Source organism: Amblyomma mixtum, chromosome 4 (assembly GCF_055824585.1).
Source record: "Amblyomma mixtum isolate Tamu chromosome 4, ASM5582458v1, whole genome shotgun sequence".
In the NCBI taxonomy this organism is placed as follows: Eukaryota; Metazoa; Arthropoda; class Arachnida; order Ixodida; family Ixodidae; genus Amblyomma; species Amblyomma mixtum.
Genome location: NC_143015.1, coordinates 90,871,279 through 91,014,088, shown reverse-complemented (window position 1 = coordinate 91,014,088; position 142,810 = coordinate 90,871,279). Strand labels below are relative to the sequence as shown.

General features: G+C 47.7%; 5 protein-coding genes and 1 non-coding gene across 35 annotated transcripts in view; 4 read left to right on the top strand and 2 right to left on the bottom strand.

Annotated features, from left to right (window-relative positions):
* The window catches only part of Mhc (myosin heavy chain), a 43,690-nt gene extending 35,066 nt beyond the window's left edge, over nucleotides 1-8,624 (top strand). For 21 of the 30 annotated variants that reach the window (XM_089587058.1, XM_089587077.1, XM_089587069.1 and 18 more), the window contains exons 23-32: nucleotides 1,582-1,638; nucleotides 2,270-2,523; nucleotides 3,653-3,731; nucleotides 4,588-4,833; nucleotides 5,086-5,282; nucleotides 5,594-5,777; nucleotides 5,869-6,186; nucleotides 6,519-7,061; nucleotides 7,436-7,780; nucleotides 8,230-8,624. In XM_089587058.1, coding sequence (XP_089443184.1) covers nucleotides 1,582-1,638; nucleotides 2,270-2,523; nucleotides 3,653-3,731; nucleotides 4,588-4,833; nucleotides 5,086-5,282; nucleotides 5,594-5,777; nucleotides 5,869-6,186; nucleotides 6,519-7,061; nucleotides 7,436-7,780; nucleotides 8,230-8,508 — 2,502 coding nt within the window. In that variant the 3' untranslated portion in view covers nucleotides 8,509-8,624. Of the gene's footprint in view, nucleotides 1-1,581; nucleotides 1,639-2,269; nucleotides 2,524-3,362; nucleotides 3,442-3,652; nucleotides 3,732-4,587; nucleotides 4,834-5,085; nucleotides 5,283-5,593; nucleotides 5,778-5,868; nucleotides 6,187-6,518; nucleotides 7,062-7,435; nucleotides 7,781-8,229 lie in introns of all 30 variants that reach the window. The other 9 variants (XM_089587083.1, XM_089587082.1, XM_089587079.1 and 6 more) reach the window with 1 other exon arrangement.
* Nucleotides 8,625-13,028: 4,404 nt separating this feature from the next.
* On the top strand, nucleotides 13,029-31,701 carry LOC149347409 (uncharacterized). The gene is made up of 5 exons (XM_089585570.1): nucleotides 13,029-13,399; nucleotides 17,696-17,874; nucleotides 25,457-25,596; nucleotides 28,063-28,223; nucleotides 31,538-31,701. Exons 1-5 carry the CDS (start codon nucleotides 13,324-13,326, stop codon nucleotides 31,675-31,677), a joined length of 696 nt encoding a protein of 231 aa, XP_089441696.1. The 5' UTR covers nucleotides 13,029-13,323; the 3' UTR covers nucleotides 31,678-31,701.
* TRNAK-CUU (transfer RNA lysine (anticodon CUU)) lies at nucleotides 24,637-24,709 on the bottom strand. Its single transcript has one exon. It is a non-coding gene; the product is annotated as a tRNA-Lys (tRNA).
* Nucleotides 31,702-36,111: 4,410 nt separating the features above from the next.
* LOC149347408 (4-vinylphenol methyltransferase 2-like) lies at nucleotides 36,112-39,825 on the top strand. The gene is made up of 3 exons (XM_089585569.1): nucleotides 36,112-36,708; nucleotides 38,691-38,856; nucleotides 39,656-39,825. The coding sequence occupies exons 1-3, from the start codon at nucleotides 36,154-36,156 to the stop codon at nucleotides 39,814-39,816; spliced, it is 882 nt and encodes a 293-aa protein (XP_089441695.1). The 5' UTR covers nucleotides 36,112-36,153; the 3' UTR covers nucleotides 39,817-39,825.
* A 3,703-nt stretch (nucleotides 39,826-43,528) lies between these two features.
* On the top strand, nucleotides 43,529-49,968 carry LOC149347407 (uncharacterized). The gene is made up of 3 exons (XM_089585568.1): nucleotides 43,529-43,768; nucleotides 45,108-45,341; nucleotides 49,726-49,968. The coding sequence occupies exons 1-3, from the start codon at nucleotides 43,532-43,534 to the stop codon at nucleotides 49,732-49,734; spliced, it is 480 nt and encodes a 159-aa protein (XP_089441694.1). The 5' UTR covers nucleotides 43,529-43,531; the 3' UTR covers nucleotides 49,735-49,968.
* Nucleotides 49,969-67,125: 17,157 nt separating this feature from the next.
* LOC149347406 (17-beta-hydroxysteroid dehydrogenase type 6-like) lies at nucleotides 67,126-109,452 on the bottom strand. Its single transcript, XM_089587056.1, has 5 exons — nucleotides 108,995-109,452; nucleotides 79,885-80,118; nucleotides 78,537-78,794; nucleotides 72,110-72,242; nucleotides 67,126-68,851 (listed from the first exon to the last, which is right to left on the bottom strand). Exons 1-5 carry the CDS (start codon nucleotides 109,206-109,208, stop codon nucleotides 68,494-68,496), a joined length of 1,197 nt encoding a protein of 398 aa, XP_089443182.1. The 5' UTR covers nucleotides 109,209-109,452; the 3' UTR covers nucleotides 67,126-68,493.
* Nucleotides 109,453-142,810: the final 33,358 nt, after the last annotated feature.

Genomic DNA, 142,810 nt, shown 5'->3' with positions numbered 1-142,810 from the left:
AGAGACAATGGCATGCCGTTTGCGTTTCCAGCTGTCCGCAGAAATTTGAGCGCGCTCAAGCATACAAATTTAGTGCGGCTCGAAGGCACTTCTGCTTGGTCCAAGAAATAGGTACAAAACTAATGGCGTGAAGTCTTTCCAGATACCTTATTGATACAAGCGTGCTTCTCCGCTTGACACAGTGGAAGAAAAGTGCGGCCAATGAAGTGTGACAAATAATGGCAGCGAGACACCCAAGAATGTGGGGTATGCGTCCCAAAATATCGGCTGAAAGGAGAGAAATGGGAGTTTCCAGCTGGGGAAAGCTAAGAAAGTAGCTGATTAGCGGGTCTAAAGAAAGCCCTCTTACCTGGTCCCTCACGTAAAAAACGAGACAGCGTGCCGTCGCTGACGCCTTACAGGCTCAGAGTCGTCCTTGAGCCCTTCTTGCGACGCCCGCCTGGCCATTCGGAAGCCAAACCCGGTGCGCTTTCACCACGTGACCGTAGGCCGTTGCACCGAGAGGGTCTCTCACCAGGTGAAAAGCGGGCGGGGAAGTGTGACGAGCCGCAGACCTGAAGTGCCAGAAAGAACGAAAAAAAAGGCGTCAGGGAGGGGCGAAAAAGTCGCCAAAAGGCGTTCGCCCTCCTCGCCGCGGCTGCCGGTGAGTCAGGAGGGAGCGTCAGCGCCGGCGAGCTCGCACATATTTCTGGCCATAGGTATTTTTGGTGAGCGAACGGGCCGGGGCGAGAGCGTGGCAGCTCGGGTTTCCCGAAGCCAGGGAGGCTCCCCCCTTTTAACGCGTCGCCGGGAGGCCCGAACCGTCAGTACCGACCCGAGCGAACCGCGGTGCTCCTCGCTCCCTCTTCGACGACGACATGGACAGCTCCTCCCCGCTCGAAGCAGCGCACGCCGTCGCCAACGGCCTCGTCAACGGCGTGGCCAACGGTGATGCCGGCCTGGTCAGCAGCCGCAGCGCCGTTCCCCCTGCGGCCAGGAAGCCCAAGGGTGTGGTCACCGCCGGCGATGCGCTGCTAGGGGACTCCTTCTACCCGCTCCAGAAGGGCCCCTACATCTCGCCCAACTACCGACTCAGCGCCGAGAGCAAGCGACTCGTCCGACAGGCCCAGGAGCCTATTCTCGCCTCCAGCCCGGCTACCGTTCACCTCATCTATGAAGTAGGCCTCGCTCTTCCAGACGCTAGTGCCGCTGCTACCTGTGTGCCCGTGCTCGTGGGGTGTCGTCGCTTCGCTAACCACTCTTGGATTACAGGGCTTGAGCCGAGGCCACGCGGATGCCCACTTTCCGGTGCGCCCGGCTAGCCCGACGTCCTGTGCTTGCCGTGCAAGCGTGTCGTCTTCGTCGGCTGTGCCTAGAGCATGCTTCAGCGGGGCCCTTCTGGCTCCGCTGTGCTTGTTCCTTCGGGGGAACACGTGCGGTGTGCTTCTTTGCTACCGGCTCTAACGGGGCGGTGTAGCCGAGTGCGGGGACGCCGCCGTCCCCCTGGGCAAGGAATACGCAAGTGTGTGGTTGCTTCTGCGAGGACCCGCTTTTTCTTTTTCTGCGCCTCTGTGTCACACACGATGTGGCCTTCTGTTCTAGGCCCGCATCGAGGAGCTCGAAGAGGAGCTGGAAGCTGAACGCCAGGCTCGTGCCAAGGTAAGCGCATTCGTCACATCAGTTTTTCTTTTTCTTTCGCTTGTTGAGGCGGGGACTCGTGGTCGGCTTGGTTAGGCTATCGGGAGGGGTTAGGGCCGTCTTGCAGCAGAAAGCTTACAGAGGCACGATTTCTTCAGTGCCATATCCCTTTCTCTACTTCTAGATATTCATACTCTCATTGTTAGCGAAGCATGAAGACGAACGCTTGCTAGGTGGAGGTTTACAGAAAGGTCATTAGTTTCAGTGGCAGAAGGCTGGGAAGACCATGCAGCGATAGGAGGCAAGCAGGTTGCCAATACATCTATCCTAGTCCCAGATATTTTGTTCACCATTTTGGAACCAGTCGGCCCTTGACCAAGTATGCAGGATTGGCTCTGCTATTACTGCTCGCAGGCCTTGAATTCAAACGCAAAACAACCTGAAGGCAGTCAGGCTGAGTCAGCTGTGTCAGACCGTGTTGAATTAGCCGTCCGTGAATGATCTCTTGGCAGTGGCGTCTAGTGGGGCTTTCAGCTTAATCTGCGGACATTCCGGAACTAGAATTTGCTTCGGGATACAGGTCTGCAGTTAGACGAAAACGAGCGCAGAGCTTCACCGTACTTAACCACCGTTCGGGATCTCTTCGCCACAGGCGGAGAAGCAGCGCGCCGACCTCGCTCGTGAGATCGAAGAGCTGAGCGAGCGGCTCGAGGAGTCGGGCGGAGCCACGTCGGCCCAGGTGGAGTTGAACAAGCGTCGCGAAGCCGAGCTCGCCAAGCTGAGGCGCGACCTCGAAGAGTCTAACCTTCAACATGAGCAGGCCATGTCCAACCTGCGCAAGAAGCACAACGACTCGGTCGCCGAGCTCTCCGAGCAGATCGACCAGCTCAACAAGCACAAGGCCAAGTGAGCAGCGTCCCCGCTCATTTCGTTGTCGTTTCGAGGCTGCCGAGGATGGTGCTCGCGGGATCTCCCGCGTTCGGCTGTAGTGAGGCTCCCTTAATAACGGCGTATTGATTATCTGCAGAGCTTAAAAGGACACGCCAACATCTATCAAAACACCGCTTACGCCTGACTAGAGTATATGTGGCTTAAGGACCGTATTTTCCTTCAGAAGTGGCTCAAATGAAATTGGGCTTCAGTTTACTCTCAAAGTACAAACTAGAGAATACGTAGTATGAGGACGCTTGTGAAAAAAGCGAAGGCTAGCCCACGATGCTCGGTGCATCCTTTTCCTAATGTCCCTTCCGAAATCTGTGCAGATACGTTATCCTTAGGAAATGGACTGTTGATCAATAGGGGAAACGAAAATTTATGTCCTGGGAACGGAACGTGCTTTCAAATCCAGTGCTGGCATCACTGGTTTCTAGTTTTTTTGTTTGTTTTTTTCACGCAGCGCTCTGCGGACATTTCACTTGCATTGCGTTTTCATCATTTTGACTTTTTATACTCTGACAACGAATTCCGAGTGCCTACTTTTTTTTTACTTTTGACTGCACTACCTTGGGCATTCTTTGCAGCGCCAAAGCTACCACTCTGAAACTGTTTACGCTGTGGTTTCGTTTTGGTCGCACTTATTTTAATGCAGCGCTTTTTCTTCTTTCCTTTTTTGTTGACCAATGCGCTTTGGAGTTGCAAACTGTCTGTGACTTTTTGGTGACGGACGATGATTTCTTCGAGCAGTGTTTTTCTCTGGCTCACTGAGGCCGGGAAGCAGGTCTTCTAACGTACGTTTGGCCCGACAGGGTGGAGAAGGAAAAGGCACAGATGAAAAGCGAACTGGACGACTTGCGTGCCAATATTGACCACCTTAACCGCGATAAGGTAAAGCACCCCCCCCGTCGTTAGCCTTGTTAGTTCCTTCCCACAACCGCGATGGCCTGCACCAAGCCCAGCCCGCAATCTCCAGACCCGCATCAGAATGAGAAACGCACCATCCCGCAGTTCCGTAGGTCTCCCAGATGTTTGAGCCTGGATTTGAGCCCCGGTTTCTCTCCCACCTCTCCCTTTCCCACTTCCCCGACCGTGTGCTTAGAGTTGAGAAGGAGCGTGCCACCCTGGCTGCCGAAGTGTCCGACCTCCAATCCCTCCTGGACCACAGCAACAAGTCACAGGTAGCCCTTCCCTTTGAGACGGCGCACACGTTCCTCTCCGTGCCCACACAACTTTGTTGCCTACGTGCTGCCATAACCCAAAAGTCCTCCTCGCTTCCCATGGAAAAGCGGCTCTGGCCATAAGTTGTAGCTCATGGCAGTAGCCTACAGCAATCTCTAGAACTCTGACATCTCCGTTCTTGTTAGAGGATGGCTTAAGTCCTTTGAACTACAGCCGTGGCAGAGTTGTGTGCGGACGGAATTCGGGAGCTGCAGCCTTGCATCGTGTAGAAAACGCGTTCTCTAAGCCTATCCCTGTTTTGCTTCCTTGTAACCATGATGCATGACTTCCCTTCACGAAACTGAAGCCCAGTGATTTCCTGCCCAACCTTTCTTTTTTCTTGATGTTTTGCACTTTTATATTGTACTTGACATTTTATGGCGCTAATACTTTCACTTGCTTTAAGTCTTACCTACCATCGTACCAGCTGAATTAGCGTCAACGAACCTTTCGGTTAACCCACACTCACACATTACTCGAACGCTTTTCACCTCTTCGCCGCACCACAATATTATTTCTTACTGCTCAAAAGAAGGTTAACCTACACTCACGCACTCATTCAAGCACTATATTTTCACTAATGACAATATTCCATTTGAACGCGTCGCACCTAGCGAGTAGTACGCTTGATGTGAAACGCTGCCACTAAACACTTCAATGTCTTACTTTTGACACGTATTAAGCAAGACATGGTATGTGCACACGTTCACACTCGCTAACCGTTGGTAACGCATTCTAAATCATCCGTGGTGACTATACAGCATCTGACTGGCGCTCTTTGCTTCCCTTCCCACCTCGACAATAAAAAAAATCAAGGCTAACGCTGAGAAGCAGGTGAAGCAACTGGAGGTGCAGCTCGCGGACGCCCAGTTCAAGCTGGACGAGACCAACCGCACGCTGAACGACCTGGATGGCTCCAAGAAGAAGATGGGCGTCGAGAACAGCGAGCTCCAGCGGCAGCTTGAGGAGGCCGAATCTCAAGTGGCGCAGCTCAACAAGATCAAGGCATCGCTGGCCACGCAGCTTGAGGAAGCCAAGCGGCAGGCCGACGAGGAGGCTCGGGTGAGTACCCAGAACATTCTTGCCTATGACAACGGGGTATACCAAGGGCGCCGGCTGCATTCGGAAGCATTGCAGCCACTTGGGATACCCCGACGTCTAAGCCTTGAACATTGCTTATGATTAAAAGTCACCACATGGGATTACCATGACCAGTAAAAGGATTTCCCCCAATGAAGCACCCTACGGTAATTTAGTCTAAGGCAACAGCTGGTGCGTGCAAAACGCTCATACGCTCTGGTGCAACTATTGCAGGAGCGCGCTGCCATCCTTGGCAAGTACCGCAACCTGGAGCACGACCTGGACAACCTGCGCGAGAGCGTCGAAGAGGAACAGGAAGCCAAGGCTGACTTCCAGCGCCAGCTCAGCAAGGCCAACGCCGAGGCTCAGCTCTGGCGCTCCAAGTACGAGAGCGAGGGTCTGGCGCGCCTGGAGGAACTCGAGGAGGCCAAGTGAGTGTGGTCTTACATTCTTCTTTGTTAAAATTAATTTAGAGCCTAATTAGTCAATAGCGTAGCACTAATTTAGAAGGCGCACAAACTTTATTGCATGCATTCCTTTAAAAATATTTTCATTTGTTGCACACCTCAGATGAGTACCATGTACATGGGCTCTGTGAACGCTTCCCGCTTTCTATCTGCAAATGGTCCGTCTCGGATGCTCCCTAGTAATACACTGTGTCTTTTGTATGCAAAGCACACCGGCTCCTAATCAAGAGTTGCACGCAAACTAATGCTGGTGATTTCGTTGGTCTGACCTACAGGCGCAAGCTGCATGGCAAGCTCCAGGAGGCTGAGGAGGCCATGGAGCAGCTCAACGCCAAGTGCAGCGGCCTCGAGAAGACCAAGGCGCACCTGCAGGGAGAGCTGGAGGACATGTCCATCGAAGTGGACAAGGCCAACGCTCTCGCCTCCTCTCTCGAGAAGCGCCAGAAGTCATTCGACAAGGTACGCACCTCTTGCAAACCGCTCCCTACTGCTCGGAGGCCGTTGGTCAAGGTAGAGTTCCTTCCCTCACAGACCCATTACTTCTTTGCAGGTCATCGCCGAATGGAAGGCCAAGGTTGACGACCTCGCTGCCGAGCTCGACGCGTCGCAGAAGGAATGCCGCAACTACTCCACCGAGGTGTTCAAGCTGCGCGCCGCGTACGAAGAGAGCCAGGAGCACTACGAGGCCGTCAAGCGCGAGAACAAGAACCTCCAGGACGAGATCAAGGACCTGATGGACCAGCTTGGCGAGGGTGGCCGAAGCGTGCACGAGCTCGAGAAGTCTCGCAAGAGGCTCGAGATGGAGAAGGAGGAACTGCAGGCTGCGCTCGAAGAGGCCGAGGCTGCGCTTGAGCAGGAGGAGAACAAGGTACGCCTGGGGGACCTCATCTACTTTTGTCCGCCCTACTAGACTTCGTCGATGCTCTCACATCTACACTGCGTTTGCAGGGCTACATTGCTAGAAGACCAACTTAGCTGGTATCAAAGTGTAAACAGTTCTGCTCTTTATTTCGTTCACATGATACTGTACTACAGAGAGAGAAATACAAGCTCGCTTTACAGCGGCAACTGACGAACGTCACAGAGAAGGAAGAGAATCTTCCAGCCATTGCAGATTGTTCGGCTAAAACCTTCGCTGTCCTTCCATGTTGCTGTTATATCTGCACGAGACAGTGACCGACCGGCTCTCTTGTTTCGCAGGTGCTGCGTGCCCAGCTCGAGCTGTCGCAGGTGCGGCAGGAGATCGACCGGCGCATCCAGGAGAAGGAGGAAGAATTCGAGAACACTCGCAAGAACCACCAGCGGGCTCTGGACTCCATGCAGGCCAGTCTCGAGGCCGAGGCTAAGGGCAAGGCCGAGGCGCTGAGGCTCAAGAAGAAGCTGGAGAGCGACATCAACGAGCTCGAGATTGCCCTCGACCACGCCAACAAGGCCAATGCCGAGGCCCAGAAGAACCTCAAGAAGTACCAGCAGAACGTCAAGGACCTGCAGACCGCCCTCGAGGAAGAACAGCGTGCCCGCGACGAAGCCCGCGAGCAGTACGCGTCGGCTGAGCGCCGTTGCAACGCTCTTCACGGCGAGCTGGAGGAGAGCCGCCAGCTGCTGGAACAGTCTGACCGCGCCCGTCGCGCCGGCGAAGCCGAGCTCAGCGAGATGCACGAGACAGTCAACGAGCTGTCCGCTCAGACCGCCTCTCTGTCTGTGGCCAAGAGGAAGCTCGAGGGAGAAATGCAGGCTCTCCAGGTATTCAGATTTCCATATTTCAAGCTTAACGCATGTAGATGGACGTGTAGTTAAATTACCTACTTCAAAAATTTGTTCATTTCAGAGCTATGTTAGAGGAAATTGAGAAGACAAAAATCAGATTTCGAGTGATGTAGATGGACGTGTAGTTACATTATCTGTCTCAAAGTTTGTTCATTTCAGCGCTATGTTACTGGACATGGAGAAGACAAAAAACAGATATCGAGTGATGAGGCGTAGGCGATTTTGTTTCCACCGTCTTTAAGAGCAGGAAGTCTACACTCTAGTTGCCTATTTCTACATTTCATTTCACCCGTCAAGAGTCGTTCCTTGAAGACGTTGGCGTGACTCATCACCGCGCTTTTGCCCCACAGGCTGACCTGGACGAGGTGCTCAACGAGGCCAAGCAGTCCGAGGAGAAGGCCAAGAAGGCGATGGTGGACGCTGCCCGGCTGGCCGACGAGCTGCGCGCCGAGCAGGACCACGCCCTGCAGCAGGAGAAGCTGCGCAAGGCTCTCGAGCAGCAGATGAAGGAGCTCCAGGTGCGCCTGGACGAAGCCGAGGCCGCGGCTCTCAAGGGCGGCAAGAAGATCATCCAGAAGCTGGAACAGAAGGTGCGCGAGCTCGAGAACGAGCTCGAGAACGAGCAGCGCCGACACGGAGACGCCGCCAAGAACTTCCGCAAGAGCGAGCGCCGCATCAAGGAGCTCCAGTTCCAGGTACGTCCCTCTTTACGCTATATGTCCTTTAAGTTTCATTTGGAGGGCCGTAGATAACTGTGGTTGACAGTAGTTCCATCTTGAATGCACATCTCCTCACCTTCCCGGCGCAATACGTTTACGAGGATTACGCTGATACTACGAATGTTTTTCGCAGGTAAACGTAAGAACAACCATTTTCGCAAAGAATGGCATGAACAGTTTCCATTTTAATACACTCATACCTAGCATACATTAGAGGAAATTATTGGGAGGAATTAGCTAACGTTGATGACAACTACTACCATAAACCAGATGTACGACAACCAAGAAGGCAGAAGTCATGTGTTCAGGTTTCAGTGAAAACAGGTAGCGGATTCAGCCGGCGACACTGTTGAGGATTATCCTTGATAAGCATGGTGGAATGCGAACTGCCTGTCTGAGCGTTTTTCCCTTCTCCCGTGGTGCAGGCCGAAGAGGACCGCAAGAACCACGAGCGCATGCAAGACCTGGTGGACAAGCTCCAGCAGAAGATCAAGACGTACAAGCGCCAGATCGAGGAGGCCGAGGAGATCGCGGCTCTCAACCTGGCCAAGTTCCGCAAGGTGCAGCAGGAGCTGGAGGACGCCGAGGAGCGCGCCGACATGGCCGAGAACACGCTCGCCAAGCTGCGCGCCAAGAACCGCAGCTCCGCGTCCGCTGGCCGCGCCATGTCTCCCGGACTGGCCGCCGCGCCCCTCCGGACCTAAGCCTACCACCGCCTCCTCTACTTGTCTTTCTTCTGACCCCCTGCCAATACCACTATTGCTACGGCTGCTCACGGGCAGCCAGCAAACGACGGAACAATAAACGACACTTTCCAAGATGTGCTTTGCCCCGTGTACTCACTGCTGTCGGCTGAGCGAACTGTTCGCCGACGCAAGCATTTACCCGGCTGCTTACAACAACGTGGCCGAATGAGGGCGAGGCGCGGCTCTTATTGAACGAGTTGGTCTGGAGGCAGCATGGACAAGGGTCCTGAGCTCACTAATGAGCGGGGTTTTCTAAAAGTGGTGTTCAGTGAGCGAGTTGGTCTGGAAGAAGCACGGGAAAGGATCCTGAGCTCACATTTCCAATACGTTCTGCAATTCCACGAGGAGATAAGTGAGCAAGGGCTTCCGGAAGCTGAGTTCACAGCTAGCCCACCCCATATCTTGCGACGATACGTGACTGATAGGAGGTTGGAGAGTGTAGGTGCGAAGTGAGATGAGGACACATTGATAGCCCAGCAGCAAGGCTGTTACGTAACTAGCGCTGTGGACAGATCGCGGCTACTCCTATTGGCCAGGCAATATGCAGCACGTGAACCTGAACCTTCGCAGTTGCTTCGTTATTGCGCCTTACTGTGGCTATCAGTTCTTTTTCTCTACGCAGTACAGGGCTAGGGACTGGTTCCCATTTGTTCTTTATTGTTTTTCCAACAGCACTATGCGGCCTTTACGGACTTGATTACGTACAGGATCATAACATCGGACAACTCCCAACCTGTGCTCTTTTTCGTGTCCTCCTTCCTTCACGCTAAATTCATCTGTTGATGACGCCGCCACGTCATGGCTGGAATAACAGCGCCGTCAATTCACTGTTAGTCGTTACACCAGGCCACCTGTTCTATTTCCTTCTAAAATTATATGGGTAGACAATAAAATTCTCGTCCACTCTAGAAGAAGGCAACCTGGCTACTGATACTCCAAAGTTTATTGTTGAATCCACTTTCAGCTAGTTTCCGTTCAGTACGGTGATAAAAAGGGTTTGTTTAGGAAAATTCCACACTTCGCGCGCTCGTGACGAACGAAAGAGAAGTCGTCCCTAAACGTGGCTTGTCTTCTCTCAATGTACGCCATGCTAAGCCACACCGTCTGCAAACCCGTAGTTCGCATCAGCGTCCGAAACTCCCTAAATCTATGAGTGTGTAGCTGCGAGCAGCCATTTTCACACTTCTCACTTGATCCAAGCACAGGAATGAAACAAACTTCCGTGCCTTTTTCCCGCCCGCCTTTCTGCTCACTGACTTCTGCAACGAGTGCTCCTGCCATGTCTCGGTTAATTTTCCCCAGTCTTCTCAGCGCTAGAGTCGTCCCTGCCTTGTGTCGGCGCAACGAAACGATCAGCTGGCGCTAATACGACAAGCCAGTAACACCCGCTCCTCTTAATATTGCGCAAAGTTGATTTCAAGCTTAGATTGTATCAGATTGTATCAGTAGATCAGATTGTAAATAGACATTGCAACGTTCACATCTCTGATATAATTACATTTTCTTCCGGATATGCCACTAGGCAGAGGCATCAACCAACTATGATACCATTCCGTGTAAGAAATAATTGTTTTAAATATTATTTTTTTCCCGGGACTGTAACTGACTGGAATAACTTAAGTAATACTGCAGTAACTCAACCCTCCCTTTGCCGCCGCGGTGGCTCAGTGTTTATGGTGCTCCTCCGTTGCAAGAGGCCAGGTTTGCCGACAGGAATTTGCCAATGAGTGAAATTGGGTGCAGTATGCAGCCAATGGTAAGGTCCGGTTTCCTGCTGTTGACAAAGCGCTGCGATGCATCTCACCATTGGGTGCATACTGCATCCAATTTCAGCCAATGTCAATCACCCAATGGCTGGGTCGCTTGCCACATACGCTTGAAAGCCGCGGGTATATCTGAGTGATCACTGACAGTGTACCAAAATGACGCGCAATGCACAGACCAAAATAGACAGCTTATACAGTACGGTCTCTGTTGCACTTACTTGTTGCTGCAGGTTAAGGGTTTCTTATAGCTCTTTATTGGCAACATGGGGAGTCTGCACTGATAATTAAAAGAATGACTTTCGGAGAAAATCATGGAAGCGTAGATGGCAATTTATGTTTCGGTGGTATTATCACACGGTCGTGACAAGCACGGCCGATATCTGGAATAACAGAAGAGCAGGATGGCATGGCACTCAACCGAACTCTTTTTCTGGGGTGAACGTGCGCTCACAGAGAATAGCATAACAGGACAGTGCTTATAGCACCAAGTGAGTTTGGCGGTAGCAGAAGACTGGAATGTCGGTGAAACGATCCCAGAATGGAATCTGGGATCTGTTTCGGGTGGCAAATATAGTGGTAAAGCTCCGTGACACCACTGACACATAGCATGAAAAAAAAAACAGCAATTACAGAGTTTCACGGCAATATTTTCTTTTTATCAGTTATAATGCCGGAAGCATTAATCACGGCAGAGTCGAATGCTTCATCTGCTCATGAATGTTGACGAGCATACCCAGCAATTCGGGACAAAATAATTTTTCAACGGGAAACGGTTTACGAACGCAGTTTTTTTTCATGTAGTGTAAGATTTCATTATAATAATGAAAATATTCGCCGATCTCCCCTCAGCAGGCTTGTATTTATTCGCTGTTAGCTTTTTACTATCGTTAAAAACGTTCCATAATGTTTTTCAAAGGCAGACTTAAGTACCCGATGCGAGCAATGGAAAATTTTTAAAAGGAAGATTTTGCCACGTATGCGGCGAATGGACCACCACCTTGAATATTCCCGCGAAAGAACTTCACAATATTTAAGATTTAAAATTTACGTCCAAGAATGCTGGACTTGAAAGTGTGAAACCTTCCTTCCGCCATTGTTTTTGCTTATTAGAGACTTTAAAATATGGCGACCCTAATGATTAAGGGCACAGGGGAATACCGGCTGGCAGTGTGCAGGCGCAGAACAAGAACGCCCCTCCCTCCGGTTATTATCCTGAGCCTGCGCACTGACTGACAGGGTCCCCTATAATAAAAGTTATTTGCAAACGCCCTTAGGGCCACCGTATTACGGACAGAAGTTTGGTTTATACAAAAGGTTTTACATGAAGACACGTTCAGTGATGCGTAGAGATAACAGTTGGACAATAAAAGTAGCTCCCTCTGAATTTTAAGCAGAAAATGAAATAAGTCAAAGTTTGTGATGGTTGCATTCGAAGCAGGAAGGGTGTTAGTCTCGTCAGGTACATGAAATAAAAAAAATTAAACACGAGTCTGCGTTGTATTAAGGCAACGCAACTTTTTATGAGTCGTCACATCAAGACGAAACGCAAGCAGATGCCTAAACGAACTCACTACTGACTGTGGGATGATAGGAGATTTTTTTCAAAGAAGAGAAACCTGGAAATTTTCCTGCGCGTGCTTAGTCTTTAGATATAGCATAAAACGGGGGCTTAAGAATTTTCATCCAGTAGAATTCATTCAACTAGAGCGATTATTATGTAAACACCGTCCACGTTGAGCGTATTATAACCACTGTACAACAAACGTAAGTTTCAGATTTTTTTTTTTTTTTAACGAGGACATGTAGGCCTTTTCGACACCGTTTTCTGGCGCACGCGATTAACGCTCATCCAGAACGGAGTGGCAGACGAGAGCAGCTGGCATAGAGTAATATAGAAGTAAAGAGCGGACACTCCCGTAGGCCCCAGCGGCCGACATTTGTGCACAGCGCACCTAGCGGACCCGGGGAAACGCACTGGCCTCAGAGATGATAGGCACCAACAGGATTCTTGGAGGCTCAACTTTCATTGCGTCTTGTGCGTTCTCCACTCTCGCGGAGGAGGCGGTGTCACATTGCCCAGCTGAGCAGCCGGCCACCAGCGTGACGATTACGGAGCACGCAACGATTATCCAGGTTTCGACGCGCAACGCTCGTCAAAAGCGTTTGGCTTTGATCGCTTGCCTGGACGCCGCGGCGAACACGTCCCCCACAAGCCGCAAAGGCGTTATGCCACGCATCGCGTGCGCTTGGCAAGCGGCAGTGAACCTACTACGTGCATTCTGTCAGGGTTACAATGAGCGCATCAGTCACTCCGCAGAAGGAAGCCAAGACATGCCAAGACCATACTCTTTTTCTTTTTTTTTATTTGCGCGTTCAGTGCCATCTGGCGGAAACGGGGAAGCGCCGAACTCGGCCGCGAAAGGGCCCGAGTGTCCGCTCTTTACTTTTATGTTACTCTATGCAGCTGGCTCGTGGCCAAACAAAGCGCCGGGCGGCCACCGGCCTTGTGGCACGCAAGCCAGCAACGCTGCTGTTGTGGCGGCACGCTAAATTTGCTTCAGCGGATTGTGGCAGCCACGCAACACCTTTCGCAAGTCGCGAGTGCGCCACAGTGTTGTCACGGAAACAAAAAGTAGAAAGCAACGGCTTAGCTCACGCGTCGAGCAGTTTGTACTATCTCTTCAGCTCGAAAGGGGGCTGTAATGTCGCGAAACCTTTCGGGCAGTATAGATACCACTGAAGTGTGGATGAGGCGGACTCACGGGAGACGAGAGGCGTGTTTCTTCTTTTTTCCCCCAGGGACTCGTGCGAGGAGAAGTTCGAAGCCGAGCAGACGTGTTCAACGGCATGATAAGACACCACCACGGCCACTATCTATACCAAGTGTTTATCGGCGTGTAAATATGAGCTGCAGTTCGTGGCAGCCGACGTGATTGTGCGCCGAGAAGAATTGAAGCAGGCTTTGTGCCCGTGACGTGCGCAGTTCAAGAAAAGGAGTGGGTAGCAGATGTGCAGATTCTCTTTTAGGACGATGACGGCAGTGAATAGTTTCCAGCTGCTATCGCTTCTCCTGTGTTGGTCAGGTAAACATCATGATAAAATCTTTTTCGGACTCGCATTTTATCAGCTTTAGCGAAAAGACTTTAGGTGGTACTGCGGCAATGCGCTTCACATCTCCTTGTAAATGCTTTCCTTAAAGGGCCACATGAGGATAGACTGATGTTGCCTGTGTCAGTAGCCTAACGACAGTGACCACGGTCACAGAAAACAGGCATTTATCAGCTAAAAACAACACAAGAACCGAAATATAGGTGCCGCTGTATTTGCGCCGATACCAGAAGCTCAGTTTCACAGCCATTTCCTTAAAAACGGTGCCAACTAATCCTTCTCAGTGTGGGCGTCACAACTTTGGTTGAAACAGTGTTGAAGCTTTTTATTTAGATATTCTCAGCCATGGAAGTTTTGTTGTTGTTGTTGTTATCGGACAAGAGTTAATATAGCCAGAAAGAACCAGAGAGTCAAGTTTTAATAGGAACAATAATTGAATTGAGTCGGCCTTGGTGTGTGTTTAACATGAAGCCCATGAGACAAAGCTGCGGCTTCTTTGCGTGGCTATGCATATTATGCATCCCCTCAAACTCACACTGCTCTACATCGCTGTAGAAAAGCTTATTACATTGCCCTTTTGTTTAATATTCTGATTCTGTTTTCTTACTTATCAACGCGAAAAGCAGGGACAACGGCCATAGACTTAACACAACAAAGTCGTTGTTTCGCTTTGTCTATGCTGATACCGCTTTGGGCAGCACGTGTGCTGCTGTAAGAGATCCCTATAGTCGGCTATAATCGGAATCAAGTCAACAAAAAAGCGGCTTATCCTCGTCAAAGGAACCCCTTCCAGCCAATGACGTCGGCCGATTCTGATGACCATACAAGTATGACAATGCAGGGAGCGGCTGACAATCCAGAGAGGGGACTATCCCCGACCATTGATGGAAGGGACTACCACCTTTCATCTGCCACTCCCTGAATTGTCACTCTAGCAGGTTCATTAAAATCGGCCGACGCCACTGGCTGGAAGAAGCTAAGAAGAAATCCCCTTTTTTCCTTGACTTATATACGACTACAGCACCCAAAAGTAGCGGAATCCACGAGCTTCTTGTGTAAATTCCTGTATATGTTGAGCAATCCGTGTATCAGTTTTGAAGTGCTGTCCATCATGCGCGCAGAATATACCACGTTGCGCTGCTGCGGGTAGCGTTGATAAGCTCGGAGAACACGTGTTTACTACGCCCCTGAGGCCCTTTTCTGGTATCGTCACAGCAGAGCGGTTTGCCGCCAAGCCTCGTTTTCAAGCAGATTTTTCGAACAAGAACAGATGCACAATTAGGGACCCGCTGCCTAGACAAGCGTCGAAATCAGTTTTAATAATGATGATGGTGGTGGTGGTGATGATGATAAAACTTAATTTCAGTAACTATCAATTATCGTCAGATCTTGGAGTGTAGGTGACACAATATCGTTCGTACTTTGCAGCATCCTATCTTAAAAGGCAAGCGTATCACGGGACAACAGAAAGTTAGGTGGGTGGATGAGATTAGCAAGTTTACGGGGACACAGTACCCGCAACTGGCGAAGGATAGGGTTAATTTCAGAGACATGGGAGAGGCTTTTTCCCAGCAGGGGCTGATGATGATGATGATGATTTTAAAGGGCAATGAGCACAGCTGCAACCAGGTATCGTGCTCAGTAAAATTGAATTATATGGCTCTTCGTGCACCCTAAGCAGAAAGGTGTAAAAAGGATCTAAGCAGTTACCTAGAGCACTACCTTTTATAAAAGGGAGTGCGCTTAAAGGACACTTCCTCCGTTTTTTTCCTCGCCGCGGTGGCTCAGTGGTTACGGCACTCGGCTGCTGACCCGAAAGACTCGGGTTCGATCCCGGCCGCGGCGGCCGAATTTCGATGAAGGCGGAATTCTACAGGCCCGTGTGCTGTGCGCTGTCAGTGCACGTTAAAGAACCCCAGGTGGTCGAAATTTCCGGAGCCCTTCACTACGGCGTCCCTCATAGCCTGAGTCGCTTTGGGACGTTAAACCCCATAAACCAAACCATACTTACTCCGTTTTTACATCCATTCAGGCGTATTCGTGTTTCGACAGCAGCTGTGCAGAAGTTTGTCCGGAAGCAAAAGACACATTTGTGGCCGAGAATATTGGATTTAAAAATCTTTTCTTCAGTGAATTGAAACCCGTGGCGTCTCTACCGAAAAAGACAAGTTGCATCCGTTTTGAAGTAAATGGCGACGAAGCTTAACCTCGGGGCTCCCAACGAAAAACAGGCGTCGACGTACGGATTATACTTGCGTTAGCGGCAGGGTATAGCGACGCTAGTGTTTCGTTCTTTCATAACATGAAACCTTTATACGGCTTACTGGCAACAAAACCCGGTCTCAGCGTTGACCAGCAGAGCAGTGCTTCCAAAAAAATCTCAGATGACGTCACCGTGGTACCTAAGAAGAATAACATTTCTTCCGAAGGTTCAGGGAACTGAACCTAGAAATTTTGAATTACGAGGCGAGCGCACGACTCATAGGTTACAAAACAGCGTTGCTTCTTGGCGAATAACGCTGAAGCTGGTACATGCGCTCCCTTACAACTGTATACTTACTGTATAAAATAACAAAAATAAAATAACAACTGCATAAAATAACAAAAAAGATAGATAAATAAATTGTTTCGTTTATCGGAATTTAACGTCCCAAAGCAACTGAGGCTATGAGGGACGCCGTAGTGAAGGGCTCCGGAAATTTCGACCACCAGGGGTTCTTTAACGTGCACTGACATCGCACAGTACACGGGCCTCTAGAATTTCGCCTCTATCGAAATTCAGCCGCCGCGGCCGGGATCGAACCCGCGTCTTCCGGGCCAGCAGCCGAGCGCCGTAACCACTGAGCCACCGCGGCGGGTAGATAAATAAATAATAAAAATGAAAAGGGAATACAAAAAAAAAATTGCATTCAAAGCACGTAAGTATAGTCTTAGGTGTCCTCCGTAATTTTTATCTTCTGTAGCTTATAGCAGCTCCCCTTTTTGGTCACAGTCCTACGTTTTTGGTTACAACGCGGTACCCTAACTACACAGGCTAACCTTCTTTTTTGTTTTGAGTGGGCCTTTATATAACTTCTTATAAAAACGGTCATCATGGTATTAGTCAAAATGAAATGATCAGAAAATATCCATGTTCCAAAATGAGTAGTGATATTTCCGCACAGGAGCCGTTGGTTTCTAACAGGCATACCATGATGGCTGCAAATATGTTCAGCAAGTATGCGAAAGGTGCCTGCATGGGAGCCGAGACTTCTTTGTTGATACCAGATCTAGAACTGCCGCTCTGTGGGAGTTAGAAGATGTGGTCACCACCTATGGGCAGCAATTAAAAAATGTCGCCGTTCGTCGTCATTTACCTCACGAAAAATTTTTGCAAACCCTGTTGTATTTCATTTACCTGTGAGATTATTGTATCTATGAATTCTTGAATACGTTTCACTCATTTTGCTGCCCCGTACGGTTATCAACCACATCCAAGTTAATAACCTTTATAGAAAGTTTTAGTGCGAAAGCACTTCTAGCCCCATTTGCCGGGTTTCAGTGGCGTGTGTCTCTGTGTGCGTGAAGCCTCTGAGTAATAAGTGCAACTGGCTCCCGGGTCTGTGGACACCTCAATCACGCTTTAAGGTACGCGGCACTGGCGTCCACCTGCAAAAAAAGACGTGCTTTCGCAGAAGATTTCGTGCTTAGCAACGCTAATCCGCAAGCCATTTTTATTGCGAAAGCAATACTACTTGCACTTTCAGGCCTTTGCCGTGCCGCGGCAGTGACCACCATTGATCTTCATTTGACCTTGATTGCATTAGATTGGATTAGATTGGGTTAGATTAGATTGGATTGGATTGGATTGGAATGCACTGGATTGGATTGGATTAGATTAGATTAGATTGGATTAGTTTGGATTAGATTGGATTGGATTGTATTCGATTGGATTGGATTCGATTCGATTTTATAACCGATGCGTCACGACAAGTCTAGCCACAAGCACCACCACCAGCTGCACTACCAGCTGAACCATGGCGTAGGTACGGATATTGTTTTCGCAATTACCGGGCTTAACCAAGCTAATCTGCCAGCCATTTTTTTACTTCCCACAGGTGTAGCCGCAGTCAGTTTGCTTTACCACCCAGTTAAGCCCGAACAGACCGCGCGACTTCAATGCATGAACTCTACGCGGAGTTCCCCAGCTAATATGATTTAAGATCTATGCATAGGTGTGAGACCGACGCTCTCGCTATGGAGAAAGTGTATTAACTGAGTTCCTAACACAGCTGCGGCTCCTGCACTCAGTACGGACGACTCCGTGCGACGCACCAATCTGTACTTCGACGAACTCCTGGCCGTTGCACTGAAGAAGGAGGCGGTGAGCCTGGACACCCGGCCGCTGCCACCCTTCGCGTTCGCCTTCGGCCGACAGCAGCGCCACGCGGCGAACTTCACGCGCATCAAGGTGCCTCACTCGTACCTTCTCATGCTTTTCTCTACATGATGCCTCCGCGTTTGGGGTACCAACAACCATTGGGAAACGTCATTTTGTCTGGTATGGCCCCGTTTCGATGGAAGTGAAACGCAAAAGGCGCCCGTGTGCTGTGCGCTATCAGTGCGCGTTAAATATTCCCAGGTGGTCGGAATTATTCCGGAAACCTCTAGTACTGCACCACTTTCTTTCTTTCCTTCTTCCTTCCTTTCTTCCTTTCTTTCTTTCTTTCTATCTTCCTTTCCTTCTTTCATTCTTCCTTTCCTTCTTTCTTTCTTCTTCTCTTTCTTTCTTCCTTCTTTCTTTTCTTTCTTGTTTCACTCCCTCGTTTATCCCTTCTCTTAAGGCGTGGTTTGGTATCCACCGAGATATGTGAGGCAGATACTGCGCCATTTCCATTCCTCAAAAACCCCAATTTTCAATTTTTCATGAAGCTGGTAAATCTCTGCATGACTAAGACTTGTATGCCTGGCAGAAATAAAACCTTGAGCTCTCGTCACACTAAACGATGCAGCTGAACCTTGAAGGTAAATATGGTGTTTTTGTTGTTGCTGAGACCAAGAGAAGGATGAAAAGGAAAGTGCACGGGCCTGTAGACTGGCTCGAGTCGAGTTACCACCGCTGCCACGTGCAGATACAGGAGAGTTAAAATATGAAAGGAAAGAGTGAAAGAAGAGACGCGTGTCGCAACAACCGCGTACGCCGAATCGAAGACGCTGGCTGAAACAACAGATACCTCAAGATCTCCCCTCTGCTGTTGTTGTTGTTGTTGTGACTGAGAGAAGGATGAAAAGGAAATTGCACGGGCCTGCCTACTGGCTCGAGCCAAGCCACCACCGCTGCCACGTGCAGATAGAGGAGAGATCAGAGGAAAGCGAAAAGGGAAAGAAAAGACGCACGTCGCAGCAACAACGCGTCCGCCCTCGCCAATTCGAGAATCATCATTACGGACTCCCGAAAAGCATGTGATCATTACTTGGCAGGGGAGATCTCCCCCTTAGCTGCTTGCATTCTAAGACGGACTGCCACTGATCCAACACCGAAAAGAATCATTTGGGCTCCTGGCTTACTAAGTAATGAGGCCGCTGACGCGGATGCCCGAGCGCTTATTCACCGGGCTCCTCATCCCAGCTCTTCTGGCTCGGAGACTAACCAGCCCCTGCTGCGATTCAGGGAAATAATAACGCATTATAGCGACAACCACCGCCTTTTCCCGGCCCCTGCAAAGGGGCTGAGTAAGACGGAGGATCAAACTTTAAGGCGCCTGCAGACAGGTACTCTACTCTGTCCTGCAATCTTAAAACATTACGATCCTAACACGGATGGGCGATGCCCGCACTGTGGGGAGACCTGTGATATCTTCCACATGGTGTGGGCATGTACTCAAAATCCCCACCTCCCCCTTCCCCTACCCCTTCCAAAGAGGCATGGGAGACTGCCCTCCTCAACTGCTCCTCGCTTGAGTCCCAAAGGGCTCTGGTGAAACGGGCGAGAGACGGGGCCTCGTCATGCGGTGTCCCGGACTAGGGACGCCGACCATGTAGCGGGGCCACTCTGTGGCTCCCAAACTCTATTTCAGCAATTAAAAGTTTTCACCACCACCACCGGAGCGGACGCTGCTGAAAAAATAGATAGGTAGCCGAAGCCGCGCTCGCCGAAGCGAGGACAGATAACCCTCACCCCTCTGCTCGGTAAACACTGAGGTTTAATATGCCGTTTTCTTTTCTTGCGCCTGTAGCTGTGCTAGCCGTGTTAACTGCTTTCTTCGCTCCGTTCTTCCTCTGACGACGTCTATTTGTGGGAGGCAGACAGGGCGAAGAAGAGTGATACAGCACTGCAAGGACCAGGTAGACCCAGCTCGGCTCGCTAGCTGAGCGGTGCCACTGCGGCTTCTCTTTCCCTCCTTCCGCGTTCACGCAGTTTGTAGTTAACTTTGAAAAGGCTGGAAGCCTGCCTGTAGGCTATTTGCTGTGACTGACGAAAGCAGTCCGGCGGCAAACTGCTATTAACGAAAACAAAGTGGCCTTGGGTGTGACAGTAAAAAGTAGGCGAGGAAATGGAGAGGCGCCAAAAAATTTTGCTGTGGTTTAGCTCCGGTTAAACCTGGAGTGACGCGATAGTTACCGCTGGCGAGTGGAAGTCGCTGAGTCGAATTTCTAAGTCAGTCTTTCGCCGTTATGTTTCGCTATGTGGTGGTGAAAATATTTTAATGAAATAGTTTAGAAGGCTGTAGCGGCGGTTGGAGCTCTCAGTCCGGAGCCCCATTGGCGTATAGGCTGCTGTCCGGGCTTTTTCGATGAGTTGCTTTTGACTCGTTTTGTCCGAGCTGGTCAGAGCTGGCTCCCAGCCCTCCTGCGTTGGCTGGTTATTAAGAGTGACCGCCTGATTTCGTTGGCAGGCCCATACAATATGGTACAGGTCCGCCTTCTCCCCGCAGAATTTGCATTGTGAGTCAAATGACTCCGGGTCTATGGCATGTAGTCTTCGTGGGTTGTTGTAAGTGTTGGTCTGTAGCTTTCGGAGGTGTTGTTCCTCCCCTTTATCTAGTGTCTTAGCCGGCGGAGGGAGACCCAACGGAATGATCTTAAGTATGTCATTGTAAGTAAGTAGTGGGGTAGGAGGTTCCACAGCATCCATACTGGGTGCCCGGGGCAGAAATGCTTGGGCTGAGGCATGTGCGCTCTCGTTTCCTGGGATGCCCTGGTGACCTGGTACCCATACTAGGCGTTTTTGTGTGGGTTGGTAACCATGGGTGTAGCTATCTTGCAGGAATTTAGCTGCTAGCGGTGCGACCCTGCCCCTGAGGTATTGCGATACGCTGTCTGCGAATCTGTAAGAATGTATTCCGAGCTAGTGTGTGTTGCAGCTAGAGCAGTCGCCACTTCTTCCGCATCCAGTATGTCCTGGCTAGCCAGTACTAGTCCGTCCATTGTTTTATTTTGGAGCACTACCGCGACGGCCGCCATTCCCTGCTCGTGACCCGCAGCACCGACATAGAACACGCCCTCGCGCCCGCCGTAGTGCCTTTTCATGGCTGCGGCTCGTGCTTGTCGTCTTGACTGGTGAAAATCGGGGTGCATATTCCTGGGTAGTGGAGCTGCCTTGAATTCTCCTCTTCATGAGGCTGGGATGTTAGTTTTAGTGTCTAGCTGCCGGGGCAATTGATGTTTAAATCAATCAGGACTCGTCGGCCAGTCCGAGTAGTGGAGCGTTCCTTCTTCATCCTGGACGTGGATTCACAGTTCAAATTTCAGTTTCTTCATTACGGCCCTCTTTCTCTTTCGTCTTTCACTCCACTTCCTCCCTTCCTGTACAAACGGATGATGGGTGTCCACCGAGATATGCGAGACAGTTACTGCGCAATTTCCCTTCATCCAATACAATTTTCATTTTTTTCAATACCGCCCCTCTTTCTTCTTTCACTCCCACTTCCTCCCTTCTTCTACAAACGAATGACGGGTGTCCACCGAGATATGTGAGACAATTACTGCGTAATTTCCTGTCCTCAAATCCAATTTTCTTTTTCTTCATTACGGCCCCTCTTTCTCTTCTTTCACTCCCACTTCCTCCCTTCCTGTACAAACGGATGACGGGTCTCCACCGAGATATGGGAGACAGTTACTGCGTAATTTCCTTTCTCAAATACAATTTTCATTTTTTTCATTACGGCCCGTCTTTCTTCTTCCACTCCCTCTTCCTCCCTTCCTGTACGGTGCGGTTCAGGTGTCCACCGAGATGACTGAGAACTTCTGCGTCATCAATTAGCGAGCTACAGGCCATGACTACGCTTAGGCTTCGCTGTGGTTAAGCGATGTAATGCTACTGATGATTTACTTGGGTAATCTTCGACGTCATGAAACGAATTACGGGTGTCCACCGAGATATGTGAGACAGTTACTGCGTAATTTCCTTTCCTGAAATTCATTTTCTTCATTACGGCCACTCTTTCTGTTTCTTCTTTCACTCCACTTCCTTCCTTCCTCTACAAACGGATGACGGGTGCCCACTGCAGCCACGGGCATACAGCCGAGGTGCGACCACGCTCTACGAGGCGAAGTGGCTGGCGCAGTTGCTTCAAAAAAAGTAAAGAAAACTTATTTTTTCTTGGATCATCCCTGACTCCAAACTTAGGCATTCATGAACAAATATGTTGTTACTCATGAACAACATAAACGCAAGAAGCTTTTAAAAGCTTTTAAAAGGTCGCACTGGGAGAGGGGCTCATAATTATGAGCCCCTCGCCCAACGCGGCCTATAGCAACCATTTCCTTTCAATGGAATCACAAAAAAATGTTAATTTTGTCCTAAAAGACATGAAAATCCCAACATCTTACCACTACGATAATTCACGTACAATACGTTCTCGAAATCTCTAAAACAACTTCCAGTTAATCCGCTTTCTCAGTAGAAGCGTTGTCACTATAAGAGCTGTCTGAGAAAGTGGACATGGTAGTTATTCCTTACGACGGGCTCAACATCAAGCTAATTCCGTCCACTGAAAGACAAACACCTCCTTTGACATACAAGTAACCAACGTCATTCACTGGAATCTACAGTGACATTAATTTATCACGGAGATAATCAGACAACGATCACTGCATGCGGGAGACAACCCGACAGCAAGGTAGCTGTTTCTCGCGTGCCTACTTGGCTGCAATTGCTCACAGCGACCGATGAGATATTGCTCTTGAGAGAGAGCACGACAGTCATGAAAGGAGGAAGGTGGGTGAGCTAAGAAAAGCGAAGTTCCCCTCGCGAAGAAAATGGGCCGCCCATTTGGAGGCGGGCCATGACGCGGCGAAGAGGATTGCAGCTCCCACTGAGCAATGCATACTGCAGTGTGCGCCGTCGGAGTTAAAGTTTTGGCGACGTGATAAAAATGTGTGAACTGGGGACGGTAGATAAAGAGCATAGCTGTCTGACAGGTGAGATCGTTATCTAAACCAGAGCTCAGACAGTTTGTTCGAAGTGTGCTAAGTTTAGCACTGGTACCACCTGGTGACACGGATTGACGCGAGGCAGCTAGCTATTCGCAGTATACTGAGCGATCAATTCTTCCTTTACTAATCCCACACTTTTAAGCATGAAACGCCTTTAGCTCCCATTCTGAACACCTTCAGACGAACATCATCCCGAAACCCCGGCGAAGCTGGAACTGGAGCCGGAACTGAGGAAGGCACTCGGGTCGAAATTTCGTTAAACCGCATTAGATGCCTGCAGGTAAAGAGTACCCGATGTCCCAGTTAAAAGCAAATTTAGAGCCGATGGAGCGACATAGCCGAGTAAAATAATCTAAATGCAGTTAGATTCCAAGTACTTTTTTTTAGTTCACTCAAATTAGTTAACCAACACCAATTTATATGTTGTTTATATATTGGCCTTTGCATTACATGCCCTGTCCAAGCCTATTTCTTCCTCTTGATTTTGACTAGGATGTCATTAACCAGTGTTGTTCCCGCACCCACCCCACCCGCTTCCGATCTCTTAACGTTACACCTATCATTTTCTTTCCATAGTTCGCTGCGTTGTCCTTAACTTAAGCTGAACCCTCTTTGTTAGCCTCCACGATTCTGCCCCGTAGGTAAGTACCGGTAAGATAGAGCTGTTCTACAATGCTTTGCTCTTGAGGGATATTCGTAAACTGCCCTTCATGACCCCAGAGAACCTGCGATCCACCTCATTCTTACTGTATTTATTTCCCACCCATGATCCGGAATGTAAACGGTACCTGGAGACAGAATTTACAGCCGACTATTTTTAAACGCGATCTATAACTTCCGCGTTGACACTCTATTTCCGACACTAATGTTTAAAAAGTTAGCTAACTAGTCTTTACCAATTAACCAGCTTCTGCAGCGAAGAAATACTTGTAATGACGCAATGCGAAATATCAACAGGGTTATATTGCTTTCGCGAAAAAGTCATCTTCCCTCCACTCTCCCCATACAATCTCTCCCTCCATTCTCCCCACGTGTAGGGTAGCATACTGGGCGTCGCCTGGTTAACCTGCCTGCCTTTCCGTTCATCTTTCTCTCTCTCTTGGACACTCCGTCTATTTTAAAACCTTAGCTACATTTAGCTAGAACCCCCGAAAGTGGAATTTCACTAGTTGAGGATTTCGTATTTACTCCCAAGAAACGGGGAAGGAGAGGTGAGCAAGAGAGGGGGGGGGGGGGGGGTGCGTGCACACGTCATTTCGCAGTAAACGGTAAATTGGTTTCTGAGGCAAGGAAATGGCGCAGTATCTGTCTCCTTACTTCGGTGGACACCTGAACCGCGCCGTAAGAGAAGGGAGAAAGGTAGGAGTGAAAGAAGATGGAGGGGAAGGGGTGCCGTAGTGGAGGTCTCCGGAATAATTTCGACCACCTGGGGATCTTTAGCGTGCACTGACATCGCACAGCACACGGGCGCCTTTTGTGTTCCGCCTCCATCGAAACGCGGCCGCCGCAGTCGGGTTCGAGTCCGGGTACTCTGGTTCGTAGTACAGGAATAAAAATTGGAGAGATATGTAAAGGCAGGGCTTTCAGTAATAAACGTGGCTTTTTTATCGGTAGTACAATTTTGATTTACTCTCCTCGGGCAGCTTCGGAGCTGTAACATCCGACTCGAACTTTGGTTCCGATGCATAGCAAATCCATGGAAGTAAACGTCACGAGAGTAGCAAAAACATCTTTCTTTGTATAAACCCGCGTTTCTGGCATAAAAAAAAGACTGGGTCAGGGAAAGAAAAAGTAACGCCCAACGTGGGGCTCGAACCCACGACCCTGAGATTAAGAGTCTCATGCTCTACCGACTGAGCTAGCCGGGCGACGGGGATCGCGGCGTTGGAGTGTAGTGTCATGCCTGGACTTTTTTCTGGGTGGTCTTTTTTGTGTACAGTAAAAAAGATTATAATCAAGATCCCCAGGTGATCGAAATTATTCCGAAAGACCACGGTTCGATCTCGGCCGCGGAATCACTATTCCGCCATGTCCGCCGTTTTATATTTCTGCAAAATGAGAGAACAAGAAAAAATGATGTCCTATCAAGTGTGCTACAAAAGAACAAATAAGATTAAGAGGCATGCATTTAGTACATGAAGCTGTGTAAGCTGTGGAAATTAATTTTTTGCTGTGCGCGAAACGCCTACTTGGTTGTTGTTGTTGTTGTGACTGAGAGAAGGATGAAAAGGAAATTGGTTTTGGTTTATTGGGGTTTAACGTCCCAAAGCAACTCAGGCTATGAGGGACGCCGTAGTGAAGGGCTCCGGAAATTTCGACCATCTGGGGTTCTTTAACGTGCACTGACAAATTGCACGGGCATGCCTACTAGGTGGTGTTGGCCAAGCCACCACCGCTGCCACGTGCAGATAGAAGAGAGTTGAAAGATAAGAGCAAAGAAAAAAAGAGAGAGTAAAGACGCGCGTCGAAGCAACAACTGCGTCCGCCGGAGCGGACGCTGCTGAAAAAACAGATAAGCGGCCGAAGCCGCACCCGCCGAAGCGAGGACAGATACTCTCTTTTCCTACTTGGTGAAACTGTAACTTTATATTTCTTTTTAAACACGCCCCCTGCAGGTGACCGGGCTGTCAGGTGGCGTGAAACGCTTCGGCGACGCCAGCTCTCCAGGCTACCTGCACGGAAACCTGACCGTCGGGTCGCACGTGCAGTTCGAGGGCGCCTCCGTGCACTGCGGGGGTCACGTCCGCCTCCAAGGGTAACCAATATTGATAAACCACATTTTATTCTTTATTCTTACGACATGAGAACCTCCAAAGAGTTAGGGGGGGAGGGGGAGGGGGGGGGGGGTTATGGGTTCAGGGGGGTTTAACATCCCAATGTGACTCAGGCTGTCAGGGACGCCGTAGTGAAGGGCTCCGGAAATTTCGACAAACCTCGGGTTCTTTAACGTGCATTGACATCGCGCAGTACACGGGTTTGTAGAATTTCGCCTCCATCGAAATTCGACCGCGGCGGCCGAGATCGAACCCGTGTCTTTCGGGTCACTAAAGAGGAAGCTCTAGGAAACAGTGTATGAACACGACTATCCAGGGAAGCCGCCTCACCGTATTAAGGGAATACTTAACATTTAGGGCTACTCGTGCTCATAACATTGAGGGACCTTTCAAGCTTTCCATTTTCCATCACGAATTAACGCATTTGAATAATACTGCGAAGCCTACAGTTTAAAATAAGTTCCAACATGCGGGATAATTGTCAACAACAAATGTTCACCGCAAATTGGTTCTTTCGGTGCTTTCGTCAATTCTATACTTAGCACGTAAAAATTACACAGATGGTTACTGATACTTTCGCCTTTGCTTTTGTAATTGTGTTGCCACTGTCCTAATGACTAGTCTCGAGACTCAAGCGAGTAGCAGGGAGAGGTTCGCCTACGAAGCTGGCTGGTGCAGGGATGACCGCCGGGAGAAATCCAGGCAACGCAGAGCGATCTTGGCGCCTCTTTCACCGGACTGACAGTGCCCGCCTCATGTTTCCCGATATCTGCACCGCAGGAAGCATGCACCACTCTCGACACCAACGCTAAGCATCGCCGCTCGCTTGAAAATTTGCTTCCGTTGCCTTCCGGCTTTTCGAAAGCACCCTTTTCCTGTTATCGCCTTTGCGCCCTGTGGGAGAGTGGTTACAATTGGGCGATCGGAATCAGAAGCAAGAAAGAACCACCCGGAAGTGACGCCTCTCCTTCAGTTTCTACTGGCTAACAGCATGCTAGCGCTTTTTCTGGCGGCAAGGGTCAGTTCGTTGCCGATCGTATACCTTTTCGGAAAGTTTTGCGACGTACTGTGCGCAAACTCTGGGGGCGGATTTCGCCCGCTCCAGTCAGCATGTAAACTATGAGACAGTGCGTTGTATTCATCCACCCGCAAGGCCTTTCTTCCCTGGCCATACAAGTCAAGGTGGACGACACCTGTGTATGCAGCCGAAAGTAGTAGTTGGTTTCGAGACGCTGCTTTTCACGTCTTGACGAAGTGCTTTCAGCCTACAACGTTTAGCATAACGGCTGGCAACCGTGTGCGCTATCAGGTGTCTTGTACTCCTCTTCAAAAGTCCTCAATTTCCGTTGTAGCCGCGTTAAGATTAGTATTCCTCGTGACGACGGAGTTCATGCGATTCTTATGCAACTTCTCTGTTCACACATCCCCAACCTTTCAACGGCATTGTACTAATCATTGAAACAACATCGTATCAATTTCTACTATCTAGTCTTTTCAAAATATGAAGGCCGTGAGAACGCTGATCATGCCCTCGTGAGAATTTTTACAACCGTTTCGCACCTCACTTTTGTATGAATGATAACTGTGTAGAGAGAGAGAGAGATAAAGGGGAAGAGGGAAGACCGGGATGTTGACCAGAAAAGTGTTCCGGTTGGCTACCCTGCACTCGGGAGGATGGTTGAGGGGTATTGAAAATGAAAATGGAAGTCACAATTTGTCACGCTAGCAAGTCGCTTTCAGGGAGAAAAACTGTGCTTTGTAGGCCTTGAGGGCAATCGACTGCTGTGGCCACTGACCACTCATGTGCCCCTTTTTGGCAAATGAACCCAAATACAGCCCGCAGCCCGAAGGGCTGCAGTTAAGTTGAGCTTTAAGAACCGGATATAGGCCACTCAGTCAGGGACATTGCGGCACTACCAACGTATAACGGCTACGACTGCTCCATACAAAAGCCACGATCCGGACCATGTCCAAAACTTCCAAGTGATTGCAATGCTCACATCCTTGATGAATGTCATGCGCACTCTGCTTTTTGGCCTACGCACGCCTGCAGCAAACAACGACCTGCAAGTACTATAGATAGATGTCGTGAATCATTTAGAACCTATGAGCCGCCGCGGTGGCTCAGTGGTTATGGTGCTCGGCTGCTGACCCGAAAGACGCGGGTTCGGTCCCGGCCACGGCGGTTCAGTTTTTTTGGAGGCGAAGTTCTACATGCCCGTGTACTGTGCGATTACAGTGCACGTTAAAGAACCCCAGGTGGTTGAAATTCCCGGAGCCCTCCACTACGGCGTCTCTCATAGCCTTAGTCGCTTTTGGACGTTAAACCTCATGAACCAAACCAAACCAAACTAGAACCTATAGGCGTGGGTCATCGCCATCCCAAGTGCGTTGTTATTAACCAAAGCTGTGGTCATTGTGCCTTGTTGCATCTCCCACGTGTGCAGCTCCTACCATGCGGAGTTCGTGGACGTTGTTCTCCTGCTAAAGTTCACCGTGGCCTTGGTTGAAGTGATGGCGTACCCGGGCGACCAGCCGAACCTACTCACGTTCCAGCTGATGATGGGTGGCACCAATCTGACCGCGGTCAGCCCCGACAGACCACCCGGTGAGTGCGTGGATTTTCCCAAGCAGTAACTGATTAGAAGGGGGAGAATGGCTAGCAGGGTAGAGTAGGGCCAAATGGGACAGAAATCTGCAGAACATCTTACTTTATATCTCAGAAATGTGAAGACATAAATATTACAGGATTATTTGCTACCGTTCTTGCATCCCGCTCAGCGAGTATGAAAAGGCCGGCGGAAGAGAAATGTACAAAAAACTGACATTCAGATTTTCAAAATGTCTCATTTTTCCACCACTCACGAGGCCAAATGACATGGACCTACAAAAATGAACGCATTACGCAGTCTCGCTATGAATTTCCACTAGGTTGGCCCCATGGATCAACATGGTCTTTGTCAGCCAGTTCGCATGATATATACTGCACCCATACGCAATGCGACATCGTGTTGTCCTGTGACCCGATTCAAACTTGGCAGTTGCATAAAGCCAGGCTTTGCGGATAGCATGGCTTCGGGTTCAGTTTTGATTTCCTGCCGTCTTCTTAAGTTTTTTTTTTCTGTTTTAGTGTGGCACGCTGTTGCTCTTGCGCGGATGAAACATATCGTATACTGTATCCAACTGTGCTGTGGATGAAGACGACGACAATGAGGACGATTTGTATGTCGTTTGGAAGCTTGTAGCTCAGTATCTTCATAGGACCATTTAGGATATTTCTACGCAAGATTTCGCGTTTGTTTTTTTTTTCTTGGAAGTGCGGAGTGCATGGTATGCTCACTGTAAAAAAAGAAAATTTATTTATTTATTTATTTATTTGCTTACTTATTTATTCATTCATTCATTTGTTTACTTTAGCCTCAAGGCCTGGGGCAACAGAGGAGTGGATGAGTAGAATAAATACAATGCAAAACAGGGAACGCGAAGCGGACAAGTCAATACTCTAAGTATAAAATGCTGGCTAATACGGTTCTAAAATCAGGAATGTTTTCTTCAATTCTGGCAGTCAACCCGAGAAGGTGGTTCCAGTCTTTGGATGTTCGAGGAATGAAGGAGTCGCTGCATGTTTTTGTCTTGAATGGTGCAAATCCAACCTTGCACGCGTGGTTCCAGTCAAGATGAGATGTACGAAATCGAAGGAATGCGTGCGCTATGAATCTTAAGACAAATATGAAAAAAAAATTATGGCATAAGCAAGGCGACAAAATTTGCGACTAAAAGGTAATAAAGGTAGATTTAATATGCGTTTCACTGATGATATACTAGCAGTACGATGATGGCTATGCAGAATGAAATGGAACGGAGTTTTTTCCGGACAAGCTCCGGGGCATAGGTTAGGTTAGCACAAGCATTCATATCAAGTGCGACACAAGCATTGCAGTCGGTATATTTAGTTGGCTTTCTGTAGCATTGCCAGCCCTCCCCCCTCCACTTCCCCCCCCCTCCCCCCAGACTTCAGAATTCTTAGACGGTTCCCTCACCGCCTGGACCATCTGTGCGCCGGCAGTACCATATGAGTCCGACATCCCTGTCTGCCCGGCGTTAGCTGTGGCCAGATTATCTCTAGGGTGTTTACGCTTAGCAAAACCTGCCCCTGCTCAGTTGTTTTGCGCTGAGCCAAGCGTCGCGTGTCGGCACGACGCTTCCCAGCGGGCGCACATAACCCGTTGCCCGACATTAATTGCACTGCAAAGTTAAATAGGCTTGACTTCATACAGTTCGCTATATTTTCGCCCGTTAGTCAAGGGCGCGCCTTCATCCGTCCCAGAGACGAATGCAGCGAACTGAAATGTCCCTGCAAGCAGCCACGGATGACGTCCGCGCTAGATTAAGACGCATGTACTGCTCACCCGAAACTGCGTCCCGCGCTTCCTCTGCAGCGTCGCGGGGTGAGAGATAATTATAGCCCAGCTGCGCCGTTGGATTATTCCTTTAGGCTTAACATACGGCAACGACTGGACCAGTCATTTCCTAAGCGATCTAAGTGACTGCTATTTGCACGGTGCTTGTGTGCACCGTCTCTCTAAAAAAAAAAGTAAAAGACACGTGCCAGATTTCACAAAAGTAATAGTGGCCTCTGCGTTTTTTCGCAAGGTGAGTAAGTGAAGTAATCTAAAGACTGGCGCGAGACAAGTTAGTGCATTGCCAGAGCCCTATCAATGAGGGGGAGGGGGGAGGGTAATGGTAACACAATTCTAACACGCTTTAATACAGTCTAGTCTCGTCAGTTCGAGCTCGCTTATTTCTAGCTTTCTGTTTAGTTGGGACTGACGCTTTGGTTCGGTCAATGTCACCTGTGTCAACGGGAAAACTGCCCCAGCTGTTTTCAGTTTGCACCTTGCATAGAGTGAGAGAAAAATTGTTTGGCCCGTTTGTAGTGAAACAACGAATTAATTTTACTGTTATATCAGTAACAGCACCATCGGGGAAAGAAATGGGTCGTCGGTCAGATAATTCACAGGACCGGAAGTTACATCAGCAGACCAGACGTGCCAACTTTATCTGAAGAGCTTTTTCTCGAAAAGAGCAGAATCCGGGCACTGACTTTACATGATGTCCAGCTGTAATCGTAAGAGATCTTCCATTTTAAAAAAGTACAAAATTAAATGTGCCACATAACTAGCATTTTAAGCGCTTCACGTAACAGCCGCCAAGATGTTGCTGCGGATAAAAACTTTTCGCATTTTTCTATAGTTTTCTGTCATGGTTGATTTTGCTTATTTCGAAGAAAAAACTCCTCACTTTTCTATGTACCTTAATTGCGTCCGTGTCGCCATCTCTAGGCACATTCAGGGAAACATCACCCCATCTGATCACCGAATAGAAGACCCGAAGAATGTCTGCTTATGTGCGGACAGACGCACAGAGACAGTACAACGCCCTCTTCGACTCGCGACTGCGTGCCGTATAAAAATATTATCCAAACGGAAGAAAATTTATTATTTACACGTTTTATTGAGGACCATGCCATGATGGCGCAGAAAAATTTCCATCCTCTCATGTGTTCAATTATGCAATTTGCGTCGCGGTTTCACTGCAGTTGCTACATGGCCTCGAATGTACTGCTCGCGATTCATTCCTTTTATAAAAGAATGACACAAAACTCGATGTAAAGGCACCAGTATCTTCAAATGCTATCTCATTGCCAATGCGTAATGTAATTAGGTATCGCTGTGAATCCTGTTTAGTCTCAATTACTCGTGCAATATTGTAAGAATCGAGGTCGAATTATTGAGATTTCACTGTGTAAGCATCATTAAAGGTCACACTGAAGACGTCAGCCCGCAGGCTGCATCTGATTACGAAGCTCTCCGCTCTGCCTTGTTTCTGACGCCATCCACATGTTCACATGATATGACGCAGCTTTGGACGAAGAAGAACTGCGACAGCTGATGGAGTCCACTCGCGCTGGTGTGCGGCTGTCTACCGAGCACTTCCTTAACAACGAATTCCGCGCCGCACTACAGAGGGCCGTGGTGCGCAAGCCAATGCCGAAGCCCTGACAACCGCCTCTTCGGATTTTATTAGTCCCTCCTGTACACCGGTTATAAGTGAACAAAGTAAAAAAGTGATCTATCTACTGTCGCCATTTTACTGTCCGCGAAAAGCAACCTTCTGAAATGTTTCTAAATGTAGTTTTTACTCTTTTTTTTCTTGCCTTCTCTGCAATATTTCCTTGCTAGAAATTGCTTTTAGCCGCGATTTTTTTAGCTTTTTTGTGTGTTTTCAATGCCTTCTTGTGTTATGCACTTTCGGTCTTCAAGCGTACAATAAATGGTGATGGTATAGCGACGGCGACGGGACGAGAATAGGGAGGCTCTCAAAAGCGGGATTCACTGTACTCCTATCATTGAAGTTTAGTCTAATTCATATAACGATTTTGTTTTCACTTTTAACTGCTTCACCCACTAAATATTATTACAGGAGTTAACCCAGCCAGGGAGTTACCCCAGGTTGTGACCCCGGGGTAATACGCCGTACAACCTCCACCAAATATTACAGGAGTTAACTTAGCAGCAGGAGCGACAGTCCGCTATCGGGGAGCATCCAAAGACCAGGTCACCCCAACACTAACTGCCATCCCAGACACTAACTTTCGAGATACGGCGTACAAAATAACCACAACAGTCTGGAACAGCATGTAATCTCTTCAGCCTAGCTGCGCGATCCTTCAAGATAAATCTGGTTCCGTCTTGCATCACAAACAAAGCGATAAAGCGGCGTGCCGGCGGCGATAAACACGAACAAACAAACATTACAAAGCTTCGCGGCAATATACCGTGCTCGATTCATTCTTGCTATAAAAGCACGTTAGGTGAATGTCGTTGGAGGCAGAATGCAAAAGGCGGTCGTGTGCTGTGCGATGTCAGCGCACGTTACGGAATTTCAGGTAGATTAAATTAATCCTCCACTACGGCGCCCCTCGTAATCCATGTCGCTTCGGGACGTTGAGCCCCACAATTTATAATTTTAGATGCGCAAGCCGCGCCTGTAGCGGCTACTGCGTAATGACTGTTTGCGTCCTTCATCAATCTGCCGCGGTGGCACAGTGTCTAGGGCGATCGGCTACTGAGCCAGAGTTTCTGGGTTCGAACTCGGCCGCGGCGTCCCTATTTCGATTGAGGCGAAGTACAGAAACGCCCGTGTGATGTGCCTTGTAAGCGCACTTTAAAGAACGCCAGACGCTCTAAATTAATTCGGAGACCTCCATTGCGTTGTCCCCCATGGCTTTAGTCTCTATAAGACACACACAGTCCCCAAGAAATGACATCAACGCCATTACAATGTTTAAAGGTATTATCGTAGGGAACACTGATGACATATGCAAATTTGCTTCTACTCACAACTCTTCCGCGACCTTACTGGAATCAGCAACAGCCGTGCGCTCTGGACAAATAGTCGTGATAAAGTACCCCCCTCTCCCCTGCCACCTCCTTCTGTGATAGTCTACGTTGTAGTCGTAACGGCCTATCAGGATTGTCATTATGGAAGCGATATCGCTCATCCGAGGTCTGTGGGTTGCCTATTGCCGCAGCAGCGCTGCACCTCCACTCTTCCGCAACTGGCGGCTGACTGGGAACCACCTGCCTGCCCGTCGTGATGGCTCAATGGTTAGAGCCCTCGGCTACCCAGCCGGAGTACCCGGGTTCTAAGCCGGTCGCGGCGGCCGTGTTTCGAGTCCAGGCGAAAAGCAAAATCCAGCCCTGTGCTTTTCGATGCCAGTGCACGTTAAAGATACCCAGGTGGTCGAAATTATTCCGGAGGCCTGCACTACGGCACCTCTTTCTCCTTTTCTTCCTTCTCTTCCTCCTTCCTTTATTGCATCCCTTAAGGCGCAGTTGCGGTGTCCATTGATGGTTTGGTTTGGTTTATGGGGTTTAACGTCCCAAAGCGACTAAGGCTATGAGAGACGCCAGATATGGGAGACAATTACTGCGCATTTCCTTTCCTCAGAAAATAATTTTCAACCACCTGCCTACAAAAGCACCAGATGGGGTCAAATGCGAGGTCTCAAACACGAGCCAGTGGAACGATGGAGGAGGCATTTCCCGGAATGCTGACACATAAACCTGTTTCCAGGAGTACTAGCTGCGCTACAACCCGAATGCCTGGAAAAAACTTCAGGACCGCTCCGAGGCCTCACCAGCAGCACCTGGATGTCGGCTCCTGTTCAGGCGCATTCACGAAGAGTCACCTCCTCCACCACTGTTCACCTTGCTCTAGAGTGTCTGTTGGCAAGTCACGTTCCATGGTCTAGGTTGCACAAAACACGTCGCAACATCCCGGAATATAATACGACATCCTCGATATTGAGGCGTGAGAGGTTGACAGTTTCGTTAACAAACATAGACGTTTCAGTCGCGTCTACTCGTTTCTCTGCTTCCATTAATCCACGAGCCACATAGCAAGGTATGCAAACGTACCCCGCATGCTCGTGGAGGGCGGTGAGTGTTTCACTACAGGCTGCCTAGAGGCAGCATCCGTCAATGCGTGGCTTGAAATCTACATGACAGAGAAGGGGAGACACAGCTCATCCCAGTGAGTAGCGCACCGTTTTTGTTGATACTGAACACTTCTGAATTTTCTGTTATTCTTCAAAATCCCTCTCCGTATTTTGCTAGTGCTCACCAATACCCTCAAGGATGTATTTCCAACTAGCCCCAGTAGCTATTTTAAGCCCGATACTGTTGCCTCACCGCCTCGATGCTTTCAAGTGGAAAGCTGATAACGTGGATCGTATCTAATCTGTTCGGGGCAACGTCCGCACTGACTCCCATCGATGCCAAGCAGCGAGAACTTCGATTCGTCGAGAACTTGAATGGTTAACATGTCACTATTCTTTTCTAACGGTAACGTGTTCGTTTGCCCACTTAATCCTGGCGGCCTGATTCCCTTTACTCATGGGTGGCTTTTGAGCTGGCTACTGTTTGGTCCAGCAGATCTAAGACAACGTCTCGCAGTCCAGAGAGCACCTCTATGGACGGATACTAAGGCCAAATCCTCGGAAATAACGACAGCAGAAGGTTGAGGGTCTTTACGGCCCGCGCGAACAATGTCTCTGCCGACGACTAGTTTGGGGCGTCCCACTGAACATAAGATTGCCAAGTCTACTTGGAATTTATATTTCAAAAATTCCAACCGCCCAATGCGCGACTCTGAACTTCATGGCACACTGGCGCTGTTTCATCCCAAAGTAGTGGCTTCTGACAATAACCGTTTGAAGAGTCTTGGTTAAGTAAGGTGAATCCCGATCTGCGCCAGCGCCTGTGAAAATATACAATATAGCATGTTCTTGCACAGTATGTCGCTTTAACACAAAAGACAGCCCATAAAAATTCAGAAGAGACTAAAAATGAAGGCAGTGATAAGTCGCCATTACAGGACGAGCCACCGCGATAGCTCAGTGGTTATTGCGTTCGGCTGCAAACCCGAAAGACGCGAGTTCGATCCCGGTCGCGGCGGTCCAATTTGGATGGAGGCAAAATTCTAGAGGACCGTGTACTGTGCGATTTCAGTGCACGTTAAAGAACCCCAGGTGGTCGAAATTTCCGGAGCCCTCCACTACGGAGTCTCTCATAGCCTGGGTCGCTTTGGGACGTTAAACCCCACGAACCAACCAGCCATTACAGGATGAACATGTAAAACAAACTGAAAGCCAGGAGTGAGTGATGAGGGGCTAGTTGGTATGAATTATGCCCTGTCTCCTGCGCAGTTTTATGTTTTTGTAAACTGAAAGCATTAAGACTCTCCACTGAAAACCCTAAACAGAATAGTACATTACTGCATCAAAATTTATTCATAAGAAATGAATCAGAGTCGTATGTGCTCGATTTTACCAGGAAGCGTATAGGATTGGACAAGTTGGTGAGACGTGTTAAAGGCAAGAAAGGCGCAGCATGAAGTAACGAAGCCAGCAGGAGAGCATCCACAGGCACAAGCGCTATCTTTGCACAATGAACTTGAGAGTATTAAATCTTTTCGTTCACACGTTTAACAGAAAGAATGACGCGCAAAAAGAAAACCCAGTGCCATGAGTACAGTTTCCTGCAGCAAAAATTCTGAAGCAACCTCTGTTCTTGAACTAACGGCCCTGCTGAGTGTTGCGGTGTGCAAAATGCAAGCTGGAAGATATAACAGAAATGGAATTGCAAGCTTTATAGGTCTTATCGCGCAGAGAGGTGTCTGATAACACACTTGAAATAATCTCTTTGCCATACGTTTCCGCGACCTTGCTGAAACAGCAGCACGTTCATGGCCGACACTGATAATAAAAGTCAACCCCGCACCCTTTAGGTCCGCAACCTTGGCGTGATAACACACGCTGTATACTCGCCGCACAGACGTGCCCTCTGGAGTGTCGCTTTGATAGCGACATCTCACTCGTCTCACGTTCGCGTGTTGCGTGCTCTTACGGCAGCAGCACGAGTCTACTCCTGTGCGCTGGCAGTCACTGACCAGCTGTCCCGACAGTATACCAGATGGGGTCATATGCGAAGTCTCAAACATCGGCCAGTAAAACAGATGGAAAAGGCACCTCCCTAAAGTCTGAAGCCTACGCCCATTTCCAGCAGTACTCGGAGAGAGAAAACCTGAATGCCTTGTCAAAAGTCAAGTTCAGGAGTGCTCCGAGGTCAGACCGGCAACACTTGGATGTCGGGTGTGGTCCGGGTGCATTCACGAAGAACCACCTCCTTGAGCGCTGTTCCCCTTGCTCGAGACTCCTGGCCGTGGACAAGTCACCGTCCATGATCGACGTGGCACGGAAAACGTCGCAACATCACAGAATCTATTATGACGTCTTCGATATTGAAGCAGGGGACGTGGAGAGTTTCGTTAACAAGTACGGACGTTTCAGTCGCGTGTACTCGTTCCTCTGTTTCCATTACCTCAAGAGCCAGAAAGCAGGGTACGCCAACGTACGCCGCTTGCTGGCGGACGGCGGTGAGTGTCTTGTCGTCGGCTGCTTAGACAGCGCGTTCTTCAATACGTGGCTTGAAATCTACAAGACACCGAAATGGAGTCGTTTCATCCCGGTGAGTGGCACATTTTTCCTCTTTATCCTGAAAACCCTTCTATTTTCATTTTTCCAGGAAAAAAAAAGCCGCCGCGGTGGCTCAGTCGTTATGGTTCTCGACTGCTGACCTGAAAGACGGGGGTTCGATCCCGGCCGCGGCGGTTGAATTTCTTTGGAGGAGAAATTCTAGAGGCCCGTGTACTGTGCGATGTCAGTGCACGTTAAAGAACCCCAGGTGGTCGAAATTTCCGGAGCCCGCCACTACGGCGTCTTTCATAGCCTTAGTCGCTTTGAGACGTTAAAACCCCATAAACCAAACCAAACGTTTTGAATTAGTAAATGGGAATAGCATGCAGTGGTTTTGCTAAAACATCCTAGCATGACTCGATGCTGAGGCCAGTTTCTCAATATGCTTCTGCGTGGAAGGCGGCTTGTGTGGGAGCCTTGGCTTAGTAAGTGTAGCTCGCGCGCTGCCCGAAGTCCAGTGAGAGTTCCCAAAAAGTGTTTAACCACTGCCTCCGTGGCGGGAGAGGTACAGAAGAGACAGGTCAATGTAAGATTCTCAGACCTGGATGATGAGGCCATCCTGACAGCTGAAATCAGCACAGCTCGGTGCTGCCCTCTTTTAGCCTCTAATTAGCACTAAAACTGATTAACACTTATTGCATGCGCTTCACGAATTTAAACGTCACTGTCAACCTCGGTTTTAAGGCGGAAGCCTTTAATGCCTCATCGTTGTAAGCAGGAGCTGTCGACAAGAAATGTCACGCTTTTCAATTAGTCGTGAAGTCATAGTGCGCGAATTTCAAACAGGGCCAATTGTACTTTGGCTAGTAACCATGCAACCATTTAAATGGATCGTATAGTGATGCTCCAAGTAAGTGGGACTGAGTTTAGTTAATTGCTTAATTAACCAACCCTCCATTACGCCACCTCTGTTTCCATTCCAGTTTCTTACAATCTTCCACTTTTACAGAAAGAAAGCTGGAAACCCGCAACACTAAGCAGCATACGAACCTAAATTCGCAGAACACTGTTTGCGAAATACGCAGTGCAAACGGCACATGGCTTGTTGGCACTTCCGTGGGACTCACGCTTGTGCACAACTTCAGCGCAGAGCTTGCGTAAGATCCGAGCATTGTGCGGGCATTCTAAAATTGGTTCAAGAAATTTTAGGCTGCGCTCCACTTGCTGCTCATTTCTTTTAGGGGAATGTAGTGCAAAGGGAGTCGCTTAGCTGACTTTTACAGCATGAAGTTGCTTTAGGGACATTATCCGGAGTGACAGTCAGTGTGATCAGTCCCTTTGTGAGAAGGATTAGGCAAGAAGCCTCTTGCGTTTACTGTCAGTGTACATACCGTTCGCCTAACGCAAAAACCCGACAACAGCCTTAGTAGTTACCAAGCTTCGATCCTATGACAGGTTCTCGCAGAATTAACCACGTCTAACCATAGCTTAACCGGCCGCACTTCTTATTTCTATATCAAGCAGTGGTGATGTACCAATGAATAGCAGGACGAATTAAATGAATTCCACTTCATCATTACAAAACAGCAAACACGTTCGTCAGTTAACTTTGTCGAATAAGCTAATTTGTAAATGAATCATAATATTTCGAGTTCTCGCTGCCTTTGCTAGATTTCTAATATTAATGTGGTTTATTGTCCCGAGGCAATGAACACCGTGCAAAAAAAACCATTGCAACTTTTAAGCGACTATCGCATTCATGTCCTACTCAGCGTCTACCTATGCTTTAGTATAACTCTGCCGCTATATTTTGACAGTAGGACTTGGTATGCGCCGACGAAAATGACACAGTGTCCTACAAGATGCTGCATATTCGACGGGACATTAGTATAGTGCATTCTTGGATACCTGTAATGGTACTGCTAACCTGGTATTTCTTACTAACGCATGGAAAAAAGTTGTGTGACGTGTTCTAAGCATGATGAGAGACAGCTGCTTTCAGAGCCCTCGGCAAGCAAGTATTCTGTTTTTCAGGACCCAAGAAGAATTTTTTCGGACATGTACAACTTCCACTGCAACAAATCTCCAAGCGAGCTTGAACATCAAGTGCGAAGTGCAGTTGCGCAGGCTGGACTCAACTGTCTTGATTGCCAAGTCTATCGAAGCGACTGGGAGTTCAGCGACATCGAAACAGCCGTAGGTAAGCTACCACGTGTTATGCCATTCAAGACCGGGCCGAAACGCTGTAAACATTTCTACTGGCTGCTAAAAAAAATATACATTTATCACACAAGCACAGCACTTGACAACCAAATCATCACGTCTCTTCTCAATAAAGGTTTTCGTCAAAACAGTGAATACTAGAAATACGAAGCTTTTTTCTCAGCGTAGATTTTGAGGTGAGCTGTTGCGTTTGACTCGCTCGGCACGCACATACGTGGTATGGGGCATGTAATGCCCCATACCAGGGGCCTTTGAGGTATCAAATAAAAAAAAATACGTAATCTATAATTAGCCTCTGATATAACAAGCTTCTGAACTAAGACACTGAATGGAGGTTGTTTAACTGTAACTGAAAGATAATATATTGTAATAAAAGCTCTCATAATGATCCTCTTTCCAAAGTGAATAGCACATATCAGTGTGGTCCACACCAGCGCCGACTGATTTAGACCGTCTTACTTAGAAGACTTAGAAAGCCTTAGACAATGTGCTCTGGGTGAGAATTTTTTTCGCAAAGACGCCTTCCATTATAGGCGCCTGTAGTCTATGGTTGGAAGGGTATGTATCGATGGGAAAGGGGACAATTCAAGCCTTTAATAGGAGGTATACTCTTTCGGTTCAATGTTTCAAAAAATCGATATAACTCAAAGGAAGAACTCATTTAACAAACCTCATAATTATTTCATCTCAACTTCGCAATATTATTGGTATTTAATTCCTCCAAGCCATTTGATGTCGCCACCACTAACATTCATATCTCTCCGTCATCATTCCAGAGTTCATCTGCCTGATCTTCGAGTTTGAAGTTCTCATCCCACGAAAGGATCGCGCGGAATTCAGGAAAGTGTGGAGAGATGCCCTGACGATAAAGGGGACCAAGACGCCGGCAGGCGTCGCCCTGCCGACCACCTTTTACGCCGTTCACGCCAGTCGATAGTCACTTCAGTTCAACACGACGTCGTCCGAAATAAAATTTGTCATGCTATTCTGTAGCGAAAAAATTCAAGAAGTACTTAGGCCTGTATTCCTTTCATGATCATCTCACCGATGAGACATCGTACTGCTTCCTCTGCGTTTTAGCGCGAAAGTTTTACCTCACTATTGAAGCTGAAAAATCCGAGGTATGCGTGAAGCGTCGACCTTTGGCGCAGCGCCAGCGGCCGAGATCTTGCGCAGCTGTTCCGTCAACTCGCGGAACCGGCATGCCCCCCCCCCCCCCCCCCCCCTCCCTTCCATTCGACTCCTTGCGCGCGGCTGACAATAAGATCTTGCATTGTGGTCGCGTTTGAGGCGGTGTTGCCTCAGGTGCTTTAGCACAATTTTAAAAATGTGCCCTCAATAAGTGTTGCTTCCAACATATAATTGGACAAAATTGCAGTTTCAAGACTTTTCATGTCTCTTGCTTTATTCGCATAGTCAAACATGAATATGCTTATTTCGTTAACTGCAACGATTGGGTAGTGGACTAACACAGGCAAAACCCATTTTTACCAATTGCTGTATTTGTTGAAGTTTTATCCTGCTGTAGTCGTTCGCAAGGAGGGTCAGAATCCTCGTAGTTTTTGTTCTCTTCTTCGGTTTTCGGTAGTCGGTTGTGTGGCCTGTAATGCCTGTACGAATCTTTCCTAGATTATTTATCTGAATAAACCTGGAGAACGAGAAACCCTAAATAAAGAAATAAAGAAAGAAGCACGTCGCAAAGTAAGCGAAGCAAGAAGTCTATTGTTACTCAGGACCATTTGTTTTCGTGGATGTTCTCCACCTGCTGTAGACTTCGTGGATGTTCTCCACCTGCTGTAGACTTGTCCAGAGACAAGAGCTTCAAGGACGCGGATTTTACACGAAGTGGGATTAATGGCGACTAGGGAGAAGGATTTCTGAAAGTGGCTGGACGACTACAATAAGAGAAGGAGCCTTCTTCGGTTCCTGCATGAAAATGCCTTACATGATTTCCTTTTGAGTACAGTGAACCCAATGGAAAACATTCGACAGAAGTCTGTCTGGACACAGACGGACACAGCGCTCGCCCGTAGTCACACCGTAAAGAAGGGGCCGAGCCGGTCCCGAAACGTCGTGTTTTTCCTGTATTTTACTTGGTTGGCGTCACTTACCTTCTCCTAACAGTGAACCCAATGTTACCTTCTCCTAACAGTGAGCCCAATGTTTGCCTTTATGGCAAGTGTGTGATTTTTTTAAAAAAGAGCAACACAGCGATTATATACAACGCACAGAAGAATAAGTACAAAGCGCTGAAGGGTACTGTAGTCTTTCGTTGTTTTTTTTTTAAGAATTGAATGGATACGACATTGTAAAAAAAAACGAGGCTTGGTGGCACTTTTCGCACGAAACAACAGCTTAAGGTGATTGAAATTTTATCGGTGGAAGAAAGACCTGATGTTTTAGCCCACCCAACAAGCAAGGCCTCTCTAAAGGGCACTTCCGGCATTAACGCGCATTGTCGCACATTTGGCTTCAAAAATGCGCAAATCGTGTAAAGCCGTACTGCATGGTCATTGAGGTATTAAGAGATCCTATACATTTGGTCAGGTGTTTAGGGGAATCCCCTAAGACGTAGTAGCCCCAAGGTGGTGGCGCTTGGGTGGATGTCAAAGAGTAATTACTCCCTTATCCTATACATTTGAGAGTAAAAACACCGGAACAGTACTGGGTGTTAACTCGGAGATTCTTTATGGCTTATAGGGGTTTAACGTCCCAAACCAACTCAGGCTATGAGGGACACCGTAGTGAAGGCTCCGCCAATTTCGACCACCTGGGGTTCTTTGGCGCGCACTGACATCGCACAGTACACGGGCCTCTAGAACTTCGCCTCGATTGAAATTCGACCGCCACTGTCAGGATCGAACCCGCGTCTTTCGGGTCAGCAGCCGAGTACTATCTTTTCGGGCCCCAAATTCAACACGAGCGGAGGAAGTCGCAATATATCTCTCGCTGCCGCCGATCCAAAATCGAGAACAGTTATCACAGACTCTCGCCGGGCCTGTGAACATTATCTTGCAGGCGAAATATCCCCTCTTGCCTCCCAAATTCTAAGACGCGCGCTCCCGCCGATCCAACTCGCACAAAAGTGATCTGGGCTCCTAGCCACCAGGGTCTACGAGGCAATGAGGCCGCTGATGCGGCCGCCCGAGCGCTCACACACCGGGCTCCTCATCCTAGCTCTCCTGGCTCAGAAGCTCATAAACCGCTTCTGCGGTTCCGCGAAATCCTAATTCATTATTGCGACAGCCACCGTCTCTACCCAGTACCTGCCAAGGGGCTGAGTAAGGCGGAGGAGCGAACTCTGCGGCGCCTGCAGGCAGGAACTCTTCTCTGTCCTGCCATAGCAAAACACTTCGATCCGAACACAGATGGGCGCTGCCCGCACTGTGGAGAGATCTGCGATATCTTTCACATGGTGTGGGCATGTACTCAGAATCCTCACCTTCCCCCTTCCCCCACCCCGACCCGAGAGGCATGGGAGACTGCCCTCCTCAACTGCTCCACACTGGAGTCTCAAAGGGCTCTAGTAAAGCGGGCGCGAGACGGGGCCTCTTCGTGCGGTGTCCCGGACTAAGGATACCGACCATGTAGCAGGGTTTTTTGACCTTCAAACTCTATTTGCATATTAAAGTTTTTCGCCACCACCACCACCACCGAGTACCATAACCATTCAGCCACCGCGGCGGCTGCTGAGATTCTTTAAGGCAGTCAGGTAGGACGAAAGAACTTAATCTCTATGATAATACCTTATGATAAAAATGCCGTGTTGCTGTGTTCTTTTCCACCCAGCAATGTCAAGAAACGCGTGCGCAAGTGGCGACAACTGATAACACAGGAAAAACGATGGGTAGACATAATGATGACATCGCGTACTGAAGCATTTAATAACACAGCACACACAACCATTCAATTGTTCTACTCATGGCAGTCTGATGAAAATTTTGGCCTCTGCTACAGCGGAAAGCTGGGAGAGGTTGGTTTAGTTTGGTTCATGGGGTTTAACGTCCCAAACCGGCTCAGGCTATGAGGAACGCCGTAGTGAAGGGCTCCGGAAATTTCGAACACCTGGGTTTCTTTAACGTGAACCGACATCGCACAGTACACGGGCCTGTAGAATTTCTCCTCCATCGAAATTCAACCGCCGCGGCCGGGATCGAACCCGCGTCTTTCGGGTCAGGAGCCGAGCACCATAACCACTGAGCCACCACGGCGGCGCTGGGAGAGTTTGGATTCATAAGTGCAAGACAACCGAGAGCACAGCCAGGAAAGCAAAACGAAACACAAATGCTGTACTGCAAGTGCTTCCTGTCTTTTATAGCATGTGTTACGCTTCCATAAATATTGATAGGGTTTTAATGGCCTTCAAACTATCTGGAGTTTGGATGGGTTCATAGATGCATTATATAAGTTCATTCGGTTGTTCCTTTTTTCAATCACAATACAAAGCCCTACCACAGTGTCCACTTTTGTGAATTTCATTGTTTATAAAGCACGAATATAAATGTATTTGGAGCTGGCGTTGATAAACCGAAACCGGAACTCCCCTCCTGTCTCGGCTTAGAAGGTTAACGAGCCCTGCGCCATGCGGTGGCGAGCCGAAGACGGCGAAGAAGAAGACGTGCGAAGGTGCGGCGGCGGCGGCGGGGGCGGCGATGGCGTTCCCGCACCTGCAGACGCGCAGGTGCCTGTCGTTCCTGGCCGAGGTGCTGTTCCTGGCCGGCGTCATCTGGCTGCTCCTGCTCACCGTCGCCTCGCTGCTGGGCGGCGGCCACAAGACCAGTGCGGCCGAGCACGCCGGCGGCCTGCTGGTCGGCCTGCTCTTCGTCCTGCCCGCCCCCTTGCTCTTCCTCATGGACGCCGTCTGCCGGAGGGCATCCAGAACACCGCAGGTCAGGACATCTTCTCCCGCTAGACAAGTGCACCAAGGTGGTGCAGACCGCCGTGTAGATGCTCTCTCACCGTTTGTTGGGTCACCAGGGATAATTAGGTATAGTTACTGCAAAGCGGGCAAAGCACAATGCCAGGTTTGACATCCCTCTAATGCGTACTTTTGGCCGTGAACAACCTGAAGTGCTGTAGTAAGCGAGTAGCTGGCACAGCTATCGATGATAAGGCTGTCAAAGATGGATGCTGGACGTCACTCAACGTTATATCATCGTGAACTCCGTGTAGCGATGATTTTGAGCACCTAGAGAGAGCGTCTCAACCGATTCAATATGGCGGTGGTCAGGAGGACTGGTTCTGTGGCGAGCCTAAGAAGAATTACACTTGTTTGCAAGGTACAAGACTGACAGGAGATTATTTGCCGACGGCGGCAATTACTTACGCGACCCGGAAAATCACTTGGTTGCTCGAGGATGTACAGGATTAAACGTTGTAGAAGGAAGAAATCGCTGGGTGATGTTTGAGAACTGCCGATGTGCGAGCGGCGCGGTAGACAGTCGACGTTCACAGAGAATTCAATCTCAATGATATCGATGAAGCCATTTGTACAGCGGGAGAGTGGCAGCACTCTAGAAGCGCGACTACCGCAAGTGGACTCATGATAATCGCTTTATCGTGAAATTTTGCCACTTTTTAAGCGAGGCTTGTTTACACTCCTTATAACTTTCTTTCCCTTTTACATTACGCCTTATGGCAAACATCTCGAATAAAAAAAAAAGCGCAACTTCGCGCGTTTAGCCCTAATGGTATATACGCAAGTCTCACCGATTGTGGCACTGCTGACGCACCACACAAGCAAGCTAGCAAAGTTTTCCAGTCACCGTCTCTTGAGCTTTAACTTCGGCATCTGTGCCTCTTGATGTTCATTCGGAGCCATGTATATTAGTAACCACACGCACCTACAAGTACCAGTACAGATTTTTCATCGTATGTACAGGCGGGAAGCCAGAAGAACGATGTCGCCTTTTCCCCGCACTGTTTGCTCGAAGCGACCGCGCCTTGCGTACTCAATGTTCTAAAAAGCAGTGGAGGGAAGTAATGAGATGAATATGAGGCCGCTGTGATACAATTCTCTAGACCTGATTCTATTCGTTTTCTACCACCCGCCTGTGCCAGTAACTTACAGCAGTGACGGCGACGGTGTGGGACAGTTACGAAGGGTGAGAAAATTTCAATGAACTGTAATTTTAACGAAGTAAGTGAGGTAGTAACGAAACGAAACGTCCCATAATACGAAGCCCAATCTCCCCTCTTTATTGCTTTCACACGCACCGGCCCCCGCAGGAGTTGCCGCTGTGGCCCACGGCGCGCCGCCACCGTCCGGCTCCGGTGCAGCGGGAGCCCAGCCCTCCGTCCAGTCCCGGGCTGGCCGAGGAAGGGCTGCCCTTCCCCACTGCCTCCCTGTGGTGGGGCGAGAGGCCGCCCACCTACGAGGAGGCCATCCGGATGCCCAAGTTCGAGGACATCCACTTGCCCAGGGTGCACCAGGTGACGCAGACAGGCACCGTCTACTACCAGGTGAGTGCATGGTGCAACCCGCTGGTCAAGGCCACTGCGGAAGTGGCGACTTCCGTCATGTTCAGCTTCCGGCACTACTCGATAAAGGAGCTTCTGAACAAGATTCAAAGTGGCCTCTGGTGGCAATGAATGTATTTAATTTTCTCGCTCTTTTCTAGCCTATAAGAGTTGAGTGAAAGTAGCCTCTTCGGCATGAAAACGCGGCAGTCCAGCGATTTAGGGCAACTCCAGAGGGCAGAGTCCAGTAAAAAAAAAAAACAGAATAGCGGACATATGTAAAAACCATGCCTTAAAATATATTCATACGCAGCGTTCAAGACAAATATAAGCCCGAAGATCAATAAAACTACTGCAAAGCTAATGTATCAAATAAATTATATGCATCAGAAAATAAGTATTTAAAAAGAGGAAGGAAAGTTACACAAGCCAAAAAAAAAAGAACACCCTGAAGCTCCTGCCTACACGTACTACATCCGACAAGAAATCTCTCATCTAGGAGTAAATCACAAAGGCCTTATTCAGCGGATTTCAGCAGTTGTCACTGAATCTTAGAAATGTACAATGGCCAGCTGGATACGCAGTCAATAGAATGTGAAGCAAAAAACTGAGAAGCGAAAGCACGCTTTATACACCAGCACGAGTCAAATGGCAATCAAAAACATAAAACGTTTTAGATAGTCGAATTCCGCGTCCAGTCGCTAGCTCACACATCTATCAGCCAACTTTCTCATTCTGTTTGCTTCCATAATCTCTATTGCCGTATTGCCTGCGTGCTTCTAAGGAATACGCGTTTCACGCAATAATGGTGTGGTCTTCTGTACATAGCATTCGACGTTCGTATTTAATCTACTTACTTTCTCTTGCGACCCCTCAGAGAGAATCAGTTTTGCACCTTTTAACAGCTATAGTTATAAGTCCATAATTAATAACGACTGCAGCGCCACCGCTAGCGCTTCGATGCTTCCGGCGATTGCTTGTTTACGAATTTCCGCGTTAGCAGCGAATATTCATAAAACGTTCTCTTCGTATTAGAGTCGGTTTGAAAAAAATGCTATTCGCGCACCCCTAATTTTATTAATTTTAGTAATTACAAAAATTAGATGCAGTTCTCCTTAATGGTCATTTAATGCTAATAGCCATTACTGCTACTCCCGCTTCCTTACACTAGCAGGGTCATGAAAAAATTCAGGGGGCACTTTGACTGTCTAAAGTGCCTAGAGGCGAGAGCGTTTTCCGCACCACTTTGCCTATGTGACACTGGTGACGTCACCACTGGATGACGTCGCAGAGAACTGGTGACGAAGTAACGACAAATTACTAATTAATGACTAGTTACTGATTGATGACTCAGCACTAATTGACTTCTAATTAATGACGCGTCAGCTTTGCCTTTAGAAGTGGAACGCGACAGCGTGTTGTAGCGCTGCCAGGGAGTCCACAGAACGCCACCACACGTTCGGCGCGATGCCTTGCCCTTTGAACGCAACGCTTTTTGAGGACAGGAAATGGAGCAGTAATTCTCTGTCATCTCGGTGGACACCTTAACCGCGCCGTACAGGAAGGGAGGAAGTGGAGTGAAAGAAGAAAGAGAAAGAGGGGCCGTAATGAAAATGGAAATTGTATTTGAGGAAAGGAGTAACTGTCTCACATCTCTCGGTGGACACCTATCCAAACGCGGACACATCTACCGACAAGGCTGCTAACGACAGTATGAGGCATTAAAGGCTTTCGCCTTAATATCGGCCGACGCCATTGGCTGAAAGGGGGCCCTCCTTTGACGGGGCAAAGCTGCTGCGTTCTTGAGCTGTATCCGACTGTAGTGAATCGCTACGGCGCACTTAGCTTATAGCCGTGATTGAAATTCACCTCGGCGTCTTTTCAAAGCCTCTGCAAGAACTAAGCAATATATTAGAAAGGGCGAGTAAAAAAAAGAATAAGACAGACGGAACAGGGACGAGAACTTCACCACGTGCTTCCTCCCGTCCCCCCCCCCCCCTCCACCCCCCCCCCCCCCCCCCCCCGGTGTCTCTTTCGTCCCGTTTCTGTGGCAGCTTCAGCTTGCGCCTGACTATTTCAAAGAGAGTTCGGCGGAAGTTGGGAGCTAACTGCGGTCTAAATTTAGCGGCCCCGCTTTGAGCACTAAATTGGCTCTCCTGTCCCGTTCGCTCCTTGCGCACTGTGGCGCGAAAGAATTCTGCCCTGCCCCGGCAGCAGGGCACCGAACTCGGCTCGCTTTTACTTTTTAGGTTTTTGTTGCATGCGAGGCGACAGAACTGACGAGGCAGCCAGGGCGTCACTCTGAGGAAATGTGATATAAAGCGTCGCACCTCCCGTAAACCAACACAATATATAGAGGAATCATCGGTATCCGGGCATCATCTAGCTGTTAAAGGGCAACTGCCGAGGTTTTAAAATTCTACGAGCTTAAGGATACTCTGAGCGGGAAGCCCTTGATGAACGCATTACTTTGATATAATGTAAGATTGCACTGTAAAAATCTATATCCGCAGATCACCCGACAGCAGTCTTGATTTTTTTTTCTATTTAGCGTTTCTGCCATTGTCAACAGCGTCACTCATTTGTTTTTTTATGGCAGTCTTAACTGTTCTGCTACTGATGGAAACTTTTTGAAAGAAATATTTTGCTACGTATCACAGGAATGGACCATTACCTTCATTATTTCCATAATAGTATTGTACAATTTTCTAGTTTTCAAACATTTTATCCGGGAATGTTGGACATGGGGGTCGAATTTGTCAAAGTTAGTGGAAAGGTAAAACATGCGAAGTCTTTTTCGGTTAGCATTTGAAATTATGGTGTTTTTTACTTATTTATTTGCATAATACTGCAGACCTCGTGTGGTCCAAGCAGGAAGGACAGATAACAAGGCATGTTAACAAACGCCATAAAGTTAGTACATAGACAAAAGGTTTCACACATGGCACAAATGAGCGAAACAAGTGAAAGGAAATATATTGCACGTCAATTTGCACGTATAATTCATTGCTAAGAGTCCTTTCAAAACTCTCACTTGAGACAATCTCTTCAGGCAGTGCATTCCACTCGCTTATTGTGCGCGGAAAGTATGAGTATTTAAACGAGTTTGTTTCCGTGAATTATGGTGTTAGGGCATGGGTATGGTGGCAGTAAACTCCGATGTAATGTAATCACCGATTGAAACCTCGACAGCTTTCTTGCTTCTCCACAGCCAACTGCAACAAGTGAGGGCTGCATGATGACGTCATATAGGGTGCCAGCACAATTCCAACGCAGAAGCATCCTTTTTAATGCAAAAAAAAGAGCAATGCCACTGAAGGCAAAGCCCCCGGAGCGTTGCTTGGCGCCATCCTACGACGCGTGCCAAGGCTTGGGCGAAAGCAGAAGAAATTTGAAATCTCCCTGCCCATGACGTCGTCACTGAGCTTCTTCGTTCAATTCTGATGCTGTGGTGCTGGTCTTTTATTTCACATATCCTAATGTGCGACGAGGCCGACAGTGGACACCAGGGTTTTTTTTTTCTTTCTTTTCTTTTACTTGTTCTTCGCAACATGACATACAGATTGTGAAAGTGGCCAAGAAGAAAGCCGCTTCGTTACGGCTTGAAAAAAATCTTGGTCCCCTTTGGCATCGATGGCGACGAAGCAACACATTTAGAGAAGCAAAAGCATGACAATTTCCAAATGACACCATGGGAAAATTTCAAAATACAATTAAACAAAAAGTTCCTCACAAATTCACTTATAATAAAGGAGCAGCAAAGCGTCGTGACAAAGTTCTGGTTATGAATATCGAGTGTGCTTGCTAATTGGAAAAATACAAGTAAATTAAAAAAAAACTCCATGAGGTCCCGAAACTTTAGCTCTGAAACGTTTATTTCTTTATTTCTTGTGTCGTGTCGTTGCGCTAAAAATCCTTTATTATGTCTGAAAACCAACTAGCTCAGCAGTTAACCCTCTTAAAGTTTATTTCTCTTTTCGTGTATTCTTTTAGTGCCCGCTGCAGGCTATTCTTGAGCATTTGAAAGCCATAATCGGTCGGCATTTTGGCACTTTCGAATGTTCAGTTCTTCTAGTATTATAGGCCACATCACCTAGTGATTCCAAGTGGGAAAATTCAAGCAATAGCATGTTATCTTTCTTAATGCTGAGCAAGTAATTGCGCAAGGGGTTTATATTTGTACATATTAGTATTTATTTGGAGTTCATATTTGTACATATTCTACTGGGAGGCGACTTCTGTATTATGGCACAAAGCACAGTTTGTACGGATGTGCACAGATGATAAGCATGATCAACTTTATGCGTTAGCAGAGGCGTTCACTTTGCATCGAAGCAAAGAGCAGTGAGTCTCGCCGTAATGACACGGAACACGTATTTCCTCGCAGGTCACGTGAGCGAGGGAAGCCAATAAGAGCCGCCGCCCTCGTCGCAGCTCTTCCAAATTGTGCAGCCACTTCAGAAGTGATGACCTGCGCGCGGCCACCCCCGAGCCGCCGCCCAGATCTGACTGCGCGCAGTGTCAATTCGAGAAGGCAACAGCTGCGCTTCGGCCAGACTCCTGCAGGACTTCTGCCCCGGCAGGAGGAGGTTAGGCGTAGCCGTTCTCGGCGTCAAGCCAACGTGGAGTGGTGAAGTTTATGTCAACAAAAAAGAAAAAATTGGCAACATGGTACTGGTTGAACGACCAGTACTGGTCGAAATTTCAATCACAACTATTTGAGCCGTTTAATCAAATTTGTAAACGTTATGGGAGAATGTTCCCCTGTTTTCGGACTAAATATATAGAGGTCTGTTACAAGCGAGATTCATCTTCATTTATACTGATCTCACGTCCTCCTTGAATTGTACTCTTGGCCAACCGCATGAAAATAGTAGCAATGCAAATGCGCGAAATATAGTCAAGTGTTACTTCTCTGAAACCAAGAAAGCACTGAAGGCAGAGGAGGTCATGGTTCCGAGGAAAACGCAAGAATAGTCTAAACTTGGATGGAGACATGAACCTCGCACTAGAGAAGGTATGACGCTGGTGAAACGCAACGGTGTGGTGCTGGTTTCCGGTGGCGTGAATGAAGTATAGTCCCTCTGATCGGTAGAGAGAGAGACGCTACTGTGCAGGGCACTGAATTGACTTCGGTCACGTGATATTCTTCGACAAGTGCTGGCATCGCACAGCAGGCGGGTGTATTGATATTTACTGACCCTATCTACGCCGCCGTATCACGAGAGTAACGCTTTGCAATGCGGGATATTCTGGCTGGCCTCCAAATCAGCGATCTCAACTTGGCGCCAGGAAACTACGAGTCTACTACAATTTTTCAAACGATGCATGCCAGTGCCTCTGATTCAGGCACGGCAAGCTTTAATTCAGCGAACACCTCGGCGCAAGGCATATGCTGCCCTCTTTTGGCAGGTCGCCGTACTTGCGAGTTCCTCTTCCCCACTGCGCGCGCAGGAGTTGGCGTCTCGGAACCTGCGTTTCTGGCAATACTGCGGAGGCCTGTTTTACAATCAAGCAAGTGATAACGTGAAGGACTTGTTGAAAACAAAAAAAAAAAGCAAAACCTCTTTCAGCACTGCTCTTCTTTCTTTTTTAAGTATTAAGCAATGCCACTTCGTGTAGTCATTTTACCCCTCATTTAAAGCCCTCTCCCGAGGACCCTTGAGGTATCTGTAGTAAATAAGATTAGAGCCCAAGAGGTTCGCTTCAGAAGAACACCGTGTGGCTAGTATACTGTACCCCCAGCGTTTCAGATCTATAGAAGATAAAAATAGAGATAAAAAGAAGATAAAAACAGTCAGTAATGCGAAGTTTGAGCGCAGCTCTTCACACCTGTCACCGCTGGCAGGTTAAATGTTTTGTTGCGTGGCAGCCACTTTCCAGGCGGCTTTCACTCTGCTGCTTAGATAACCGGGTGCACTGACAACGCCTACTACGACGCGGAACGCAGGAACGGGCACCTGAGAGCTGCGGCCTAAATAAGTCCTGCCTCTTCCAATAGGTATGACTTCCACGAATGCTACAGAACCCCCCCCCCCCCTTACTCGGCCTAGCCGCAAGTCCTCTGGTCTTTAGGCAAAGGTCGTAGCTCGTGAAAAATGGGCAGGAGTTTTTTTTACTTTGTTCTTTCCAGAAGACCTGCGTTTAGCCTAAACCCTTTTAGCTTCTTAGAGACCACGGCCGACCGCACTAGAGTGAATCGTAAGCAAGGACATCCCGGGCTGTCGGAATTTTCTGCAGAAAACGGTGTGTCCCAAAATGCTTTTCCCGAATTGGCTGCGGCTTCACAGAGCTTCCAACTAGGTACAGTAAGGAGGGAGGCAAGGATTAAAAAAAAATCTTAGCCTGCAAAGAAGGAAGTGACAGCTGATTGGCTGATTGAAAACAATTGAACGAAAACATCTTGGACGGAAGTCCCTCTGGTTTGGTAGGAGCTGGAACCGTTGTTGCGCCGACAGCTTGAACATCGACTCCCGGATGTGTTGGCTCACTGAGTGCGTTCGCCGAAAGTGTCACCTCCGCCGCAGAAAGACAAACTTCGACTCACATAGTGAAACTCTGCAAGTTGCGAAAAGAAAAAGACAAGGCAAATAGAATCAAGACATTTTTTTATTGATGACAAAAACAAAATGTACACAGAGATATTTAGACCGATAGCCTATAGAAAGCGGTCCAGTACAAAATAACATGTAGGTCAGCAGTTAGAAACACATTGAAGAAAAACTATTTTTGCAGCCTTGCTTCGATTCCCAGAAAATGTCTCTTGCTTGTGAGTTTGAAATTTCTAGCTTGCTTTATTTCAATTGGAAACGAGTTCCAAATTTTCGCTCCTGTAAATTATATTCCTTTTTCTCCGTACACATTATGAGAAACAGGAAGATTGGTTGGTTGGTTGGTTTATGGGGTTTAACGTCCCAAAGCGACTAAGGCTATGAGAGACGCCGTAGTGGAGGGCTCCGGAAATTTCGACCACCTGGGGTTCTTTAACGTGCACTGACATCGCACAGTACACGGGCCTCTAGAATTTCTCCTCCAAAGAAATTCAACCGCCGCGGCCGGGATCGAACCCACGTCTTTCGGGTCAGCAGCCGAGCACCATAACCACTGAGCCACCGCGGCGGCTGGAAATAGAAGATTAAAATTGTCTTTACTGGCTTCTCGTGTGTTACGGACGGGTATACTGAATGTACCATGAGGTAAGGGGTAGTTAGTATTTATAATATTATTAACCATAAGAGCTATATTATATTCGCGTAAGGATGTTACCGATATGACTTGCATAGCGTCAAAAATGTTATTGTTAGAGCTATACGAAGTAGGCAATCCCATGGTTTCCAAGGCACGAGACGCCTGGTGACGTCTCGAACTCAAAAACACATTTATTATCTTGCGCCTCCATCTCAGAAGCCTCGCCTTCACATGGTTCACGCCGCTGGGTGGAGAGTGTTGGGTTTTGTTGGTGGGTGGGGCTTGAGGAGGGTGGAGGCTTGACGAGGTATCTCACGCCGGCGTTGATTTGTAAGAATGTCGCTCATACTGCTAACGCAGGGAAAGTCATTGCTAACTGTGAATTAAAAGCCGCTTGTTTCTAGCTGCTTATGTAATATTCTTGCGTCCTTGACATCGCAGTCGCTCTTACCGTATCTTTCAGCCGCCGTTAAACCCGCACGAAATCCGTACATATAATGGCAAAGGGCTATTTGTCTCCACGACATGTTTGTGGAGCGCCACGCGTACGTTAATAGGGAGTTTTAGAATAGGGGGCTCCAAAGAAATAGCGGGCCCCAGCGCTACGTGCGACTGCACCGGTGAGTTTTAGAATAGAGGCTCCCCCTACGCCATAGAGTTTCTTACTATTACCTAGAGGGAAAGCTGGCAGACGGCTATGGGAGTTTGCATGAGGGCGGTGAGCTACCGACTACATAACTACAACTTTTGGCCAAAAAATAATAGAAAAATAGAGCTGTTCGATAACTACGAATGTCCTAACATTCAATATCCTGTGTGTAAATTGTAACGAACGAGCAGAAAAGCATTGAAGTGCAAAGTTTTCTCAAAATAAGAGACGGCTGGCTTTCCTATTGGTGAAGTAATGAGCACTACAAAAACTAATATTTCGTAATTAACAGGCGCATTTTTTTAAGTAAATATGTTTTTTTTTAAATGTTGTTGCTTCGATACTTTAAGAAGTTTTTTAATGGCATTTCGGAAAAGTGAAACCTTTTATTGGCGTCGTGTGTCGTTGCGTTTTCACTACTATGGCTTTTGCACACTGCGTTCACGCGAAAGTCGTCTGCGCACACACGAACAGCGTTTTCGGAATGAAACATCTCAGTAATGCCACTCCGTATTCCCGAAAAAATACGACTGTCCCGCACCAAGTAGCTCACCGGCCCATGGTGCTTTGAGCGTCCATGGTGGCTGAAGTGCAGCGCCGCCAGCTTTCCCTCTAGTACTAGGTAATATTAAGAAACTCTATGCCCTACGCAGCGCGGCCAGGTTTGCGTTTATCGATTGCAGCGCCACTACGGCAAACTAAAAAGGTACTCTTAAAAGAGATTTTAAAATATGCTTTTATTTCTTGATCAGAAACTGTTATTATTGCAGACACATGACTTAAGAGAAAAAATTATAAGCGTGTGTTGTTACTGAGGCGGGAAAACCCATTCGAACGTCCCACCAAGTCATCTTTATGGCGACCAAGCAATGCGTACTCACTAAGCCTAGCAGCTTTGTATACACGGAAGCAACCTGAAAATATAGCGCATTTCATCGCTGAAGTTTTGTGGTGCGGGCATCTTCAGACAAAGCGAAAGCTTCGTGTGCATTTAGTTAGCCGTGAACGTGGGGCACAGCGTAGCGACAACAACGAATCGGTGGTGTAGCGAGAGGCCCCGCTTCGACTTATCCCGTTGCTTAAAAAGCAGGGAGATGGTTATGTGTTAGACAATATAAGGCCAATTTCTTTAACTTCGAATCTCGTTAAGTTAATTGAGAGGGTGTTGCATGGCAGAATAATGTCTGTTATTTCAGAGACTGGGTTGTTGAACCCTTGCCAGATTGGTTTCAGACCAGGATGTTCTATATGGTGTGCCCATACCGATCTGGAGAGCCGCATACAGTTAGCTCGGCGCCGAAACCAATACGCAGCGCTTGTTACTTTAGATGTATCTAAAGCATATGACAGCGTTGAGCACAGGACGCTCTTGCAAAGACTACAGGCAGTAGGACTTCCGAGATACTTTGTGGCTTGGGTTGCTGAATTCCTTGCTGACAGGGAATTTTACTGCTTCCAGAACGGTGTTTCATCAAGCAAATTTCGACAAGCGAGAGGAGTGCCCCAAGGGGCGGTCCTCTCCCCTGTACTTTTCAACATCTTACTCAGCAGTATTCCCTGCAGTCCTCAGGTGTCCACATATGTGTATGCTGATGACATCGCCTTTTTTGCTTCAGAGAACGACATTTCCTATTTGTACCTGTCCTTACAGTCCTACCTGAATGTCCTAGACCAATGGTTAGGAGACATTAATCTGTCCCTTAATGTCAATAAATGTGCTTTGTTGGTTTTTCCGCTCTCTCGTCCAGTTAATATCTCTATTGTTTACAGGAGCCATGTAATTCCTCAAGTGCAAAGTGTCAAGTACCTCGGAGTAATTTATGATCCTTCTCTTTCCTGGGGGGCCCATATCGAGCAGATCACTGCGAAAGGAGTCCGAGCAGTCGGTATGCTGCGCAGGCTGAGCAGTGTTCGTTCTGGCATGAGAAGGCACTCACTTCTTATGATTTATAGAATGTACGTCCGTCCAGTCTTAGAGTTTGGCTGTGTTTTATTCTCTGGTGCGCCAGCGTATAAACTTCGCCCCTTGATTCTCTTGGAGCGGGAGGCGTTGCGCCTTTGTTTGGGTCTTCAAAAATTTGTGGCGAATTCCGTTTTGTACCTGGAAGCGCGTATTCCATCATTGACTTCTAGATTTCGGCTCTTAACGGTGAAAACGTTCGTAAGAATGTGCGATTCTTCGCTTCATGCCTCCAATTTGATCTTCCTTCGTCAGCCTCGGCCATTTTTCAACGAATCCTGGTCTCGTTTCCGTACCCCTCAGATATGTTTGGTGCAATCCCTCCTTGACCCCTTAAACTTCCGCATTTCGGACATCCGTCCGGTGTGCGCCAACTCTTCATCTATTCAGATTGTCTTCGATGACATCTTTCCAAAACATGCAAAGTTAATGCCTTTTCATTTGCTCAGCGGTTTATTGCAGGATTACCTGCTGTGCTTTAAATCGCATGTGCTTATAGCGACAGACGCCTCACAGTGTGAAGAAAAGGCCGGTGTTGGCATTTTCTCCATCTCCCTTGACTGGTCATTCTCTCTCCGTCTTCCCGATTACACCCCTATTTATTAGGCCGAATTTCTAGCAGTAGTCTTAGCGTTGCGCAAATTAAACAGCTCCTTGTCTTCTGTCATAATTATGACAGATTCATTATCGTTGTGTTCCTCTCTCACCGCGCCTACAACATCTCAGGCACTTCGGTTACTCAAATGCTTGGTTCCACCCCATGTGTGTTCATTACGGTTGGTCTGGGTGCCTGGGCACAGAGGAATCCATTTGAATGAGGTTGCCGATACCCTGGCGAAGGCATCTCTTCAAGGCCCAGTCGTATCTGTGCTTCCACCCAGCGCATATATTACGGCGGCCAGGTTTCGCAGGTATCTGCTCTTGAAAGAATTCGCAGCATCAGCTCTGACCTCCTCTCCCGAATTCCGGCATCTCCTTTACCCGTGGTGCAGTAAAGGATGGCGATCACGCAAGCTTGAGGTTTCCTTCACGCGTCTACGTTGTCGCGTGCCTCACTTAAACTTCTACATTTATAGATCTGGTCTGGCGGTCTCCCCATTGTGCCCGTTCTGCGGAGAACCCGAAACGATAGACCATTTCTTGTTGACCTGCAGCCGTTTCTCCTCTTTACGGAGCCGCCTGCTGGAGCTTCCGTTACGGCAGCTTGGTCTAAGTCTGTCAGCCGGGGTTGCTCTGTCTCTTGGGGCTTCCTCCCTTGGGCACAGCAACTGGAATGTGCTCTCCGCCATGCAAAACTTCCTTACAGACACTAACCGGCTGCCGTCTTAAGCTCTGCTCTTTCTCATGATCAATATTTCTCTGGAACGAAAGCTTTCTGAAATGTGGAATATTTAGCCCCGTTCTCTATTTCAGTCACCGATCTCACAGTATTTGTTTAGCCTATTTCAATTACACATCTGAGAACCTTTCATTTATTTCCTAATTGATATTATTATCAAAATTATTTTATTTTCACCACCATTATTTTCTTGTTTAACATTTTGTGCACCTATCAGTTGCCGCCTGTGTCTTGGCCAATCCCCCGCAGTGGGTACGTGCCATTATCCAGAGGACAACAACAACAACAACAACGACGACGAGCGCCGCCATGTTGCCTGAACGTAGTGTCGTGTAGGGGCGCACGCTATTTTGGCGAAATAGCGTTCACCGCTAACGCTAACCCAAGACGCAGGGCGGGGCTTGCGTTCTGCGCATGCGCACTTCGATGCCCCAAACTTCTTGGAGCCGCCTGTTCTAAAACTGTCTATTAACGAACACTTGCAGCCACATTCTGCGCCACATGCAACTGCCTTTTTCTTTTTAGATATCACCCATGTTCACAAAAGCTGAAAACACAGATGTGAGCTGCGCATACCGCCCCGCCAGCTCCTTGCCATTTACCGATTAATTTTCCTGAAATTCCGAGAAAGCCGCGAGAGGTGGGTACATAGAGTAGATTGTCGGGCCAAATATGTAAGAATGCAGTGGAGGGGGGAGGGGGGGGGGGGCTATTCCCACGGAAGCCCTGAAAATAAACCGTGTCCTCTGGGCCGCGAGAGGTGGGTACAAAGAGTAGATTGTCGGGCCAAATATGTAAGAATGCAGGGGAGGGGGGGGGGGGGGGGGGGTATTCCCACGGAAGCCCTGAAAATAAACCGTGTCCTCTGGGAGGGCGCGACAGGGAAAAACGCGGACGAAAGATGGAAAACACACAAGTGCCAACTTTCAACTTTAATGCATGGTTGTCGATGCGCCGAATTTGTACATGGTCGAAAGTTGCCTCTTGTGCGTGTGTTTTCCTTCTTTCGTCTGCGTCTTCCCCTGCCGCGTCTTCCTCCCAGATCATGTCGCATCAACTTGCCCAAACCTTTACGCAGAACAAACCGTGCCACTCTTGTATCAGAATGACCTCCATCTACTGCTTGCTAACAAAGGCTGTTTTGTAGTGCTCTAATCAAGGAAATTTGGTTATAACATTTTGTACAGTGTACACAAACTTGCCTCAACAAAGTTTTAAAAAGTTTTTTCACTGTATTATACCTTGAATTTCTTCAATTCAGGCTATCCCACACAGAATGCGAGGATTTAATGCACCGAGCGTCGTTTATACAGGCCAACGCTAAAAAAATTGGCAGTGGCTTAGCTCTGGTTAAGCCTGGATATACAAGCGAAAAGCTGCAGTTATGCCTTGTTTGACATCATATCTGTCGCAGTTCGCGCAGAATGCACTGGGAGCACCACGGTAGCGGTGTAGATTTTGAGCCAACTCCCTCGCTACCACTTCTGGGTCTTATTTTCCTCCTTCCATGGCGAATGTCTGCGCCTCTTCTACGGCCGCCGCCGACGCTCACGCGTGCGTTCTCGCAACACCTTGCGAAAGAACATGGAGATGCCAAAGAACCTTCTCTTGGGACGGAGACCGCCGTTCCAACCATCCCAAGCGGTTAACCGATGGCGAGGAGAAGTAACGACGGAGTGCGCGCCGCGACGCGCGGCCTCTTATGTCCACCGCCGCCGCTCGGGCGTTATCGCAAAGCCTTGCGATAACACGATAAGAACGCGATAAGAACCGCTAGCAGCGGCGAAGGGTAAACAGGTGGCGAGGAGGAGGAAGGGCGCGCCGCGGCGGTGCCCAGGGGTGGCCCACGCGAAGCGCGGTGTTGACGAACCTAGTGAAGCTTTTCGCTTCAAAACCTCGGACAAGCGCTGTCCGAAACAAATGGGTCTCGGCCGACGTAATTGTACATAGAAGCACTGCTTCCAGTACTGTCTTGGGCGGCGGCGAGGCGCGGGTTAGTTCTTATATCCCTTCCAGTGCCTGATGCAGTCCTATGTCATGATGACGCAATCGAAATACTGAGCGTTAGACGACGTATAGAACCTGTACAGGGTTCGTCAAAATTTCCTAGGGCAAAAGGTCTGCTTTAAAGCAGTATAGCCAGGTACAGTACGTACATCATCTATGAAGATATGAAAGCCCTAAAGACTCCAGGCTCGAAATTTCTTCTCGCCCCTGTGGAAGAGTCGGACGGGTGCCAGAGGGCGGGAGAGGGACGGTGCAGAAACCGAAATTTGTAAATTTTGCGGCCACGTGGCAACATTAGATCACATAATTTGGAGATGCGTTCGTGCCCCAGGGCGCAACGCGATTAAAACTAGCGATGAATGGGAGACCACGCTGAGAAGCTCTGACGAAAAAACTCAGCGCTTCGCCGTCCGCCTGGCGGCCGAGGCTGAAGACCTCTTCTCCTAGACGGGATCGGATGTCCTCCGGCCGCGGTGCGACAGACTGCCTCCCCGGACGCCTGCGTGCGGACCCGGAGGTGGCTGCCGCGCCATATTCGGCGGAAATAAATGTTCTTCCTCCTCCTCTCTAAAGAATGGTAACGAGACTACTGTTCACCCTCTAGACAGTCAGGGCTTTTGGATGCGTACAGTGTTGCACTGCAAGGCCCAAAAGCAGACCCACAGCCTAAAAACCTCTGACCAACCCTACACCTTGGCTATGATCTTCGCGGTGGCGCAATCCAGCCGTCGGCCGGGTAAGGACACGTCGAACTGAGAGAGACTTTAGCGTCGCTTTTAAAAAATGCCAGATAATTTAAATTCATCTGTTGGTCTTCTATATAGCGCTCCTAATAGCTATTAACTAAATGACAGCAACACGAGCTACATACAGGAAAACCGTGGCCACTCCCCTCTGAACAATGCGGAAACTACCAATCCTTATTGCGACTTCACTGTTCTATCACGACTGAGGATACCTTCCGAGAAGGAAGCACACAACGTTTTTACCTCTTTTGCAACAAACTAGAACCATCGTAGTTATATACGGCACCTGCTGGCAAAGACAAATACGAATGACATGGAGATAACACTTATATAGGCACTTAACGTCAGCGAGAAATGCAACAGTTGCGAGTTCACGCTCTGGCCATTCATTTCCCTATTCTGGCCATTTGTCTCAAAGTAGAGGCTTTTACAGCGTCACTATGGAAAATATTTTTTTTTCCTTCACAGGGTGTTTTTGCTTCTTCATGTTCATTTAGCACCAGGGTCAGCATCTACATGGGTCATTATTTCGAAAGGGAAAGCGAATTAAAAGCAGGTAGGGCCAAATGTATCCTCGCAACACGAGTACGTCTATGGGGCGAACAAGCGCTTCCGGAAAAGGCTGCAAAAAATATCTACTTTGAGCACAGACACAGAGGAAAACACGGAAATGAGACCTCCAAGACCTCCAGCCCTTCATTTCTGTTCATCTCTCGCTGATGGTGCAGGCGTTTTTATTGCACGCTGACTCTGAAAAAGCTATTAGTGCAAATTCCAGCAAGATTTGCTCCCTGAAAGCCACAATGGGTCATTAAACGTTGGCAGCATTCGTCGGTAACAAACTTCACGGGCGGAGCTTTCACGCAGACTTCGCGTCAAGCGAGGGTAGGGCCGCTAACAGTCCGTGCTTCTTCGCACCAGAAATACCGTGTCCTACATTCTTGTAAAAAATTTTTGAAAATTGTACGCTACTGTTACGAAAATACTGAAGGCAATGGTCCATTGTTACGATGTGTCGCAAAATCTTCCTTTTAACTCTTTTGACGATCTCAAAAACGTTAATTGCACAAAAGCGCAAGCCTGTGGACGGGAGATCTGTGGATATATTTATTGTTGTAGTGAAATCTTGCAATATAAGAAAAAATTGCATTCACGCACCCTTTCCCATTCAGAAATTCTTTTCTCCGGAACTGTCAGGTGTGTTGAGTCTTCTGGCATCATCATGGCTCCCTCTCTTGTTAGTTAAGGTAACTAGAAAGGACACCGCGGGGGGCAGGAAGGGGGGGGAGAAGAAACCCGGAATTGGACGAAGTGGGGCAGTCCCCGCACAAGATTATATTCAATCGCAAAACTCAAGGGCAAAACTAGTTACTTGCCTTCGCTGAGCTGATTGATTATGAGCATTCAGGCAAATCAAAATGGTACATGAAATGTTATGTTTAACATTTGGCACGTCTTATTCTCGGCTCTTCATGCCTCGTATGAGGCGTGCGATTTGTGTATTGCAGCATATTAAATTTGAAAGTTTGTTTTGCTTTTGGTTTAGGCATTTAGAAAGCACACTTGCTAAAGGCTGTTCGGGCCATGTATTTCGACGTACTGGCTACCTAAAGCGACCTCTGTCAGGGGTCGAAAGACACCAGCCTCGATGTTCTTACGAGGGCCAGATCATGAACAAAAGTTTTCTGCTCCTATTCCCGTACAAGTAAGCTCGGAACGCCATTAAGCCTGTTTTCCAGCGACTAGCTAACCAGAGCTCCTCAAGTAGTTTCACCAAGAGCGAACCCAAAATGCAACCGAGTTGTTCAACCACGTCGTTTCGGTGTGCGTACCAAACGATGTTTCCCGGAAACAACGTCACCGATTTGCCACATTAGATTCAGCTCTCATATCCAGTGATGACAGCATGGTAAGAAATAATTTCGTGTAGGCATATGGGATATCACCTATAGGGACCGGACAGCTGGACGGGTGGCGCCACCTCTCGGCGCTTCCCTCGTCCCTGGAATGGGCGGCGGCGCCAGGCGGCGCATTGGAGTGGTGGTGGTGGTGAAAACATTTATTAAGAAGGGACAGGAGGTATGTTTGGATCAGCCCGTAAGGGACCGAGTTGGAGGGGCAGGCCCAGACCACGTGGTGTCAGAAGACACCGCAATACAGTGCGGGCAGTTGCTGCTAAAGGAGGGGTCAAAATGTTTCAGTGCTGGCGGGCACAGAAATGTATTGGTGAGAAGGCGGAGAAGGAGCCGCTCATCCGCCTTCTTGAGGCCTTTCATGGGCGAGGATAAAGGCGATGACTCTCTTGACAGTAGGCTGTAACATCTTTCAAGGTATAGAACGGATTAGAATCTGGTTCCTGGTCGAGTGGGGAAGAGAAAACAGCCCGGTGAGAGAGCACGCGAGCGGCTGCATCTGCTGCCTTGTTTCCTGCCAACCCCTGATGAGCAGGGGCCCATACAAGGTAACGGTGTGCCGGGTCCGTATCCCGTATGCAATTTTGGTAGATTCGAAAGGTAGGAAGGGAGTGCAGCCTTGTTCGACGTTCCGACAGGCCCCTCGCAAGTCGGTGATTATGTATTTTGAATCGGGATGTGAGGCCGCGGGAGCAATCGCGACCTCTTCTGCTTCTGTTGCACTGCGGGCTCTGAAGGTGAGGCCGTTAACTGTGTTGCTGTTGTGAACTATCGCGACCGTGTACCATCCCCCGTGGCGAGGACCGGAGGCGTCCACGTAGTATACACCTGTTTTGTTGCCATAATGTCGGGCTACGGCTTCCGCTCGTGCCAGGCGTCGACCATTATGGTCTTCATGTGACATGTTTGCTGGAAGAGGCCGCACGTGGAGGGCACGTCTCCACAGTTCTGGGATGTGAAACTTGTCTTCCATGGGAGTGGAGTGTTGGATATGGAGTCGAGCAAGAAGGCGGCGACCCGACTCCGCTAGCGGCAAACGCGTATTCTTGTTTGTAAGGTGCGCATCCCGGAGCTCCCGGAAAGTATTCACAAACCCAAGGGCCACAAGCCGGCTGTTTCAAGGGCACGCTTAATAATTTTGCGAAGGATGACCTCAAGCGCATCCTCCTCTTGTTTCCGTAGGTGGAGATAAGGAGTCGAATAGAGAATTCGACTGGTTACAAAGGCGTTTGCCAGCCGCAAGGCATCCTTCGCAGCCCCCCGCGTTTGTTGTCAACTCGGCGAACCATGCGGCCCACCTGGTCCTCCACCTTACGGAGTTTGGCCAATGTAGTGTCTGGCCGTCTGTGTTCGTGGACGTAGAGTCCGAGTACCCGTATCTCATCACTTCCGCGTATGGTACCACTCTCAATAGAAAGAGATATTTTAGTTATGCACTTCTGTGAGGGGCGGAGGTGCACAAATTCCGATTTTTGAGGGGAACATTGAAGACCGCAGCGGTGGGCGTTGCGGTCTACTATCGTCGCCGCTGTTTGCAGGCTGGTTTCAATGTCCCCTGCGCCGCCCTGCGTGGCCCATAGGGTGTTGTCATCGGCGTACAGCGCGTGCTACACGCCGGCAACACCACCCAGCTGTGCCGGCAGGTGCATCATAGCCAGATTGAAGAGTAGCGGGGGAAGTACCGCGCCTTGGGGGGTTCCCCGCGTGCCGAGGAGGTAAGGACCATGCTCTCTATCTTGGATGCGGATGTAGGATTGACGATCCATTAAAAATTGGCATATCTATCAGAATGTGTTGACGTCACAGTCGGTCTGGCTTAGGTTAGTGAGTATGATCTCGTGTGTTACATTGTCAAAGTCCCCTTTAAGATCCAAGGCGAGTACTACCCGGTCATTATGGGGGCATTCGAGGGCGTCAAGGACTTCCCGATTGAGTTGCAAGAGGACATCCTGTGCGGATCTGTGTGGGCGGAACACGGTCTGTTGTTGGTTTCTGTGGAGTTTGCTTTGGTGCTCTTAATTCAGTGGTGTTGTGCGTGATTATTTCTGCTGAAACGAAGTGTAGGCAGACGTGTTGTGTTGACTGCACTAAACGCTGCGCAAACTCGTCGGACGTTTCTTACCGATTCATTTTTTCCCCATTTTGGACTGCATTTTGCATACACACTTAAACACAATAAATCATTTTTGCTTGCGAAGCGCTGAACGGTTAAAATGCAAGCTGCGCTTTTTTTTCCTGCATTACAAAGTTGCAACTATGTGCACTTTATCTCCTCAAAGCTCATGTTCTCGAAAAACTCATAACATGAGCAGTGAAAATCTGAAAACTTTGCAAAAAAAAATCGCGATTGCACCATTCGGGTACGAAACCGAGGGAAACTCTTCGGAAGTCAGCAAAGGACCTCCGCGCATCAATAATGCGATTACTCATTAATCATTTATGATTAATTAATAATTAATTATACAATTAAATAATGATTATTAATAAAAGCATTGATTAATTAAAGCATTTCTTGTCTCATGAGTGGCGTGTAAAGGACCTGTCATCAGAGCGTGTCATCATAGAATACGCATCTCCCATCTGGTCTCCAAAGCAAGCATATCTCTGTAATTCAATTGAAGCAGTTCAAAACCGAGCAACTAGATTCATTCTGAAGAAAAACTGTAGCGCACGAGACGAGGACACAACGAAGACGACAACACATGCGCTAACTTTCAACTGAAGTGCGTCGAAGATAGCATAGACGATTTAGGAGTAATAGTTTTCCAGAACGCTACAGGAGTGTCTGTACAGAATTTTTTAGGCCTTTTAGCTTTTTATCTCCAGTCCACCTTTATCAGATGGCAGAGCAAACCCTACCTGCAAAAACGGGGTTTGTATTGGCTCGTGCCTAGCACCGGTTTTGAGCAACTTGTACCTAGCAAGTGTTGACAGAATCATCAATGATTGCCTAATTGGTTCCGAAGTGACCAGAGTTTTCAGATATGTGGACGATTTTCTCATCCTCATCGACAGTAGCTCTGATGACCTAAACAAAGTATCATCTGATGTAACAGAAGTTTTTAATGAATGCCTCGACACACTTCAGCTGACCTGTGAATATCCTGAAAACAAAGAAATTCGCTTCCTTGATATTAAACTCGCATGTGGTCAAGAACACATTTGCTGGAGCTATGCCCCTCGTGCCAACAAATCCTTGCTTGATTACAATTCGGCGCACTCTAAGTTGATAAAAAGAGGCATTGTCAACACGTGCTTCAAAAAGGCTCTGGAGAAGTCGTGTGGGCACCAGGTGAACAGTAGTTTTCAGGAACATGTAAAACGGTTACAAGAGGCTGGGTATCCTAACGCCATTTTGGTGTCAGTGGCTGAGGGGATGATTCGTAAGAATAAATCCAAATGTCAAACTCTGCCTGAGAAATATAGGAAAACAGCGGTAATTCCGTACATGCACAGGATTTCCCATAATCTAAAAAAGATAGGGCAACGAGTAGGCGTTCAGGTAGTGTTTTCGGCCCCAGATAAACTGGCAAAACTATGTAAGATGACAAATCCGTACTCTGTGAAACATCAAGGTTGTACAAAGAATCACACCAAGAAATTTGTTGACTGCGCAGAAGGTGTTGTGTATTCCTTGCCACTGTCATGTGGTAAGGTGTACGTAGGCCAAACCGGGAGGTGCCTAAACGAGAGGCTACGGGAGCACAATAGGAATATAGAAAATAAAAAAGGTAATCTTTCAGAACACTGTGAGGAATGCAACCCAGATGCATGCATACCGAAGCTCGATGAATGCCAGGTGATTAACAGAAGCAGGAAACAGCTAACACGGGAGATTGTTGAAGCAAGACGAATAAAAAACTTAGAAGATAAGTGCGTAAGCATCCCATCTGTATATTTATCAAAGAAGGAAATGATTTTTCTTGATGGCTTGTACAAAGTGTGAAAAATGACTTGCGGTGTGATAGGCTCGTGGGAAGATATTTTGATGCTTGCGCAGTATTTAAAAACTGTTTGTGCATTAAATAAAGATTCAGTTGAAAGTTAGCGCATGTGTTGTCGTCTTCGTTGTGTCCTCGTCTCGAGCTCTACAGTTTTTCATCATGAGCAACCAACTCGCCCAAACATCCACCCTGATAGATTCATTCATTCATCGTATTCTTTTGATATCAGCATATCATCCCTCAAATCACAGTCCAGCCTACCTACCCTTGCTCATCGCCGCTACATTGCTAGTTTATGTTTGTTTCACAAGTTTTTTTACTCTGAGCTACGACAGGAACCCTACATCTGCGCACCACCACCACGCATCTCCCTCCGCACCGGCCATCAGCAGCAAGTGCCACGACCTCGCGCCCGCACCACTACATTTTCTTCATCATTCTTCCCCCGGACCGCGAACGACTGGAACGGCCTTCCCCAAGAACATGCTGCTATCACATGCCAATCTTTTTTCCTGGAAAGAATCACTCGTTTACTTGGTGAGTGATAATCTTATATTTATTACTTATTCTGTTTTTCATTTCTGTGTGCCCCACCCCTTATGTAATATCCTCTAACGAGGGTATTTAAGGTATTAAAGTGAAGTGAAGTGTGTTTCCTCAGAGCGTGTCCGCACGAACTGTCAATCATCCATTATCGGATTAATTAATAAATTAGTTGATGAAATAAAAATTTAATTATCGTGCATGAATAATTAAGCCACTAAGATGATTAATTAAAATCCTTGATAGTTAATTTGGAGAAGTAATCGATTAGTTGAATTAATAAATCACTTGACAAAAATAAGCGGGGATTTAATCGAACCTGTAAATTTATTAATTACTTATTTATTTAAATAACAAATAAGCTGCATTGCGTTCTATTAGGTCAACGAAGTTTTTAATTAAATTAATAATTAGCCCCATTAGTGAACTACTTCTGGCATTCGTTGGTAATCTAATCGAACTGCTGATTTAAATATGAATTAGTTAATTAATTATCTTATTAATTAATTCATTCTTTGGTGTGCTTACTAGACGCTCTAGCAACGGGACCCCCGTCTTCGGATGTGGTAGAACAGAAGTTAGAGCGAAAACACGACTTAGAGCCGGCACAGGAATAAATTAACGAACACGCAGCAGCATAGTCGGCAGCAGTAAGAGAAATGCTTTCGCCTTACTGCACCCAAGCAGGCTTGATTGCACCCTTGGAGTTTTTGTTCAAGGAACAGCAAGAGAACTTCTGCACCGCTTTTTTCTCCTCCAATTCAGTGATGAAGCACTGCCTTTTCGCATGAAGCAATTGTTTATTGTCCCTTTTTCGAGACTGCTTAATCGAAAAAACTACGTGCGATTATTTAAGCTGTGAAAGCCGCACCACAGAAAGACGAGTAGAACCATTCCAGCCGAGCGCAACCGGCTACGCCGCTCCCTCCTCATTCCTCTGACGAGCGTTTTGCCACGGGCGGCGCTGTTCCGCTGAGGCGACGGTGGCGCCATACAACGGCCGCCCGGTCCCCATACAGCATCGTGATTCGGTTGCACGATGTGAACCGCCGTTGGAAGTGCTTCACTTGGGGAGACGATGCACAACAGATAAAGGAACCCAGAGAGAAAAGTGACAAGCACACAGGCGTAAGCTAAAGTGGCTGTTTGTGCTTGCTGGTTAGTGAACATGTTTAAAGAATGCAGCGCGAAAAGACAAGGACCTTGTGCTTGTCTTTTCGCGCTGTATTCTTTAACAGTGGCGTAAACTTGCCAATGGTATTGAATGCATCACTTGTAGCTGCTAAACAGATGTTAGGTGCATGTTCGTTGTTTCTGGCCAAAAATTGAAATGAATGTTTCTTTTCACACTGAATATAACAAAATGTAGTTTTTGTAACATTTCTGAGATTGTTTAAAAGAAAACAAGAAAATAAAGACGATCTCCCACCTTTGTCTTCATATATATGGTAATGTACTGAATTAGAATGATACACATTTACACAGTAGTTTCTTTCTTCCAGAACATATTTATTGGGAGAAAATAGACAGTTCGGTGAAAAAATAGCAACACTTGAATATTTGTTACGAAACTTAATCTAATTATCTTAAAAGAATAAAAATGCAGGACAAAATAAAAGAAACTCCAGACGAGCAATGTGGACCTATGTGTACCTAAGTGGATGAACTTTTTATCAGCAACTATTGCTCCTGAAAAAATGGGTTTAAATAAGCCTCAACGCATTTTATAGAGTAAAAGGCCTACCCTGTGCTCATAAATTCTTTCAAGCAAGATATCTTATGTAGCCGACGACTTTTAATGCGTGTTAACCACAAAAAAAGCACGTAGGACTGGAAATATTCTTGTTTTACTGTGCTTTCTTCTCATATAGAAGGGCTGAGGTTATCTTGGAGCCCTCCATCTTACAAAAATAGGTTTAGTTTTTTATATTCTTAAATACCCTGAAGGCCCAAGATGGCATTAAGGAGGGAAGAAGCAGGGAGTAAGATGCAAATAGTGAAATATATCAACAATACATTGCACAACAAGAAATTTGTAACACCTAATTGCGTATTAGAAATTACAAACCCCAAGTTACAGCTCCCACATCATGAGCATAGACGGATCTTGTTATGTAATTAGCCTTTAAAAGGCAATCACAGAAAATATTGTTTTTCCTAAGCTGTCCGAGCAGTCAGCACACTTCAGCACTACTCCAAGAAGAAACTTCTCATGTTTATCACCACACAGAGGAAGAGCATTTGGGGGGGTGGAGAGGGGGGAGCCACGTGGCTCTGGGCGTTTCGCTCAAGCTAAGACGTAATGTTCAGAACCATAAAGTGTATCATCTACACTATATACACAACTCTCCCTACTGCCTCCTCTTGGCTTAAATTGCACTGGAAGTGAACATTTCTCCCGTATGAAAGCTTTTAATGATTTGTTGCATTCTGACAACAAGGTCCAGCAGCACCATGTAATTCTTGTTCAATTTTCTTCGCGAAAACCCTGCATTGTATCCAAAACACCACACACCAGCACCGATGAGAAAAAAATCCAGCTGACCAAGCATGTCGTCAGTAAGTTCTTTTTTTTTTGCGTCTGAGGACTGCATTTGTGGCACTTTGTACCAGACGACAAGAGCAACTACCCATTTGGTCCCAGCTAATGGAGCTCTGTTGGTCTTACGCGCAGAGTCGCGTACGGCGAATGATAGCCTCCAACTCAGCGCGGCGCATGTCAACGAGGCAGGCAGCTTCCGCCGCTCTCCACCAGAAGGCACCACCAGAAGTCACATTTGCTGCACTGCAACCGGCCCCGACCAGGCGGTGGTGTGCAGGACATGGTGTTAGGACCTATTCTAACACCATTGGTGCAGGAGCTCCATCACCCACGCGCTATGCCCCTCGTGCCTGGAATCGTCGTGGCCGCCGGCTGCGCCCTCTTCACCAGCACGGCGTCCTGCGTGGCTGGAGGGGCGAGCGCCAGGAGGCGCCACTGTATGGCCCTGAAGAGTCCGTCGGGCCGGTATGTGAAGCGTGGCTTCTGAGCCAACACGGCCGCCTCCATGGCGTCCACCACCTCGTGCACCTCCGTGCGAGCCTCGTCGGACAGTCCGCGGCGTACCCACTGACGGCACAGCTCGTAGTAGGCCTGGCCGTAGTCGCGGCGCACCTGGTCACTGCTCTCCTGCCACTGCTTGTCTAGGGCCGGCAATAGAAGGCTGTCAGCCGTCAGGTTGGTGCTGCACGGCAGACAACACAAGTTAGTTAGTTAGTTAGTCAGTCAGTCAGTCAGTCAGTCAGTCAGTCAGTTAGTTAGTTAGCCAGTCAGTCAATTAGTTGGTTAGTTAGTCAGTTAATTTGTTAGTTAGTCAGTCAGACATTCAGTTAGTTAGTTAGCTAATTAGTCAGTTAGTTAGTTAGTTAGTTAGTTAGTTAGTCAGTCAGTCAGTCAGTCAGTCAGTCAGTCAGTTAGTTAGTTAGTTAGTTAGTTAGTTAGTTCGTTAGTCAGTCAGTCAGTCAGTTATTGAGTTATGACAGTCTTTCTGCCTTGGTACACCCCGATTACTAAAGAACAATTCTCACGGTGAGCCCAGGAGTGGCTCGAATCCAAAGAGTACGCTCCAAGCAATCTTAAAGACGGCGTGAGTGGCGAGGTTTGGTGAACTCGGCTCAAACGACGCATGTCGAGCGAAACAGGGCTCGTATTCCAACTTAAGTCTCTTTCGAAAGCGTTTATTTTGGCCAATCAGGTGTCGCCGAAAAGGAGGCTTTCGAAAGGGACGCAAGTTTGTACACGGGTTCAGGGCTGAGTAGGCTCACAGTGAGAATCGACCTTCGCATTAAGACCTTTCGAAAACGTACTTTTCGGCGACGCCTGATTTCTTATTTTAACTTATGTCCATATCCAAAACGTCCCAGTTTGATAGGAACGCAAGCTAAAATACGAGCTCAGGAATGAGTAGATTCGTCGTGAAAGTAAATCTTCAAATTAAGAAAAATATTACGTACTGGAATCAAGTTTTCATTCGCATTGGCTGGGGCTGTCATGATTACATAATATTGTGCCTTGTGAGAACTCTTTCAAAAGTGACGCTCGAACGATTCCACAACTGTAACGACATTCATTCTCATAAACTGTCTTGTAGTGAAGAAAGCATGCCGATCCACGACGAGAGGAAAATGGCAACACCACCGCGCATTCAACAGGGGCGTTTAAGCTGAAGAAAACTTGAGAACACGAAAGCTTATGTTAATTTATGCTAACGACAATAACTAACTAATATCAGACAGAAAAGAAAGTACGCTGATTGATAAAGTAAACGTTGAACTACGAAATTTGCATCGCTGGTGTACAGCAAATGCTTTTAGTTCGAACCCATCAAAAGCAGTTTTTATGTATTTTCACTCTGGAAAATGAAAACTGCACGTCATTCTGACGTTCTTGTAACAGCTATCCTATAATTCGTGTTACTCAACAAAATTTCTTGGAGTAATAATTGACAGCCACTTGAAACTTCAGCAACATGTGCGCTCTGTGGTTCGAAAGTCGTCTTACGGTTTATATGTACTCTCCAAATGTTGGATCTTCTTTACCACTGGTATACATAATTAACCTTGACTATGCATTTGTTCACTCTCACATAAACTACTATGTGGTGGTTTGGGGATGCCCATATAAAACTCGCCTGCTCTACATATTAACTCTTCAAAAAAGGTCGCTCCGTATAATAACAGCAAGCAGTTCATACAGTTCCAGTCAGTTCCAGTGTTGAGAGGCGAAAGCCGAGGACACTACGCCGTGAGGACTTGCGGTGGTTGTGACGTCACACCATTCCCGTGGCTATATCGATAGCCAAATTATACATCTTTCGGCGATCTTAAGTGTTAATTACGCTTAATTGCAAATTTTTCCGTCTAATTTGACCCAAATGCTACGTTTTTCCGACCATTCTGTGACAATTTTTACTATGCCGTGAAGACTTCCGGTGGATGTCATGTCACACCGTTCCCGTGGCTACATCGACGTCCTCGCTATTTCGAAGCAATTTCGACATTTTCGCCTATAATTAATTAACTAATTGATCTACAGTCGTCAAACCTGGCTTCTAGGTTCATTTTTTCCTCCTCTATCTGAAACAGCCATTGGGTTTCTTCTCTCTATTTTAGTTCCAGAGTTAAACGCGTGTGACACGCTTTGTTAACAGACGACAGTATGAGCCATTAAAGGTTTTCGCCTTAAAAATGGGGAAGAAAGGAATAGACTTTTCGGGACCTGTACGGGGTCCCTTATTCATAGCTGAGGAAGAGAATGAAAGTGGCTGCTTCTATACGGCATGAATGTACCATTAAGCCTGAGGACATCCTCATCATCATCATCATGGATGGGGAAGTGCATCTACATAGATCTCGGGATGGTTCCCGCCATCCTATTTAACAGATGCCCTCAATGAAACATGCATTTGAGAGCTGTTTTAAACGCGTCGGTGATCGGTGCGAAGCGCTGGCGGTCGTCATGCCTGCTTCTAGAATAATTTCGCATTCTAATCACGGCCGCGACGAATATTTTAATTCGGACGCGGCAGAAGCTTCCTTAGACCTGCGCACATTCATTGCACCACCATCTTCGCCCTCTACCTTTACTGTGAACAAGCGACACTTAAGAGGCATGAAACGTCAGTTGCTTTCCTTTTAGTTTTTGGCGAGTGTCCATGTCTCATCGCTGTTACGCAGCCCCCTCGCTAGACGCGCTTCCGAGAAATACACGACTTGTCATATCATTAGCCGTGTTTAGGAAAAACAACCTCGCTCAGAATCAAGAACAGCGCAAGAGAGATAGCACTTGAAGGGCGTTTGTCTTTCGCTGTGTTTCTTAAATTGTTGCGGTTGTGTTGGAATAGTGGGGTGGGCGAACCGGTTCTTGGCGATCGTTCTGATAAAAACAGCCTCAAATTACGGCAGATAGCAGGTTCGGGTCAGGCAACGGTGTCACTGCCGTCTCAGTTCTGTTCTGTCTAGTGTAGTTCCTGCGTTCTTTTCCCGCGAGATCATTAAAAACCTCATCTCGCAAAAAAAGGTGCCGTCAGTCATAAAATTCGCCGATTGCTTGGAAGGAAGCAACGCCGCCAGACCGGGTAATTCTCATTGGTTGGAAGGGAGTGACGTCACCAGAGCGGTAATTCCCACTGCCTGGAAAGGAGTGACGTCACCAAACCGGTAATTCTCATTGGTTGGAAGGGAGTGACGTCACCAGAGCGGTAATTCCCATTAGCTGGTGGACAGTGACGTCGCCAGACCGGAAGTAACGTCACTTCCGATGAAGAAATCAACAGCTTCTAACACTTTCGCACGTAAGGTATTTAGGTTTCCCTGTGAATTTTTTTTATCACGATGTTGTTGTTGTTCTGACTGCATTGAGTGGCCGCCTGTGGCAAGAAACGCTGCGCTATAAAGGCTTACAGAGGGAGAGAAAGTAGAGAAGGTAATGCGTGTGCACTTACGCATACATGTTGGGCTCCACTGAGACCACGCGGACGCCGAACTTCTTCATCTCACGCCGGAGACCGTCTGCGAAGAAGCGGGCTGCGCACTTGGACATGCAGTAGCCCACCGTGAATGGGATGGCGAAGTGGCCTGCGTAGAACACAAAACAAAGGACGATGGAATGTTTGTCGCTGTCATAAACGTCTTTTTTAAGGCGAAAGCCTTTAATGCGTCATCGTTGTCGACAGAAGGTTGTCAGCAGAGGTGTCACTCTTCTTCTAGTCACACCACAAAAGAAAACCTTGGTGCACGATGAGATTCCTACAACCATCCTTCCGTACCGCAGCCGAGCGTGCTAATGGCTACGCTACTTCCTGCCAATGCATGTGTAGTTCTCCTTGTCTAGGACGCCGGAGATTGTTTGCAGAAAGGCGTCGAATCAGACGGATGTGTCCCAAACGCCCTCCAGTGTCTCCAGCATTTGAGATTCACAAACAATTGTGTACTTAATTAACATCTTAACCACACATCAGTGACACCAGCGTCAACACCGCGCTTAAGGCGGTGTTACCGCACTTTAGGTCAACAAATTGACCCCCAGAATTTTTTTTTATCTTTGAATACAGAAGGGTGGAAGGAACTGAAAAGTGAGAAAATTCATTTTGTACAATCGGCCAGCGCGTGAGCACTATTCGGGCCATTTTATTAATTTTGTTCAATGATTGATTCAAATCCCTAATATGCTCCAATTGGTGCATGACCTATGTGAAATTTCATAACTGCTGGAAAAATTAAAGTCAACAATATTACAGGCATTTTCGCAGTGACTTACAAGCATGAAGTTCTATAAACAAGACAAGTCAAAACACAAAAGAAGTATAATATATCCTGGCTTTACCATGAGTTCAATTTTCGTAACAACCGCCGCGATGGCTCAGTGATTATTGTGCTCGGCTGCTGACCCGAAAGACGCGGGTTCGATCCCGGCCGCGGCGGTTGAATTTCTTTGGAGGAGAAATTCTAGAGGCCCGTGTACTGTGCGATGTCAGTGCACGTTAAAGAACCCCAGGTGGTTGAAATTTCCGGAGCCCTCCACTACGGCGTCTCTCATAGCCTGAGTCGCTTTGGGACGTTAAACCCCATAAACCAACCAATCAATTTTCGTAACAACGCAATAAGTGAAATTGCAAATTAAAAGAAGCCAAAAAGTGAACCCCAGGGTTCAAACTTTACCAAGGCCCAAAAGCAAACACGAAGCAAAGTTAAGAAAGCCGTCCGGAAAGTAAACAGTAGACGATGAGTGCCGGTAGCGAAGAAGCATCCTGTATAGTGTAAAGGGCTGAATAAAGTTCAACGTCCCAGCGCTCACAACGAGAGCGTAGCAAATGCCGGAAGTATAGTGCGCTCGTCCTCATCGGCCTACACGCTCGAGTTTTGTGTGCATGTCGTTAACAAAATGGAATAATGATAAAATAGAAATTTCTTATTCTTAGCATAACTGACGACGCAATTCCAGACAAGATATCCAGAAGAGACTCCGTAGACAATCACTACAACGGGGCCTTCTATTACATTTAGGCAATTATCAAATCAACAGGCAGGGACGGTGTTCAATAAAATCCACATCCTTAAAAATGCTATAAGTTTTTCATATATTTTCCAAGAAAATGTCATTTGTTTAGGTTGCTGTCTGCTTAAGCGCGTGTTACTTTTTTTTTGTGCGTCAGTTGATTTTTGTCAAAGATCTTTTTTGTGTGTGTGAGGGGGGGGAGGGGGGCGGGAGGAGGGAGGGGGGCTGTTGCAAATTTGTTGTTATGCTCTGTAAAGTGTTATACTTAGCCGGTTTCATTGAAACCTGCCTTAATCCCCGTCAGCCTCAGCTATATTGATATTTGTATGTTTTTTGATGTTTCGTTCATCCTCTTATTCGCCGCGGTGGCTCAGTGGTTACGGCACTCGGCTGCTGACCCGAAAGACGCGGATTCGATCCCGGCCGCGGGGGTCAAATTTCGGTAGCAGCGAAATTCCAGAGGCCCGTGTACTGTGCGATTTCAGTGCACCTTAAAGAACCCCAGGTGGTCGAAATTTCCGGAGCCCTTCACTACGGCGTCCCTCATAACCTCAGTCACTTTGGGACGTTAAAGCCCCATTAAACCATAAACTAATCGTTGATTCTCTCGTAATAAAACCCACTCCCCTCTGTAATTCCCCCGGACAAGTTGAAAACGGCCAACCAAGAAAAGCATAAACACACAGCCACCATCATAAGTTTATAGGATGCAAAAATAAATTTAGTTCCTTTGCATTACGAGATTCATCATCATCATCAGCCTGACTACGCCTACTGCAGGGCAAAGGCCTCTCCCATGTCTCTCCAATTAACCCTGTTCTTCGCCAGCCACGGCCACCGTATCCCCGCAAACTTCTTAATCTCATCCGCCCACCTAACTTTCTGTCGATTATGCCTAATGGCAAACGGCTCGAATAAAAAAAAAAAAACTTTCCGCCGCCCCCTGCTGCGCTTGCCTTCACTTGGAATCCACTCCGTTACCCTTAAGGACCAGCGGTTTAGTGATGCACCGTGCAACTCAAGGAGCCATAATCCGAATGCGCATATCTCTTCCAGCTTGCGTGCAAAGCGGAGGAAGCCGTTTCTTTCCTGCAAATGTAGCTTCGCGCAAACATTTGACAGCGAGGGCCAGTTAGCTCAAACACAGATTTCCCGAGGTGGCTCGCGCGGGCGGAAGATGTGTGGCCGTTGCTCTGATTAGTCAGTACGATTATTTTAGCTGCGGGCTCACTTCCAAGTCACTCGCGCGTGAGTTGGCCCGCCAGCTGCGCAACGTGCGGCGGAGTGTATTTGCGTGCACGTCCGAGTCTTCCTCGTGTTTATGAAGCGCTGACGCGTGCGTCACGCCCATCTCCGAATGCCAGTTCCATGCAAGCAGCGGCTTCTTTCGTGGTCGCCGCGATCTGCTCCGGCGAGGCTCGTCTGCGATCACGGAGGCCACTCTTCTTTTCTCTTACTTTCATTATACATCGCCAGATGGCGCTAGTCCTAACGCCGGCAGAAACAGAAAGCGGGTCTGCGAAAACTCAGTGCGTAAGCACTCGTCGGCCATGTGTCGGGCAAAATAGCGTATGTGCGGTATGTTTTTATTTTTTTTATTCCGTCAACGCAGACTTATACACTCTAAAGCGTCCTGGGGCTTATTGCTGTTGTCTTCGCTGAACAGAATCAATAAACGCTTCCTGTTGTAAGGGTCCCTTACACTCCATTAAAAAGAGCTGCGCAGGAAGTGGTTGGCTATTATTTTAAGTCTCGAAGGAGTCATGAAATATAAACAGCCTTGAAGTATTTTTGCCTCATCTGGTTAAGCCCAATGCAATCGCCTTCAAATCGTGTTACAGTGCAGTGTACATACACTGAAAGGCGTGCCAAAAGAGAAGAATACGGTTCAGATCAATTTTTTTCATGCATTTAAATGCGCTGAATAACTTCAGTTAGAAATAAATTAATAGTTCGTACTTTAGGTACTCCCACAGCCGCAGTTAAAGACAAACGAGAGATCCTGCGTTAGCGCACATGAACCAACCGTTCGCTGCCACCCGAAGCAGGTAGTCGCTATTTCGAAATTTACGACGTCTTGGGCACGTCGCAATTACATTTAAGATAAGCATCGCAAAACACTTTCAGGTTCTAGCATAGTCCTTCAATGTTTCTGGTTCTAGGTACAGTCTTTGTCAAAAGTAACCAGGCTGCACGTTTTTCGTCTCAGTCGTATATTAAAGCTATTATGCCGGCTATACACCTCTAAATCTCTGTATGGTAAGAAGAACCCCTATCTCACCTTCAAAGAACTTTTTGATCTTTAGAGAAGCCGTGAGGGCTCTGTTACACGAATGAGAAGCAAACCATGGAGCCTGGTTACTTTTGACAAAGACTGTACGAAATGGCCCAAGCGATCTGTCGAACGACGGAGCACTGATTAACAGCCGGACGCGCGGCATTTCGATTACAGTCGAAACAATTGGGGTGACAGTCAAGCTCTGCCTTTAAGGGTATGATGCGACAGAGGTTCCTCTTGCACACGCAGACATGGACACAGTTTGTTTGTTTTTTTTTTTCACAATCACATTCATTTGTGAAAGACTACACGACATACATATAAAGCCCCGCTCTAACCAAGCTGTACGAACGTGTGTGCGTGGCGTAGCGGTAACGTGTCTGAATCGCAACCCGACGCCGTCAGGTGATATTTGATGCGCCGCTAGTGTGGCTGGCGCCATCTATGAGAGCCTCTTGTAACAGCCAACCTTCCGACTTGCAAAGATTTTTCAGTCACGCCGACGGCAGTGCCGGGTTTTCTGAGTAATGAGGCCTTTGCGCTTTCGCGTAAAGGAGATTAAAGAATGTGCGCCCGCTGTTACTCTGCGCTCGTGGCGTTTCAAGCTGCGCTCTATTACGCAATGCCTACTCAGCGGCAAGCCAAAGCGGTCTAAATCTTCTCTAATGCATTACTAGACGCCCTCTAGATAGTTTTCTCCGTAGGTAAAGTTCCTAGAAGACTTATAAAATGCTAACAATTTAGTAAGGGTTTGCGATGCACCAAAAGTGACAGCTAATTTTTTTTCTTTGAAATATTTGCACATGTATCGTCTTTTCTTAGGCGGGCCACTTTCTTTGTTCCTTTCTCTCAAAATTTCACTTTCTTTTTGTTCTCCATAAGAGCGTTGTTCTTTTTTCTGTGCCCATCATGTAAACAAATAATGTCAGCCCTCCTTCCCTGAAAATCTAAGCTTCAAAGTCTCCAACCATGACCGTCCTTCAGGTGTGGTTATTTTTAATTATCACTTTTCTTGTGACTGCAAGCACCCTCCTGAAGGCCCCCTTTTCATGCCGCCATAAACTGGACTTCTTCAACTATGAAGATATCTACAGTTAGGTTCCTGCTATTGCTGGTAACGGCGCAATTAAATATTCACTAAGGGAGTAGATAGCGGGCTACCACCAGCCGATGGTTATGCCTCATTTTCAAGACCCGAGAGGCTGCACGCACGCCAGCATTTGGTGGCACAGACGCAAATATTCGTTCGCTAAATGATGTTTGCAACCTCAGTTACCTTGGTGACATGTTGTCGTGCTGTCAGTGGATGTCAAAACGTTACAAATTCAAGTCTAGGCTGCATACTTCGTTCATAAGCGCTACGGCTACCAGCAACGCAAGACGCATATGCCCATAGCCGCTAGCGCTCGTGAAGTCCATGCCTAACAAGGGCACTAACAGAAAAGACAGCGCTGCAATGACTTCATCTCAAACTCTCCTTGAAATTCATTTAGAGGTTATAAACGAAACACCAACTGCGACGAATGTAGCTGTGTTGATCCGAATGCGACATAAGCTCATCGGATGTGATATACACAGTATCGCTCTACAAAGGGGCCGCGTCCAGAATGGCAGATGTCAGCTACAGTGCTTGGAATGAGGATGTCTGGTTTCTAGAGGGAAGAAACGAAGAAAAAGAGAGACAGGAAGAGGAGGAGGAAAAGGCTCCATAATCCCCCCTTCCTTTTTTTTTTTGCCCACCATTACCCAGCACTACAGCCAACGCAGTCGCCCTGTCCCAAACACCTTCTCATGATGTACAACCCGGATCAGTATAGAGACATATTCCCATGGTGTGGGGCCAAACCCATCCTATATCATATCACGTGGGAATGCAAAAGAAACGAGGCTTTCCATAGAATACAAAATTCGAGTGCGGAACAGTGGGAGAGTTTGCTCTCCAGCGGCAACCCGGTTCACCGGAGAGTACTGGTCATCCATGCCCAGCGAGCAGCCAAGCTCAGCGGTGCCCTGGAATAGGGGCGCCGACCTCTGCCGACCGTAATGACTTGCAAAATCGAGCAAATAAAGTTTATCCTATCCTATCCTATCACTTCGACTCGCCAGCGTTTGCATGCTCCTCTTCTAAGCGTCTTCTATAAGTCAGTGTACCATCGATATGCACCGTCAGCGTAAGGTGAAACGTGAACACGACAAATACGAAGGTGACAACAAAACAAGAAGACCCTTGCTGAGGGCGGCTAAATTCAGACCAACTAGCCAGCCAGAAGATAGTTTTAAATAACAACACATTTGATATTCGCTTCCGTGCCACGATGGCCACTACGTGAAAGTGTATTTCCTCATTTTCCTCTATTTTCTTTACAGCAGCTATTAGTTTTGTATATATTTTTTTAACGCTCCAGCTCTCGTGTTCGCGTTTAATTTGACGCTTGCAGTATAGACTGCGCCTAGCAGACGTCGCTGTATTATTGGCGAAAGGGTCATTGCAGCAGTTTATCCTATGCAATAGGATAAACTATATTGGATATGGGATAAAAAGGACAAATGCTACGCATATGAACGTGATTCGTAACTGGCAAGCGCGTGTACTTACTCCAGAGGCTAGTGCAGATGACCACTCGGCCACCTTTGGCGCGGCGCACCATGGGTAAGAAGGCACGCACGCTGCGGGCCACGCCCACCGCGTTCACCTCCATCATGCGGCTGAGCGGCTGGAGCGAGCCCCACTCCAGCTCCGTGGCACAGATGACGCCCGCGTTGGCAACCATGGCCCACAGCTGGGGAACCTCCGGGACACCGTCTTCCCCCGGCTGCTCACCACTGTGGTTCTCCTGCTGCTGTGGTGCTGAGCCTACGCCAATGAGGAAGCCGGTGTTGACTGCCCTGATGCCCGAACGGACTCTCCGCTCAGCGTGACGATGATTGAAGACATTCTCACCGTTTTATTCTTAAGGCGAAAGCTTTTAATGCCTCACCGTTGTCAACAGAAGCTCGTGGACTGAACGTTGTCAGCAGAAGTGTCACGCTTTTCGGTTGTTCGAAATGGTTATGACGTCAGAGTGCGCGGATTCGCAGCAATGAGGTCACCCGCGGATGCCTGACGCCCCCTTTTGAAGCAGATGACAACTAATAAAAAATAGTTGTAGTCCGCTCCGACAGGGAGCGTAAGGCGTCCGTGGGTGACCACATTACATGCCTCATTACTGCGAACAGAGCCATGGATACAACGGAACTCATCGAAGCATAGAGAGAAAGAGTCGTGCTAAGCAAGCAGTCAAAGTCGGCAGTCGAAGTGTGTAGTTGTAATGTGTAGTCAAAGTGTGTAATCAAATAAAGCACTAGCACAGCACGAACAGGAACATTTCAGCACTTTAAAAAGCCAAAGTGCCCCTGAATTTTTTTACCAGCCTTGACAGCGGGACACTGCCATAGTGTCTCTATCCAGAATGACATAGAGCTTGAGCAACACAACTGTTGAACAGGTTTGTTTGTTTCCTTTTCTCCTACCAGCTTTTCCGAGCAAAAGACTAACGTTATCTAAAATTTTCAGGCGTCAACACCAGGCACTGCCGGAAGCTACGATTACAAAAAAAAATACTCTAACCATAGCCTCGTTATTAAGATTCTTGAGGTCTGAACAATGCTTTGCATGCATCGACTACATAAGGTCTCGGTCAGTTTGTGACACGACTTCGAACTGAATGGCATCCATACAATGGCTAAGAGATTTAAAACGCTAACTACGCATGTTCAAAAGACCCAGTAAGGGGGCCTGAAAATGGCGCTTGTTAGTTTCATGTCTGTGCAACTGTTTGCGCGACGTCACCATTCTCCTTATGGAAAAATCAGGTCCACACAAAACTCCGTAGAAAGTAACAAGCGCTTCTTAACCGCTTAAAACGCGGCATGCGATAGCACAAACAGGCTGCATGAAAGCGCACCTTCACTGGTGAGTATCTTGGTGACCTGCTGCACGGCGTCTTGCACCTGGCTGTCGCTGGTGACGTCCATGGGCGCCAGCACGTGGACGCTGCCCTTCCCTTCGCCCACCTCGGAGGCGAGGGCTCGCAGCCTGTTGGCCCCCTGGCTGTCCGGCATCAGGCAGCCAGCGAAGACACGCAGGCCACGGTTGTGGAGACGCACTGCCAGCTCCAGGCCGAAGCCACTGTCGCAGCCTGCCGAGATCACATCATAGGGTGCGGTATTTAACATACGGTATGGTGTCATACGTTACGGTATATGGTATGGTATGGTATGGTATGGTATGGTATGGTATGGTATGGTATGGTATGGTATGGTATGGTATGGTATGGTATGGTATGGTATGGAACGGTACGGTACGGTACGGTGCGGTGTAGTAGTAGGAGTGGTTTTTATTTTGCATTGAATATGGAAGGTAAAAGCATTTTTGCTACCCCGGCATCTGCTATCGCGGCTGGAAGCACCTGAGCTGGGGCAGCGGAAATAAAGGATAGCAGGCAGTGTGTAGAAGTGAAAGAAAAGGGGTGAGGGGATTGTAGAAAGGACAGGGGGAGAGGTACAGTAACAATAAATTTATTAACATATTAACAGGATAAAAATATACGGGTCGCACGCGCGTGAAGGTCTGGTGTGGGAGGTAAGGTTTGGTATGGTAAGGTGTGGTATGGTATTATATGCTATGGAACGGTGCGGTACGCTATGGTATTGTACGCTACGGTATGGTGTAGTCAGCGCCCCGAAGATACGGAACTATGAAGGACGCGGTAGCACTGGGCTTCGGTTTAATTAACACCGTTAGGGTGTCTTTAACCCTTTAATCTTTACTTAACAATAATGGGCGTCTAAGCACTGCCGCCCACAATACTCTTGATGCACTGAGTGATGCCTAGCACAAGGCCGGTAATCTAGTTTACTGATGCAGTGAGTTAGTCCGTAAGCGAGGAGCATAGATTAACGGTGCAAGTAATTAAAAAATGTTTCCCCCTCCTCCTCGACGTGGCAGACCATCCACGCGTAGGCACAGCGCAGGCTGGGTGAGGAGATAACCTCCGTCATGGTGAAAGTGAAAATACGACGGGAGTGCCACCTAAACGGTTATCCCGAATACCGCGGAACTTTTGAGACGCTCTACTGGATCAACGCCGTCTTCGATGACCAACGTTGCAAGCGGTTATTTATTTATTTATTTATTATGGCCGCAAGCTCTCAACACCTCCCGCGGCAGGTGCACAGGAAGATCCGTCCACTGCACTTCCGGTTCCGGTTGCCGCTGCACTTCTGGTTCCAGGCAGCAAACGTCCCCTGGCAAACATCCGGGGGTGGCTTTGCCCCCAGAATGCGGTGCCCATGCCGGAAATCGAAAGCCCTTCTCACGTAGCCTTCTACTTCCGGGGAATGCTTCGGTGATGTTTTGCCCCCGGCTGGGCCGCTCTGAGTAATATTTGCTAGTACAATCATTAGCATCAGAGCGTGTACGCTTTGTCGCTCCCTCCCTTTATTTCCTGAAGCACGACCCCCCCCTCCCCCTCTCCCCGCGGTTAGCGGGCGAAGACGCTGCATATGCGCAGTGGGAGTACGCAGTCACCACACGGTCACATGGCATTCAAGGGTTGCGCCTAAAGAGAGGCAGTGATACTCGTACAAAGGTGGGCACCGGTCAGGGTCGGTACATCTGGGGTGATGAGCAGCTCTATACCAAGCACATAATTCAGGGCATATTAACAAACAGTTGTGAGCTACTCACTATCCACCAACGCGTAATCGGTTATTAAAACCACTCATTGAGTCACAGCGAGACAAGTGAATCATCGAAGCTCATAATAACAAGCACGGAGAAAAACAAACCTCAAAACTTCGAACTCTATTTAGCCTGTACGTGAATAAAGCGATAAAATCCGATTCGGTGATCAATGGTAGACAGTTTTCTATAACCGTACCTTCTTTCAGGTGCATACCTCAGAAATTGTGGACAAGCGAATTTTCTTAACTGGAAGTTATTTTGAGCGCAATTTTTCTCATATCGTAGCACCATACCATAACAGTTATCAATAGAGTAACAGCCGCCCTCGGGACGCTTGTAGCCGCCCTCGGGACGCTTGTAGGTTTTTGCTGTTTATTGTAAACAACAGACTCTATTCGTTTTTTTTTTTTGTGTGTGGCAGTCTTAACCACTAGGTGCGAGCAAAGGACTTATTTTAAGAGCAATACTTTGCTACAGACAGAGTGGAAGATTAGATCATTCCCATCAATCACAAAAGTATCCTAAAATATTCCACAGTTGCTTCACAATTAATGTCAAAAACATCCCAGTGCTTTTCAACGGCAGTCTTAACCATTTGGTGCAAGCACAGGACAAACGTTATTGAGGAAGGTTTTGCTACGCGCCAGTAGGCTAGACAATTACCGTGAGCACATTCGTTACAGTATCTTACAGCCTTCCGGAGTTGCCTTACATTTAAAAGTGATGTCCAAGAAAGCTGGATTTACCACTAAGTGAGACAGTTCCTTTCCTTTCCTCAAAAACCAATTTAATTTTTTTTAACGCCCTGAACGTCCTTTCCCCTTGTATAAATACAGACAGCTGCTAGATACCCATTATGGTGTACGTTCGCTGCTTTTACATGTGCTGTTTCCTTTCACACATCACTTTCAACAAATTAGCGGGAACTGAAATTCTTAAATATCCTTTGTTTCTACCGCTGTCCCTTTCTTTCCGTGTCCCTGTCTTTTCACTGCGAAAGCAATACTACGCGAGGTCTAACCGCTCGTCGCGTGGCCCGTGGATCCCCTTGCTCCTTGAGGAGCCGCCGCCGCGCCTCACAATACCTCAATCAGGATCAAGACCCGCGCGGGCAGGATTATTCGAATGCAGGCTGCGATAATCCGGAACTGGATCAACTTTTCCAGCTTCACGACCTTCGCGCGCCTCTTGCCAAAATGCGCAGGGGGACGGCGCCCGGGAGGGATAAGGTCACAGTCAAATTATTGGCGAACCCTCCTGATTGGGCATACGAAACCCTACTCGAATATATTAACGCCATTTGGACCGGGGACACTTCGTTGCCACCGGATTGGAAGACATCATTGGCAACCTTTATCCCAAAGGCGGGGAAACCGGTAAACACAGACAACCTCCGGCCCATCTCCCTCACTTCATGCGTAGGAAAACTGATGGAAACGATGGTCCGTGACCGCCTCTCAGAATATCTCGAGAGCAAGAGCTCCTTTGCCGACACCATGTTCGGTTTCCGACCCAGTAAGTCCGCACAAGACATCCTCTTAGAGCTTCATCACGAGGTTCTCGAACCCACAGAACACCCACACAACGACAAAATAGTCCTAGCGCTCGATCTCAAGGGTGCGTTTGACAATGTAAAACACTGCGTCTTACTAAAGCACCTTAGCGAGACCAACTGTGGTCCTCGTACATTCAATTACATCAAATATTTCTTAACAGACCGATTGGCCTATGTACGTATACAAGAGACCGAGTACGGCCCGTTTGAGATGGGAACGCGGGGCACACCACAAGGCGCTGTGTTGTCCCCGCTTCTCTTTAACATTGCTATGATGTACTACCTCCCGGCACAGCTGGCGGCTGTCGGCGGTGTTCAGCATGCGCTGTACGCCGATGACATCACCATCTGGGCCACTACGGGAAACATAGGAGAGATGGAGGAATGCCTGCAAGCAGCGGCGAGCATAGTTGACCACTATGCCACGTACTGCGGCCTTCAGTGCTCCCCGTCCAAGTCTGAATTTGTGCATATTCGATCTTCTCCGAAATGCAAAATCTCCGTTCAGCTTTCTCTCACAAGCGGCCCCATCCGTGAAGCGAAGGAGCTACGAATACTCGGTCTCTTCATTAATCAACATCGTAAGGCAGACACAACTCTTGCCAAACTCCGCAAAGTCGGCGACCAGGTGGGCCGAATGGTTCGCCGCGTTTCCAACAAGCGAGGAGGGTTGCGAAGTAAGGATGCGATGCGGCTCGCGCATGCCTTCGTAACTAGTCGAGTACTGTACTCGACACCTTACCTCCGCTTACGGAAACATTACGAAGATCACTTGGAGATTGTACTCCGCAAAATTTTCAAGAGAGCCCTCGACCTCCCGATATCCACTTCCAACGCGCGACTCCTCGCGTCTCGCCCAGACCGCGTCTCGCCCAGACCGCGTCCGGTCGCCGCCTCTTGGACCGGTTACATATCAGACATGATCACCATACCATGGAACGGGTTCGAGTGCCAGAACTGTGGAGAAGCGCCCTCTACGTTCGACCCCTTCCGACTAAGATGAACAAGGAAGACCATAATGGCCGGCGCCAGGCGCGGGCGAATGCCCTGCACCGCCACTATGGCTCAAAGAAACACGTCTTCTACGTCGACATTGCAGGCCCCTACCGCTCCAGGGGGGAATGGTACACGGCTGCAGTCATACAAGAGGGAGAACAGGTGGACGGCCTCTCGTTCAGAGCGCCCAACTCAACGCATGCGGAGGAGGTGGCGATCGCCCTCGCAGCCTCCCATCCCGACTCAAAATTCATCCTCACAGACTCTCGCGGAGCCTGTCGTAACTTTGAGTTCGGTTGGATCACTCCACTCGCTCAACAAATCTTACACCACAGTACTCGCGATGGCGATCCAACTCATCGCTCAATCATATGGGTCCCCGGCCACCAAGGCATGCCAGGTAACGAAGCCGCCCATGAGGCAGCCCGCGCACTCACTCACCCCTTCCAGAGAGGCATGGGAGACTGCCCTCCTCAACTGCTCCTCGCTTGAGTCCCAAAGGGCTCTGGTGAAACGGGCGAGAGACGGGGCCTCGTCGTGCGGTGTCCCGGACTAGGGACGCCGACCATGTAGCGGGGCCACTCTGTGGCTCCCAAACTTTTTTTTTTCACAAAATAAAAGTTTTCACCACCACCACCACCACCGGGCACCAGGCGTCCCTTGGGAGGAGCTTAACCCAGATCACAGCCCTCTCCTTTCTTTTAAAGAAATTACTGAGCACTATCGTGCCGAACACCGGCGATACCCAGTTCCTATGAATGGACTGGGACGAATTCTCCTCAGGCTTTTTACAAACACCCTGCTGTGCCCGGCGGTTCTCAAGCACTTTAATCCTTCTTTTGACGGTCGCTGCTCATTCTGTGGGGAGGTGGCCGACACCTTCCACATGGTTTGGGCATGCAGAAAAAATACTTCTCTCCCCCCAATCACCCCTTCCCCTACCCGAGAGGACTGGGAGGCGGCCCTGCTCAGCTGCCAGGAACTATCGGCCCAACAGGCCCTGGTTCGGCGGACTTGTGTAGCGGTCTCGACCAACGGGATCCCGGAATGAGGGACTCCGCCTAGTATTGTAAGGGGTGAGACCCATTAGGGGCTTCTCCCCGAGCACCTCTCTGTAAATAACTAAATAAATTCTCTTCACCACCACCACCGCGCCTAACAGATGGTGTGACGTCAGCCTCTCCGTTGCTATGGCGACGAGTGACGTCAGCTTGCTCTCTCCACCGCGGCCAGGAGGAGCCGGTCGTGCCGCGCTCCTCGAGGAATCTCACCATGGAAGTCTCCGACGACGAGTCTGAATCTAGTTGCTCTACTGCTTCTATTGCTTTCGAAACCAACCAGATTTAACCAGAGCTAAACGACACCAATTTTTTTCTCATGCTAGCCGCAGCTCAGGTGCTTCAGGTTTCGATGGCAGATGCCGCGGCTAGCAACATCTTTTCCTTCCTTTGTTATTTTATTAATAAATAGCCACTAATAACAAAGTTTCATCTATACAGCTCTTACGCCCCGAAACGCACTGTGGGCACGAAGGACGCGAGGGAGAGGAGGAGCGAGAAAGAATGCTTGCTGAATATATATAGTTCACCTCTATGTAGATTTTCTTATTGCATACGGCATTACATGCAGGCGTGTTTATTTGTTCATTTCTGTTTACACATTTCCTCGCTAATCAATGTGTAGCTGCCTTAACGTCAGCAATTTAGCCCGTGTGCGCTGGAGCTGCAGGACGCTATAGCCAGCGAGCCATCGCAGCATAATTCAGCAACGCAAAACGCGTTGTTCGGCTGTATACCCACACGGCCACAGTTACAAGCGTCAGTCCTCAGTCACGCGATACTAACGGTAAAAAGGAAGCAGTGGCTGCCGACCGCGAAGGACCAGCTGATGAACGAAGTACGCGGAAAACCCGCCGACTGCGGCAGCATGTATATAACACGCCACCGTTGGGAGTCCGACACGGACGCATTAAGCGTGCGTTGGGTTCTCGTGCCGACTGTGTATACGCTCCTCGCATTCGCGGGAGGGAACGATCAACTCGAAATCACGTCAATGCAACGCTCTTTCTTAGCTTCTCGCGTCGGCATGCAAGATGCAGAAATTAAAACTACTTTAAAGAACCGTACAGAAGTAAACGGGACTAACTACATGTAACAAGTGAAGGCGGGCTAGATGGTGGTTGACAATGGAGTGCATATTGCAACCGCGCAAAACGACGCAGGACGAAGAGAGGAAAGCACAGGACAAGACGCGGAACTTCAACTTAAGTTTACTACGGGAAAACCACATTTATACAGGAACCGTAATCACACCTGATAAACAGCCGAAACCATCAAATAACACAGGCACGAGGGCGCGTGTGGCACAAGTTCGCATCTAGATAGTTTAACTGTCGCATCAGCTCCACTTCAGTATCTTTATCTAAGAAAGAGTTAAACTATCTAGATGCGAACTTGTGCCACACGCGCCCTCGTGACTGTGTTATTTGATGGTTTCGGCTGTTTATCTGGTGTGATTACGGTTCTTGTATAAATGTGGTTTTCCCGTAGTAAACATTATTTGAAGTTCCGCGTCTTGTCCTCTGCTTTCCTCTCTTCGTCCTGCGTCGTTTTGCGCGGTTGCAATATGCACTCCATGGACTAACTACATCTTCTAAACCAGCTTAGTACCTGTCGCCTATAAGTTGCTCACTGACACATGCTGTTTCTTTCATATTCGCCAAGGCATGCGCTTAGAATCGAAGACCGCGTCACGTTTGCTTCCGCGAGCACCTGTACTTGCGTATATTTACATTCGTTCTCGAACTCTAGATGCTATTGATCCCGTTCGTCATCATCATCAGACAGATTACGTCCGCTAGACGACCAAACGGCTCTCCCGGTGACATCTACAATCAGCGATGTCCTCTGCCAGCTGTTGCTTCCTTCTCTCAAAATTTCATAGCGTCATCTATCCACTTTGCTGTCTGGCCCCCTGTATATGCTATGGCTTAGGAGGTATTGTGATATACTAACCGGGCACGGGCATGGTTTTTCTGAATGAACATGGGCATGACATTCAATGCGAAGGCAAGATAAGATAACCGATGGTCTTTCAGGGTAACAGAGTGGAGCAGAGCGCGGGAGGAAGTCCGGTGGTCGGATGGGATTAGGAAGTTCGGGGGATTAGGGTGGTCTCAGCAGGCACAGGTTATGTGGGAAATGCCTTTCTTCTGCAGTGGGAGTAGTAAGGTGGTTGATAATGATGTTGATGCCATATCGGTCAACTCGGCTATCTCTGCAATGCCGGCTGTAGTGCGAGTTTCTCCGAAAAGAGTTCCCGCTCCCCAGAACCAATCGCGCAGACTTCTTCATGGGTGACGTTATCGTTGAACCACGCGTGAACGCGAGAGTAGTCGGTTATGGCATAGCACGCTGACGGAGAAGGTGTTCACCCAGTTTTTTGTACAAGTATCGCCTTAAAAATGGGAGGCAACAAACTCTCTTCGTCTGCCTCAAGACCGAACCAACTATCAGTGCGGCTATATACCGCGACAGCTATTAGTTGCCTGCCATATGAAGCGTTTCAGAGGGGTTTTTGGACCAGAACATACCCGGAAGGGTGCTGCTCAGTGCACCCTCAAGTTCTCGGCATGCGACAATCTCATTTACGCCCTTTAGGCTGTGAAAATGTTTGCACCCATAGTTATGACACTACGGTTATCTTGCCTTCGCCAGAAAGTAAGGTGGGCGGATGAGATTAAGAAGTTTGCGGGGATACAGTGGCCGTAACTGGCAAAGGACAGGGTTAATTGGAGAGGCATGGGAGAGGCCTCTGCCCTGCAGTGGGCGTAGTCAGGATGATGATGGTGATGACATTGCTACTGCTGGACGTATTGAAGATTGAAGAACTACTGGCGGTGAAGAACTGTAGCTGCTTTGAAAATTACCAAGAGAACGCTCGAAAACTGGCGCATTTGCAGTGCTTGTTTGCTTACTTTTTATTCTTTATTTCCTTCTTCATTTATTAAAGCGTCAGCAATAGAAAGCAGTGTGCAATCGGAAATGGCGAGCGCTGTTTTCCAATAGGCAGTTGCAGGTAGCCTACCTGCCATGGTGGGAAGGTGGAAACTTGCTTTCAGGGCTACGAACTTAGTATACTACTTCGGATATAACGAACTTTAGTAAGCCACCTCAGGTATAACGCACTTTAGTGTTTTAACCTCGGATATAACGAACTTAGTGCGCTAACCTTGGATATAACGAAATTTATTATGCTAGCCTCGTATATAATGAACTTTTGGCGGCTAACGTGTTTAAACAATCCATCGACCATCGCCAAAAGTTTTTTTTTCCTTCTCTAGCTTTCTTCCTTGTTCCGTTAAGGTATTTTTCTTGAAATCCGTTCCTTCACTTAAGTATTTATATTTATTTTCTTAGTTCCTTTACTTTTTCTTTGAATTTGTGCACTGAATCAGTAATTTACACCCCTTATCTGCTTGTTATTTTGATTCTTCCTTCGTGTCCCTTGTTCATCTCTGTATTCTCCCTCCCTTCTCTATAAATTGTTAAACTGGTTTTTGAGGAAAGGAAATGGCGCCGTATATGTCTCACATATCTCGGCGGACACCTGAAGGGAAGGGAGGAAGATGGGAGTGAAAGAAGAAAGAGAGAAAGAGGTGTCGTAGTGGAGGTCTCCGGAATAATTTCGACCACCTGGGGATCTTTAACGTGCACTGACTTCTTCACTCTTTCTTCATTCTGTCAATGTTATCTGAAAGCACTCTCACGTGGTTTGAACGTGCCTGCACCGCAACTCAAATAGACGAGTTCGCACAGAAAACGACCCTGTAGCAAAGGAAAGCTCCATCAGTCTCTCGCTGCTTCGAGGAAAAACAGCACGAAAGGCGATCAATTAAGAGGCGCTCGTCAGTGGAGAGAACGAAGGTCATTTTTTAAGGTGCGTGCACAAGGGTTAACGTCCGAACAGCCGTCAACTCTGCGGTGTGACGTAACAATCTGCGCTGGCTCAAGCAAAAGCAGGCCTGTTGCCACTGTTACGTCACTTAATTCGAAGGCCAAGGCCATCCGCTACTGCCACGTCACGATAGAGCCTGTCGTTAGGCGTCGCTGTATGCACTGCAGCCATAGGATCTTATCGCGCTCCATTGACTTTTCCCCGCTAGTTCCTGAGTGATACATTGATGCCTCGAGATATAATCGTGTTTTTTTTTTATGCGTAGCATATTGCAATCACTCAGTTCAGCCCTTGGGCGCGGCCGGGCAGCCACCAAACCACGTGGGAAAAAAAAGAAAAAAAAATTAAAAAAAAAAAGACGGCTGAGCATGGTGGCGGTTGCCACCGCCCCGTTTGAAAGGGGGAGCTCCTATCCGTCCATCCATCCATCCATACGTCACGGAGGAAAAGCTGCTGAGAAAATCGAGTGCCGCCAAGCAATACCTCGCGCAAAAAGACCGCGCAATATGCAACGCATTCTTGGCTTAACCAAGCTAAGCCTGGGCATCTTTTTTTTTTTTTTTAACGGATGTGCGTCGGTGACAGCTGCGTCGGCGTAGCGCGACGTACGGACTCGCGTTCAATACAGTCGCGTGCGCAATGAAATTAATCACCCCCCCCCCCCAACCTAGCTTGATATACAGGGTGTATCATGCTAAGGACAAAAACAAAAAAAGAAAAGACATCATGCTCTACGAGCATCCGGCAAGAGCACGGTTTCAGGCAGTTGTGTTGAACAGGTTAAATATATATGATTGGGCGTAATTTGGTAATCGATAAATGTAAATGAGCTAATTCCTTCATCGCTAATTTCACCTTACTGAAAGAAGCCTTATTATGCTATATAGAGTTTTTCATGCAAATGCCATAAAATTGTAATAGAGATGTTATTCATTTTTCAAACTCATACATTTCTCATAAAGACGTCATATATTATGATACAAACTTTATGACATTTGTACGACGAAGCCTGAGTGAGGCTGTTGCATCGTGCAACTTTTTCAGCAGGGAAGCGCGAAATTGTTGATATAGAAGTTGCAGAGTTAGTTAAATACGTACGTTAAATACCAAATTAGACCATTTAAATTTTTTCTGACCTGGTCATGACTGCTCATCGTGGTGCATTACTTGAAATTTCGCAGAACGAAACTTTATTCCTTTTTTAAGTTTGGTACTGCTACGCATAGCCGAAACACCATGTATATCCTGCCGCAACCGTCAAAAAACGCTGAAACAAAACGCTGTCCAACTGTCACAACACGTATTTCCTGATTACGGAGAGAGGAGGGCTCGATTTCTCCCAAGCCCCCCTTCCCCATTGACTGCCAGCACTGACGGTCTTCGCCGCGTGCAACTACGAGGAAAGCTGTCTACTTGCCCTCTACGGGACCCGTTTCCTCCAATCCCGGCACCAAGCACTCTATCCAAATTACGGCGTACATGTCTGTTGGCAACATAAACTAAAAAACACGCCAACTCTAAAGCACCGGTCTGGCAAGGAAATGCGCGCCGCGCTCCGTTCATAAAGCTGCAGCAGCATGTTCGTGCCTACTGATAATAAGATCGAGCACCACGTGCTCCCCGTCACGCATGCACTTTGTTCCTCTTGCCGTTCGTTCTTGTCATACTGCCAACAGCCTCGGCGCATGCAGACCAAATCGTCACGAACGCGCTCAAAGCAAAAGAAGCAAAACAGAAACCTTCAAACTTTTCTCAAGAGCTGAATTTGCATGAGGAAAGTGTGGTACTTCAGGATACTTTGGAAATCTGAGCGAGCTAGCACGTCCTCTTGGTCGCGAAGCAACGCGAAAGCCAAGGAATGCCAGCACGATCACAAAGCGGGAAAGCGCTGTCCTCGAGGTTTCCCCGCGTTCGTTGGTTTCGTTTATGGGGGTTTAACGTCCCAAAGCAACTGAGGCTATGAGGGACGCCGTAGTGAAGGGCTCCGGAAATTTCGACCACCTGGGGTTCTTCTTTAATGCGCACTGACATCGCACAGCACACGAGCCTCTAGAATTTCGCCTTCATCGAAATTCGACTGCCGCGGCCGGGATCGAACCCGCGTCTTTCGGGTCAGCAGCCGAGCGTCGTAACCACTGATCCACCGCGGCGGGACTTCCCCACTTTTGTGAGTAACCTTAAAGGTGCACTAAAGAGGATTATAAGCTCGTGTTTTTACAACGGAAACTCGATCTACACGCTCCAGAGATTCTTAGAGACCTCGGATTATTGACCCGTGCGGCCGATTTCCTTATTAAGTCGGATTAAATGTCCCGGCTTCCGCCTTTTTTTGAACTCACCGCTGTTGGTAGGAGGAGTCAACCAACGCGTGGAGTGCTTTTCAGCCAGTAGCGTGAAGAGTTCGCTTTTGCGTTTATTTTGTTTTTTTTTAGGTTTCCACGAATAAATAGATGCAGTCGCAGACAACCTAGCAACAATGGTAATTAAACTGAACGACAAACGGAAATAGATATAGGCGCGGACACTGCTTTACATATCCTTTCGCCGATGGCAGCGCGGCAAGCCGCCACGCGACTGGCTGAGAGGCACTCCACTCGTTGGTTGACTCCTCCTACTCTCGGAGGTGAGTTAACAAAAAAAAATGGCGGGAGCCGGGGACGTTTAATTCCATTTAGTAGGTAAATCGGCTACAAGGGACAATAATTCGAAGTTTCTAAAAATGCTTGGAGCGTGTAGATCTGGTTCCCGCGGTAAAACGCCGAGCTCAGGTTAACTTTTAGTGCACCTTTAAGCGACGTATTCGTTTTGTGAACATAGACGCAATGATGAAAAAAAAAGAAATTAACAAATACAGAAGTATCAGGGTTATAACTTGGTTAAGCCGATTATAGTGCCAAAACAGGGGCACAACTAGTGGCCGAAAAAGACAGTGCGCAATGCACAGCGTGTCAGTGTGTAGCAGTGTATCGCGAGGCGTATTCTGCTGCGACGATAGGCTACTGCTCTCGCGCAGCGGCCTGCGATGCTGAACCGTTCGACTCCCAGTCGGGGATTTCTTTCTAACCCTAACGTGGCGTCGCTGTTGCTAGGCAACGGCACAAGATCCAAAAATGACAAGATCCTGATTCTTGGTCGGTGTTTAGAAGAACGTCAATTTGGGCTAGATGGTGCATTATTTAGATAAGACAGATAGATAAGAAGTTTATTCAGACAGGTACAAGTGTCTGGGAGAATGGCGAAAAGGCAGTGAGATGCCTGACAAAGCGCCATCCCCCCCCCCCCCCTCCCAGAAGTTGACACTTGTTCAGACAATGCAGTACGAGCACCGGCACAGCACACAGAGAAAGCTTCAAAGAGAACTATAACATCTTATTTAAAGAGCACATTATACATTTGAAAAGGCATTCTGAAAAAAAAAAAGGAAAACTTCTTTAACATGCTTCTTAGAACGGCATAAAGCACAAGTCTAAGAACTTAAAAGACAAGCAAATATGCACAAACAGAGTTTACATCACACAAAAAAAAAACGCCAGAAACAAAAAAGACAGAAATGGCAATAGCGCTGCAATAAGACGTACACAAGAAAGACTGACACAGGACATTGCAGCGCTATGTCTTATTGCAGCGCTATTGCCATTTTTGGTCGGTGTTGGTGAGCGTATGAGTACTTTCGCACTAAACCACGGTGACAGTGGGTTGCAGCGACTACACTTAACAGCACGAAAGGGACGACAGCAGGCGGATGACACTAATCACCCTCTGCCCCGTCCTAATGTATCGCAGAAGGAGTCCAAGGCGAATGTACGAAGAAAACGCTCCGTATGGCTTTCGAGACGGCTGGCACAGCCGACGACCAGGGAGCATTCTTCTCGTGTGCTAGACGCTGCCGAAGCGGGCATTCTTCTCGTGTGCTAGATAGACGCTGCCGAAGCAGGAAAAACAAAGTAATCATCTGTCCGTTTTTTTGTTTTGTTTTTTCCAGGCGCCATTACGGCTTTAGGTTGACGATGCCCGCTGCGCGGAGTGTTTGTTCAGCGTTTGCGTACGTATACACCACGCGCATTTCTGCTCGTGCGTGGGTGGAGCAAGGCTGTCACGCCTGAAATAACGGGACTGGCGGAGGACTAAAAACAAAGTGTGCTTGGCCGGGGGGGGGGATAGCTGAGAAAGAGGTTTAAGGTGTTATTCAGCCCTCTACGCGTGACCCGTTACATAGTTTCTTTTTTGCTCTCAGCCAGTCATCGCACTCTTCCCGATGAGTAACGTGCCGATGCACTGCGTAGCACGTACTTTAATGAAAGGTTTGAAAGTGTCAACAGTTTTCGTTTTTACTACAAAAAAGTACCTAATAACAATAGTATTACGCGAAATCCTCAAGTACGATACTTCTGAAAGCAAATTTATTGTAGTTAAAGTATCCCGCCGAAAAATGTAAAAACTTCAGCTGATTAGCTACTCTTCAAGGTTACGAAAATATTTTAAACTTTCTTACTGATATACTGTGTGTGCTGCGGCATTTCTGATGAACTCTATCGCTTTTCAACGACGAGAAATGAAGCTTTCTCATCTCAGTTAGCGGGTAATGTTACTTAACCCATTATGTCTTCCACTAAATTGTTTTTACGCCTCAGCAAGGAAGACGTAAGTGACAAAGATATGCTTCAAGTGCTGCACTTTCACTCACTTTTTCCCTGCCTAGGCATTACAACACTGAAGGCCGATATCGGCAGCATTAATCCGCGGACAACAAACATCAGTTGACGGCAGTAGCTGGGCAAGATATACGATCGTCGAGTAAATAGGGGGAAAGAAAGAAAGAGAGCGAGAGGGAATAAGGCCGCCTACCTAGTGCTGTTTACCGCATTAATGCCGTCTCCGATCGGCCGACTCGCAGACAAACAGGGTGAAGGAGTCCGTGAGCTCCAAGCTGAGAAACAAAGCACCGAAAGGGAAGATTCCCACGACGTCTGATCTGTATTCGAAACCGGACCGCAGGCACTGAAGCAAGACTGTCCTTGAACGCAAGCATCCTTCGGCCGTGCATTGTGCTCCGCTCCTGAGCACCCCCCCCCCCCCCCCCTCTGCTTTTTTTCTTCTGTTTCTGTTTTCCACCTTGAGCGTCACGACCACTGCGGCTCACTGACGTCAGAAGACTCTCCTCCAGAGCGGACAACCTCCCTCCTGTAATCTCTATCACCACGTTATGAATCGTCGTTTCGTGAAATGGTTCTAGGCGTCTTAGGAACTACACTCTTAGAAAAAAAGTAGTAGTACTTATTAACTTTGAGGGTAGTGACTCGTTGTCACATATGCTACCACCTTGTTAGTAACTGCAGTTAGTAACGGCTGCTACTTGCGTATGAACAGAAACTCGCATATATTGCTATATTCATCATACGGTGTGCTTGCGTAATAATAAATAATAATTTTTATTATTACGCAAGCACACAGTACGATGAATTAAGCAATATATTCGGGGCTTGTCAAATTTATGCGTACTTAAAAAATAAAAAAATGTTGGTAGTCAATTTTACTAATTCCCGAATCCAGACAGAGCTATCGCAGCGTGCTGGCCATAAATCACACACTTAGGTTTAAGCTTATCGCGCATTGCTTGTACAAATTATGCACACACAAAGGCTCAGAATGCAGGAAAAGCCAGAAAGAGTCCCACTCGCGCACTGCGCGTAGACAGGCAAATCTTTCTCAGTATGATATACTCCGTAAATCAGACTCTCATTTACGGGCTAGTGATTCTTACTGGTTGAGCTAAGATACCAGAGTTAATTATGAAGTTGAGATTGTAGAAACTGCCTAGTCTACCTAACCATATGCCTCTGCAGAAATGTTTGATTACAAAACTAATTTATTGACAGGACAGACTGTGTTAGTTATATTATTCGACTTTATTTTAGGGTTAAAGGAGCGGTTACTAACTAGGTAGTAACTAGCGACCATAGTTAGTAAAAAGGTAGCAAGGGCTACATTCACTAACTATATCTTGAAGAGGGTAGTAAATAGCTGCTGTCCCGAAAGACGCGGGTTCGATCCCGGCCGCGGCGGCTAGAATTTCTTTGGAGGAGAAATTCTAGAGGCCCGTGTATTGTGCGATGTCAGTGCACGTTAAAGAACCCCAGGTGGTCGAAATTTCCGGAGCCCTCCACTACGGCGTCTCTCATAGCCTTAGTCGCTTTGGGACGTCAAACGCCCATAAAAGAAAGAAAGAAAGAAAGAAAGAAAGAAAGGAAGAAAGAAAGAAGGAAAGAAAGAAAGAAAGAAAGAAAGAAAGAAAGAGAGAGAGAGAGAAAGAAAGAAAGAAGGAAAGAAAGAAAGAAAGAAAGAAAGAAAGAAAGAAAGAAAGAAAGAAAGAAAGAAAGAAAGAAAGAAAGAAAGAAAGAAAGAAAGAAAGAAAGAAAGAAAGAAAGAAAGAAAGAAAGAAAGAAAGAAAGAAAGAAAGAAAGAAAGAAATAGCTGATAAAAAGTAGTAAAACGAAGTCAGAGAGTTAGTAACGGCTGCACTTACTACCTTTTTACTAACTTTTTTCAAGTGTGTAAGACGGCAGCGAAAGCACGCCACTGCGCCCACTAAATTATAAGACGGCACATCGCACTTGTGTCACTGCGCGCCACATAAGAACAGGGAGGCCAAAATCTAACCTAATCAACACAACTGTCCCAATCATCAGCGCGATTAAGTTCATTGCAATGCAAAGGCCTCTCTAACTGATATGAAAAAGCCTGACCCCAGCCAGCATATTTCCCTAGCTCACATTCTGCCGCCCTGGCTACGCTTCACTTACTCTTTAAATCGAGTTTATAACCCTGACGCAGCATTCGTTATCTGTTCTCCGCATTGCATGACCTCGCCAGATCTATTTCGTTCTCTTCATTTCAGGGATAGGCTATCAGTAAATCTAGCTTGTTCTCTGATATAAGCTGATCCTTCACTGTTGACACTGTGGTCCACGTTTCCAGCGCAAAAAAAAAAACACATAGACAGAGGGAGAATATATGAAACCACGGACGCCATACTTCAACTTGAAGTCCGGCGTCGATAGTGTCTGATCTCCTGAGTCTAATCTCCTTGTAGTCCTTGTGTCGTCCCTTCGGTAATATAGTTTGCGCACCCCTATGCTAAGATTTCTAATCTCCTTATGTCCATGCCTGTTTGCTATTGTTTGTTTGTTTGTTTGTTTGTTTGTTTTTTGCTCTCAGGACATGAATCACAGTGTTTGAACCACCAACCAGCCTAGCTGTCTACGCTTAGAGACATCCTTCCCTGTTAGTGCTTCCGCTGTCATTTTCCTATCTATAACTGGCTGCATTGTCATTAATCTTGCCTGTAAGCAACTTGCAATGAACTTTTCCCCGTCGATTGCATCATTGTAACAAACAGCCTAGCAAGAGGAGCGAGCTTTCTTTAGGCACACCTTTAGTAGAGTCACTTGCTTTCCCCATAGTGCTTTTCCGCGCCACCTGTCAGTGCTTATACGCACTAGCTTACACACTATTGAAGGTATAGAGTTTCTTAATATTACATAAAGGGAAACGTGGCGACGCTGCACTTCATCCACCATGATTGAAGAGTAACTACCGGGACTACAGTGCTCATGGCTATACAGTGCTACGGGACTACAGTGCTCATGACTATAGTGCTCATGGCTGACAACAAGGAAGATTTGCAGAGATTAGTACAGAGAGAGATAGGATAGGTTTCAAGTTTGGCAAGACAAAATCCGCAGTCCTGACATTTAATGATGAGGGCGTCAAGTATGGAATACAGGATATAACGGTACAGGCAGTGGATAAGTGCAAGTATGTTGGAGTGTGGACAGAGTATTTGAAGGAGCATGAAAAATACGCACAATGTCTAAAGATAGTTGTAATGCAGCTTTTATGAAAAATAGGGCACTGAGGAATTGCAATAGGTGCGAAGTGGTAACAGGGGTCTGGAAAGGAGTGATGGTTCCTAGTCTGCCTTTCGGCAATGCAGTCCTGTGCATGAGACCAGAGGTTCAAGCAAGGTTATAAATCAAACAACGCGGCGTAGGGAGGTTTGCTTTCGGAGCCCATGGCAATACACCATACCAGGGGGTACAAGGTGATACGGCATGGGTGTATCACCTGAATCACTCCAAAGCAGAGAAGCTAGCAGCAAGATAGAATTGGAGGAGAGATTGAGATAAATGGGAGAAAAGCAGTGGGCTAGGAAAGTTTCCACTTATTTGTACATGAGGAACGTCTACACAATATGGAGAAAGCGAACTGGAAAGCTGGCAAGCAAATATCTGGACAGCAGTTTGGAGGGGAAGAGGGGGGGGGGGGGGGGGGGGGGGGTCGAGTCGGGAAATATCTGTTAAGAAAAAGGTTAAAAAAAGAGAGGGGGCTCTGTGAAAAACAGAGATGCTGACGAACGAAATCAGCACTGGGAACACACAGAAAGGCCGGAAATTGCAAAAGAAAATATCTGCGATAATACTAAACTTTTAGGCTAGAAGACAAGAAGGAAAAAAACACAGGAGGGAGCGTCCGGCGATAACTTTGAAGCCTAGTCATAAAAAGTAAAAAAGAGACAGTCGGTCACCGCATGGCCATACGACGCGATAGCGTGCGGTTATATCTATCCCCGCTGCGCGCGCGCGCATGCGCGGATCAACGCGACCAACTGATTGTAGTAGAGACCGTAATTGTAGACCAAACTCCTTGCTGTAGACGCCCGCGCCACGGGCCGGGCAGTCGAGCGCTCTAAAACGTACTGACACCAAAACATTAGGGACTGACTTGGAGAAGGAAAAAATTGGCAGTGGCTTAGCTCTGCTATGCCAGGATATACGCAGCCTGAGGCATTGGTATAGCCATGGAGGAACAGAAACTAAGGAGGGAGCGTGACGTCACGCGGCCAGCGTTCGCAAGCCGAGTGTTAACGAAGCCGTTTTCTCCCTCAGTTTTTCGCTCTCCGAGACAGTCCTTTATGTTTTGATTCTGGTATGTTTTAGTGCGCACTTATGCGCGGCGTGTGGCGCGGAGCGTATACAGCAAGGTGGTTGATCTACAGTCAATTTGCCGCGCTAATCCGCGCATGCGCGCTCAGCGGGGCTACATTTTACCGCACGCTCTCAGGTTCTGTGATCACGGGGGACAAACTTTCTTTTTTTTCTACTATATATCTACTTTTTAAGACTAGGTTTCAAGGTTCTCGCCGGACGCTCCCTTCTCAGTTTTTTTTTCCCCATGGGTATAGCCCGCAGCGGCGAGCGCGCGCGACGAGGCGCGCCAGCTGTGCGTAGTGACGTCACTCGCGCATGCGCAGTATGTTCGACCAAGAGAGCGCGCGAAACGGCGAGACTGTGGCCAATGTAGCTCACGCTTCAAAAATCGGGGAGGGAACGGCTTCATGAGCACTTGGCTTGCGGAGGCTGGTCGCGTGACGTCTTGCTCTCTCCTGAGTTTTTACAGCGTTAACTTTAATACTCGCATTACTCAATGTTGCGTTAATATGAAACACGAAGTCATTAAAGTGAGTGGTACCCATTGGTTCCACTTAACTGTCGGCGTCGTCGTGTTCGTTGACCGTGAGCGAAAAATCCCCGAGAAGCAAGCAACCTATAGGAGGCAGATGGGCAACCTTGGTCATGTAGTCTTGCGGCGTAGTTGTGAGCAAACTGCCCACCGTGGCAGTTGGCAGTTTGCAGCCATGAAATGGGTACTAAAGATGCAACGGCGAGTATTGATGTAACCTATGTAATGATGGAGTGCATAGTCCGACAAATGGGCTGACGAAGTTCACTGCATGAACAATGCATGAAGGTAACGTGCAAGTGAATTTAAACTTTATCGAGATGTCCAATGTCTTTTAAGTAAATAGAAAGTTCATTGCAAGTCCCTGTTGCCTGAAGCAGGCTAAGGGACCTAAAACTTTGTCCATTGTTAGGGGCACTGGGCAGAGCTTCTGCATGCAATGTTCATAGTATGCACGCTCGTTAGCATACGCAGAGCACTCAAGCAGGATATGTTACACAGTTTCTATCGAGGCACAGTTGTCACAATGCGGACTGTTCATTTGTCCAAAACGGTTTTTTTACCTTTTCCACACTGCTCTCCTTCTGTCTTTATCTCCCAAATTCCGCTCCCTACGCAGAGTAGCATGCCAGAGATTTTTAAACGCCGGCTAAATTCTCTGTATTTCATTAAAGAGTTTCTCTCTCTCTCTCTCTCTCTCAGTTAAATGAATGATTGGTCGCTCGGAAAGAGCAACCCCGGTTGCACAAGCCTCACCGGTGGCAGCACCTGACACCACATGGCAGTGACGCATCGCTTAACCGCTGCACCACTACGCCAGGGTTGGTATGGTTGTTCCCAGGGATCTAATAATGTAAAGTCAGGATTGACCAATTGCGCGTATATGGGGATCAACTAACCCATTACACTATCGCTTCATACCGTTAAGGAGGAGCCTGTCCGCTCCAAATTTCTCGAGACGCCAACAACGACTTCGGTTTCTCCGCAGAACGAGACACTTAACACTAACGCGTTTATAAATAACCGCACAGACTGGTTGGTTGGTTTATGGGGTTTAACGTCCCAAAGCGACTAAGGCTATGAGAGACGCTGTACTGGAGGGCTCCGGAAATTTCGACCACCTGGGGTTCTTTAACGTGCACTGACATCGCACAGTACACGGGCCTCTAAAATTTCTCCCCCAAAGAAATTCAACCGCCGCGGCCGGGATCGAACCCGCGTATTTCGGGTCAGCAGCCGAGCACCATAACCACTCAGCCACCGCGGCGGCACTAACCGCACAAACTATCACGTTTACCTCTCATTCCTTTTACCCCGGCACTGCCCATTCCTCACTGTGTCCTCACACTGGCGATAAATGCGGGAAGGTGGCAATCAACAACCGCCATTGCTTCACTGGAGCAAGGGAAAAGGCTGGCGCAACTGCGACAAACACGCTTAAGAGACGGCAAGTCTAATGATTCCTCCGGACACCTGACTTCCTCGTCACGGAGGCCATTGAGAATGCGCGAACAGCTCCGTGATTCGAATACGCGTTTCCTCATCCGCCGCCGGCGCCGCCGCGCGTTCAAGGCCGCCCGAGTCGGCTATAATGTGGACACGCAGGCTACATAACAAGCCCGATCTGTCCTGTGCGCGGTAAAAATAGACGAGCCGTTCGCGATTAGTGGCTCATTGGGCGTACCTAAAAAGCTTCCGGGAATTAAGTTTGATCTCGAAGCATGAACTCTTAATGCTGCTAATTTTCCCCATAGCGGTTACAAGCGAAGTCAGGGCCGCTAAAACTGACCAAAAGGCTTCCCTCACAAACCTCCACTGAAACTTGGCCAGCGTCCCTCGTCGACTCTATGTCGCCCTTAGGTACTTTTTCACTCTCATCAATTCTGCTAATTCACTTGAGTGTACTTGTGTGCTTCGGCGAAAGCCTGAGGATGGTTGGTTGGTTTATGGGGTTAAACGTCCCGAAGCGACTCAGGCTATGAGGGACGACGTAGTGAAGGGCTCCGGAAATTTCGACCGCCCGCGGATCGCTTACGTGCACTGACATCGCACAGTACATGGGCCTGAGGATGAAACGGGAAAGCAAACAAGAGGCGCTTCACCACCGTGCGACTCCGGAGATGCAGCGAGCTATGGAAAGAAAAATCTTTCCAGCTCCGGAGCTCCGGAGCCTCTTTTGTGTGCCATTGTATTTTTAGTTACTTATTTTGCTCTAATTATTACTCACTTGTTTGAACGTGTTGAATTTTGCGGTTTCAATGTGTTATACTGCACTTAACCAAATGTTACCCAAACTCTGCCTTCTGTATATTTACCATAATTTGTTATGAGTTGATTTGTTATGTGTGCTTTCTTTTAATCATTCCCCCCTATGTAATGCCCTCTTCTGGGTCTTTAGGGTAAATAAATAAATAGATAGGTGTAACGTTAAGAGACCGGAAGCGGGCGGAGTGGGTGAGGGAACAAACGCGGATTACTTACATCCTAGTCTAATTCAAGAGCAAGAAATGGGCTTGGGTAGGGCATCTAATGCGCTGCGCTGAGTGCAATCCTAATCTATGTTATTAATCAACGTTCAGGTAGTCACCTCGCTTGACTCTCATTGTTTACAAACTGCATCGAAATTAGAAATTCCCCTCGCGAAGCGGCTGACGTCTGTGCCACAGGTGTACCACGAAAATTACATCCAGCTCCCCCCGCTGTGAACAGTAATTCATTACTGCGAAACTGGACTCTTAATGTATACTCTCGACTGGCCCGAAGATAAATACACTTTTTGTATTTTGTATTTCAAGCGAGCGCAAACAGTAAATAAAGTACTCCAGGCACCTCCAACGCGAGCTGGTGTGAGCGGTGCTTCTGTAAAAGAACACATTTCAGTCACGGCCAAAACGGCCGTGAACTTGTGTTCATGTACGCACCAACTATACTGCATTGAAATGTCCTGAACGAAAAAAAAAGGTGAAGGAAGGTCTTATAGCCTCGATGCCGTTCGCCGATAATTTTGCCAAGAAAATAAAAAACACCGAACGATAAGATCCCCGCTCAAAAGATCCGATCGCCAAAGAATAACACTGAAAAGAATAAGCAGGCCCAGCCTAATCAGTTCAGGGTTCATTAAGTTATTTTAATTTATTTCACTGAGCCTTCTTCGCGAAGCGATGTGCCGATGATGATTCTGTTGTACACAGAATCCACCTCGCAGGCATCGAATCTCAATCGTGGCCCCTGGGGACTACCGGAGGCTGCGGCATTTTGTTGACGAGCGCAAGTTTTCAGGCTTTATTGCCGGCCGCGGTGGCCGTGCTGGGTAGAAGCGAAGTGCGAAGAAGTCCGCATACTAATACTTCGTTATTCTCAGCGGCGGCTCAGTGGGCATGACGTCCGACTGCTGAAACCAAGGTCGAGGGTTGAAATCTTCACCTCTGCGGTCGTTATGTTTTGTTTTGTTTTGTTTTTTTTGCTGACGGCAAAGTGCAGAAACGCCCATGTACTCACATTACGAAGTACGTCAGATGACGTCACATTGTCGGAATTATTGAACCAGAGTCCTCCATAAGGAGTGCTGGAAGGCCCAGAGTGCTGCTTTGGCACGTTGTAGATCAATCAGAAGTGCAAGATCAGTCAATCAATCAATCAGTCAGTCAATGAATCAACCAACCCATCACTGATTTATTGAAAATGAATGAATGAATGAATGAATGAATGAATGAATGAATGAATGAATGAATGAATGAATGAATGAATGAATGAATGAATGAATGAATGAATGAATGAATGAATGAATGATCTATCCATCCATTAGGTGTATTAGTCTGTTTGGAATACCAAAGCTTTTCGAAATAACTCAGACGCTTTCATTACAGTATAGCCTACCTCCCAACCTTAGTGCATAGCCTTGGCAAGTGAAGTTCGCTGCATTTGCTTCTGTTTTGTGCCTGATTTCAACATTTGAAAATGTCACCGTTTTAAAAGCGCGCACGAGGGACGCGGATAGGCTTGCGCGCCGAGCTAGCCTTCATTGGAAGCTTTTTTTTTTTGCGTTTTTTCCCATTGCCCAATGTTCTTTTTCGCAACAGCGCGTCTACGCACGTGCAGCGACAGAGGAAGGCAATCCCGAAATCTTACAAATAGCGAGGCCTCACTAGTTAGAAAAACGAATCTCCACCTAGGATTGGTGCCAACACCCCGCTCGTGTACGAACGAGCATTTTGTTTCCCATCCTCTCGCTTGTTCGTCATTTACCTTTTATATGTATTCAGATATCCTTGCAACTTCGAATGTTTGTCTTTTTTCATCCTGACAACTGCGATAACGGAAAAGAAACTTGGTCTGGTGACTCCACTTCCCTCTAGCAAACGCAACTTATCCGGACTAGTGACGTCGCTTCCGCTTTGGTGACGTCACAGCCTTCCAGACAATTGGATTTCTTCGCTCCGGTGACGTTACTGATGACGTCATCAGAATGAAAGTAATGTTACTGATGACGTCACTGCACACCAACCAATCGGAGTTTTTTCTGTACAACGCTGGACGGGCACCACCGGCTTTTTGCTGTGGTAAGGCTTCTCACTATCGCATAAAAAAAAGCTTTTATTGGTCTTGTTCTGTCTGCACGAAAGTGGCCGGGGTGACACATATCCTGACTGTACACGGAAGCATGGAAATAGCCGCTTGCGCTCGGAGAAACCAGCCCCATGTGTATACCTTTCCTGCATAAATTACGGCCTCGGTCGTACGGAAAGAGTTGAAACAGCGGCAGCTCTGTCCGTTCCGGACATGACCTTGGCCCAAATGACATACATAAAGCGCCAGGAAAGCTGCGCATTGCTCGTGGCTCCATACAGCCATGAGCACGAATAAAACCCAGAAAACACGCCTGTCCCGAGCCCAAGAGCAATAGTCGTCAGAAGCCGCCAAAAAGAATCGGCAGCTTAATTGGTGCAGTTCTAGTTTGAATTATTTCCGTCAAAGCGATATGGGATCGAGTGAAAAAGTGAAAAATAGCTCACTTGACGAGGTTCAAGCCCCTGTGTACAGTCGCGAGTACAAAAAATTAGCACACCTGACGGAACACCGGAGCGTCGGAATGACACCGCGTGGCGCTGCGGGTGACGGAGAGGCTGATAACGAGAGTGCCGGGCAGTTCCCATTCTATAGTATTAATGGGGTTCAGGGGACTGTCACGGCCCAGTAAAGTTTATTTTTATGTCTTGCCCTCTATCTTTTTTTCAATACAGCCTATTGTTCCCGTGAGTTCCTTTTGACAAACCATCACGGACATAAAAAAAAACAGCAATAGAAAGGAGGCCGTCCTTGCTCATGATAACCAAGCCAAAATGAATGCTGCATGCACAGTCACATAGGGTCGGCACTTAGACGCTCGGGCACGCTTGATAAAGCTTACTTCCCTGCCGTCCCCCCCTATGCTGCCAACATGGAAACGGCCCGATAGGCAGGTCCGCGAACCGCAGCGCCGCGTGGTGAGATATCATTATTCTGATCGCCAGAGATATGTGCTAATATTTTTTACTCGTGACTGTACAAGGCACACAACGGTTGTACAACATATTTATATATATAGTGCTTAATTTTCAGGACAAACTTTGTACAGGAAAATAGATGTGCCAAGCCACCTTATGAACTGAAGCTAACATAATAAAATAAGTATATTGCATTTTCATGTCAGAAGATTGCATAAGCGCACTGTACATATATACAGGATAGAAAAAAAAAGATACATCATCCTTATATAATTCTTAGTGAAGGTACCATCTCTTTCATGAAAAAAAAAGGTCTTCAACATTGACACGCTAATAGTTTCTAAATTGATATTATGACTAAGCAGATAGTTTAGTAACGATGGAAGGAAATACTTTAACATTTGACGGCTAAAATTTGTACGTAAAAAAGGAACCTTCCAAATTTCTGGCGACCGAGATGTCAACCTAACTTCTCTTAGACTTAAGTTTGCTAGTGATGGAATAAGGGTCTCATCGCTATGAAGATCTTGGGGGCTGTATCACGCCGTGGGCTGAACAGCGTCGCATGAATGACGAAAGTCCAAAAAAGTACCCAAGTAGCTACTTTGAAAATGTTGCGGACTACACATAAAATTGGGATTTTTAGAGACTTTGAACCAATTTTTCTGTGAAGCAACGAATATGCCTTCGGTGGACGTCTACTGGTGCGAAATTTTATGCAGAACGCGATTACAAGCCTAAAAAAAATGACAAGTTCAACTACTTAGTGACCTGTGAGAGCAAGAATAGCATCGCCCGTATTCGTATAACACTCTTTTCACAAAAATTAAAACAAAATTCAAACGTGGAAAAAGCTACTGCACTGCCGCATGCTATGACGTTTAATACAACAGGTTATTACAGAGCGCCAGTTTTCCAAAGTCATCTCAGGCACTTTCGTCTTTGAAGGTGCAAACAGAATTAGCATAAAGGTATAATGTTTTGCACACGGTGTGTCGGAAGTGAAGTAATTTCAACTAAGAAGTTTTATTGAAACTGAGCAAGGAGTTCAAAAGTTGGCTTTGTTCATGGGCAACAGTAAAGGGAAAGCGCGCATCTAGGCACCGTAACGGTTCTAACTTCCAAGTGATAAACACTCCCATAAAATGTGCGCATGACGAAAAGAAACCTTTTAGGGCAGCTGGCAACTTATGGTTGCCACGTACGCTGGTGTTTATTAGAAAAAAAAAAGAAAAGAGAAAAAGGCAGGGCAAACATGGGTGCAGATCGCAAGAACTGCCCCAACTAAGATGATGATTAATGCGCCCAGAAAAGAAAATCTTCACGACAGCGTAATATGGAGTCGTAAGTGGAGAGCTTTCTTAAGAGATGTCGCCTCGGATCGGACGTTCACTTCTGGCGCGTCGATTTGAGCTCTAACCGATGTCTTTCTTCTCTTTGAGCAAAAAAATTTGGAGGCCCTCGGCCAAAGAGAACTTATCTTTTTTTTTTTAATCAGGCCGGCTGATTTTACTTCGCAGAGCACATGGTGCAGATTAGTCCTGAGTGCTCCATTGGGGCGTATCTTATCAGTCATAACCCACTGCATTCCTTTTTCAATAAAAAAAAAATTCCTCAACCTCTCGTTTTAATTGTTTTACTTCTCCGTGACCACATGGTAATCGCAGAACCTTTTTCAGCCCTTTTTCCACTCTTCGCCAACCGGAGCTCTCCTTTCCGCGTATTGGGGGTGCAAATTTTCATCATCATCAGTTTAACTACGCCCACTGCAGGGCAAAGACCTCTTGCATGTCTCTCCATTCAACCCTGTCCTTCGCCAGCTGCGGCCACCGTATCCCCTCAAAGTTCTTAATCTCATCCACCCGCCTAACTTTCTGCCCCCCCCCCCCCCTCCCCCCCCGCTGCGCTTGTCTTCTCTTGAAATCCACTCCGATACCCTTAAGTGCAAACATTATCGATAGCATAAGCAGCCTGCTGAGTCCTATTCCCGGCTTTTGCTGCGTCGTTGTCACACTAGGGGAGGCGGGGGTGTCTGGGACAGAGACTGTGGGTTCCCAGATTGACACGCCAGTGCGGGACTGAGTGTGTTCAAATCTACGTGAGATCAAGCCACGACTGCTAGTCGCAACTCGCGCCATCCATGAGCCTGGAGTCGAACCACTAAGCCAACGCATGCATGGGAGTGAAGAAAGTTGGGCTAGTTGGCACTTGTTCATTATTCACAACAGCCCACGAAACACGGGCAAAAGGGGGAGAGTCGACAACACAAGCGCTGACTTCAACTAAAATTATTACAGGAAGGAAGCCTATGACATGGATAATTCTGGAAACACTTGTGTCAGTCGGCCTTCAGCAGTGGTATCACAGAATGAACTCTTTTTTTTTTTTTTTCAAGGGTGCCCATCTCGATTGTTAGCGCGATTAAGGACGCGTCCAGTGTTATCTTCCCCTGGCCAGAGTGTGTTTTTGTATTTGTTGTTGAACACGTGCTTAATGGCTCACGCCTTGTATGACGGTTCCGTTTATGTTCGTTTGCTTTTTTCAAAGATGTATATATACTCTTCCCTTCCCGTAATAAATTTCAGTTGAAGTCAGCGCTTGTGTTGTCGATTCTCCCCCTTTTGTCTGTGTTTCGTGCGCTGTTGTGAATAACGTGCATGGGTGTCTGGCAAAGACTGTGGGCACCCAAATTTTCAGGCATGTGCGGGACTAATCGCACCCGAATTTTAGCGAGATCTAGCACAGAAATTACGCGGAATGAAAGGCGGTGTTATGGTGCTTCATTGTGCTTAACCAAATGGTGTGTATGTGCAAAGTATGTTGAGGCGCGCTGCGTGCGTTGTCGTCACTCGTTCGATGGAAGTAACACACAGAGGGTGCCAGTGTGCTGTGAGCTAGTGCCCATAAAAAAGCACGAAGTGATAAAATTAACCCGGAAAATTGGTTTTGATGAAATGAAAGGCGCAGTAACTTTGCCTCGCTTCTCGGCGGACACCGCAACCGCGCCGTAAGGGAAGTGGAGAGAAAAGGGTGCCGTAGTACAGAGCTCAATTTCGACCACCTGGAGATCTTTAACGTACACGGTCGTCGCAAAGCTCACGGGCGTCTTTTGCGTTTTGACTCCTCGAAACGCGGCCGGGTTCGAATCCAGTCGAAGCCTCTACTAGGGCGCCTCTTTCTCTCTTCCTTCCTTCATTTCCTCCTCCCTTCCTATCTCGACGGCGTAGTTGAGGTGCCCACCGAGAAGCGAGCATACCCAACAGTTCTGTACAAATCATTTTTGAACGGGAAAGAGTTTATGAGTGCATTTTTATATACATTGTAAGATTCCAATGTAACAATCTATATATCAGCCGATCTCCTGTCGGCAGGCTTGCGTTTTTTTGCTAATAAAGTTTTTGCTCTGCTCGAAAGCGCTCCCCATTGGTTCTATATGGCAGTCTTAACTGATCGGCCTTGATTGACAGATTGTGACTGTGATTCCCGTTCCTTCTCTCTTCCCTCTTTAATCCCCTCATTCCCTTCCCCGGTGCAAGGGTAGCCAAACGGAATTCTTTCTGGTTAACATCCCTGCCTTTCCCCTCTCTCTGTATATGTATCTATATATCTTAACTGCTCGGTGCGATCGATGGAAACACTATAAACAAAAGATTTTGCTACATACCAGAAGAAAGGAAAATTACCTTCACTATTTCTATACCAGTATTTCACAGCTTTCAAATTTTCATTTTTTTCGTTCACGAATGTTGTTTGACATGGAAACTTACTGCGCCTTTCAATCCCCCCAAACCAATTTTTTTATTTTTCTTCTCTCGTAATATTACTCCGGGCAGAGAGCGATCCTCCCCAACCATTCTTCGTATTTGTGCTGAGTCATCTTCTTCCATAAGAGGCACCTTCCTCGACGGCATAGTGTTCTCAGTACACAACCGCGCACGCAAACGCCTTTTGTGTTAGGTGCCCCGACGTGCGGGTAATGACGATCGCATCATTTTAATGGCCGGCGGGCCTAGCCCGACAGTCCCGCGCCAGTGCCCGGGCAGTCATCCTCTCTCTCGCAGCATTACTATGCGAAGCACTGAGCGGTCCTCCTAATCGACTCCTAATTCTTCTTCCTGTTGCAGGCCGACACGAGGAGCATTGCATTTGTCTTCCTGTTCATCACCGACCCCACGAGTTTCGTCTTTATCCGTCGCGGCGGCTCAGAGTCTTCGGCGATCGGCTACAGAGGCCAAGGTCACGGGTTCGAATCCCGACTGCGGCGGACGCGTTTCGATGCAGGCGAAATGCAAAACACACCCATGTGCGGCACATTGTCAACGCACGTTCAACCTAATTGATCGAAATTAATTCGGAGGCCTTCACTACGACGCCTCTCAAAGCCAATGCGCACCTATGAGACGTTAAGCCCTACACACTATGCCATCTCTATCATCAAAACTGGCCTTCAAAAGGGAAAATATTTACACAGGCCCCATTATGTCTCTTCTCGTATTGATCATTGCTTTAAGATTTTGGAATACCGTACCAAAACTAATATGCATGCAAATTCATTTTTCTTTTACGTTCTATCAGTGAATGGAATCGCCTTTCAGGTCAGCAAGTGTGCTGTATGAATGATGTGTTTTTTTTTCATCATTGTAACCCCCCTGCTGTACCGCCTTCGGGCTAAGCGGGGCAAAATAGAATACACAAGAAAGAATCTCCTTCCATAACGGGTTAATATAGAGTTCTGTTATTGCTACATCGGACTGGACATCAAAAAATCCTAAAGCTCGGTCCTGGAAATGCTTCTCATTAAAAAACAAGTCTTTCCTTACCGGTGATGAGCACAGATTTTCCCCGAGGGTCTACATGCTGGGCTCCTGCGAGGGCGCGCAGTTCTTCGGTGATCCACCGGGCAGCCAGGGAGAGCAGCCACAGTGCACCCAGCACTTGGGCCAGCGTCCAGAGCCAGGGCACGACCAGCCACGAGGTCAAAGCCAGCGCGACCAACACAGACGGGTAGACCAATCTCGCATTCATGGTGGGCATCCGTTCGCAACGTCGCTTTGTCTCCGCTGGCCCCCCTCACAGCGCGAGAGACCGACCGGTCGCTCCTCCCGGAAGAAAGGGCCGATATACAGTCGACGCCGCCGCCGGCTGGATGGCCTGCGCTGCCCTTTCCCTCTCTACGAGCGAGGACCGGCTCTTCTACGGTCACGGAGTCGAGCAGCTATCGCCCGCCTTCCCGCGCTGGCAGCGTATCCACGTCTGGCGCGGCCCCCGTCACTTTCAGCGGCGTGGAGAGGCATATATCGTTGGAGAGACGAAAGAGAGAAAGAGTGATAGGAGGAGAAGGAAGTGTTACGATAGTGTTGAGGGAAAGGAGGTTGGGTGAGCGAGGTAGTAAAAGAGACAGGAGGAGAAGGAAGTGTTAAGATAGTGTTGAGGGAAAGGAGATTGGGTGAGCGCATCGCAGGGCTGAAAGGTAGTACTAGAACGCATGCTAGACGGCGCTGGCTGAAATCCGTGCGATGGGAGCCATGACGAGGAAAGGGAAAGCTTGAATGTTGTCGGGAAAGAAGAAAGCAGAATCAGAGGTCACCGCTCCACTGTAAGCGAGTGCTTTGAAGCGCGACGCTACTGCATGAATCACAATTTGGTATTAGCAGCTCTTTTTCTTTCTTCGGTACATTACAGTTTTCATACTAACGGAACTGAACAAAAGTTTGCGTTACAGCTGTGATTTGCTCCATATATATGTCGCGTTTATTGTTTATTTTTCTTTTAGTGTGATGGCTGCAAGTACTTTCCCTGTACGAGGAAAAACGCTGTAGTCTCATCGTTGTATGGCGTACAAAAAGGTATCTCTGTTCTCTTGCAGGCCGCCTAAAATGTTATCCAGGTTGATCGATGAATTGCCGGTCTCATGCGGTTGGGAATGCAGTGCAGTTGCCATTATGAATTACTTCTTTCTGGGACAAAAACCCAGCGAGCTTTTCTTTTTTTCCTCACTTGACGTTCCCTATACCACAGGCTTAATGCATATACACGAAAAACGAGCCCTTTTTTCGACGAGAGCTCCACACCTTTTACATACGCTGAATTGCACCTATGGATAAAGGGAAAGAGCGGACGCATCCGGGGTTTTTGCAGCAACTGTCCCGTACTGTACAACGCTCAAATGGAGGTCTGTGATCTGCGACACCTGTTGCCGATGTGCCCAGTGACAGCTTCCGTGCCCTGACGCTTGCTAGGGGGACTGACCTCCTTTGCAAGCGTGAATCTGTCAACAACACGTGGATATTGTGCAACCGTAATACAGACCCCTCGAAGGTTTCTTCCTCCTACTGGAACACGCTCGTTTTTCCTGCATTAAGTCCCAAACCCCCCTCCCTCCTCTTAAAGTAACACCGCTTACAGCAAACAACACAGGCAAAAGTGGAAAAAAAATGTGCACTGCGATTGTACTACCTATATATCAAAGCGTACAGCTGGCTAACGTCCGGCGGTGTGCGAGACATGTGCAGAGTACCATAGCCCAGTGCTGTGTTTGGTCAACGACGTCAGCATCCTTTGATAGAGAGAGATACTAATGAAAAAAAAAAGGCGGAGGTCCGTTGAGCACAGGGTCACAAAGGTCACGACCGATCAGCACCGTTGTGAAGTCAATAAAGAGCGTGTGTTCAAGGCGACATCAAGCGGCGTGCACATTAAAACAGAAATCAAAGGAAGGAATGATGGGAAGAGGTCAGCGCGAAGACCAAGCGAGGGACAAAGGAGAAGTCACATAAGACATTCACATCAGCGCATTCCTTGCATTCTTTTGACGAACAACAGGGCTCCACTTGCTTCACACGTTTGCACCGCGGCTCTGAACACAAAAAGGTGAGCGCGAATCAGTAAAGATCATCGTGTGACACTCCGCGAATGATACTAAAGTCGAGTGTCACTCATTGACACTAGGTTTTCTCTCATGACTGGGTTATTGCAGACGCAATTGTCAACATATTAACCCAAGCGGTTAGATTCTGGAATACCCTGTCTGATGATGTCGTAAACATCCCTTCGCTTTCTTCATTTCTTTGCAATATGAGTAGTATCGATAAATAAATAAATTCTTAATTTCACTCGTGAAGTGAAGGAGTGCGGGAAAAAAGCTGAAAATTCAGCTTGACTAGTTTCCAGCTCCTCAGAGTACAGAAATTCAAGAAACAAAACGATCCACGACCTGACACCGGGCCTTCGTGGAATCGCAGCCGAAGGTGCGCGTCATCATTTCATCGACGAATGAGCGTTGGTGAAGCACGCGTGTCTGTGGACACTGGGGCACCCACTGCACCAAGCGAAGAATACTCTTTTGTGCATGCTATCTGTACAGCTTCCCCATAGAGTTTTGTACTATTACCTAGAGGGAAAGCTGGCAGCCCGTCTATGGGAGTTTGTGGGGGGCCCCCTCAAGACCACTTCAGCCACCATGGGCGATCAAAGCATCATTGGGCGGTGAGCTCCCGACTGCAGAACTACAACTTTTGGCCAAAAAATAATAGAAAAATAAAGCTGTTCGATAACTACGAATGTCCTACCATTCAGTATTCGGTCTGTAAATTGCAACAAAAGTGCAGAAAAGCATGTAAATGCAAAGTTTGCCCAAAATATGAGATGGCTAGCTTGCCTACTGGCCATGTGATGAACACTACAAAAACTAATATTTCGTAATTAACAGGCGCACTTTTATAAGTGAATATGATTTTTAAAAAAAAAAAATATTGTTGCTTAGATACTCTAACAGGTTTTTTAATGGCGTTTCGGAAAAGTGAAACCTTTTATTGGCGTCGTGTGTCAGTGTGTTTTCACTACTATGGCTTTTGCACACTGCGTTCGCGCGAAAGTCGTCTGCGCACACACGAACAGCGTTTTTGGAATGAAACGTCTCAGTAGTGCCCCTCCATGCTCCCGAAAAAATACGACTGTTCCGCAACAAGTAGCTCACCGTCCCATGATGCTTTTGGCGTCCATGGTGGCTAAAGTGCAGCGCCGCCAGCTTTTCGTGTAGGTAATAGTAAGAAACTCTATGATCGTGACGTGGCAGTAGCGGTTGGCCTTGGACTTCGAATTCAGAGACGTAACAGTGGCAACAGGCCTGCTTTTGCTTGACCAGCGCAGATTGTTACCTCACAACGCAGAGTTGACGGCTGTCCGGACGTTAACCCTTGTGAACGCACCTTAAAAAACGACCTTCGTTTTCTCCACTGACGAGCGCTTCTTAACTGATCGTCTTTCGTGCTGTTTTTGCTCGAAGCAGCGAGAGGCTGATGGCGCTTTCCTTTGCTGTAGGGTCGTTTTCTGTGCGAACTCGTCTGTTTGAGTTGCGGTGCAGGTATAGTCTTTGTCAAAAGATGAGCCCAGGGGGTTTGCTTCTAAGCCCCCGCAGTAGGACTCCTGTAACATTCGTGGTAGTCCTACCCATTGGGGGAGGCAGGACCAGGCAGGCTTTTGCACACTGCGTTCGCGCGAAAGTTGTCTTCGCAACGTTTTCGGAATGAAACATCTCAGTAGTGCCACTCCATGCTCCCGAAAAAATACGACTGTTCCGCAACAAGTAGCCCACCGCCCCATGATGCTTTGAGCGTCCATGGTGGCTGAAGTGCAGCGCTGCCAGCTTTCCGTGTAGGTAATAGTAAGATAGTAAGAAACTCTATGAGCTCCCCATGACCCAATGCTGTGCTTTTTTGGAATCGCCGACGAAGGCCGGTTCCCCGCGCTTGAAGGTGACGATGGCGGCTGCCTAGTCGCTGCTTGCTCGCGTGTCACCTATGCTCTTGCTGCTTCACGCACGTCTGTCATGATACAAAACACCAGATTGCGACCGCCTTGCACAGCAATGTGCTGCACAGACTCTGAAGCCTTCAGCGTGTTCGCGGAACGCTTGGTGCGGGACCTACTGTACAAGGTCGTCGCCTGGTGTTGCTTCGACTGCGACAGCAGTCCGCAAGAGGCTAGCTCAGTCGAGCCATAGCCATAGTCCTCAGTCGAGCCATAGTCCTCAGTCAAGCCATAGGACTATGGTCGAGCCAACGTGGCGGTGTGTGACGCGTGGACCTCCCCGTAGCAGGCAGCTTACCGCCCGCTCCTTTGCGTGCGCTTGCCGTGACATAAGAGACTGGACATCTGCACTGAACGTCTCACGTTGTTTCGGCAATACGTGCAGAAGCAACGACTGCAGAAGCAGCAAACAAATATTTGCGGCTGCCGTTTCACCGCGCCGACATGGCGGTGTATGTGTGACGCATCAGTTTTCTGGACACAGACGGCTCCCCGTTCGTTCGCTGTATCTTCACGTGAACCTGCAAGGATACAAATGACTGGATTATCATTGTCGTGTATAGAGGTAAGCAGGCTTGAACTCTCCTATGATGCCACAGACACGCACGCACTTAACGCCACTCACTCTTCAGTGCGCGGCGACTTTCTCTGAACCCAGGGTGCGCCTAGACGAAAGGATTCACGTCGCTCCGAGGAGCCAACTCACACAGCGATCACTTATGTAAAAAATTTGTTGCAGGAGGCTGCAAAAAGTGTGTGGCAGTACAGTCGTGGCCCTTTACGTTAATATGTACAACTCGAAGTACTGTCAGCTTCAATAGGGATCAAATTTTCTGCCTGTATCTACGCCCTATGAATGAGGAAAAGCTGTAGAGGTAATGGGCAGGGCACGGTGAAAATGCACGGCAGTTGGGGTCCGTGAATTTTTATGTTATTACGAACAACGATGAGAAAACCTCGCCTGCTTTAATCGGTTGCTTCCTTTTCTTTGTGCCGCGGTGGCTCAGTGGCTATGGTGCTCGGCTGCTGTCCCGAAAGACGCGGGTTCGATCCCGGCCGCGGCGGTTGAATTTCTTTGGAGGATAAATTCGAGGCCCGTGTACTGTGCTATGTCAGTGCACGTTAAAGAACCCCACGTGGTCGAAATTTCCGGAGCCCTCCACTACGGCGGCTCTCAGAGCCTTAGTCGCTTTGGGACGTTAAACCCCATAAACCAACCAACCTTTTCTTTGTCTTAAGAGGGCCTTGTGATGACAAAAAGCAAGCGATTTTATTGTTTGTAATAATAGCACAGGACATGTTAATGCCTTAGCCCCCAAGGAGATTGCCTAAACTGTGACATTTTCCGGGTTGGTGGCGTCTTAACTTAGCAGCGATTTTCTTCAGCGGACATGTGGTGGCAACCATACTGAGCGCGGCATTTCTTGTTATTTAGACGTCTAGTTCCAAAATGTGGTATCTTGTAAGCTGTTCGCATTTCAAAAATGTGAAAAGAAGTTTCCTCCCAGCTTCCAGTGGAGGCAAGCGTTCCGGTTCAAACTGCTGATCTCGGAAAGGCGGCGAAAGAAAAAGAATAAAGCGTACTAAATTATACAAGAACCCCTGCTCGAAGTTCTCGGCGTCGTACATTGGCGGAACCAAGCACTTAGCCTAAGGAATGAAGCAGCACAAAGCGGATGTCAAACAAGTTAACAGGGAACAGAGCGCTGATTGCCAAGGTCGTCTTCGAGAGAACTATTGTGCTGTACATTAAGCCGTGCCCGCGCAGAAGGCTTATTGAGCAGCAGGGGGCGTTGTTAACCTCTCCCTAAATACTCTAACCCCCCCCCCCCCCCTTTATATCCACATCCACAGTCTCCGTCCAGTGACCGGGCGGATGTCTAACCGAAGGCTTAAAAAAGGCAAGCTGCAACTAGCACGCAGTCAACTGATGACGAAACCGAGCATGTTCTGAAACTTCGTGTTTTTCGTTGTTTTTTTTTTGGTTGGTGTTCTTTCTAACATAAATTAAATTCCTTTCCCAGCCAGACAGACCTCTGTCCGAATGTTTTCTTTGAATCCTGGCCACGAATGTGAGGGCAAAGCACAACAGAAGACAGGTGGGGGTGCGAGGGGGGGTCTGGTGGTATCTTTTTATTCCTAACAATGCCAAAGGAATCACAATACAGCTTCGCTCCCCCTGCTATGTTAGTCACTCTTGCCCTGCCTTTGACCTGTACGCAGAATGACGACGCCCTCAAAATACTCGACTGCGGGTTCTACCAGCAAGGATATTGCATGCAAGCTTCCACTGCGTGCATGCAAAGCGCCGTCTTTTGTTTGCATACTCTGATTTCAATAATTGCTTCTGATCTGATGCCTGGAACATGTGAGGAACGAACCTTCTGACGAGTGCAAAAAAAATTGTATCGTAATGCGCCTTTCAGTGCAGGAAAGCAGCCAAAAGCAGAGCGAAAGCGCAAGTGCCGCAATAGGACCATTTTATTTTTTCAGTTTTATGCTTTATGAAGAAACGGTTTCCGATCGAAAATGCTTTCCATTCGCCGTATTGCCTTAACGGCTACGAAAGCGACTCTCTGCAACTTGTGATACCCTGAAAACCACGTTCATCCGCTGTCATACGACGGAGTACAGATATGTACTAGATATTACATTAGCTACTATGTTCTACCAGCTAATATTTTGCCCTTAAAAACGTTTAAACTTCAGCACTACCTATCTTATTAAGAAGTGCACTTTGAACGGCTTGTGTGAACTTGACATAAACTACCCTTTCAGCGCCTAATACTTCAAGCTTAGAGGTGTAATTGCTTTCATGCGCTTTTTTTTCTAACCTTTCTTTCAGAAGGAGACTCCTTTGAAATCGTGCCTTTTTACCAGCGATAGTATGCCATGCGTGTATGTTGACAGCAAAGCATTTCAAGATGTCCTCCTTGCTTTCAAGTGCGGCGTCTCTATTTTCATTCCTTTGGGTATTTAAATTGAATACCCAGAGACAGCACGGGTAAAGGCACTCCTCTTACTTTCTACAGGGGCCAAGGCGTTGGTCCTCTGTAAACATCGAAAGCAAGCTGCCGGACACTTGGCTCGAATGTTTTGTACCCAATAAAAATGTTTGAAATCAGCCACTGTAATTTCATTGACGCATTTATTCCGGAAGGCAAAGCTCTAAAATGAGGCTTGCTAGGAATACTGCATTTCAAATGGGCCCCCTCATCAAGTGAAATATACTAGTCTCGGCATCCTAAACGCCACCTTTAAGTTCGAAGGTTTGAAGGTTTATTTCCGCAACTAGGTGTTGCGAGGACAGCCAGGGAAAAAGCTGCATAGACAGCTTGAGAGGTCCTGGCTTCCTCTTACAGTGCAGCATTGACGGCGGCGGAATAGGACATCAAACAAATTGTAAGAAAAAACTCGTATGTTCTGTACATAGAATGACACATGTACGTTCTGTAAGCAGTACATTCTGCTTTTAAAAGAAAAAAGAACTATATTAGGCCAAAGAGACTATAAAGGCAAACACAGGGAGGAGAAAATAAAGGACAGCAGAACTGACAGGTGCACTCAAAATGGTAATAGCAAGAAAAAAAAAGAACTACACGAATATTTGGGGCAATTCTTTCAGAGAAATATTGGAGACATCAAGATTCTTGTGGCAGTACAACTGGTTCAGAAGTGTCGGTAAGGTATGCTGCAACATTTGTTTGCCATAGTTTGTGCGGCATTTCTTAACATTCCAAGGCTCTGCTGCGCGGGTATCATACACAGTTCTGCTTTGCTCTAACCTAGCAAGTGTAAGTAAGAAGTCATCATTTTTCATTATGGCGAGTTTATATTTATAGCACAGCCTATAGTTATACATGGATTTCATGGGAATAACATTGTGTCGGTGGAAAAGGCTCGCAGTGTGGAAGAAATACGGCACTTTACATGCAGTGCGTATAATACGTTTTTGTAAGACAGTGAGTTTGTTAATATTTTCAGCTGTTGTTGTTGCCCACACCATACATCCGTAGCTTGCTATGGAAGAGAACAAAGAGCGATAAAGTAACATGTTGACTAACGTAGAAAAATTACAGCAATGGCGGCGCATGATACCAACTGTTCTGGAAAGTTTCTGAACGACGTAATTAATATGGTCATTCCACGACATATCTGCTGCAAAGTAAACGCCCAGAGTTCACAGACTGCACAAATTCTATTCTGGTATTGTTTAATTCAATTAAAGGAAGTTCAAAGTGTTTCTGACGTGGGTGGAACATGACGGCTGCAGTTTTAATAACGTTAATTCTTAAGTGATTATCAGCAGTCCAAGTATTTATTTCTTTTAAGGTTTTATTAGCTCGATTTGCGAGATCAGCCGTTGAAGTACTCGAAAAAACAGACTAGTGTCATCTGCATAAATTATGTACTTAGCAGTGCTATCGATGCGAACAATATCATTAATATAAAGAACAAAAAGAAACGGACCCAAAATGCTCCCTTGCGGAACGCCAGAACCTACCGCTTACAACTGGGAGCATTCACCGGCAATACTAACAAACTGAGATCTATGTCGCAAGTATGAGGAAATCAGCATATGGGCTATGCCTCTAATACCATAGTGGTCTAATTTTTTAAGCAGCACAGAGTGATTAACAAGGTCAAACGCCTTTGAAAAATCTAAAAATAAACCAAGTACCATGTTTTTGGATTCAAAATGTTTTAGTATGAATTCTTTCTGAGCAAGGAGAGCTAACTCAGTGGATCTATTTTTACGAAACCCATATTGAGCGGTAGTGATAATGTTACATCTTTCCGTGAAGGAGGATAGCCGTTTAAGAATAACTTTTTCGAGGCCTTTGGAAAACACAGGTAAGATTGATATCGGGCGATAGTTTCCCATTTCATTTTTGTTTCCTTTTTTATACACTACTGTGACTTTTGCCCTTTGCATAAGACGCGGAAAAACACCGGAAACTAAGGATAGGGTGAAGATATGGGCGAGGGAAGGTGCAAGAATGTCGATAGTAAATTTTATGGGCTGTATCTGAAAACCTGACGCATCTGTAGCTTTACCATTATTAAGCGCTAAAAATTCTGTAATTACTTCATTTACTGTAACCGGTGTTAGAAATATTGTTTCACCATTTCTGGCACTCATATAGGACAGATTTACGTCGCCGCTTGATGTGTCAGCTAAGGAAAGAAAGTAGTCATTAAAGGCATCTGCTAGATCAGAACCTTTTAATTCAATTCCTTCATGTTTAATTTTTGTGGTCGGTTCGGAAGAATTACTGAAGATAGATTTTAAAACCTTCCAAACTTAACAGTAACTGCTCCAAACATTTTCTGCAAAAAGTACTTAAAAGGAACAGGCACATGCTCCTGAAATGTACTATAAAGTCAGCTGCGAATTGGTATATAATTCTTCGCTTAAATGTCATGCTAACTCGTTAGTGAGCGGAAGATGTATTCCAAAATAAACACTTGTCTAGAGAGCGCCAACACTTTACTCGTTCTAGCACTCCGAAAATACCTCTCCAAAAAGAGGAATAGTCCAGACACCTCTGTTCTGAGGATGTATCTAACCACCTTTTCGGAAGTGCGTTACGCGATTCAGGAGAGCAATCTGTCGGGCTAGTTGGTGGAGCATGTTAAATAGAATTCAGCGCAAAAAAACAGGCAAGGGACGAAGTAAGAGACACTTCGAAGTAAGAGACTCTTACTTCGTCCCTTGTCTGTTTTTTTGCGCTGAATTCTATTTAGCTTTACGCGATGAGCCATTTATTCCTATCCGCCTTTTTTTTCTGTTTACAGTGCACGGCTACAATGAAAAGGCATACAGCTTTCTAAGAGACTTCGCAGTTAAAGAAGAATTCGTTCTGGTCCGGGGTTCGCACCCGGAACCACCGCTACACCGGAGCAGTCGCTCTACCAACTGAGCTGACCAGGATGGCTAACATATGGTAGGGCGAGAGCGAATTGATCAGTAACTCGAAGTAGGAACTGTGTGCTGGTCAAATGTTCAGGGGCGTACCCCAAGGTGGAGAACACCGGACCAGGACTAATTTTATCTTGAACTACGGAGTTTCTGTGGAAGCTGTGTAGCTTTCCTTAGTAGCCCTATGGCGGTGCTCGGGGGGGGGGGGGGGTGCTAACGAGTAATTACTCCCTTATTACTCCCATAACGCTTGTTATTCTCTCAATGAACTATTTGCGTGCACACGACATACGACGCGAGACAGCTTTGTCGCTTCTCTCCTCTTAGCTCTACGTCGAGGCCAATCAGCTCGACGGCAACAAAACGTATAGACGGCGGCTCCTCAAGCCAACGGTTGTGCCGACAATTAGAACCAGAACCAGTTTATTTAAGCGAACAAACAGTACATACACATATTTGTTAAATACAGGAGGAGGTCCCAAAGCCAAAGGCTGTACAGGGGACCTCCTGTGCGACATTGTTTCATTTTAGACGCAAGTATGTGCCCACCTTCGACTATTCAGCCTGGTATCAGCATCAGATAGATTGAGGTGCATAAAGCCTCGATTCTGTTTACGTACTGATTATTTTATTTATGCCTTGCATGAACAGCTGAGCCAAGCGAAAAGAGCCGCTTGCGCCGGGGCCTTTTCCTCCCAGTGCTGCACTTGGCCGAACAAAGATGCTCTTCCCCAGCCCCTGAGGCACCACGTGACAAAGAGACCGTACACTCTTATATGGGTGTAAAAAGCCTATAGGGGTGTAAAAAGGGAGTAAGCTGTCCTCTAGCGCGCTCCCTTTAAAAAAGAGGGAGTGCACTATACTGAAGGGAGGAGAGCTGCTCCCTTTTCACTCCGTCCTGTTTAGAGTGTATACCGGTAGCTACTCCCTTTTCCCTTCGTTCTGTTTGGAATGTATACCGGTAGCTACTCCCTTTTCACTCCGTCCTGTTTGGAATGTATACCGGTAGCTACTCCCTTTTCCCTTCGTTCTGTTTGGAATGTATACCGGTAGCTACTCCCTTTTCACTCCGTCCTGTTTGGAATGTATACCGGTAGCTACTCCCTTTTCCCTTCGTTCTGTTTGGAATGTATACCGGTAGCTACTCCCTTTTCCCTACGTTCTGTTTAGGGTGTATACCGGTAGCTACTCCCTTTTCACTCCGTCCTGTTTGGAATGTATACCGGTAGCTACTCCCTTTTCCCTTCGTTCTGTTTGGAATGTATACCGGTAGCTACTCCCTTTTCCCTTCGTTCTGTTTGGAATGTATACCGGTAGCTACTCCCTTTTCCCTACGTTCTGTTTAGGGTGTATACCGGTAGCTACTCCCTTTTCCCTTCGTTCTGTTTGGAATGTATACCGGTAGCTACTCCCTTTTCCCTACGTTCTGTTTAGGGTGTATACCGGTGCCTGAAAATTCGCAAGAAGGTTCAGGAGTACAAGTGAACAGTTTCTCGCTGTCTGCAGCTAAGCTGCTAAGAGAGTTGCAAGATGCAAAAAGAAAACGCCGTGATTTAGACAAAAACCTTGTCGCAGGCGTTGAAAAAGCCGGAAGAAGAAAAAAGCAGCTCAGAGGAAACTTTTCAACGCCCACTATGAATTTGGTATTCCTAAACCGCGACTAAAAGGTTGCTGTAGAAAAGAAAAAAACATTGTTCTTGGGGTGCCGACACAGTCACCACTTGAAGAAGAGACTCTACACTCTGAACACGAATGCGCCTAGATGGGTGTAGAGAGAAAGCTGCCCTAAGAGCAAGGCGCTACAGCTGAAGTTCTCAGGTGAGTCGACCGGTTATGACTTTTTACAGTCCATTCTCGTCGACGGGTTCGGGACAAGAACGACGCGACCTTAGATGGTGGAGCGAGAGCCGGAGAGTTTTAGAGATTGCACAAATGTATTTTACATATTTACAGTACTCTGAAGGTATATGAGATACAAGCAGAAATCAGAAAGTATATGAAGGTATATCTTAGCATGAGCACAAGAAGAACTCTAGTTTGGGCTAGTTGGTTCATGATTCAGCAGGAAAACGGGGCAAAAGACGTGGACAAAAGAGACAAACACTACAGGACCAGCGCAAACTTGCAACTGAATTTTATTTCGCACCAAACCCGCCTCTAAGTAGGCCAACACGCCCTAACATCCCTGTAATCACGCACAGGCAGTAGAAAAGATCACTGTAAGATATCTAACACATGAAGCGCGATAGCAACCACGTAACATACTATCATGGCTAAAAAAAACCCAAAAAAAAACCCAACAAATGTATAGCAAACAACACTAAAACGGTCAAGGCCAAGCAACTCTTAAACACTAAAAAACGATACACACTCATGAGTGATACGAGATGACCAACAAGAAACGTGGAAAAAAAAGGTGAAGAATGAAGCGTTAAGACCAAAGCAGTGTCAAAGGTAAAAAAAAGGTTGAAATGGATGAAGAGTGCAAACCTTAAAATTGGAAACGAACAACCAGCAGCCACATGAATGATAACCGATGACCAACCAGAAACATGAAAAAAGATGAACACAGAGCTCAGACCAAGGTCAGCGTCAAAGGTGTAAAAAAACGATAACAAAAACCGCGCAAATTACCGCACATCGTCAAAAAATTGTCAAAAATTACAACCAATGCCAAAGGAAAGAGCGTGCACAACAAAACAAAACGAAGAGCCTACAAAAAAACTTTCTAGAAAAGTGTACTCCTCGTTGCTAAGCGTAATGGATGGCTTGCTGACACATCTGCTCCCTTCTTTCCTAATGTAAAAGGCTTCGGCCACCTCTCTCTCAAATCTATCCTTCCCACTCCTCAAAAAAATAGTTTTCTCGAACTCCGGACGGCAACCCCTGCAGGCTTTGTTTGCAGTGATCCACTAGGAAGCTTCCTTCGTTATTCCGCAGATTCCGGCAGTGGCTCGCTGGCGCGCTCATTAAAACATCGACCAGTTTGGCCAATGTAGCTGAGCCCGCAACTTAAGGGAATCTGGTAAACAACCCGCGTCCTGAACCGTGTGAACTTGTTTTGATGTTTCACAGTACAAGCCGGTTGTTTTTTTCCGTTAGTCATCGCGCAAAGCTTAGAAAGTTAGAACGTCATTGCGCAAAGTTCAGCCCCCTGAAAACTTTCTAAGCTTTGCGCAATGACTAACGGGAAAAAACAACCGGCTTGCACTGTGAAACATCAAAACAAGTTCACACGGTGCAGGACGCGGGTTGTTTACATTGGCTAAACTGGTCGATGTTTTAATGAGCGCGCCAGCGAGCACTGCCGGAATCTGCGGGATAACGAAGGAAGCTTCCTAGTGGATCATTGCAAAGCCTGCAGGGGTTGCCGTCCGGAGTTCGAGAAAACTATTTTTTTGAGGAGTGGGAAGGACAGATTTGAGAGAGAGGTGGTCGAAGCCTTTTACATCAGGAAAGAAGGGAGCAGATGCGTCAGCAAGCCATCCATTACGCTTAGCAACGAGGAGTACACTTTTCTAGAAAGTTTTCTGTAGGCTCTTCGTTTTGTTTTCTTGTGCACGCTCTTTCCTTTGGCATTGGTTGCAATTTTTGACGATTTTTTGACGATGTGGGGTTGTTTCCGCGGTTTTTGTTCTCGTTTTTTTACACCTTTGACGCTGACCTTGGTCTGAGCTCCGCGTTCATCCTTTGCCATGTTTCATGTTGGTCATCGGTTATCATTCATATGGCTGCTGGTTGTTCGTTTCCAATTTTTTCTCGTTTTTATACCTTTGACGGTGACTTTGGTCTCAGCTTCGCGTCCATCTTTTTTCGTGTTTCTGGTTGGTCATCGGTTATCATTCATGTGGCTGCTGGTTGTTCGTTTCCAATTTTAAGGTTTGCGCTCTTCATTCATTTCAACCTTTTTTTTACCTTTGACACTGCTTTGGTCTTAACGCTTCATTCTTCACCTTTTTTTTCCACGTTTCTTGTTGGTCATCACTCATGAGTGTGTATCGTTTTTTAGTGTTTAAGAGTTGCTTGGCCTTGACCGTTTTAGTGTTGTTTGCTATACATTTGTTGGGTTTTTTGTTGGTTTTTTTTTAGCCATGATAGTATGTTACGTGGTTGCTATCGCGCTTCATATGTTAGATATCTTACAGTGATCTTTTCTACTGCCTGTGCGTGATTACACGGATGTTAGGGCGTGTTGGCCTACATAAAGGCGGGTTTGGTGCGAAATAAAATTCAGTTGCAAGTTGGCGCTGGTCCTGTCGTGTTTGTCTCTTTTGTCCACGTCTTTTGCGCCGTTTTTCTGTTGAAGCTTAGCATAAGCATGCGGCGAGTTTTATACCCTCTCATATCCCTAGCTCCCCAACTGGCGAATGTCGGCACTTGATGGATGTCCGGTGAGAGATCCCTCAAGCCGGCTTGGAGAGCCGCCCACTGCAGGGGGCGGCACCGCTGCCCCATAGCAGCTACAAAAAGAAATTTAACGAAGAAGATGACACATGTGCAGCTACAAAAAGAAATTTAACGAAGAAGATGACACATGTACAGCTACAAAAAGAAATTTAACGAAGAAGATGACACATGTGCAGTGTGTGGTAGATCTGTGGAAACAATTGAACACCTCATAATCAAATGTGATGGTATCCATCCGGATGTCGATGCAGGCACAGTCACTCTTCCTGAGGCCCTAGGGTTTAAAGATAACAATGGTCATGTAAATAAATCTGCAGTGGAAGTTAGCAAAAAGCGATTGGAGGATTGGTGACTGAAAAGCAGAGATGTGGCATATGGTTAGAATTGTAGGAAACCGTAGGTAAAGATGATGGCGAATCTTAATGAGAATTGCCAACACAGTAAACAAAAAAAAATAATAAAGAAAGAAAAGCTGAGCATGGTGGCAATTGTCACCACCCCGATTCAAAGGGGGCGCTCCTATCCATCCATCCATCCATCCATCCATCCATCCATCCATCCAGCAGTGGACTTGGTGGAGAGGACCCGTACTCCGATGGCGATGTCGATGATACCACCGTGACACAGCACGTCTCACAGCGACGGTGATTACTACAGGGCAAAGCCGGCCCGGTCGGAATCAGGAACTAACAAGGGTCAACTTGAAGTCTCCTTCCAAGAACAGCCACCTCTTCCGAAGAGGTCTTCGGCTTCCATTGGGCACGACCGTCGTTAAAGAAGGCTTCTTCCTCCTGCCGCCGCTGTTCTCAGCACAGGGAGGATTGGGGCCTTCGTTTTCCCCACTGCCGTCCAGCTGACTCTATTGTGAGCTCTGCGTCGAAGTGCCTTGCGGGCGAGGTGGGACGGATTCTTCTTTCCCGAGACAAAGGGGGAAACCCTGTCGCCGCGGCTTCTCGGGAGTCGCAGCCTAACCATCGCGAGGATTACGGCTTTGTTGTCCGTTAACAGGTGCCGCGTGCTCTGGCCCGCGTTGCTAGTAGTACGATCAAAGCATGACCTTTTACTGGAACAAGAATAGCCCCTTCCTTCTAGGATTCCAACCTTAATGGAAGCCAACGTGGCTGCAATGTCCGACATTGAAAAAGTCTGCGCCTTCCCCCTGGATGAGTTGGAAATTTGGAGACCATGCCCTTGTTTTCATCGTAAGTGGTTCGAATACCAGAGGGAAACAAGTAATTGCCTACCACTACACAGGTGCATTTGCGAATGGAGACAAGCTCCAAGACTTTGACTTTCATTTAATACAGTTGTGCACTCAGATCTCATTGCGTGTGGTGTGCGTCACATGCGATATATGCAGCTCAAAATTGTTCCATGGGGAGGTCATTGAACTTGTCAAGCTCTCGCAGTTCCGCAACTGCGTGTTCTGTGCCGCATCCACTCGACAGTGCAAATGTTTCGTTTTTCATGCCAAACCCTGCGCACGTGCTGAAAAAAATCTGAGAGGACACTTTGTGCGCAAAGCTGTGATGCATCGACCTCAACGATGATATCACCGCAAATAAGTTTACCGTCAGTGAAGTGTATATCGAGCATGTGCAGTCTGTTTTAAAACTCGACATAGGCCAGTTGCAGGTCGCGTCGAACTTGCGCAGCAGCCATATATTCAACGGTCATTTAAGAAAAATGAAAGCTGGGATAGAAGCCCAGCTGTTCCACGAAGCCCCAGCCGGGATTCGATGTTACGTCCAAATCGAGTAGCTGTCACCTAAGGCCTAAACAACTGCGTATTTTTTAAAACTCATTTCCAGGTGGATCACAACAGCAACTGCTGGCCAATCTGCTGCCACTCTGAGTTGGAAGAATGAGAGGAAAAAAATATGAGGAAGCCGTTCCCGATAAACTCACTGTGTAGGTCATCGAATGCTGGGGAATAGGAGTAAACCAAGTGTGGAAGCCAATCCAGGCAGTGGTGCTCATGTCAAGAAGGTGGCTACAGTTTTGTTTTGATGGGAGGATAGTGCGAGACTTCCTGTAAAACCTCTTTTCGGTCATCAGAATGATTTCACGCCTATGCCGGGCTCATATATCATCTCGAAAATTCTAGCAAGATTGTAACATTCAGCCAGCTCCCCAAAGACCCTAAGATTTCGGAGTCGCTATAATGTAAAGATTCCTTCTCGAATCAGTTCCATCTCTGAATTCCCCGTCCTTCGCCATTGGCTGAAGCGAGGCCACTCCCTAGGCTTCAGCCAATAATAACCAAGAACGAACGCGGCCTGTGGCGTCACTTCAGCCAATGGTGAAGGGCGGCAAATTGAAAACTGGCGTGGAATCTGTAGGGGAATCGTCATGTAACACCACCCCAGGCTACGACATCGATGGCAGCACTGACATGACTGATTTCCTTTTTATTGCGAAAGCAATACTACGCTCATGAACGGCCTTTCGCGTAGCGGCGGCCGGTAGCCACGTTTGACCTTCAGAATGACTTCTGACGTCATACTAGGGTGAGCGATGGGCTACCAAGTCAAGTCGTCGCGCAGCGGCGGCCGGTAGCCACGCGTGACATTTAAATGACCCCTGACGTCATACCATGCCTACTCACGTCACATCGTGACGTCATACCAAGAGCGAGAGACGGGCTACCAACTCGGCTCATCGCGCAGCGGCGGCCGGTAGCCACGGCACGCCGCGTTTCTCCCGCTAGAGGCTCTAGTGACGTTATAGCGTGACGTCATACCAGGAGCGAGAGACGGGCTACCAACTCGGCTCGTCGGGTAACGGCGGCCGGTAGCCACGCGTGACCTGTAGACGCGGCGCACTGCGTTCCTTCGTTAGACGCGGCGCGCCGCGTTCCTTCCGTTAGAGGCGCTACGCTCGCTTTCGCAGCCTACCAGGCTTAACCAAAGGTAAGCCCCCGCAAATTTTTTTTTGTTCTGCCGAAATCAAAGAAGTTCAGAGCGAAGCAGAAGTACATGAAGAGCCTTCAATGTGATGAAATTGTTGAGAAGACATGAAATTTGTCCCGTCCCTCACATGTCTGTGTCATTGGTAAGGCCCCTTATGCTTGCTGGAGTGTCCTGCGTCCTGTGCACATGAAAATTTCGTTGCGACGAGGTACGAGATAAGCGTGTCCTAGTGCAGTTGAAAGAATACAATTCTGGAGCACGTAACGTTTTTTTATGTTAGCAAGCAAGTTGTCGACTGTGCTTCTGCGTAGGAAAGCGTCTTGAAAAGCCTATTGGAGAAAATGGCAACCGCCATTTGAAGGGTCCAACGAAAACCGTTAAACTCTTTATAGAACAAGCTGTTGCCACATTCCAGTAGTTGATTGCGCGGTACACCCAAATCTGATTAACATTCTTAGCTATAGCCGGGTACAACAAGTCTGCAGTGAAGCTCCGCCCACATTCAGCCTCCGAGCACAGAATTCCTCCGCGACGAAAAACTAATCCGCTGCTTAAACGTTTTTTGTTACGTAAAAAAGAAGCTTATCACAAGAAAACAATTATGAGCTCTAGAATTTTGATACATTGATTGTTTGACATAGTCAAACATTAAAAAGCTGATTTTGTTTAGTATTGAGATTGGCCAGCGGAATAATACAGGACGCCGCGGACCACGGCCCTGTGTTAGCAACTGCTGTTTTTTCTTTAAGTTTTATCCTACTATAGTGGTTTGTGACGATCTGCCTGAGCATTTGCTTGAGTTGGCTAAGTGGGTCAGAAGAATCGGATGATGCGCACGGCAGCAAAACTGTGCTGGCACCAATCTTGAATAGACTTTTTCATCGGGCAAGGGAGTTGTCCAAACGTCTCCTCTCTGGACTGTCGGGAACCGGTTCTGCCGCCGCTTCCACCGTTTTAGCACGAGGTGCTCACGATAGTCCAGTGAACAATAAGGCAGCGCCCAGGGAGCCTTTATCGCAAAGGTCTATAACCCGGTTCAAGAAATGTCACCTCCTAGGCGTGCAGCCAGAGGCAGCTTCAAAGGGTTGCTGAGAATTGTTTTGAAATAAAATACTGTGTGCATTAGCGTGCGACACGTGTAAAGTTTGGTCGACTCGTCATAGCTCATCTTTTTCTGCTGCGTCTATTTTACGGTCTACGATAGTCCAGTGCGATGCAAAGCATTTTGGAAATACGCGACTGACTGAAATGTAAAACCGTTGTTGACCTGCCGCAGGAGACACAATTGAATCCTACTGCATGCTATGCACCTTGCAACTCATTCGTGCCGGCATTACCGAAAGGCATTGCTTTATAAATCAGTCACTTGAGCATCCGAGACGGCCAAAGAATATGTGCTGACCTAGATACAGAGAAGGCGTTTCCTCTAATATCTGTGCATGCAAAAATACGCTGCTTCCTTTCTCTTTTATTTCAGTCAGCAAAAAGTGCTGAGAATTGCGAGAGTATACGTGTAGAAACTTTATACAGCTCACCCTGCTAGCGCAATCGCATGCTGAACAAGCATACCGGCCGACGCTCCCAGTCTAGTAACGTTGGACGCTCCATAGTCCGGCGTCTCTATGTTTTCCCCAATATGGCGGCTGCGAAGGTGGTGTCGCCACCCTGTGCATCGGTGACACATCCTATGCTAGATGGCTAGAGTCACTGGAAAAATCCCCTAAGCCAAACGAATACGCTCTCTCGATATGCCACATGGCTGGGCGCAACAATGGACCACCGCGCTTAAAATCTTCTGCTGTAGAAGCCATCACACCGGTCTGAAACCGCGAATATTCCTCCCAGCCTACGCGTCGGATGACGTACTCGTTCACTTCGGACTGGCGTAGTCTTGGTAAAAGTTAGCGAAAGCTAGCTGTATTTTTGCCAACGGCTGTTGATTTGTTCCGCTGTGGAATGCGCTGTTCGCGCGCAGAAAAGCAGCGACCTAGGTTTCTCTCCCTTTTTCAACGGCGGACACCTGCGAAAAATGAGTTTTCAAGCCATGCAAAGACGAAAGTGGCAGCCAGGAGGCGATGATATGGTTTACGGCGTGGGCCTCATTAACGGCAGGTACATGGCTTTCTCCGCGCCCTCAACACATCTTAGTCAACAGGTGAGGAGCGCCTGTTTGTCCTGTCATAGAATACCGTGCACCGTGTTACCGGAGTGCCGGAAGCTCGCGCGCCATCAGTGCACATGAGCAGATCGCCTTGACGACGCTAGATGGCGCCAGGTACTGGGCAGCTGCGCGCGCTCCTGCAGCATGGGGACCAATCAGCGCGTGTGCACTGGCGGTGGGCGGGTTCCCGGTACCCCGGCAAAGGTAACACGGTATGTCGTTTGGGGGGTTTAACATTCCAAAACGACTCAGGCTATGAGGGACGCCGCAGTGAAGGGTCCGGAAATTTCTACCACCTGGGGTTCTTTAACCTGCACTGACAACGCACAGTACACGGACTTCCAGAATTTCGCCTCCATCGAAATTCAACCACCGCGGCCGGGATCGAATCGGCGTCTTTCGGTTCAGCAGCCGAGCGCCACAACCACTGAGCCACCACTGCAGCTACACAGTATGCTAAAGGTGTCTACTGTGCTGGAGGAATCCGAACAGGGTCACGGCGTTCGCACCCTCCAATGACGATCGTGGCGAACTCAGCTTTCTGGGACAGGACGCTGCTACGCTCCTTCCCATCTGTTCTGCGAAAATTCACTCGAGCAATAATTAGAAGCAGTAGTCGCTCCGCCTAGGCATGAGTTATCTGTGAATGCACCTGCCGCTCTCTACTTTGTCAGTGCTGCACTTAATCCCCGAATATGTCTTCTTGCTTGACATTGGTGTATGTTAGGACCGCGAGTGCAATTGCGCGGGCCTAGAAGGTACAATAATCGGATGCAATTCAAGAACCAAGCGGCTTTTCCCCGACAAAGGACTCATTTCCAGCCAATGACATCGGCCGATTCTTATCCCCCTTCGAGCGTGACAATGCAGAGAGCGTCGTCACAATGGAGAGAGGGTCCTATCCCATTCCACATGCTACTCCCTGTATTGTCATGTTGGCTGGGTGATGAGCATAGTCCGACGGCATTGGCTGGAAGGGGTTCCTTTGACGGGGAAAAGCCGCTTGGTTCTTGAATTGTGTCCGACTATAGCACGGCACCTAATCGACAAACTGCAAAATTCTGTAAATAAGACTTTCCTCAAGGACGTTTTTCAACCAAAAACTCACGTTCATTGACGATATTCTCGCATTCTTTTGAAGACGAAAGGGTGCATGTTCTTTAATCAGCGTTAGAAGGTCGTTGCCGAAAGTACACAGCAGAGTGAAGGGAAAAGCTTACCCCAGCTATGATTTGTCTCTAGCCCCTCCCGAGAAAAATATGCTCGCTACGCCACCGATGAAAATCCTCCTAGCTGGTGTCTTAATCTCATGGACTGCCTCCCGCACCGAAATGTAAATTATCCTACCCATCCTGCACTTTTTTGCTGATCTGCACGCAATTGTGTTCGGAGAAAACTATTGCTAATAAGTCTCTAAATCTCTCGACCCATCTTCCGTGTTGTACTCCTGAACAAACCTCGAGGCATTTCAGTTTGCTACCCCCTTCACAGACAGATATGCTTACCTTTGCGGTTAGCCTACATAAGTGTTCAGCTACTCAGAAATGACTAGAGACTCGAATATTTCGTCATCATGACAGCTTACAGGGCCCAGCTGGGTTCTTGAGCAAGGTCCCCCGCATGTTTGGACCTAGTCGTCGCCAATCATCGCGACGTGTTGAGATAGGCGTAAGCGGGCCTCGCTTGGAAGCAGCCAGCACACATGTGTCTCCTGGGTGGCTCCGAGTACCTGCTGTCTACTCCGCGACGGTTGCTTCAGGGCCTGCCGTAATGAACCACGAGGAGATAGTCTGGTTCCCATCTGGCTTCAATCAACGGGCTTTGCTGCGGCGGAATGCGGCCTTCCTTGACTGAAAGGAACGTCGGGCGGAACTTGCAGTGCAAAAGCACCCAATTTGCTGTGTCGCCCCACGAGCCAACGACCACCGCAGCGAGCAGTCGGGCGTTATCTTCCCCAATGATCGCGACTATACTACGTTTCATACATAGCAGGCAACGCTGCCAAAGCTAGCGCGTGCCTGTTCGCGCAGGCTAAGTACGCACCCAAAAAATAGTTCGCCACTCAACCAAAGGGAACACAAGCATATTTCGTTGCGACAAACTATAAGTGCTGTGGCTGGCACCTTCTGGACTTCGTTTGACCTCTTGCCAGAATTTCGTCCTGCGGCTCATCGAGACTTCGAGAAGCAACAATTACACGTGGCGATATGATACGCGGTTGGTAGGGCGAATCGCTCTTACTCAATCCTCGCCCAAAAGGTACTTCGCACTCGCTGAAAATTGTAGCCAGAGGACCTGAACACTGAGCGCCTCACAGCTTCGACTGTGATTTTCACTACTACAACTTCGGTTTATATCGCTCTTTGTATCCGTCCAGATACTGACATAAGTTTCGAGAAGAACGAATGATAGGGTCATTTTTTTTACCTACACTGGCTACACTAGTGTAGCCAGCGTATCATGATCATTATACACTTGCTACACCAGTGTAGCCAACCCCGACGCGGTGGCTTAGTGGTTACGGCGCTCGGCTGCTAGTCTGAAAGACGCGTGTTCGATCCCGGCCGCGGTGACCGAATTTCGATGGAGGCGAAATTCTAGAGGCCCGTGTACTGTGCGATGTCAGTGCACGTTAAAGAACCACAGGTGATCGGAATTTCCGGAGCCCTTCACTACGGCGTCCCTCATAGCCTGAGTCACTTTGGGACTTCAAACCCCATTAAACCAAACCAAACACCAGTGTAGCCAGTATAGGTTAAAAAAAAATGGCCCTGATACGTAGCGGCCGGAGCAATATGGTTCCGCGGACGCACTATACTTCCGCAGCCTCTGGAGCGTTGCCTTCTATGTATGAAACGGAGTATAGGTCTGGAGACGAAGAGTTTCCGGTGTTGCCCTCCTGCGTGCCTGCGCCGCGAGTCAGGTGTTATTAAGCACAGGTTTCAGCGACACCTGTCTCCCATTAGCTGGCCATGGAACTTGTGCTGGGTTTGGCAGGATACGCAACCTCGCCGGCATTCTCCTCACTCAGGCTCAAACATATGGCAGGGGAATGGCCACAAGTGAGGGAAAGAGCGAGATTGTGTGCGAAAGTGAACCTTCAGGCCACTCCCTTCTGGGCGAGGCCGTCCTCAGCCAAGGGACTTTAGGGAATAAGAGCCCTATTAAACTCGGCTGTGAGTGTGGCCGAGAGACTCCCCCGTTTGCACTTACGCTTGCAAAAATGTAAATAAACCCACACGTAATCTTCCTCCCATCACCAAACTCATTGACTCGGCGGCACTCCTGTCTTGGTGGTGGGAACCGGCGTCGACCGCGGTTCCGTCAAGTAGAACCATCAGCAGCTAGTAGCGACTCCGAACCCCCATCTCGAACAAACGGTTCAGAACAACGCAGTTCGTTTTACTCACTAAATAATAAAACCTCGTTCTCGACGAAAACAGCGTAAAACGATCGACGTACGAGTGTAAGATGAATACCGGAGAAGCGCTGACCCTCAACTAAGCATTCATTGGAAAAGGCGGAAATTACACCTATAAGCTAAATAAACACCAATGAAAAAGACAGACAAGTGCGCGCTTTCCCATGCAAACCATCAAGCCTGAGGACATCATCATCATCATCAAATCGCTTCTGTCTCTTGCAATTCATCGCCTGCCTCCCCCCTCCCTGTAGTGGGCATGTGCCATCTTTATTTGAGACGAAGAACAACCATGAAAATGCACACGCAACGACAACCATCTACTATCTAAAAATGGAGTTTGTGGAGTTTAACGTCCCGAAGCGACTGGGGCTATGAGGGACGCCGTAGTGAAGGGCTCCGGAAATTTCGACCATCTGGGGTTCTTTAACGTGCACTGAAATCGTACGGCACACGGGCCTCTGGAATTTCACCTCCATCGAAATTCGGCCGCCGCAGCCGGAATCGAATCTATCTAACAAATGCTATTTCTTAGTCAAGGGTTCGACAGAATCCTGTCTGGCGAGGGGTAAAAATAGTGGTAAAATAAAACATACACTCGCCACAGATTATTTTTAAAGCACGACGTTTCGGGACCCCTGCGGGTCCCTTGTTCTCAATGAAAGATGGACGGAAAGGGCCGCTTCTTATATGCGTCCTTGACAGCGCAGTGAGTGGGCGTAGTTATCCGGGAGATTACCCTTCGTCCTGTTAATGACACTATCCGCAGTCTGTATATAAAAAGATTCTAAAAGCAGTCGTGACGATAAGGTTTTCATGGTATCTAAGACTGTGGCGTTCTCTCAGTCAATGGTGTGGTTCATTTCTTGAGCATGCTCTGCCAGGGGGTTGGATGATGTGCGACATTTGTTGACGTCTTTCTTGTGATCTCTTAATCTTATTTTGAAATCGCCTGACTCGCCGATGTATGAGGCATCGCAGTTTTTGCAATTTTGTACAACACTGCGGGGAAACGTGGGAGCTCCAGACGGTCTTTAACGTGACAGCGCTGCTGTTTCAGCTTGCTGGACGGCACGTGCGCAATGCTATTTCGTTTTTGTCAGAGCGAGCACGGCAAGGCTGATATATTTTGTGACGCTGAAAAATTCGCGCTTTTTGTTGTCTTTATCCTCAATTCTTTCGTTATAGCCTCTTAATCTCAACCTTTTTTTCCATAAGTTCAGAGTCAGTGTTTGTCCTGTCCTCACCTTGCATTCGTCCCTCGCTCTTTTTTTTTTTTTTTGCGTCGTTCCTCGTAGAAAATGAAACAAACAACGAACTTGCCCGAATGTCCGTTCTGCTGATGTAATAAAATGTAATCTTGCCTCTCCCTGTGTTGTCGACCCCTACGTATAGAGAAACTTTAAGCTTCAGCCTCTTTCGAAAGATCCGTCCTCATGACTCGCTGCACTGTCTAGAATATACAGCTAACTTGGACCAAGATTAAAAAAAAAACTAAGCGTTCTTCAGAACTGTAAGCGCTTGGATGTTGACGCCGAAACGTTTCAAGCTATATTTAAAAAGCTAATTTATTTATCTCGACTAATTATTCAAATAGGAGAAGCGAAAAATTGGTAGCGTAACTTTAGATAAACCCTAACAACATCCACGTGATTTCAGTTCTGAATAACGCTTAGTTTTTTTTTATAAATCTTGGTCCAAGTTACCTGGGACACCATGTATATCGTGTCGCCCGTTCGCCGCCACAACACTCTGTGTGTCTGATTCCCACGCCTTCGGCGCACGTGCTGTGAACGGTGGACCTTGCGATGTTTACGTGATCGCACCGCGGCGGTCGTTCTTTCCTTCTCCGGCGGCTGTGAGTACGCGCCTCCGCCGCTGAAGTCCGGCCGTGACTTACCACGAGAAGAATTACAGATGACTGCGGCGACCCGCATTGGAAGAATGCGAAAGCATTGACGCCTCCTCGGTACTTGTCACCTCTCTTTATCATTTTCTTCTTGTTTATAAATTTAACTACTGGATTAGCATAATTACCTTATGCTTTAAAGATCGATTTATTTACTTTGATTATACCTTCATTTTTTATCTCAGTCAACCATTTTGGTTTTTCAAATTTTGTGCCGTGGTTGCTTTCCCGTCCACTTACAATATCGCCGTCCAGACTATTCAACCGTACAATGGTTTTTCCTGATAACTAATTAACTGATTAATCTATGTCAATGAAACTTCCGTGCTTGATTAATTATCACTCATCAAATACATTTCAATTCATTTCAAACTTAATTTTCACTCTTTTTCCTGTTTTCCCACTATTTTGCCGTCCACGGCTGTTTCCAGTCCACTCAGTATATCGACATCAGCGCTATTTCGACGGTTTTTCGACATTTTTGGCTCTGATTGATTAACTTATCCTACCAACATCTTTTTTTGGGGGGGCGCAGCATCTTGACATCATCCTCCTTCGATTACAACCACTGGTTTGATGCTATCTCTTCTGAGGACATGCCGCCGCGGTGGCTCAGTGGTTATAGTGCTCGGCCGCTGACCCGAAGGACGCGGGTTCGATCCCGGCGGCGGCGGTTGAATTTCTTTGGAGGAGAAATTCTAGAGGCCCGCGTACTGTGCGATGTCAGTGCACGTTAAAGAACCCCAGGTGGTCGAAATTTCCGGAGCCCTCCACTACGGCGTCTCTCATAGCCTTAGTCGCTTTGGGACGTTAAACCCCATAAACCAAACCAAACCATCTTCTGAGGACGTCACAACAATTGTGGACAAGTTTTACAGACACGCTTTGTGGACACGTTTTAGTGACGACCTCGCAGACATAGCCTAGAAATGCTTTCGCACTAATAAAGTCACTCCGCACGGACGTCTTGCCTCGGTCTCCTACCACTGCATACACCCCATAGGTATATTATCGCACTTTTAGTGTCGACCATCCCCACGTATCGTTTGCTGTTGGATCCAATCTTTGCTCCGAAGACACTTTTAATGCGCTAGCTTGAAACGCTCCGTTGTTCATTAAATCCGGCGTCGACGTCGGCGTAGGCATTGTTGGCGTCGGCGTTGTGAGCGAAAAATCACAAGCTTGACTTTGGCGGGTCATGCCTGTAATAGAGAGCGACATAGGAGGAAGGTGGGCCACCTATAGGTCATGTGACCTTGCAGTGTCATCACAACCTACCTATCAGATAGTGAGCAAACTACCTAGCGCGGCAGGTACAGCGGTTAAATTAACAACCCTGGCCGCACAAAATCCCACCGCTGGCAGCACCTGCCATCGCGGGGCAGTGGTGCATCCTTTAACCGCTGCACAACTTCGCCAGGAGTGGTATGAGGACTCCCAGGGATATCTATGAATGTAAAGTAGAGACTGACACACACATAAGTGAATTAACCCATTACGCTATCGCATCATACGCCTAAGGCGAAGCTTAAGTGTCCCGTCCATTTTTTTTTTCTTTTAGTCCATGATACGTCACATGCTAAATGACTAAAACCACTTTCCCGCTCTTTGCATGCCTTGACTGCGTAGGTCTTCGGCAGTATTTAATATTACGTTTAATTAACACATCGTTTTGATGGATGTCGCTGGCCTTGTTTTTGAATTAACCACATCATCTGAAGTTCCTTACCTTTAGGTTTGGTTCGGTTCGGTTTGTGAGGTTTAACGTCCCAAAGCGACTCAGGCTATGAGAGACGCCGTAGTGGAGGGCTCCGGAGATTTCCACCACCTGGGATTCCTTAACGTGCACTGACATCGCACAGCACACGGGCCTCTAGAATTTCGCCGCAATCGAAATTCGACCACCGCGGCCGGGATCGAACCCACGTATTTCGGGTCAGCAGCCGAGCACCGTAACCACTGAGTCACCGCGCTGCTGTTCCTTACTTTTACTGCGCCATTTCGCAGTTTTATGCAGTGCTTTCGAAGCGTGTCCGCTCGTTTAGCATTTCGCTCACATAGTTTTCATATATCATCTTCTCTATTTCTGGGTTTGCGAAAAATTCCACCCATCGCTCCACAGTAGCTCGCTGCAGGAGGCTTTGCGGGTCAGCTCGTGAGACAACAGTCAATAACAGAAGGCTTTGCGGGTGCGTAACTTTCAGTTTAGCTATTCTGTTTTTCTAACGCGGTTCTCAGCGAAGAAGCTGCCGACATTAAGGAGCACGGTGTCGACGCTCGCTTCGTCGTAAGTACATTAAAAAAAGCGTTATGGCGCTGTCGTGAGCAATGCGTCAAAGCAGCTCAGTGAAAGCCATGGCCGAGCTAGTGGACCGACGAAATTAACATCCAGACCCCATGGCGGTCCTGAAAGGCAGAAAAGAAAATTACAGTGGATGTTCGGTGCGTTTTCGCGCGACTTTAGGACTGAACAAAGCGCTTGGTTTCATTGCTGGCTGCTTTTGTATGTGGGTCAATTGTTTAGGGGAATCCCCCAAGGTGGAGTAGATTTGTAATAAGGGAGTAATTACTCATTGGCATCCACCCGAGCGCAGCCATAATCCCCCAAGGTGGAGTAATTTGTAATAAGGGAGTAATTACTCATTGGCATCCACCCGAGCGCAGCCATACGGCTACAGAGGAAAGCTATACAGCTTTCTCAGAAACTTCGCAGTTAAAGAAAAATTCGTCCTGGTCTGGGGTTCGAACCCGGGACCACCGCTACACCGGAGTTGTTTAGGGTCCCCTAAACATTCGACCTACATTGTTCCCACTTCGAGTTATTGATCAATTCGCTCTCGCCCTTCCATAAGCTTGCCGTCCCGGTTAGCTCAGTTGGTGGAGTGACTGCTCCGGTGAAGCGATGGTCCCGGCTCGAACCTCGGACCAGGACGAATTTTTCTTTAACTACGAAGTTTCTAAGAAAGCTGTATAGCGTTCTTTTGTAGCCGTATGGCTGCGCTTGGGTGGATGTCAATGAGTAATTACTCCCTTATTGCTTTTGTATGTAAACGTCTCGCGTCCCTCTTGTTCAGTTGCCAATATCAGGACATCGTTCCTGTGTGTGTATATTCACCCACCGGTAGTTGTACCGACCAGGTGGCTTTCTAGCACCCAGTGAAAATGAACGGGTACGTACAGTCCCCATCAAAAGGTTACAGCCCAAGGGGTTTGCTTCTAAGCTGTTTATCGGGGATCTCTGCCACATCTAGCAGTCCAAAGGTTGGAAGGACACAGTACGCGAAGCCATTCCTCTTTAGATGGATTACGGTCGCTGAGGATGCATAAAAAGGCATGCTGCGGGCCTCATAAGCAAACCCCTTGGGCTGTATACTTTTGACGGGGGCTGTACTTGCGCGAAGAAGAGGACGCAACAAAGGAACGCACACGACATGTACGGAGCGTACATGTCGTGTGTTCGTTTGTTGAGTCCCGTCTTCTTCGCACAAGTACGCCCCGCCGCGGTGGCTCAGTGGTTACGGCGCTCGGCTTCTGACCCGAAAGACGCGGGTTCGATCCCGGCCGTGGCGGTTGAATTTCTTTGGAGGAGAAATTCTAGAGGCCCGTGTACTGTGCGATGTCAGAGCTCGTTAAAAGAACCCCAGGTGGTAGAAATTTCCGGAGCCCTCTACTACGGCGTCCCTCATAGCCTGAGTTGCTTTGGGACGTTAAACCCCAATAAACCAACCAACCTTCGCGCAAGTACAGTCGGGGACAAAGGTCTCTGGACCACGTGTTGCTCAAAGGAAGCAGATGACTCTACTATTAGCCGGTGACTGGCGACCACATTTGTGGAGGTGAAAGTAAAAATTTTCTTCATCTCCACCAGTGTGGTCTCCAGCCACCGAATAATAGTAATCTATGGGCTTCGTTTGAGGAACGCTTGGTCCAGACACTCGCCCAAACAAGAGTTTTACTTGTACTGTGAAAAATGAGGCGAGCCTAATCGCGAGTAAACCGACGCGGCAGTCAGAAACCATAATTTTCGTTTTATTTGTTCGATGAACATTGAGAGGAAGCGTTGGCGATTGCGGCAGAGGAGCGGAGAGAGAGAGAGAGAGAGAAAGAGACACCTCCATGGGAGACAGGTCCCGTGCCCAGGGCACGTGAGGGAGGGGGAGGGAAGAGGAAGCAACAGACTGATGGGGGAGGGGAAAAGTAGGATCAAGCAGCATCAACACAACGCGGCTGCGACGCCAGAAAGAGAAACATCCCACGCTTTTGAAACCACTACGGAACGCGTCGGACGTGCGTGACCACTTCGCCAAGGTTCGCAACAGCACACCGACGCAGCGGTGCTGCAAATGAGCTATTTATTTAGAAAGGGAGGCTCGAGGTCATTTCTTGGGGAACTGGGCTGTTAGGGAAGGGAATAGTAGGGACCTACTGATACATGACGGGAAGGTTTAGGTGGTATCGACCCACGCTCTACACTGCTTTGTAGAGGCCTGTTATCTTAGCAGTTATAGTGCCAGTATCTTCCCGATGCCCTTCGCTCCGGCTCTGGTCAATGGAAGAACTTCCTCGTCATAGCTAGGTGGGAAAACCACGCTTGGCGACGAGGTTGTCGCATCCCTTGTAGAAGCCAGAACAACGCCAATTAACCTAGGTGGTAAAGACAGCACGGCACATACAGCCGCAGTACGGAGTTCATGACGTGTACATTGCTCCCATGGTGCCAGCGACGGCCGGTAAGCCATTTACAGATTATATTTCGCGTGTAGGTGGCATCGGTGATAATCGTATTAATAAAGTACCATTCTACAACAAGAACCTGGAATTACAGTTGATGGGCTTCGCCCAGATAGCGTGAGCGGAAAACTGCGGTTAACGGTCGGGGACCGGGCTTGGAGAGGCATAGGCAGAGATCGAAGTGTAACTAAGGAGGCTGAAGGCGAATTACTAGCGACTACAATGTTCGTCAGGATTCTAAACGTATGCAGGGATAGCTGTAAAAGTGCTGCTTTAAGAATATCCGGTGTGTAGAGCCTAAACGGGGATGGAAAAAGCCGGTACACACGTCGCCAAATAGCTGACCCATCCACGTTCTGGTTTTTGCGCTGCCCGATTCCTGCATTCCCCGTCAACTATGGCCCAATATAGTATATTAGTTGGTCCACTGCTAGCACTGCAGTTATATAGATGTTAGGCCCATAGCGTACCACCCTCGAATGCTTGAGCAGGGGCACGCACTGCACCCTAGAATTATAGATGACATGTTTTACAGGTATATGTGAGCCCACTGTCTGTATTGTACGTATTACTTTGGAGTCTCGTAATAGGGCGACCCTATCGGTTAGGGAGATAGGGGAATATCGGGGGTAGCGTTCTGCGCGTGCGAATTGGCGCGCCGCCATTCCCCTATCATTCTAACCGATGGGGTCGCCATTTTCTAATACTCACTATTTCTTCATGCTATGGGTTCGTTAGTTCAAGCTACAAACGAGATTTTTGTTGTATTTAGTGCAGATATAGGATGTACACGGGTGGACTGAAATCCCTCCACGGATTAACGCGAACTCACTAATCACACAATACGCCGCTTCACAATCGCAGAACACTTGTACTGCCCAGTGCGAGTTAAGAGTCAAAGCGTGGAAAGTACGGCTGGCTATTGCTCGTTCACATAGCGTCCTTTTAGCAAGAAAAAAAAAACCTTTACAGGCCTGCTCATTTTTAAATTGTCTTTCTCCATCCTGGACACGAAAATTAGACGCGCGAATGGCACGGCAGTGAATTTCTCGGCGAGGTGATGGAGCAGAGAGAAGATCTATGCCACAAAATCAATCCTCTCGAAGGATGTCACCAGTACGTGTTATGGTATTACATGCATAGTCCCATATCTCAGAATGCACCTGATGAGGACTTTAACCCAAATTCACAACAAAGGCGGTAACGTGTTTACTACCGAATGCCTGTAGTCTCCCGAATAAAGAAAAGTTAATGCGAAGAAGTGTTCAATGTTGTGAGCAAAACACCAAGGCTCCATGGTCACGCGCGTCCGACGAGTCCGCTACATAAATACACACTTCGAGGAACAGCAAAACAGATGTGTTTTTTTGTAGTGGTCCCTTAAACAAAGCGCACTTGCAACCGATCAGGCCTGCAAGCGCATTTAGTTCTTGTTTTCCTTCGCGTTCTGGGACATCATCTCCAGACACATGTGGTGGTAATGGGCTAAAGCTCGAAATGCAACATCCGCGATTCAACGGCAACAGAGAGATTTAGCATAGCGCAAATCCGCTACTGTGATCCGCTTACGTCGGGAACCCGCGGAAGCGCAAGGCGGATCGCGCAATGCATAACGTCTCTTAATAGATAATTTTAGCACAGCGCGTACCGCTATTGCTTACCGCGTACCAAGCCCGCCACTGCGCACGAGCTGATTGATTCTGACACGGCCGGCTTGCACGCTGTTCATGGAAGTGTGGCGCCATCTGGTGTCGTAGGGGCGATCTGCGAATTCGCAATGGCGGCTCACGGTACGTCCAGAAAGCGCCAGATGGCGCCACGTGTAGGCGTGCCCTCCTGCCGAATCTGGACCAATCAGCGCACACGCAGTGATGCCCCGCGGAAGCTGATCACAGTAGGGGACCACGCTGTGCTCTAACTCTCTAATAATAGAGTTCTCTCGTCCGCGACGTACCAAGGCTCAAAATATAACACAAAGCCCTGGCAGACATTTTTTTTTCTTTCTCCTTGTACGTGAGCCGCGCACACAACTGCGACACCCGACTCACGGTCGGGTGCTTAGGGCAACAAGAGCAACGTACTCTGCGCGAGGCGGACACAGCCTAAAAGTGTCGCACATCAACTCCCTCGTTCTTTCTTCTTCCGTTACGCGACAAACTTTCCGACAAGTTTCATACACGCATTCTTCACACGTAGAGCAGGAAGTCTGCGAGAAAAAAAGAGACAGGAAGAGACTTGCACAACTGCGCTGTCGAGAGAAAGCACTGAACGCCATTGGCTTTTTGTCCGGAAAAACGGTAACAGATTCAGGACCCCATGAAGAGACTCTCGAGGGGATGCGGAGCATTGCCTATAGTTCGTCACGGTTGGCGCAAACTAAGGCATCGTTCACACAGACTTTTTCTGTGCCGTCCCGTAGTGTCCCAATGGGAATGACTGGGGAAAAAAGGGGGATGGGGTTGGGGGTAACCTATCTTTTGAACCGCAGAAAGGGAACTCATCTATACGCAGGCCGATACCAAACGATTCTCAACGCTCGAAGTGACACATTCTTTCAGAATAGGTTGACCACCAATACACACAGCTGGGAATTGCTGCAAGCAAGCAAGGCGGCGAGCAGAAGACGGCGGCGAGTGTTCTATATTCATATAAGTTGGGATAGACCGCTTCATTATCGGACAACCTATTCGCTTTAGAGAGGTCATGGTCCAGGGGCGGATTTATAGGTCACGTTTTGGAGGGGGCGGTTGAAAGGGAGCGGTCTCATCGGAACCATGAATGTTTTGACCTTCTTTTGCCCCCCAAAAAATGTAGTTCATCGTGGTCTCCACCGTATAATGGACGGGCTTAAAGGTGCACTGAAGAGGAATCTGAACTCGCCTTTTTGCCGCGGGAACTCGATCTACACGTTCCGAGCATTCTTAGAAACTTCGACTTATTGCCCTGTGTGGCCGATTTCCCTAATTAAATGGGATTAACGTCCGGCTCCCGCCTTTATTTTTGAATTCTCCCTCGTACGGTGGGCCGAGTCGACTAACGCATGGAGTGCCTTTCAGTTAGCTCCGTAGAGGCTTTGCTTTCGCTTTATGTTGTTTTTTAGGTTTCCGTGGATAAATAGTTTCATTCGCAGATAATATAGCCGCAAAATAAGCCCACAGAAATAAAAATACGCGCGAACTATTTGCTTCTACGGACTACTACGTATTACTCCGCCGATGGCAGAGCGGCAAGCCGCCGCGGGACTGGCTGAAAGGCACTCCACGCGTTGGTCGACTCCGCCCCCCGTACGAGGGAGAATTAAAAAAAAAAGGCGGGAGCCGGACGTTAATTCTATTTAATTAGGAAAATCAGCCACACAGGGCAATTAATCGAAGTTTTTAAGAATGCTCGGAACGTGCAGATTGAGTTCCCGTGGCAAAAAGACGAGTACAGATTCCTCTTCAGTGAACCTTTAAGCCCACCCTTGTTCAGGGCATTCATGCTCTTCAAAGAACAAGGTAGAGACGGGCATTCGATTCTTTAGCTGTAACATTTGGCACATTAGTCAGTATATGTGCCCGACTACGGGGGACACAATAATCAATAAGTTGACCTAGATATTTCGCGCTAGTCCGGGCACGCTTTCCGAGACGAACGGACTACATGTCTCGCAGTGATATGCCAGTATGATAACCGCACTACGCAACCTGTACAGTACGCACACGAAGACATGCGCCTGCCTGCACTTTTGCGGTCGTTGCCAATACAGTATTTGTAACGATTCAACCTACGAAGCTTCTTTTTAGTTCCGAAGAAACTGGGACGAGCCAGAAAGTGGCTGCGTGAACGGTACCTTATGCGAGCATCAACGCGACAGGATGGCAGAGAGACGCAGATGTGTTATTTAAGTTTCGTGCAGATATAGGACAGAGACGGTCGGACTGAAATATACCTCCCCAGGGAAAGATGCGAACACACATATCACACAAGGTATTCTTCCTCAAGCGTACAGCAGACATACACAACGCGAGTTATGCGTCAAAGAACCAAACTACGGTTAACTTTTACTTCTTCACAAAGCGTCCTTCCACCAGAACACACACGCAAAAGAAGTTTACAGTCCGGGCAATTTTTAAATAGCGTTTGATTCCGTCTTGTGAAGACGGTAATGCAGTCACGCGGATGACATCCGAGTGAATTTCCTTACAATAGTGACTAATCGGAAGAGAGCTTCTTATTATGACAGCCGATGATATCAATAACACGTCTGAGGTTGTTACATGCATAGCGTGAGAGTTAAGAGCACGAAACAATACCGTGAAAGCTTGTTGGTAACAAGGAAAAAAACCTATATGTGAAGAAAAACAGGACGCCATAAGTATGAG

Bases quoted from the DNA above. Each gene is read 5' to 3' on its own strand.
- LOC149347406 (XM_089587056.1), bottom strand. From the start codon at position 109,208: ATGCCCACCATGAATGCGAGATTGGTCTACCCGTCTGTGTTGGTCGCG. The intron at 80,119-108,994 runs GTAAGGAAAGAC...TGATCTCGGCAG, and splicing joins AAAATCTGTGCTCATCACCG to GCTGCGACAGTGGCTTCGGC. The intron at 68,852-72,109 runs GTAAGTGCACAC...TCTGCCGTGCAG, and splicing joins GTGGAGCCCAACATGTATGC to CACCAACCTGACGGCTGACA.
- LOC149347408 (XM_089585569.1), top strand. From the start codon at position 36,154: ATGGGGTCATATGCGAAGTCTCAAACATCGGCCAGTAAAACAGATGGA. The intron at 36,709-38,690 runs GTGAGTGGCACA...TCTGTTTTTCAG, and splicing joins AATGGAGTCGTTTCATCCCG to GACCCAAGAAGAATTTTTTC. The intron at 38,857-39,655 runs GTAAGCTACCAC...TCATCATTCCAG, and splicing joins CGACATCGAAACAGCCGTAG to AGTTCATCTGCCTGATCTTC.
- LOC149347409 (XM_089585570.1), top strand. From the start codon at position 13,324: ATGTGCAGATTCTCTTTTAGGACGATGACGGCAGTGAATAGTTTCCAG. The intron at 25,597-28,062 runs GTAACCAATATT...CCACGTGTGCAG, and splicing joins GGTCACGTCCGCCTCCAAGG to CTCCTACCATGCGGAGTTCG. The intron at 28,224-31,537 runs GTGAGTGCGTGG...GATATGACGCAG, and splicing joins CAGCCCCGACAGACCACCCG to CTTTGGACGAAGAAGAACTG.
- LOC149347407 (XM_089585568.1), top strand. From the start codon at position 43,532: ATGGCGTTCCCGCACCTGCAGACGCGCAGGTGCCTGTCGTTCCTGGCC. The intron at 43,769-45,107 runs GTCAGGACATCT...CGGCCCCCGCAG, and splicing joins GGGCATCCAGAACACCGCAG to GAGTTGCCGCTGTGGCCCAC.